The sequence below is a fragment of the Arachis ipaensis genome, chromosome B3, assembly GCF_059453495.1.
Source record: "Arachis ipaensis isolate K30076 ecotype BB chromosome B3, ASM5945349v1, whole genome shotgun sequence".
Taxonomy (NCBI): domain Eukaryota; kingdom Viridiplantae; phylum Streptophyta; class Magnoliopsida; order Fabales; family Fabaceae; genus Arachis; species Arachis ipaensis.
In genome coordinates, this window is record NC_142438.1 from 81618897 (window position 1) to 81763075 (window position 144179).

General features: G+C 38.3%; 1 protein-coding gene and 2 non-coding genes across 3 annotated transcripts; 1 reads left to right on the forward strand and 2 right to left on the reverse strand.

Annotated features, from left to right (window-relative positions):
• Positions 1 to 5308: 5308 nt before the first annotated feature.
• LOC148571326 (small nucleolar RNA R71) lies at positions 5309 to 5415 on the reverse strand. Its single transcript, XR_015908382.1, has one exon. It is a non-coding gene; the product is annotated as a small nucleolar RNA R71 (small nucleolar RNA).
• Positions 5416 to 19043: 13628 nt separating this feature from the next.
• On the reverse strand, positions 19044 to 63260 carry LOC107634455 (transcription factor bHLH77-like). The gene is made up of 7 exons (XM_088507250.1): positions 63108 to 63260; positions 21921 to 22065; positions 21427 to 21485; positions 21139 to 21276; positions 20385 to 20504; positions 20205 to 20270; positions 19044 to 19115 (listed from the first exon to the last, which is right to left on the reverse strand). The coding sequence occupies exons 1-7, from the start codon at positions 63258 to 63260 to the stop codon at positions 19044 to 19046; spliced, it is 753 nt and encodes a 250-aa protein (XP_088363376.1).
• On the forward strand, positions 25702 to 25805 carry LOC148571327 (small nucleolar RNA R71). Its single transcript, XR_015908943.1, has one exon. It is a non-coding gene; the product is annotated as a small nucleolar RNA R71 (small nucleolar RNA).
• Positions 63261 to 144179: the final 80919 nt, after the last annotated feature.

Sequence of the window (144179 nt, forward strand, 5' to 3'; positions counted from 1 at the left end):
TCCGACTTGCTTGACTTTCCTCTAACCAGTAAAGGATAACTAAGTAGAACAACCTTCAATTATCAATTAATCTTGGGAGGACTCCAACAAGGATAGAACTTCCGATCAATCTACTCCTGGTCAAGAGTTTTATTTAAATTACACAAATTCTCTGATTTAATTTCCTGTTTATCAAACTCAAACCATTTTGGAAAACATCTGATTAATAAAATAGCACATCTTTCTGCAACTCGTTGGGAGACGACCTGGGATTCATACTCCCAATATTTTAATTCTAATTTTGTGACAACCCTTCTAAATTGATAAGCGGATTTTCGTTGGTTAAGAACTGTACTTGCAACGTATTTCTTATATTAATTTCTTAATCCGCCAAGTTCTGCCACGTCACCACTTCTATGCCATCTTTTGAAATCTTGTGACCAAGAACCACCCCTTCAGTCACCATAAAATGGCACTTTTCCCAGTTTAAAACTAGGTTGGTTTCTTGACACCTTTTTAGCACAAGAGCAAGATGGTATAGGCAATCAGAATATGAGTTCCCAAATACAGAGAAGTCATCCATGAATACTTCTATGAACTTCTCAATCATGTCTGAAAAAATGGGGAGCATGCACCTTTGGAATGTTGCAGGTGCATTGCACAATCCAAAGGGCATTCTCCTATAAGCAAAGACACCATATGGACAAGTAAATGAAGTTTTTTCCTAATCCTTGGGGTCTACAACAATTTGGTTGTAGCCCAAATACCCATCTAGGAAGCAATAATACTCATGTCCTGCCAATCTTTCAAGCATCTGGTCCATGAAAGGTAAGGAAAAGTGGTCCTTCCGGGTGGCTTCATTAAGTTTCTGGTAGTCAATGCACATACGCCATCCGGTCACTGTCATTGTGGGTATCAATTCATTCTTCTCATTTGCCACAACAGTGATCCCTCCTTTCTTAGGGACTACTTGCACCGGGCTTACCCAAGGGCTGTCTGAGATGGGATAGATCACCCCTGCTTGCCATAATTTTAACACTTCTTTCTGAACCACTTCATTCATAGTTGGGTTCAGCCTCCTTTGTTATTATCTTGAAGGTTTGGCATCTTCTTCAAGTAAGATCTTATGCATACACATTGAAGGACTGATCCCTTTCAAATCTGCAAGTGTCCAGCCTATGGCATCCTTGTGTTGTCTTAGCACTTGGATGAGCTCCTCTTCTTGTTACTTACTCAGACTTGAATTTATGATCACTGGTTGGGTGTTGTTAGCACCCAGATACGCATATTTCAAGCTGAGTGGTAATGCTTTCAGCTCTAGCTTTGGTGACTATGCATCTTTGTTGCTTGTAATGGTTGGCATGATTGAGTTTCCCATGGTTGCTTGTGGTGATCCTCTATCTGGTGCTTGTTCCAGCTCTATGGTTCCTCCACATTGTTCTTCTTCCAAAACTTCTTGAACTATTTATTCCATGGTGTCTACCAACATGCATTCTCCTATGGATTCCTTGGGGTAACTCATTGCTTTGAAGACATTGAAGACCATTTTCTCTTCATGTAACCTCAAGACTAGTTCCCCTTTTTGCACATCGATGATGGCTCCAGCAGTAGCTAGGAAAGGTCTTCCTAAAATAATTGACGTGTTGGCCTCTTCTTCCATGTCCAGCACAACGAAATCAACATGGAAGCTGAACTTTCCTACTTTCACTAGCAAGTCTTCCACCACCCCATGTGGAAACTTAAATGTTCTATTAGCCAATTGGAGTGTCATTCTTGTTGGCTTGGCTTCCTCAATCTTCATCCTTCTCATCATGGTCATGGACATAAGATTTATGCTAGCTCCCAAATCACACAAAGCTTTCTCAATGGTGATGTCTCCTATGATGTAGGGAATTTGGAATCTCCCTGGGCTTTTCAGCTTTTGAGGCAGCTTCTTCTGTATGATGGTGCTGCATTCTTCAGTCAAGATTATGGTTTCTTTTGCTTCCCAATTCCTCTTTTTGGTTATAAGCTCCTTCAAAAATTTAGCATAGAGTGGCATTTGTTCTAATGCCTCAGCAAATGGTATATTGATTTGGAGCCTCTTGAAGATCTCTAGGAACTTAGAAAACTGGCCATCCTTCCCATCTTTTCCTAGTCTTTGTGGGTATGGTTCCCTGGGCACATAAGGCTTCAAGACTGGTTTTGGTGGAGCAGGGATTTCTTCTTCATCCTTGTTCTCATGCTTTGCTGCAACTTCTTCATGCTTGTCTTTGCTTGGGGATCCATGTTCTACAACCTGATGCCAGGGCATTTTGGCCAGTTTCACTGACCTTTTCTTTATTGTTTTAGGGTAGTTTCATGCACTTTCTTAGGAAATAAGCAAGTTTTAGGTAAATAATCACTTACATCTTGATTTAAGCAAACATTGTGAATTTTATATGATTTTATGAGAATTATGCATGAATTGAATGATAAAATGAATGATGCATGATCTCATGGGTTAGAACCTAGCTTTGATGCACTTTATTTGCTTGATTTCAGGACAAAGGAAGCAAGGAAGAGCCACGTTAGTAGTCACATTAGTCTAAGACTAACGTGACCACTAAGGTGGAATGGGAGCTAGCTTGCAATGTTATTGAGAAAAGTGATCGCCAATAACGCCTTCGTGAGCCATCATAGCCCACGTTAGTTGCCACGTTAACTACGTTAACGTGGAAGAGAAGTAAAGCTCCAACATTAGTGGTAAAAGTGAATGCCACTAACGTTGGAAAAAGGGGCACACCTAGCCACGTAAAGAGTCACGTTAAGTACATTAACGTGAGCTCTAACGTGGAAAGAACAAAGAAGTGCCAACATTAGTGACACTCACCTTTGTCACTAATGTTGGACTAAGCCACTATTAGCCACGTTAGTTGCCACATTAATTGCATTAACGTAGAAGCTAACGTGGAGGAAAGGAATGATGACCCAACGTTAGTGACACTCACCTTTGTCACTAACGTTGGAGATGGCTATCACTACCATGTTACAAGTCACATTAACCTAAGTAACGTGAACTCTAACATGGGAAGAAGGGGTGTTTGGAGCGTTAGTGACAAAGGTAAGTGTCACTAACGCTCTCGAGGCTAAGGCATGCCCATGTTAAGAGCCACATTAGTTATACTAATGTGGACTCTAACGTGAGAAAAGGGGCTAAGAGCAATGTTATTGAAAAAGGTAAACCCCAATAACGTTCAAGAAGGATCAAGAGGCAACGTTAGTGGTCACGTTAGTGCCACTAACGTTGAAGTTAACGTGAACCATCTTGGGCTAAAAACGTTAGTGAAAAAGGTGATTGTCACTAACATTCTCGAACCCACATTTTCACTTAAATGTTAACACCACTAACGTCCTAGCTAAAATCCATGCCTACTTCACATTTTCTCTACAAGTAAAGCTGAGCCCACTGAAGACTCCGAACTGCTTCAACTCAAGATCCAAAGGCCCATACCCAAGACTTGAAGAGCCAACTAGAATAGCAGAAGAGTAGTATATATAGGAGTAGTTTTGAACTGGAGGGAAGCTTTTGGATTGGGAGAACCACTCTCTGTATAATTTTACTTTCTCTACAACTTCTAGTTTTACTTTTAGAATGCATTCTCCATCTTTGTTTTCCATTCCCAGAGCTGTGAACAACTAAACACCTTTCATTGGGTTAGGGAGCTCTGTTGTAATTTGATGGATCAATAATAGTTTTCATTATTCTTCTTCTTTCTTTTCTCTTGATTTTACTAGAATGCTTTCAATCTTCATCCAATTGGGTAGTTGTCTTAGAAAAGAAGCTATTCATACTTGGATCTCTTCAGAACCTTGGAAGAGGAATGAAGAGATCATGCTAGAAATGCTTTCTCATATTGGACCAAATTGGGGTTTGGATGGATATAGTGACATATAATCCTACCAACACTTTGATTTGGAAATACATGTGGTATAATCAGGGACCATAGTTCATCTCTTCTCATGTGTAATTGGACCAAGAAATTGGCTATTGATCAAGATTTGAGAGATTGAATTACCAAGGAATTGGAATTCAATCACTTAAGATTGCCAAGGAGATCAATGAATGCATTGATTGAGGAAGAGATGAAAATGAACTTGATCCGGAGAATGCAACATCTCCTAAACCCAATGACTTCCCCATTTATGATCTCGCCCATTCTCTTTAATTTCTGCAATTTACTGTTATGCTCATCTTCCCAAATCCCCATCTAACATTCTGCAATTTACTTTCCGCCATTTACATTCAGCTCTTTATTTCCAGTATTTACATTTTCTACTATTTACTTTCCCGCCATTTAATTTCCTGCAACTCTCACATCAAATTCTGCTTAGCTCAACTAGAACATTTCTCTAATTAAAGTTTATTGACCAATCAATCCCTGTGGGATTCGACCTCACTCTCTTGTGAGTTTTTTCATGACGATAATTCGGTATACTTGCCTCAGAAATGGTTGAGAGACAAGTTTCCATGCATCAAGTTTATGGCACCGTTGCCGGGGATTGATTTTGTATCAACAATGATTAAATTGGTGGATAACTAGATTGAGCATTTTTTATTTTGTTTGATTTAATTTCATTTGAGTAATTCACTTTCAGTTTAGCTATTTTCTTCCTTTTCCCCTACCCTTTTCTTAGTTGTTTACAATTCAGTTCACTAACCCACTAACTGTTTGATATGTTGCATCACTCACACTAACAGCATTTCTAATAAGAATACTCTCTGCATCTACCCCCTTCTTGCTTTTGCCTTGTTGGTTGTATGACAGGTAGAAGAAGCGGGACTTCAACTTCCTTTGATTCTGAACCTGAGAGGACCTTCCTTAGATTAAGGAGGGAAGCAAGAGGAAAGAGAGTAGTTGGTACAGAGAAAGAAGAGGAGTATTTTGAACCAGACATGGATGAGAATATAGAGAACCATCATGAAAAAGAAGCTCACAACCATGGCAGAGAAGGCCCAGTGCATCATGCTGGGCAAGAGAGAAGAGTTCTGGGATCTTACATCAATCCAAACCCAGGAAACTGTGGAAGTAGCATCCAAAAGCAAACCATACATGCCAATAACTTTGAACTTAAGCTACAGCTCATCACCCTTGTTCAGAACACCTGTTTGTTCGGAGGAGGTGTCCAAGAAGACCCCAATCAACATCTAACCACCTTCCTGAGGATCTGTGATACTGTGAAGTCTAATGGTGTTCATCCTGACAAGGCATCTAAATGGCTGAAATCCTTCCCGAAGGAGAGCTTAACAACCTGGGAAGATGTGGTAAACAAATTCTTGGTGAGATTCTATCCTCATCAAAGAATCAACAGGTTGAGAGCTAAGGTTTAAACTTTCAGGCAACAAGATGGTGAGACTCTCTACGAAGCATGGGAGAGGTTTAAGGATCTGACAAGAAGGTGCCCACCAGATATGTTCAATGAATGGGTACAGCTACACATTTTTTACAAAGGCCTTTCTTATGAATCAAAAAAGGCAGTAGACCACTTATCCGGGGGATCTCTGAACAAGAAGAAGACCATTGAAGAAGCCATAGATGTCATTGAGACTGTAGCCGAGAAAGACTACTTCTATGCCTCTGAAAGAGGCAACACTAAAGGAGTAATAGAGCTAAACAACGTGTATGCACTGCTGGCCCAGAATAAGCTGATTACCAAGCAGCTGGCTGACCTTACCAAGAAGATGGAGAGGAACCAAGTAGCAGCAATCACCACCTCATCAGCAACTCAAGAAGGAGTAAATGCAGAGGCAGAGGGTGATCAGGAACAAGCCAACTACATTGAAAACTCACCTAGGCAGGTACATGATCCATACTCCAAGACTTACAATCCTGGTTGGAGGAACTACCCAAACTTTGGGTGGGGAAACCAACAAGATTAAGGCTAATATCAGAGACGTTACAACCCCAACAACAATGTAGCTCACCAACATTCCACACAGAGATCATATCAGCACCTATCTAACAACACACCTCAACATCCATACCAAAGCCAGAATGGCCCTTCTCATTACTCCAACTCCAACTCACCATCATCCGAGGATAGACTCTCAAGGATTGAGACTCTACTTGAAGGCATATGCAAAGAGATTCAAGATAACAAGGTGTTCAAAAAGGAGGTGCGAGCTAATCTCAAAAACCAGGGAGACACCATTTAGAGGCTAGAATTTCAAGTGGGATACCTCTCTGAGAAGATTCCCAAACCCACTGACAGCTTCCCAAGTGACACAGAGAAAAACCTGAAAGGTGAAGCAAAGAAAGTAAGATGGGAAGACTGCAAGATGGTCACTACAAGTGATAAAGGGACTGAGGAAGAGCCAAACAAACCATTATAATAACCTGGAGATACATCAGTAGAGAAACAGGAAGAGGATCACCAAGAAACCAAAATTACACAGGAGGAGCTGATGAGGCTCTATGCACCTTTTCCCCAAAGACTCAAGGGTGGTGTAGAAAAGAGAATATACTCAAAGTTCTTTGACATGTTTGCATCTCTCCATGTGAACATACCATTCATCAAGGCTCTCCAACAAATGCCCTCATACATTAAGTATATGAAAGAGTTGCTGACCAGGAAAATCTCACTCAAAGGAGGGCAAACAATAGTGATGAATAAGGAGTGCAGTGCTCTCATTCAACCAGAGTTGCCTACAAAAAGGAAGGACCCAGGGAGTTTTCACATCCCCTGTGCCATAAGAGAAACAATGTTTGACAAAGGAATCTGTGACCTGGGAGCAAGCATCAACTTAATGCCTTTATCCCTTATGAAGAAGCTGCAGATTAATGAGCTAATGCCCACAGACGTAGTCATCAGGCTGGCCGACAAAACTAAAAAACAAGCAGTAGGAGTAGTTGAAAACGTGTTGTGAAGGTTAGGAACTACTTCCTTCCCAAAGACTTTGTCATATTGGAAATGGAAGAGAGTCACCTCCACCCAATCATATTGGGAAGACCATTCCTAGCTACAGCCAGAGCGCTCATAGATGTGGAGCGAGGAGAGCTAATATTGAGGATACATGACGAACAACTCACATTCAATATCATCAAACCCTCGCAAGAAGCAGATCAGAAAAGCAAGGAACCAAGGGGAGAGCACGACAAAGCACTGGTGGAAGAAACAAGCATTGAAGCACAAGCTGTACACCTGGGAATCCCTTTGGTTGATGAACAAGACAGTCAGTAGTTGTCACAGCAAAAAGAAAACCAGGAGGAACCTAAACCACCAGAGTCATATGAGACCAGCAACAAAATTTCATTGGAAAAAGAGGTCACAAAGAGCAGGGCAACAGTAAAAGAAACAAAGAAGGAGGCACCAAGGAGGTGGAGGAACAAGAAGATCCCTACAAAGAATTTTTCTCCAGGGGATAAAGTGATCTCAGCTTATTTCCCAGTTGTCCCATCTCATCTCTCCACTATCCCATCTCAGCTACCTAAAGTTTTCACCATCAACAGAATTCTCTCCCTAGAACATGTGGAGATTCTTGATGAAGCCAATGGAGATAGATTTACTACAAGGGGGGAGGATTTGAAGCATTACCAACCACCCTAACAAAGTCAGAACGTCAAGCTAGTGACGCTAAAGAAGCGCTTTATGGGAGGTAACCCATGTTTTATATGCTTTTAAAGTAGCTAATAATGCAAGGCTCATGAATTCCAAATCAACTTTGACACATACTTGAATGAATCTTTTATACAGCACATAGTGAAGAACAAGTTTGGTGTTCAAGGCATACTAAGAGAGCATAAATGCAATTCATATCATGTCACTCTTAGAGCCTTGAACAAAAACTTTTCACACCACTGTGTCACAAACTAAGTTTGGTGTCACCAATGTTGCATACATGAACAGTTAATTAGTTAGTTGGTTTATATTCATGAATAGCACTTACCATTTAGAAACAAAAATTTTAAAAAGTAGTTATTCTTTCCTTTTAAATTTTGCCGCCACTATCCACAAATTTATTAATCACATTTCTTTTGTTTTGTAGGAAAATTGATGGGATAATTGAAGGAGGAAGGGTTTCGGCCACTTCAAAAGAAGAGGACTATACACGTGTCTTCAAGGGGAATGCATTGAGAAATGTTGCCATGCAACATTGGAAGAAGAACACGCTTGGAAACTGAACCAACCCCATCATAAAGTTGATGATCCTTGTGCCTATCCCATACTAAACCCCATCCGTTCATCATAGGCCTACACATTTAATCCACACCTTTCATCTACTCACCACTTCTCTATATAAGAGGTTCTTATTCCATACTCCCTTTCACATTCCAATTTTCATCCTTTACACTTCCCACTCTCGGCACCCAACTCCCTTTTTACCCATCAAAAACACTCTCACTCATTCCCTTCACTACACCCCATCTTAACCGGCCAAAGCCCATTATCTACACCCTTTACACCTTCATATATCAACTCCTACTCATGGCATTATCGAGCTCAAAGAGGCAAAAGAGGAAGGAACTGGTGGTGAGCATCCCTTTCGATGAAGGGAGATTCAAAACTGCATTCCATGAACTCGAATTTAAACGGATAAAGCTCAAAAAGATATTGTCTGAGTTAACATTTCAGTTCAACGAGGATGAGTGCCCACAGATTCGAGAGAAGATTGAATACAGGGGTTGGCAAAGGCTCACGAACCCAGAAGCAAAGATAAATGCAAACCTCATCAAAGAATTCTATGCAAATATGGTCAGAGAAGACAAAACCAAGGCCCCCACCTTCAAAAGTTATGTTAGAGGAACAGAGGTGGACGTCAGCCCCAATGCCATAACAAGGACTCTTCAGCTGAAATCGCCACATTTTGATGAGCCCAGTTATCATGTAAGAATAAGTAATGGCCCCACAATGATGAACTTGAAGAAATTGTGAATGATATGTGTGTTATAGGATCTGATTGGGAAAGATATTCGGATAGGAGACCCCGGTTCATCAGGAGAGAAGACCTCATCCCGGAAGCCAAGGGATGGTTTGAGCTCGTGAGGAGATCTATCCTCCCAGCTGCGAACAATTCTGAGGTTAACACTACTCGAGCTACTATGGTACATTGCTTAATAAAGGTGGAGGCATCAATGTGCACGAGATTATAGCTGAGGGGATTCAAGAGTCAGCCGAGAAGAATGATCCGGGTGCTAGACTTTGGTACCCCAGCACCATCCTTAGACTATGTACGAAAGCCAAGGTAGTCTTCGAAGACAGCAATCCAAGTTGGGTAAACCCTAGGAGGTCAGTTACACTACAGCATATAACTTATGTGGCACCCGCCCAACAACAAAGAAGGCCTCAAATAGGGAAAAGAACATCACAAGAGGGACATCACCGAGAAGAATCTCATCAAGAAGAATACCAGCAAGAAGAGTACTATGATCCAACTAATATAAACTTGAAAACATTCACGGAGCCATTGAGGAGCTAGCAAGGAGTTATATGGAGGGACAAGAACAACAACTGCAAATTCAAGCTCAAAGGATGGATCGTCAAGAAGAACTGCTCTCTAATTGGATAGGTCAGCAGAGGGAGTGGCAGAAGCAACAAATGGAGCAGCAACAGGAGCAATACTCCCAGCTCACTCAAGCCATCAATCAAGTGATTGAAAGGCAAGAACGTCAAGACAAACACCTTCAAGAACTCAACCAACGTCAGCTAGCTCAAACAAAAGCATTCAATGAGTTGCGTGCTCAATGAGGGACGATAACTACATAGGGAAGAGTTCAACATAAACACTCAAGCCAAGTTGAACTATATGTCTAGGCATATGCATAATTTGCACTCTGCAAACCCTAGGTATGATACAGTCCAAAAAGATCTAACAGAACAAGAGGAAAGGAAGGTGAAACAACAGAAGGAAACATTAAAAAAAAAGATGGAAGATGCTGGCTTCTGGAAAAAGTTGATTAGAAAAGGCGAGGGAAGTGGGAGTTCAAGCATTCAAGAAAAACACAAAGAGGACAAAGAAGAGGGAGAGCATGAGCAACCCCATGAGTAAAAGGTGGTGGAGTTCCCCTTTTGTTCCATCTTTTTCAAGTTTTAAATAAGGAAAATCATGTATGAAATAGAACATGCTTCCATGGTAATTTAGGATTTTAAATTCTGCCTTTAAGTTTTTACTGCTTAGGTCTATGCTAGCTGTGCCAAATGATCTGCTGCATTTTCACCTTGCTTACTTGTATGCTTGTCCTTTTGAATCAAATAAAAAGAGAATGTATGCTATGAAAAACCAGAGTGAGGTTCATATTGTGGAGTAAGTTCCTAAGTTTGTGGTGTGGTAATAGATTAGCTAAGTTGGTTCACCAACAAGGTAGGAAGGCAACTATCTGTCCTGAATCATATGCTTGAAACACACCCCATGAGACTAGCTACATAACAAGATCCTAATAAGAAAAGGGGAAAGAAAAATGAAAGTTGAGAAATAAAGAAAAAGAGTAAGAAATAAGGCTAGGCACCAAGGGTTAAATCTTAAGGCATGTGTCTGTGGTGCTCCTGTGCAAGGGATATACTTGGATGAATAAGCTCTCAGGGGTGCCTTATCACTTGGTAACTTGGGTTAGCTAACCCGGGATTATCAGCTGAAAGTCCACTATCAAGAGTAACCCTTGCTACAGAGCACTTAGTAACCCAAAGAGGTGCTAGACACCAAGGTCTCAAGAATAAAAATAACAAACCATGTGCCTGTAGTGTAAATGTATGGGGGAAAGAGACTTGAGGGAGTAAGTCCTTAGGGGTGTCTTAACACCTAGCACCTTGGACCAACTGGTTCGGGAGTGCTGTCTGAAAGCTTATCTTAAAGAGTCGCTCCCTTACAAAGCACCTAGTCTAAAGAACACAATCAAACCCTGAAAAGAAAAAAAAGGATCAATAAATAAAAGTCTCATAGGGTGCAATCAAGTGAGTATTCTAGGGCATGGTAAAGGTCTGAAAGCCAATAAAGGAATGAACCTAAGTTTCTATGCATAAACCCCCATAAAACCAAGGACATGACTTCCACAATAATGATTCATTTCTCTTGTCATTTCATTCATCATTTTCTTGTTCCAGTACCTGCTTAGGGACAAGCAAGCTTTAAGTTTGGTGTTGTGATGCTAGTGCATTTTGGCCAGTTTCACTGACCTTTTCTTTATTGTTTTAGGGTAGTTTCATGCACTTTCTTAGGAAATAAGCAAGTTTTGGGTAAATAATCACTTACATATTGATTCAAGCAAACATTATGAATTTTATATGATTTTATGAGAATTATGCATGAATTGAATGATAAAATGAATGATGCATGATCTCATGGGTTAGAACCTAGCTTTGATGCACTTTATTTGCTTGATTTCAGGACAAAGGAAGCAAGGAAGAGCCACGTTAGTAGTCACGTTAGTCTAACTAACGTGACCACTAACGTGGAATGGGAGCTAGCTTGCAACGTTAATGAGAAAAGTGATCGCCAATAATGCCTTCGTGAGCCATCATAGCCCATGTTAGTTGCCACGTTAACTACGTTAACGTGAAAGCTAACGTGGAAGGAAGTAAAGCTCCAACGTTAGTGGTAAAAGTGAATGCCACTAACGTTGGAAAAAGGGGCACACCTAGCCACGTTAAGAGTCACGTTAAGTACATTAACGTGAGTTCTAATGTGGAAGGAACAAAGAAGTGCCAATGTTAGTGACACTCACCTTTGTCACTAACGTTGGACTAAGCCACTAGTAGCCACGTTAGTTGCCACGTTAATTGCATTAACGTGGAAGCTAACGTAGAGGAAAGGAATGATGAGCCAACGTTAGTGACACTCACCTTTGTCACTAACGTTGGAGATGGCTATTACTACCACGTTAGAAGTCACGTTAACCTAAGTAACGTGAACTCTAACGTGGGAAGAAGGGGTGATTGGAGCGTTAGTGACAAAGGTAAGTGTCACTAACGCTCTCTAGGCTAAGGCATGCCCACGTTAAGATCCATGTTAGTTATACTAACGTGGACTCTAACGTGAGAAAAGGGGGCTAAGAGCAACATTATTGAAAAAGGTAAACTCCAATAACGTTAAGTGCCACTAACGTTGAAGTTAACGTGAACCATCTTGGGCTAGAAATGTTAGTGAAAAAGGTGATTGTCACTAACATTCTCGAACCCACATTTTCACTTAAACATTAACACCACTAACGTCCTAGCTAAAATCCATGCCTACTTCACACTTTCTCTGCAAGTAAAGCTGAGCCCACTGAAGACTCCAAACTGCTTCAACTTAAAATCCAAAGGCCTATACCCAAGACTTGAAGAGCCAACTAGAAGAGCAGAAGAGTAGTATATATAGGAGTAGTTTTGAACTAGAGGGAAGCTTTTGGACTGGGAGAACCACTCTCTGTATAATTTTACTTTCTCTTCAACTTCTAGTTTTACTTTCAGAATGCATTCTCTATTTTTGTTTTCCATTCCCAGAGCTATGAACAACTAAACCCCTTTCATTGGGTTAGGGAGCTCTGTTGTAATTTGATGGATCAATAATAGTTTTTATTATTCTTCTTCTTTCTTTTCTCTTGATTTAACTAGAAAGCTTTCAATCTTTATCCAATTGGATGGTTGTCTTGGAAAAGAAGCTATTCATACTTGGATCTCATCAGAACCTTGGAAGAGGAATGAAGAGATCATGCTAGAAATACTTTCTCATGTTGGACCAAATTGGGGTTTGGATGGATATAGTGACATATAATCCTACCAACACTTTGATTTGGAAATACATGTGGTATAATTAGTGACCATACTTCATCTCTTCTTATGAGCAATTGGACCAAGGAATTGGCTATTGATCAAGATTTAAGAGATTGAATTACCAAGGAATTGGAATTCAATCACTTAAGATTACCAAGGAGATCAATAAATGCATTGATTGAGGAAGAGATGAAAATGAACTTGATCCGGAGAATGCAACATCTCCTAAACCCAACGACTTCCCCATTTCTGATCTCACCCATTCTCTTTAATTTCTACAATTTACTTTTATGCTCATCTTCCCAAATCCCCATCTAACATTCTATAATTTACTTTCCGCCATTTACATTCAGCTCTTTATTTCCAGTATTTACATTTTCTGCTATTTACTTTCCCACCATTTAATTTCCTGTAACTCTCACATCAAATTCTGCTTAGCTCAACTAGAACATTCCTCTAATTAAAGTTGATTGACCAATCAATCCCTATGGGATTCGACCTCACTCTCTTGTGAGTTTTTACTTGACGACAATTCGGTATACTTGCTGAGGGAAATTGTTGAAAGACAAGTTTCCATGCATCACAACCTTCCCACTTCTTAGAGTAATGGCTTTGCATTCCCCTCTTGGGTTAGCCATGGTATCACTAGGAAATGTGTGTGTGGGAAGTGGTATTTTCTTGGACAAAATCCCCACTTATGCTTCCAACTTTGAGATTGCTGCGCCTTGATTTTTCAGATTTGACCTGTATTCCTCTTGATTAGCATCTATCCTTCTGTCAGTTTGTGCTTGTCTTTCCATGAGGGTGGAGACTGCTCCTGTAATTTGTGAGGACAGTTGTGCTATTGCAGCTTCCATTCTCTCAAAGTTGGTCTTGATCTCACATGGTTGCATAGTTGAGGATGGTGTATCATGATTGAGGTTGTTGTGTGTGGGTTGGTTACTATGGTATGATGTGTTTTGTGAGTTGTGGTAGGGTCTATGGTTCCCTGTTTGATTGTTGGGGTTGTGGTTGAAATGCTGATTTGATGAATAAGGCTTGTTGTAACAACCCTGGTTGTGGTTTTGTTGATTTTTGTAACAACCCTGATTTTCGAGTACATGAGATCTTTTCTGAAAGTACGGATTTCTCCGGAAGATCAGTAAAGGGAACACCTCTGATGTATCATCAAGCATCTCAATCCTCATTGTCATTATATTATCTTTAACTTAGGACCTTAGTTGAGACAAGCCCGACAACACAATCGCGAAGAACCTAGTTTTTGAACCGTATCGGTTAAGAGTTCTAATTGTAGTTTTCGTAAATAGTCTTAGTTTGACGAACCGGACTCGACTCATGAGAGAAGAGAGATAATAGTATAATATTATCATTATATTAGTATTAGAAGATGCTTGAATGATATTATAAGGTTACATGGTCTGTTTTAGTTAAAAACAGGAAATCGGTTTAATCGGGTTCAAAATTTACTGGCCCAGCTTAGCACCAGCACTCTCTGATGACTTTAGCAATGCTAAGGTCTCATTATACATATTTTATTCTCATAATAAATATGTTATTAGTGTCATTTATGCTAGTAGCTCAGAAAATAATTTTTAGAGATGTTTTTACAAGTGTTCCGATACACCTAGTTTTAGTAGTTATACACCAGAGATATTTTAATATTATTTTAACCCACCTCCAAGCCAACCAATCACAAATCACCTTACACCCCCAAGACACCCCCAAAACTTCATGAACACTTAATCTTCAAAGCTTGATTTCTTCTGAACCAAAACTCAAATCAAAACTCCGATTTCACCAAAATGATCATCTCATCTTCCTCTACATAACCATGTAACTTATCAAGGCTGGAAATAAGGTGAGATGGCTGTCTCCCTCCCTCTTCAATTCGGTTTTCAAGGAAACATGCTTAAACATGTGTTTTCTTGATGTTATTCCTTAGGAATCATGCTTAACTTGACTTGAGGGCCAAGAAACGTTAATTTCCAGCAAGTCTAAGGTGAGATATCCCTTCCTAACGTGCTGAGCAAGATTTGGTCAGTTGAGGGTTTTTGGATTTAAAGTTGTTCTTGATGTGATTTAGGAGGAAAAAGTGCTTAAGGACCACCTGAAAGTATAACCGAATTAGGAGCAGCAAAACTAGGTAGGGTTTGACGAATTTAATCTTGATTGATTGTGTTTGAGTTGTGTGATTACGATATGGTTTGGCTATGCTTGAAATTGATGATTTATATGAGTGATTCTTGTTGAAATTTTGGTGAAAATTTGATAAAATTTGATGATATTCAAGCTATGAAACATGTTCTTGAGTGTAGCTGGAAAAACAAACCCTAATCCTTAAATTGTGCTTTAATTTGTGTTGAAATCATGTGGAAAATATGGGGTTTTAGTGGCTGGAAATTTATTTTGAATTTTGGTAAAAATCGATTGCTGAAAAGACTGAAAAACGGGTAAAAACAGAGAAAGAATCTGAAGAATTTACGAAGAACATGAAGAAAACTTTGAGTGTGATGAAGAACATTGAAGAACAGCTTTTAGATCTTAGAAAGGGCAAGGAAGTAAATATTTTGGTGTTTGAGGGGTTATTTTGTAATTTTTGAAAGTTAGGGTGGTTAAAGTAGAAATATTAAAAGTTACGGGTGGTAAAAAGTGAATTTAAAAGGTTCAAAGTTAAAGTGGGGTAATTTCCAAAAAATTAATGATAAAATAATAAATAATAATAAAATATTAAATAAGAATATTTAATTAAAAATAATATTTTAATAAAAATAATAAAATAATGCGGAAAAGGTAATTTTCCGTAAAAGCTTTAGAAAGACAACTTTAAGTACAGAGTCTCATAATTACCTTCATAAAACACTTAGGGAGTGGTAAGAACATATTAGTGAGGCAAAGATAAATGAAAGATAAAAAGTTGAAGAAAAGATAAGAATCGAAGAAAAAGTCTGTAAAGTTTTAATGACAGAAAAACAGACAGAGATTAGTGAACGAACTAGGGCAACATAGTTAGTCCTTGAGTTATGACCAGGTTTAGGTATTATATGAAAAGTTAAACTATTTCAGTATAGACATAATAAACCTATACTTGGGACAGACTAACTATTCATACCGAAATTTACATAAGCTTTAAATACATACGTTAAACAGAAAAATCAGAGCAGAGTAGAGAGAGACAGAGAACAGAGTAATCAGAGTAGAGTAAAGAAACATAAAGCACAGAGTAACCAGAGTAAAGTAAAGAGATAAAGAGAAAAAGAGTGATATAGATACAGAAGAAAGAGTAATCAGAGAAATGTAAAGAGATATAAAGAGAAAGGAGTAATATGATAAAGAGAAATGGTTTGAGCTAAGATTTTATAAAAGTGAAAGATGTAAAGTTTGTATAGTATGATTGAATTCGTATAGTATAATTGAATAGAGAAAGAAAGAGGTACTGCATAAGAATGTGAAAGTGATAATTGAACAGACAAGGTTTAGACTTTCTGGATTCTCATGAATGCCGCCATCAATCTAGCTTATACCACAAATATTCTAATTAAGAGATCCAAGAGATAATTATCCAATCTAAGGTGGAACGAAAGTGGTTGTCAGGCACGCATTCGTATGGGAATGATGATGATTGTCACGTTCATCACATTCATATTGAATTGCGAATGAATATCTTAGAAGCGGAATAAGTTGAGTTGAATAGAGAAACAGTAGTACTTTGCATTAATTCGTGAGGAACAGCAGAGCTCCACACCTTAATCTATGGGGTGTAGAAACTCTACCGTTGAAAATACATAAGTGAAAGGTTCAGGCATGGCCGAATGGCCAGCCCCCAAACGTGGTCAATATGATTCAAAGATGAACTAAAAATCATAAGATGATCCGAAGATCTTCCAAAGATCTCTAATACAATAGTAAAAAGTCCTATTTATAATAAACTAGTTACTAGGGTTTACAGAAGTAAGTAATTGATGCATAAATCCACTTCCGGGGCCCACTTGGTTTGTGCTTGGGCTGAGCTTGAAGTTTACACGTGGAGAGGTCATTCTTGGAGTTGAACGCCAGTTTGTAACGTGTTTCTGGCGTTCAACTCTGGTTCGTGACGTGTTTCTGGCGTTTAACTCCAGACTGCAGCGTAGAACTGGCGTTCAATGCCCTTTTGCGTCGTCTAAACTCGGCCAAAGTATGGACTATTATATATATCTGGAAAGCCCTAGATGTCTACTTTCCAATGCAATTGAAAGCACGCCATTTTGAGTTCTGTAGCTCTAGAAAATCCACTTTGAGTGCAGAGAGGTCAGAATCCAACAGCATCAGCAGTCCTTCTTCAACCTCTGAATCTGATTTTTGCTCAAGTCCCTCAATTTCAGCCAGAAAATGCCTGAAATCACAGAAAAACACACAAACTCATAGTAAAGTAACTAGATCCCTACTAAAAACATACTAAAAAACAATGCCAAAAAGCATATAAATTATCCGCTCATCACAACACCAAACTTAAATTGTTGCTTGTCCCCAAGCAACTGAAAATCAAATAGGATAAAAAGAAGAGAATATACTATAAATTGCAAAATATCAATGAAACATAGCTCCAATCAGATGAGCGGGACTTGTAGCTTTTTGCCTCTTGAATAGTTTTGGCATCTCACTTTATCCATTGAGGTTCAGAATGATTGGCATCTATAGGAACTTAGAGTTCAGATAGTGTTATTGATTCTCCTAGTTCAGTATGTTGATTCTTGAACACAGCTACTTTATAAGTCTTGGCCGTGGCCCTAAGCACTTTGTTTTCCAGTATTACCACCGGATACATAAATGCCACAGACACATAATTGGGTGAACCCTTTCAGATTGTGACTCAGCTTTGCTAAAGTCCCCAATTAGAGGTGTCCAGGGTTCTTAAGCACACTCTTCTTTTGCTTTGGACCTTGACTTTAACCGCTCAGTCTAAAGTTTTCACTTGACACCTTCACGCCACAAGCACATGGTTAGGGACAGCTTGGTTTAGCCGCTTAGGCCAGGATTTTATTCCTTTAGGCCCTCCTATCCACTGATGCTCAAAGCCTTGGGATCCTTTTTATTTACCCTTGCCTTTTGGTTTTAAGGGTTATTGGCTTTTTGCTCTTGCCTTTTGGTTTTAAGAGCTTTTGGCTTTTTTTGCTTGCTTTTTCTTTTTCTATTTTTTTTTTGCTATTTTTTTTTCTATTTTTTTCTGCAAGCTTTTGTATTCACTGCTTTTTCTTGCTTCAAGAATCATTTTTATGATTTTTCAGATTATCAAATAACATGTCTCCTTGTCATTATTCTTTCAAGAGCCAACATATTTAACATTCTTAAACAACAACTTCAAAAGACATATCACTACAAGAAAAACACCCATTTAGGTACACTTGAAAAGTGTAGCCAAAAGTGAAAAAAAATGATGTCTTAGGCTACGGCTACGCTTTTTAGGCTACAGCTACGCTTTTTGGGGTGATTCCTATTTGGCCGTTGCCTATTCTCAAAGGCTACGCTTTTCTGCACCAAGGGCTACGCTTTTGGCGTTTGGGAATAGGCTACGCTTTTCAATTGATGCTGTCCAGGACCAAAGGCTACGCTTTTCAGCTTCCATTTTTGCCAGTATAGGCTACGCTTTTCAATACCTACTGCATCACCTGTAAAGCGTAGCCACATTGTATACCATGGCTACTTTTTATAAGTGTAGCCTTAGGTTCCTCTTTTTTTTTTTGTATACTATAGCTACTGTATATAAGTGTAGCCTTAGGTCTCTTTTTTTTCTGTATAATATATATATATATATATATATATATATATATATATATATATTAATACAACATAATAGTTAATATGATTACATGTATAATAATTCTGCATTTTTATTTGAATGAGTTGAATATTATAAAATAAAAATAAATACATAATTATACTAAATAATTTCTTTAAATAACAAAAATTATCTCTAACCAAAATATATTTATAATAATAATCCAAAAGTACTAGAATGAAGTTAATTGTAAAAATTCATACATCTCACACTAAAGTAAGCATAGCCATATCAAAATAACCATAATATTACTTAGAATTTACTACTAATACTCTACAAAAAAACATATCCTACATATATAAGTATCTTCTAATAAAAGTCATTAGTCAACTATACATGTAAATATTTTAAACAGTACTCTATCTTAGCCAATAAACCACAATAATAATCAGCTTAATTTCCATTGCTTAATCTTCATTGCTTAAAAAGACAACCTAGAAGAAGGTGGAAATTAGGGCAGAACCGGATAGCACAGGGCAGAAGAGCAGAGCAGGCGGAATCGAAGAAGGAAAAAGCTTGTTCCTTGGATAGAAATAGGACAGATCAATTAAATAAGTGCAGTATCTGAAATAAACAAATACAGATCAATTATTTCATCTAACATTACAGTTCTATCCGTCTGATCAAGAGAAAAAGCACAATAATATTAAAAATGTTAGAACAATTCAGTGTTATTGTCTTTTTAATGAAACAGAGGGCGGTCATGCAAACAGAGCAAAACTACCTTCAAAGAAATTATTAAAAGAAATATCCCCTGAAACCAGTAGATTAATTTCAAGCTTCAAGAAGTATAAAAAATTTAATACACATCAAGTCAAAATATGTGGGCATGGTATCCCTCTTTTTATCCTTTTCAAGCATGTTTTTGTTATTTATGCTCAATGAAACAATTGCATGAAAAGTGGATCAGGAGATTTAATCTATATGTGGAGTTGCGGACAAGCACAATCTTAATTTGACAACTCAATAGGTCCAGAGGCAGATGCCATATTCTAAATCCAAAGAACACATTTACTCATTTATATGAAAATAATTTTCAAGGTGCCAATTCGCTACATAAATTACATTATATATATATCTGCAAATATCATATCTATTGGAACAATATATTGACAGGGAAAAGACCAGAAGACTAAAACAAATACAGATCCTCCATATTTCTATGAAAATGGCTACTTCCTTCTATTGTATTTTCTATCAAATCTTCCTATTGAAAGACAAAAAATTGGAGGAAAAGTAAAAGATATTGTTTCTTAGGCCATATATAGAAAAGCAAACCAACCCCTTGATATAAGTAATAACATCTATTTTAGTATTTATATTGTAAAAAGAAAGATAAGACCTATGATAGGCAATAGTGTTAGTGGAGATCTAATGAGCTAAAGAAGTAGTGAATGAACGATACCTACAATGCGGACAAAATGGCAAAATGCACACCATGAAAAGACCCATTTTTGTTTTAGGAGAAAGACATGAATACACTTATTCACAAGTTGATAATAAACTAAAGTGTGGCATTATCATTTACAATTTCAAGCCAGAAAGGAAAGTGGGGGATGATAATAGATATATCTCTATAAATGTCAACATAATACACCATCTTTTCTCACTTTTTTGGCTAAACAAGACAATATTCCTTTCCTTTTGTACTATTTCACTATTGCTAATATTAAAGAGGATCACAAACTGCATTAGAGCAGTTACATACCTTGTTGACACTTGGAACCAGTTCTTGTAGAGCCCTGATTCTTTCTGCTATTCTTTCTTTGCGCAACTGTAACCATAATGTAACATGAAGAACTGAGCTACAAAATAAACACCCCGTCTTTAAATTTTAACACCATAACCAGCAGACAGCATGTATTTGTGCAAATATCCCAAAGCTCACCCGTTCAGCTATGTTGTGTGGGTCTGTAGCCTGTCCTCTTCTAGCCCGCACCCTAGGACGCATTGTTGGAGGATGTGGAGCTGCCGGAATAGTAGTAGGCATTGGTTGGCCATGAAAAACCTGTTAAAAGATTACATATGATCAGGGGGGCCAAAATAAGGGGGGTGAGGAAACTAAAACAGCAACTCCTCCTCTGCCTCTTAGTGATCACAGCAGTATGGAGAAGGTGTAAATAAACTTGCACTAAATCGTAATCCTGAAATGTTCAAACCATTCCATCAAAATTTGTAACACCAACTTACACCTATAAGTCAACACCTACATCAATGATTCAACAATAATAGTCAGCACAAGTGCAGAGTTTATCAATAGCTAGTTGCTCAAATCAAGAAGCATTGAAGCACACACTGCAACAAGTTTTTTCCCCCTGCTGTCTGACCTCGAATAAAGGGGAAAAGAAAAACCAAAGATGACCATCCTGAAACAATAATTTGGTTTCCATAACAGCCATGGAATAACCCTGCCTTGCTCTTTATTTTTTCAAAACTACAACATGCTTTCTTTCACAACTTCATTTTCAAGGAATTTTGAAAGTGATTCTAATTAGTTAAAAAACTACCACATGCAATTGTATTTTAGTTCCAGTTCAGAACTCAAAACCCTGCCTTGAAAAAAAAAACAAATATTGAATGCATTTGAGCTAATTTTCTGTTACGCAAAGTGTGAGAGAGAGAGAGAGGGACAGGGTGTTTACATTCTTAGCTCTGGCATCAAGGACGTCGTCGTGAAAGTGCTTGCCGCTACCGGAGGCCTCTTCCGGTGGATTCAAGAAGCCTACTTCTGGTGCTGTTACTCTATCGGCTCCTTTCCCTTGGTCCAAGTTGAGACCTAGCTGGTAAAGACAAATGCAAAAGTAGCATGTCTAGTAGTATTTTTCCCACATTCCAATCTTTAATCCATTTTCAAATCATAGTTTTTTCAAATATCTGACCTAAAGATATGCTTTGATCATCAATGGTGCACAAGCTGATTATGCTCTCACCTCAGTAGATTGTTGGAAAGCAGTAGCCTCCCTCAGGTAGATGCCCCGTGAAGAAGGATCTACAATCAGTAATCATGAGCATAAGGGAATTAATATTTTTTCTTAAGTTTTCCCTTGTGTCCAATTGAATTAATATTTCAATGAACAAAAATTTTTATCGTTGTTGTCAAAGCCAATACTCTTTTCCCTAACTTCTTCCAGTTTTTACTTGTGTCTTATCATGAGCATTCTAATTCTTAATAAATAACAGGTTATTAGAAACAATTTCCCCTAAATGAGTTAGTTATTTATAAGTACAAAACAGGCAAAAAAATAATCTGTTAAACCACGCATCTTCATCAACAACAGCATGCATGTTATCAAATCACAATTCATAAACCCATATTTCACAGATTAAAACCCCCAAATTAAAACCCCTAAAATCAGAACCCTAAACCTCTGAAATTGCAGAACCAAATAGAAATCAATAAATACATACTCAACGATGTGAGCACAGAGAAGACGATGATGAGAAGAACGGCGAAGAAGAGCGATGGTCAGTGCAGCAACAGCGACGATCAACATCGACGGTGACTGGCGGTGACTGGTTACTGGGTGGCGACAATCACCAGCGACGGTGAGAAACCGAGAATGGAGAAACTGAAAGGGGAAGGACAATGAGAAGCGCAGAGATGATGATGCTGAGAGCGGTGCAGCTCAGTGCAGGAGGGCGAAGCGGAACGACGGTTAGTGGCGAAAGTGAGTGTTGTGTGTGGTTCTTCGCGATGGTGAGAGGGTTTCAGAAAGGGGATAATGGCGCTGTGATAACAAAAATTTCAGAGAGGGTTTCAGAGAGGGTTCTTCGCGATGATGAGTGATGAGCTTTGGAAGGAACAAAGGCACTGTGGTTCGTGTGGTTCCAGATAGGGGATAAAGGCGCTGTGATTCACTAAGTGTTGTGAGTTTTAGTAAGGGAATAATGAGCTTTGGTGGGAACAAAAATTTCACTAAGTGTTGTGAGTTTGTTTTCAATTGGGAAAAAGAGGGAAGGCATCACTTTTGAAACGCACCCAAAACTTAACTAATAGGCTACCGTCAAAAAGCATTCTCTTTGATACAAAAAGTGGACCCATAGATATTAACATACGGCTATGCTTTATAAGTGATTTCTATAATATATAAGGCTACACTTTTCAAATGATGCCAGAATTGTGTTTCCTTTTCTCTAAAAAAAAGGCAACACTGAGAAAAGCGTAGCCTATTCTATGAATAGGCTACCCTTTTCAAATGTAACTTAAAAAAAGTGTGGCTGAATGGGTATTTTTCTTGTAGTGTATGCACTGTTCAAGCATTCATTCAGAAAACAAAAAGTATTGTCACCACATCAATATAATTAAACCAAGTTCAAGGATAAATTCGAAACTCATGTACTTCTTGTTCTTTTAAATTAAAACATTTTTTATTTATGAGAGGTGATGGATTCATAGGACATTCATGACTTTAAGACATAGTTACTAAATACTACTGATCATGTAATAAGACACAAACATAGATACGCATTTAACATAAAGAAAATGAAAAAGAGAAAATTTAAGAACAAGGAATGAGTCCACCTTAGTGATGGTGGCGTTTCCTTCTTGAGGAACCAATGATGTCCTTGAGCTCTTCTATGTCTCTTCCTTGTCTTTGTTGCTCCTCCCTCATTGCTCTTTGATTTTCTCTAATTTCATGAAGGATGATGGAGTGCTCTTGATGTTCCACCCTTAGTTGCAGTCAAATGTTCTACCACTGAGCTATAGACCCTTGATTTGCAGTCAAATGTCCCTTCCTCATTGTGTGGGGAAAAATGTATCCCCTGAGGTATCTCAGGGATCTCTTGATTTGCAGTCAAATGTTCTACCACTGAGTTATAGACCCTTGATTGAAGCTTTTGTCTTCCCTTTCCTCTTTCTAGAGGTTTTTCTGGCCTTAGATGCCATCAATGGTTATGGAAAACCACACCAAACTTAGAATGTTGCTCGCCCTCGAGCAAAAGAAGAAAGAATAGAAGAAGAAGAAGATGTGGAAGAATCTTGGATTATGAGGAGGGAAAGTGGGGATCCTGTGGGGTCCACAGATCCTGAGATGATCCTGTGAGGTCCACAGATCTTGAGGTGTCAAGGATTTACATCCCTGCACCAATTAGGCATGTAAAATGCCTTTGCATGAAATTCTGGCGTTTAAACGCCGAACTGATGCTTGTTCTGGGCGTTCAACGCCCAGATGCAGCATGTTTCTGGCGTTGAACGCCAGTTCTATGCTTGTTTCTGGCGTTCAGCGCCAGATCCATGCTCTGTTCTGGCGTTGAACGCCAGCCAAATGCTCCTTACTGGCGTTTAAACGCCAGTAAGTCCGTCCTCCAGGGTGTGATTTTTCTTCTGCTCTTTTTGATTCTGTTTTTAATTTTTTTGATTTATTTTGTGACTCCACATGATCATGAACCTAATAAAACATGAAAGAACAATAAAAATAAAAATAAAATTAGATAAATAAAAATTGGGTTGCCTCTCAACAAGCGCTTCTTTAATGTCAATAGCTTGACAGTGGGCTCTCATGGAGCCTCACAGATGTTCAGAGCATTGTTGAGACTTCCCAATACCAAACTTAGAGTTTGGATATTGGAGTTCAACACCAAACTTAGAGTTTGGATGTGGCCTCTCAACACCAAACTTAGAGTTTGATTGTGGGGGCTCTGGTTGACTCTGTTTTGAGAGAAGCTTACTGTGCCTCTTTTCCATGTTTGCAGAAGGATGTCCTTGAATTTTAAACTCAAGGGAGTCCTCATTCAATTAAAGGACTAGTTCACCTCTGTTAACATCAATCACAGCTCTTGCTGTGGCTAGGAAGGGTCTTCCAAGGATGATGGATTCACCCTCATCCTTCCCAGTATCTAGGATTATGAAATCAGCAGGGATGTAAAGGCCTTCAACCTTTACTAATATGTCCTCTACTTGTCCATAAGCCTGTTTTCTGGAATTGTCTGCCATCTCTAATGAGCTTTTAGCAGCTTGTACCTCAAAGATTCCCAGTTTCTCCATTACAGAGAGTGGCACGAGGCTTATTCCTGACCCAAGGTCACATAGAGCCTTCTCAAAGGTCATGGTGCCTATGGTACAAGGTATTAAGAACTTCCCAGGATCCTGTTTCTTCTGAGGCAATCTCAGTTGATCCAATGCATTTTGTTCATTGGTGAACAGGGGAGGTTCATCTCCCCAAGTCTCATTATCAAATAAATTGGCATTCAGCTTCCTGATTGCACCAATGAACTTGGCAACTTGCTCTTCAGTAACATCTTCATTCTCTTCAGAAGAGGAATACTCATCAGAGCTCATGAATGGCATAAGGAGGTTCAATGGAATCTCTATGGTCTCTAGATGAGTCTCAGATTCCTTTGGTTCCTTAGAGGGAAACTCCTTATTGATCACTGGACGTCCCAGGAGGTCTTCCTCACTGGGATTCACATCCTCAACCTCCCTTACAGGTTCAGCCATGGTAATTAATTCAATGGCCTTACACTCTCCTTTTGGATTCTCTTCTGTATTGCTTGGGAGAGTACTAGGAGGGGTTTCAGTGATTCTATTACTCAGCTGGCCCACTTGTGCTTCCAAATTTCTAATGGAGGACCTTGTTTCATTCATGAAACTCATAGTGGCCTTAGATAGATCAGAGACTAAGTTTGCTAAATTAGAGGTATTTTGTTCAGAGTTCTCTGTCTGTTGCTGAATGGATGATGGAAAAAGCTTGCTATTGCTAAACCTGTTTTTTCCACCATTATTAAAGCCTTGTTGAGGCTTTTGTTGATCCTTCCATGAGAGATTTGGGTGATTTCTCCATGAGGGATTATAGGTGTTTCCATATGGTTCACCCATGTAATTCACCTCTGCTATTGCAGGGTTTTCAGGATCATAAGCTTCTTCTTCAGAAGATGCCTCTTGAGTACTGTTGGATACAGCTTGCATTCCATTCAAACTCTGAGAAATCATATTGACTTGCTGAGTCAATATTTTATTCTGGGCCAATATGGCATTCAGAGTATCAATTTCAAGAACTCCCTTCTTCTGAGGCGTCCCATTACTCACAGGATTCCTCTCAGAAGTGTACATGAACTGGTTATTAGCAACCATGTCAATGAGTTCTTGATCTTCTGTAGGCATTTTCTTTAGGTGAATGGATCCACCTGTAGAAGTATCCAATGACATCTTAGCTAATTCAGACAGACCATCATAGAATATATCCAGGATGGTCCATTCTGAAAGTATGTCAGAAGGACACTTTTTGGTTAGTTGCTTGTATCTCTTCCAAGCTTCATAGAGGGATTCACCTTCCTTCTGTCTGAAGGTTTGAACATCCACTCTAAGCTTACTCAGCTTTTGAGGAGGAAAGAACTTGGCTAAGAAAGTCGTGACCAGCTTATCCCAAGAGTTCAGGCTATCCTTGGGTTGAGAGTCCAACCGCACTCTAGCTCTGTCTCTTACAGCAAACGGGAAAAGCATGAGCCTGTAGACTTCAGGATCTACTCCATTAGTCTTAACAGTATCACAGATCTGCAAGAATTCAGTTAAGAACTGAAAAGGATCTTCAGATGGAAGTCCATGAAACTTGCAGTTTTGTTGCATCAGAGAAACTAATTGAGGTTTAAGCTCAAAATTGTTTGCTCCAATGGTAGGGATGGAGATGCTTCTTCCATGTAAATTGGAATTAGGTGCAGTAAAGTCACCAAGCATCCTCCTTGCATTATTATTATTTTCGGCTGCCATATCCTCTTCTTGTTCGAAAATTTCTGTAAGGTTATCTCTGGATTGTTGTATTTTAGCTTCTCTTAGTTTCCTCTTCAGAGTCCTTTCAGGTTCAGGGTCTGCTTCAACAAGAATGTTCTTGTCCTTGCTCCTGCATATATGAAAAAGAAGGGAACAAAAAAATAATAATAGGGATCCTTTTTACCCGGGTATAGAGGTTCCCCTGTGTGAGTAAAAGAAAAAAAGAATGTAATGTAAAGAAGGGAAGAAGAGAAAATTTGAACACAGATAGAAGAGGGGGTTCGAATTTGGGTGAGATGAAGTGTTAGTAGATGAATAAATAGATAGAAGGAGATGAGAGAGAGAGAGAGGAATTTCGAAAATAAAATTTTGAAAAGGGGTTAGTGATTTTCGAAAATTAGGAATGAAATCAAATTAAAATTGAAAATTGAAATAACTATTTAATTAAAAAGAATTTTTGAAAAAGAGGGAAGAGATTTTCGAAAATTAGAGAGAGAGAGTTAGTTAGGTAGTTTTGAAAAAGATAAGAAACAAACAAAAAGTCAATTAGTTAGTTGAAAAAGATTTGAAAATCAATTTTGAAAAGATAAGAAGATAAGAAGTTAGAAAAGATATTTGAAAATCAAATTTTTGAAAAAGATAAGATTTAAAAAAAAATATATGATAGGAAGATATGATTAGAATTAGTTTTGAAAAAGATTTGATTTTTTTTAAAATCATAATTAATGACTTGATTCACAAGAAATCACAAGATATGATTCTAGAACTTAAAGTTTGAATCGTTCTTAACAAGCAAGTAACAAACTTGAAATTTTTGAATCAAAACATTAATTGTTGATAATATTTTCGAAAATTTGATATAAAATTAAGAAAAAGATTTTTGAAAAATATTTTTAAAATTTTCAAAAATAAATAAGAAAAAGGAAAAAGATTTGATTTTTTGAAAAAGATTTGAAAAAGATAAGATTTTTAAATTGAAAATTTGATTTGACTCATAAGAAACAACTAAGTTTTAAAAAGTTTTGAAAAAGTCAATTCAAATTTTCGAAATTTATGAGAAAAAAAAGGAAAGATATTTTTTTTTATTTTTTGAATTTTTATGATGAGAGAGAAAAACACTAAAAATGCTTAATGCATGGAAATTATGGATCAAAACAATGAATGCATGCAAGAATGCTATGAATGTCAAGATGAACACTAAGAACACTTTGAAGATCATGATGAACATCAAGAACATGTTTTTGAAAAATTTTCAATGCAAAGAAAACATGCAAGACACCAAACTTAGAAATCTTTCATGTTCAGACACTATGAATGCAAAAATGCACATGAAAAACAAGAAAAGGCACAAAACAAGAAAACATCAAGATCAAACAAGAAGATTTACCAGAACAACTTGAAGATCATGAAGAACACTATGAATGCATGAATTTTTCGAAAATTTTATGCAAACTTTAAAACATGCAATTTACACCAAACTTAATATTAACTCAAGACTCAAACAAGAAACATGAAATATTTTTTATTTTTATGATTTTCTAATTTTTTTGGATTTTTTCGAAAATTATTTTGAAAAAGGAAAATAAGGATTCCAAAATTTTTAATATGAATTCCATGAATCTTGCATTGTTAGTCTAAAGCTTCAGTCCAGGAATTAGACATGGCTCACTAGCCAGCCATGCTTTTGTGAAAGCTCCGGTCCAAAACACTAGACATGGCCAATGGCCAGCCAAGCTTCAACATGTAGATCAGGTGGATCAGGAACAGCAGCAGGTGGATTAGCAATAACTAGCTTGCTCTTGATAATGTTGGGTTGGAAGCCCCAATCCAAATAAATTTAGACATGGCTTTATAGCCAGCCAGGCTTCAACATGCTTCATGAAACACTAGAATTCATTCTTAAAGATTTAGAATAGTTTTCGAAAACAGATGAGAAATTTTTTTTTTTGAAATATTTTTGAAAATTTTTTGAAAATAAAACAAAAAGAAAATTACCTAATCTGAGCAACAAGATGAACCGTTAGTTGTCCAAACTCGAACAATCCCCGGCAACGGCGCCAAAAACTTGGTATGCGAAATTGTGATCCCTGAGGTTGTAAAATTTGTTGTTCATTCTCTCCCTGGCAATGGTGCCAATAACTGGTGCACAATACCATGGTCCAAACATAACTTCACAACTTCGCACAACTAACCAGCAAGTGCACTGGGTCGTCCAAGTAATAAAACCTTACGTGAGTAAGGGTCGATCCCACAGAGATTGTCGGTATAAAGCAAGCTATGGTCACCTTGTAAATCTCAGTCAGGCAGATATCAAATGGTTATGGAGTTTTCGAAAATAAATAATAAATAAACAGAAAATAAAGATAGAAACACTTATGTAATTCATTGGTGGGAATTTCAGATAAGCGTATAGAGATGCTTTCGTTCCTCTGAACCTCTGCTTTCCTGCTATCTTCATCCAATCAGTCTTACTCCTTTCCATGGCTGGCTTTATGTAAGGGCATCACCATTGTCAGTGGCTACTTTTCATCCTCTCTGTGAAAATGGTCCGATGCGCTGTCACTGCATGGCTAATCATCTGGAGGCATCACCGTTGTCAATGGCTACATCCCATCCTCTTGTGAAAAAGGTCCAAATGCTCTAACACAGCACGGCTAATCATCTGAGGTTCTCGATCATACTAGAATAGGATTCACCCTCCTTTTGTGTCTGTCACTATGCCCAGCACTCGCGAGTTTGAAGTTCGTCACAGTCATTCAATCCCTGAATCCTACTCGGAATACCACAGACAAGGTTTAGACTTTCCGGATTCTCATGAATGCCGCCATCAATCTAGCTTATACCACGAAGATTCTGATTAAGAGATCCAAGAGATAATCATCCAATCTAAGGTGGAACGGAAGTGGTTGTCAGGCAAGCGTTCGTATGGGAATGATGATGATTGTCACGTTCATCACATTCATATTGAATTGCGAATGAATATCTTAGAAGCGGAATAAGTTGAGTTGAATAGAGAAACAGTAATACTTTGCATTAATTCGTGAGGAACAGCAGAGCTCCACACCTTAATCTATGGAGTGTAGAAACTATACCGTTGAAAATACATAAGTGAAAGGTTCAGGCTTGGCCGAATGGCCAGCCCCCAAACGTGATCAATATGATTTAAAGATGAACTAAAAATCATAAGATGATCTGAAGATCTTCCAAAGATCTCTAATACAATAGTAAAAAGTCCTATTTATACTAAACTAGTTACTAAGGTTTACAGAAGTTAGTAATTGATGCATAAATCCACTTCCGAGGCCCACTTGGTGTGTGCTTGGGCTGAGCTTGAAGTTTACACGTGCAGAGGTCATTCTTGGAGTTGAACGCCAGTTTGTAACGTGTTTCTGGCGTTCAACTCTGGTTCGTGACGTGTTTCTGGCGTTTAACTCCAGACTGCAGCGTAGAACTGGCATTCAACGCCCTTTTGCATCGTCTAAACTCAGCCAAAGTATGGACAATTATATATTGCTGGAAAGCCCTGGATGTCTACTTTCAAACGCCATTGGAAGTGCGCCATGTTGCGTTTTGTAGCTCCAGAAAATTCACTTTCAGTGCAGGGAGGTCAGAATCCAACAGCATCAGCAGTCCTTCTTCAACCTCTGAATCTGATTTTTGCTCAAGTCCCTCAATTTCAGCCAGAAAATGCCTGAAATCATAGAAAAACACACAAACTCATAGTAAAGTCCAGAAATGTGAATTTAACATAAAAACTAATAAAAACATCCCTAAAAGTAACTAGATCCTACTAAAAACATACTAAAAACAATGCCAAAAAGCGTATAAATTATCCGCTCATCATTGTTCTAACTAACAGTCTATATTCTAATAAAGGCTGAATCACCGAATGTTGTCAACTACTTGTGATGTATTTATGTGTGGTTGTTTATAACTGTTTTATCTGTTATTATTTGTGAATTGATTATAAATGATTCTGTTTATTAATCCAAATATTTTCAAAAAAAAAGTACCTCGCTAACTAACTACGCTTCTAATAACGAATCAGGCTCATATAATAAATAATAGATAATAATTAGGATGACAAATTGGTAGCACTCAGTTTCTGGTATGTCCTAGGCATACTGACAATTGGGTCGTTACAATTTGGTATCAGAGCAGTTCGTTCCCAGTAGAGCCTGGGGAGTGGACTGACTATGCTTCATTACATACTCTGCTTGTGTGTCTCACGCCATTAGGGTATCTTTAAGATACATTTGGCATGAATGTCTTTGAGTTCTCATTTTGGGAATGTTCGTGCTTAACTTGAGATATTAAGACTGATCACCTTAATAGTGATTATTTGGTGCGGATAAGACCTCAATGACTGTGGATAGGCATGGTTTAATCGAGATCCAAATGACAAATCGATGTGAGACCAGCTATCCTAATAGTTGTTATGATATACATGGCAATGACTATGTTTTGATACACCGGGTTCACAATTTATTGGCCCAGCTTAGCACCAGCACTCTCTGATGACTTTAGCAATGCTAAGGCCTCATTTTACATATTTTATTCTCATAATAAATATGTTATTAGTGTCATTTATGCTAGTAGCTCAGAAAATAATTTTTAGAGATGTTTTTACAAGTGTTCCGATACACCTAGTATTAGTAGTTATACACCAGAGATATTTTAATATTATTTTAACCCACCTCCAAGCCAACCAATCACAACTCACCTTACACCCCCAAGACACTCCAAGGCTGGTCATTTACTCCCTTTGGCCGAAATTTAAAGGAGAGAAAAGAGAGAAAACTTCATGAACACTGAATCTTCAAAGCTTGATTTCTTCTGAACCAAAACTCAAATCAAAACTCCAATTTCACCAAAATGATCCTCTCATCTTGCTCTACATAACCATGTAACTTATCAAGGCTGGAAATAAGGTGAGATGGCTGTCTCCCTCCCTCTTCAATTCGGTTTTCAAGGAAACATGCTTAAACATGTGTTTTCTTGATGTTATTCCTTAGGAATCATGCTTAACTTGACTTGAGGGCCAAGAAACGTTAATTTCCAGCAAGTCTAAGGTGAGATATCCCTTCCTAACGTGCTGAGAAAGATTTGGTCCATTGAGGGTTTTTGGATTTAAACTTGTTCTTGATGTGATTTAGGAGGAAAAAGTGCTTAAGGACCACCTAAAAGTATAACCGAATTAGGAGCAGCAAAACCAGGTAGGGTTTGACGAATTTAATCTTGATTCATTGTGTTTGAGCTGTGTGATTATGATATGGTTTGGCTGTGCTTGAAATTGATGATTTATATGAGTGATTCTTGTTGAAATTTTGGTGAAAATTTGATAAAATTTGATGATATTCAAGCTATGAAACATGTTCTTGAGCGCAGCTGGAAAAACGAACCCTAATCCTTAAATTGGGCTTCAATTTGTGTTGAAATCATGTGAAAAATATGGGGTTTTAGTGGCTGGAAATTTATTTTGAATTTTGGTAAAAAACGGTTGCTCAAAAGACTGAAAAACGGGTAAAAACAGAGAAAGAATCTGAAGAATTTACGAAGAACACGAAGAACACTTTGAGTGTGATGAAGAACATTGAAGAACAGCTTTTAGATCTTAGAAAGGGCAAGGAAGTAAATATTTTGGTGTTTGAGGGGTTATTTTGTAATTTCTGAAAGTAATGGTGGTTAAAGTAGAAATATTAAAAGTTACGGGTGGTAAAAAGTGAATTTAAAAGGTTCAAAGTTAAAGTGGGGTAATTTCCGAAAATTTAATGATAAAATAATAAATAATAATAAAATATTAAATAATAATATTTAATTAAAAATAATATTTTAATAAAAATAATTAAAAATAATATTTTTCGTAAAAGCTTTAGAAAGACAACTTTAAGTGCAGAGTCTCATAATTACCTTCATAAAACACTTAGGGAGTGGTAAGAACATATTAGTGAGGCAAAGATAAATGAAAGATAAAAAGTTGAAGAAAAGATAAGAATCAAAGAAAAAGTCTGTAAAATTTTAATGACAGAAAAACAGACAGAGATTAGTGAACGAACTAGGGCAACATAGTTAGTCCTTATGATACGACCAGAGTTAGGTATTATATGAAAAGTTAAACTGTTTCATTATAGACTTAATAAACCTATACTTTGGACAGACTAACTATTCATACCGAAATTTACATAAGCTTTAAATACATACGTTAAATAGAGAAATCAGAGCAGAGTAGAGAGAGACAGAGAACAGAGTAATCAGAGTAGAGTAAAGAAACACAAAGCACAGAGTAACCAGAGTAAAGTAAAGAGATAAAGAGAAAAAGAGTGATACAGATACAGAAGAAAGAGTAATCAGAGAAATGTAAAGAGATATAAAGAGAAAGGAGTAATATGATAAAGATAAATGGTTTGAGCCAAGATTTCGTAAAAGTGAAAGATGTAAAGTTTGTATAGTATAATTGAACAGAGAAAGAAAGAGGTACTGCATAAGAATGTGAAAGTGATAATGAATGATAATAATGAGAATGATTATGTGATGATCTGCTGCGTGAAAGCAGTCAGATAGATGGTGGTACGACCACTAAGAGTGCTTCCCTGGGATACTTAGCTATAATGCTATTCTGTAAGTCAGAGGACTCTTACAGAGGTATCGAGAAAACACAACTACAATATACTCCTGTAAGTCAAAGGACTCTTACAGTGAGAGTGTGTGTGTGTGCTCCTGTAAGTCAAAGGACTCTTACAGTGAGTGTGGTGGGCAAATATATGTTAACTAGCTCCGTCATGCAAGTCAAAGGACTCTTGCAGTGGGTTGCTAGTGCCGCCTTGCAAGTCAAAGGACTATTGCAGTGGTTTGCCTCGAAAGTCAACGGACTCTTGCAAGGAACATTGCCTACAGGGAAGCCTTACCTGGTCAAAGGACTCCGGGTAATGTCGGGAGCGGGTATGTAACCAACAAATGAGCTCATTACCTGCACTAGGGCTAGACATGCATCATTCTTGTTTGCGCATCATTCTCTGCTGCATTCCTTTCTGTGTGTGGTCCATTTTTTTATGTTTGTCTGCTTGCATGCTATTTCTGTGTTTTATTTTCTTGTATTCTTTTGTTTGTGTTATGCTTTCTGTTGTCTCTACTTTCTCTTTCTATCTTTATCTCATGTTTACTGCTTTGCTATATTATGTTATTTGTCTGCTAATCGACCCCAAATAAACGAACATAACTAATAACCCTGGCCCTACTAAGAACTTCCCAGTTCTTACCCCTTCTCTCTCCCTTCCCCCTTCAGATGGAAGCATGAGTACCCTTCCGTAGTTCACTGACGACCGTTCACAAAAAGGATTCCACTCTAGGTAGTCTTCTGAGTCTAGGGTGAATCTCGTTTTCTGTTTATATGTATATACTGAGAGACCAGCCAACGTCTGCAGCCCATTCGTATGTGCACTTTAGCCTAAATCCTGTGTACGAGACTCCTGTTGTGTGGCTACTTGATGGCGTACCAGTGGGACATCATATGGCAATGTATGATCATGCGGAAGAGTAGTAGACGCCCTTCCACCTTTTGATGACATTCGACCTGACTTGATTTTTGAAGATTTAGAACGTACTTTCCCTCGCTTTTGTAGTTTAGAGGGACTAGATGAGTATAGAGTCTAGGCTAGCCTAGGTGCCAGCTTAGGGACCTCTTGAACAGGTCAGGACCTGGATGTTGTATGTATATATATGTATATAGATATTATTTAGCTATATCTATGGGTGTTCTAACTAATAGTCTATATTCTAATAAAGGCTGAATCACCGAATGTTGTCAACTACTTGTGATGTATTTATGTGTGGTTGTTTATAACTGTTTTATCTGTTATTATTTGTGAATTGATTATAAATGATTCTGTTTAAAAATCCAAATATTTTCAAAAAAAAAAGTACCTCGCTAACTAACTACGCTTCTAACAACGAATCAAGCTCATATAATAAATAATAGATAATAATTAGGATGACAAATTGGTAGCACTCAGTTTCTGGTATGTCCTAGGCATACTGACAATTGGGTCATTACAATTTGGTATCAGAGCAGTTCGTTCCCAGTAGAGCCTGGGGAGTGGACTGACTATGCTTCATTGCATACTCTGCTTGTGTGTCTCACGCCATTAGGGTATCTTTAAGATACATTTGGCATAAATGTCTTTGAGTTCTCATTTTGGGAATGTTCGTGTTTAACTTAAGATATTAAGACTGATCATCTTAATATTGATTATTTGGTGCGGATAAGACCTCAGTGACTGTGGATAGGCATGGTTTAATCGAGATCCAAACGACAAATCGATGTGAGACCAGCTATCCTAATAGCTGTTATGATATACATGGCAATGACTATGTTAGATTTGGATGCTGTAAGGAACGGACCGATCTTTCTGTCAGGATGGCTTGAAGGAAATAGACCGTTTGAAGAAGGATTCTTGCACGTGGCTGAAATTTTGAGGGCAAAATTTTCTTTTAGGAGGGTAGAATGTAACAACTCTGATTTTCGAGTATATGAGATCTTTTCTGAAAGTACGGATTTCTCCGGAAGATCAGTAAACGGAACACCTCTGATGTATCATCAAGCATCTCAATCCTCATTGTCATTATATTATTTTTAACTCAGGACCTTAGTTGAGACAAGCCCGACAACGCAATCACGAAGAACCTAGTTTTTGAATCGTATCGGTTAGGAGTTCTGATTGTAGTTTTCGTAAATAGTATCAGTTTGACAAACCGGACTCGACTCATGAGAGAAGAGAGATAATAGTATAATATTATCATTATATTAGTATTAGAAGATGCTTGAATGATATTATAAGGTTACCTGGTCTGTTTTAGTTAAAAACAGGAAATTGGTTTAACGGGTTCACAATTTACTGGCGCAACTTAGCACCAGCACTCTCTGATAACTTTAGCAATGCTAAGGCCTCATTATACATGTTTTATTCTCATAATAAATATGTTACTAGTGTCATTTATGCTAGTATCTTAGAAAACAATTTTTAGAGATGTTTTTATAAGTGTTCCAATACACCTAGTTTTAGTAGTTATACACCAGAAATATTTTAATATTATTTTAACACACCTCCAAGCCAACCAATCACAACTCGCCTTACACCCCCAAGACACTCCAAGGCAGGTAATTTACTCCCTTTGGCCGAAATTGAAAGGAGAGAAAAGAGAGAAAACTTCATGAACACTTAATCTTCAAAGCTTGATTTCTTCTAAACCAAAACTCAAATCAAAACTCCGATTTCAACAAAATGATCTCCTCTTCTTCCTCTACATAACCATGTAACTTATCAAGGCTGGAAATAAGGTGAGATGGCTGTCTCCCTCCCTCTTCAATTCGCTTTTGAAGGAAACATGCTTAAACATGTGTTTTCTTGATGTTCTTCCTTAGGAATCATGCTTAACTTGACTTGAGGGCCAAGAAATGTTAATTTTGCAGCAAGTCTAAGGTGAGATATCCCTTCCTAATGTTCTGAGCAAGATTTGGTCAGTTGAGGGTTTTTGGATTTAAAGTTGTTCTTGATGTAATTTAGGAGAAAAAAGTGCTTAAGGACCACCTGAAAGTATAACCGAATTAGGAGCAGCAAAACCAGGTAGGGTTTGACAAATTTAATCTTGATTGATTGTGTTTGAGTTGTGTGATTATGATATGGTTTGGTTGTGCTTGAAATTCATGATTTATATGAGTGATTCTTGTTGAATTTTGGTGAAAATTTGATGAAATTTGATGATATTCAAGCTATGAAACATGTTCTTGAGTGCATCTGGAAAAACGAATCCTAATCCTTAAATTGAATTTTGGTAAAAGATGGGTTGCTGAGAAGACTGAAAAACGGGTAAAAACAGAGAAAGAATCTGAAGAATTTACGAAGAACACGAAGAACACTTTGAGTGTGATGAAGAACATTGAAGAACAGCTTTTAGATCTTAGAAAGGGCAAGGAAGTAAATATTTTGGTGTTTGAGGGGTTATTTTGTAATTTCTGAAAGTAATGGTGGTTAAAGTAGAAATATTAAAAGTTACGGGTGGTAAAAAGTGAATTTAAAAGGTTAAAAGTTAAAGTGGGGTAATTTTCGAAAATTTAATGATGAAATAATAAATAATAATAAAATATTAAACAATAATATTTAATTAAAAATAATATTTTAATAAAATAATAAAATAATGCGGAAAAGGCAGTTTTCCGTAAAAGCTTTAGAAAGACAACTTTAAGTGCAGAATCTCATAATTACCTTCATAAAATACTTAGGGAGTGGTAAGAACAGGTTAGTGAGGCAAAGATAAATGAATGATAAAAAGTTGAAGAAAAGATAAGAATCGAAGAAAAAGTCTGTAAAATTTTAATGACAGAAAAACAGACAGAGATTAGTGAACGAACTAGGGCAACATAGTTAGTCCTTGAGTTACGACTAGGGTTAGGTATTATATGAAAAGTTAAACTGTTCCAGTATAGACTTAATGAACCTATACTTGGGACAGACTAACTATTCATACCGAAATTTATATAAGCTTTAAATACATACGTTAAACAGAGAAATCAGAGCAGAGTAGAGAGAGACAGAGAACAGAGTAATCAGAGCAGAGTAAAGAAACACAGAGCACAGAGTAACCAGAGTAAAGTAAATAGATAAAGAGAAAAGGAGTGAAATAGATATAGAAGAAAGAGTAATCAGAGAAAAGTAAAGAGATAAAAAGAAAAATAAGTAATATGATAAAGAGAAATGGTTTGAGCCAAGCTTTTGTAAAAGTGAAAGATGTAAAGTTTGTATAGTATGATTAAATTCGTATAGTATAATTGAACAGAGAATGAAAGAGGTACTGCATAAGAATGTGAAAGTGATAATGAGTGATGATAATGAGAATGATTATGTGATGATCTGTTGCGTGAAAGCAGTCAGATAGATGGTGGTACGACCACTAAGAGTGCTTCCCTGGGATACTTAGCTATAATGCTATTCTGTATGTCAGAGGACTCTTATAGAGGTATCGAGAAAACACAACTACAATATACTCCTGTAAGTCAAAGGACTCTTACAGTGAGAGTGTGTGTGTGTGCTCTTGTAAGTCAAAGGACTCTTAAAGTGAGTGTGGTGGGAAAATATAAGTTAACTAGCTCCGCCATGCAAGTCAAAGGACTCTTGCAGTAGTTTGCCTCGCAAGTCAAAGGACTCTTGCGAGGAACACTGCCAACAGGAAAGCCTTACCTGGTCAAAGGACTCCGGGTAACATCGGGAGCGGGTATGTAACCGACAAATGAGCTCATTACCTGCACTAGGGCTAGACATGCATCATTCTTGTCTGCGCATCATTTTCTGATGCATTCCTTTCTGTGTGTGGTCTATTTCTTTATGTTTGTCTGCTTGCATGCTATTTTTGTGTTTTATTTTCTTGTATTCTTTTGTTTGTGTTCTGCTTTCTGTTATCTCTACTTTCTCTTTCTATCTTTATCTCCTGTTTACTGCTTCGCTATATTATGTTATTTGTCTGCTAATCGACCCCAAATAAATGAACGTAACTAATAACCCTGACCCTACTAAGAACTCCCTAGTTCTTACCCCTTCTCTCTCCCTTCCCCCTTCAGATGGAAGCATGAGTACCCTTCCGTAGTTTACTAACGACCGTTCGCAAAAAGGATTCCACTCTAGGTAGTCTTCTGAGTCTAGGGTGAATCTCGTTTTCTGTTTATATGTATATACTGAGAGACCAGCCAACGTCTGTACCCCGTTCGTATGTGCACTTTAGCCTAAATCTTGTGTACGAGACTCCTGTTGTGTGGCTACTTGATGGCGTACCAGTGGGATGTCATATGGCAATGTATGATTGTGCGGAAGAGTAGTAGACGCCCTTCCACCTTTTGATGACATTTGACCTGACTTGATTTTTGAAGACTTAGAACGTACTTTCCCTCGTTTTAGTAGTTTAGAGGGACTAGATGAGTATAGAGTCTAGGCTAGCCTAGGTGCCAGATTAGGGACCTCTTGAACAGGTCAGGACCTGGGATGTTGTATGTATATATATGTATATAGATATTATTTAGCTATATCTATGGGTGTTCTAACTAACAGTCTATATTCTAATAAAGGCTGAATCACCGAATGTTGTTAACTACTTGTGATGTATTTATGTGTGGTTGTTTATAACTGTTTTATCTGTTATTATTTGTGAATTGATTATAAATGATTCTGTTTATTAATCCAAATATTTTAAAAAAAACGTACCTCGCTAACTAACTACGCTTCTAACAACGAATCAGGCTCATATAATAAATAATAGATAATAATTAGGATGACAAATTGGTAGCACTCAATTTCTGATATGTCCTAGGCTTACTGAAAATTGGGTCGTTACAATTTCCCCACCCAGAGTTTGGGTGGTTCTTCCAACCTGGGTTGTATGTCTTAGAGTGTGGGTCATATGGTGGTCTGGATGAATTGTTCACATAATTGGCTTGTTCCCAGTCACCTTCAGATTCTGGTGCATTCCCTTCTTGTTGGGGAGTTTAGTCTTGAATGACTGAGGCGTGGTTGGCCTCCATCTTTTTGGTTAGAGCTGCTATTTGAGCTGAAATTGCTTTGTTCTAAGCTAACAAAGCATCTACAGAGTTGAGCTCTAGTACTCCCTTCTTCTGAGTCCTTTCTGAAGCATAGAAATACTCATTTTCAGGTACAATCTCAATGACATCTATGGCCTCTTCAATGGTTTTCTTCTTGTTGAGTGAGCCTCCTGAAGAATGATCCACAGCCTTCTTTGCTTCATATGATAGTCCCTCATAAAAGATGTGTAGTTGTACCCATTCATTGAATATTTCTGGTGGGCATATTCTTGTCAGATCTTTGAATCTCTCCCAGGCCTCATAGAGTGTTTCTCCATCTTGTTGTCTGAAAGTTTGCACCTCAGCTCTCAGCCTATTGATTCTTTGTGGGGGGTAAAATCTTGCAAGGAATCTGTTCACGACCTCCTCCCATGTAGTTAGGCTATCCTTGGAGAATGATTCCAACCACTTTGCTGCCTTATCTCTGAGTGAAAAAGGGAACAAGAGTAGTTTATAAATGTCGGGGTGTACCCCGTTAGACTTTACAGTATCACATATCCTCAAGAATTTGCTGAGATGTTGATTATGGTCTTCTTGGACAGTTCCTCCATATGAGCAATTGTTCTAAACAAGTGTGATGAGCTGAGGTTTCAGCTCAAAATTATTGGCATGAATTGTTGGCTTGAGGATGCTGCTCCCACAATTTCCTGGGTTTGGGTTGATGTAGGAGCCTAAGACTCTCCTTTCTTGCCTATCATGATTTACTGGGCCTCCTCTAGCATTGTGAGCTTCTTCTTCATGGTGGTTCTCCATGTTCTCCTCCATGTTTATTTCAAAATACTCTTCCTCTTCCTCAGCACCAACGACTCCTTTCCCTCTTGCTTCCCTCCTTAATCTAAGGAAGGTCCTCTCAGGTTCAGAATCAAAGGAAGTTGAAGCACCACTTCTTCTACCTGTCATACAACCAACAAGGCAAAAACAAGAGAAGAAAAAGAAAAACTGAATGAAGAAGTTACTCTTGTTAGAGTGGATGTTAGTGTGAGTAGTGCAATTAATCAAACAGTTAGAAGAGTGGAAATATGTAAAAAAAAATACTCAAATAAGAAAGAAATAGAACTCAAAATAAAAGAAAATAAAAGGTGCTAAATAAAATAAAATAACAAGGAATTTAAATTGCTTAATCTAGCTCTTTAATTGATTTAATCACTTTCAAATTTAAGCCAATCCCCGACAACGGCGCCATAAAACTTGATGACCAAAATTCACACCCCATTCAAAATTGGTGAATTAGTCCTTTTGGCAAGCACACCAAAATTATCGTTAAGTAATAACCCACAGTGGAGTGGGATCGTATCCACAAAGATTGGCAAATTCGAGCAGTTTTAATTAATTGATGAATTAGTCAAACAGATCAATAGGATTGTAGAGTGCAGAATTGTAAATGACATAAATGTAAATGGCTAGAATGTAAAGAAAAGCAATAAAGTGCAGAAATATAAATGGCAGAAAGTAAAGGGCAGAATCATAAATGACTTGAATGTAAATGGGAATGGGGAATTGCTGAATGTAAAAATAAGCAGTAAAGAAATGGATAGATAAGAATGGGGAAAATTCATTGATATTGGGAGATGTTGTCTCTTTGGATCAAATCTAGCTTATATCATCTTCAATTATGCAACTCATTGACCTCTTGGCAATCATGATTGATTGAGCCCCAATCCCTTGGGGACTCAATCTCTCATATCTTGATCAATAGCCAATTCCTTGGTCTAATTGCTCATGAAGAGAGATATGCTTGGTCCTTGATTATACCACACACCATTATGGGTCCAGGTAGAGGGAGGATTATATGTCACATATCCAAACACCAAAACCCAGATTCTACTCTAGTGTGAGAAGGGATTTCAAGCATGGTTTCATCTTTCCTTTCCCATGGTTCCCATAAAACCCAATTGCATTCAATCTCTTTACCAAGATAATTGAATACTAAGCATTAAGAATGAAATTTCTTCTAGCAAATCAAAGAGAAGATGAAGAGAAGAAGGATTTCACTATCATCAATCCATCAAGTACAACAGAGCTCCCTCTCTCAATGAGAGGGAAGTTAGCTACTCATAGCTCAAAAAGTACTCAAAAATGAAGTGTAAAAGTGGATCTAAAACTGACTGCTTAACCCCTTCTTCAGTACTCCTTGGGGTATTTATACTACTCCTAGTAAAATAAAAGAATTACAAAAGTGAAAAAGGAAAATTACATTTTGGAGGAAAAAGAAAACACTCAATAAGCATGACTTCTTAGCTGGCATGTGGCTGGCGCTTCTCTGACATGTCACGTTCCCTTCATTTCCAGCATGGCGTGCCACGCCTACTCCTTCAAGTGGCACGCTCGTCCCTCTCTCAACCTTGGCGTGCCACACCTTTGAACTCAAGTGGCACACCATAGTGGATTTCTTGTGTTGGCGTGCCACGCCTTCGAGCTCAAGTGGCACGCCCCTTGCCTTTCTCACTTTTCTTTGCCTCTGAGAACTTGTACTGGCATGCCACGCCCTTGCTTCATGCTTGGCTATGCTTCTCTGGAAAGTTGAACTAGCGTGGCACGCCCAGGGTCTGGCATGCCACGCCCCTTTTGTCAGTGAGTGGGTCCTCTATTTGGCATGCCACGCCACGAGCTCAAGTGGCACGCCCCAATGCTTCTCTCTTGAATGACACTGGCGTGCCACGCCTGGTTGCTCAAGTGGCACGCCTAAATGAAGAATAGTGAATGGCGTGTCACGCCTTCGATACCAAGTGGCATGCCCCATGTAATTGGCCTCATTCATCCTCTCTGGAAACTTATACCAGCATGCCACGCCTAGAGGCTGGCGTGCCACGCCCATGATCTTGTCTTGGTTCCAGTAGTTGGCGTGCCACGCCTCAGTCTTCAAGTGGCACGCCATAGTTGTAACGACCCAATTTTCAATATGTCTAGATCATACCAGAAACTGAGCGCCACCAATTTGTCTTCCTAATTATTATCTATTATTTATCATATGAGCCTGATTCGTTGTTAAAAGCGTAGTTAATTTGTGAGGTTTTTTTTTTTTTTGAAAACGTTTGGATTAATAGGCGGAATCACTCATAATCAATTCACAAGTAATAACAGATAAAACAGTTATAAACAACCACACATAAATACATCACAAGTAGCGAGCAACATTTAGTGATCCAGCCTTTGTTAGAGTATAGACCTTTAGTTAGAACACCCTTAAATATAGCTAGATAATAACTATATACATATACATACATACAACATCCCAGGTCCTGACCTATTCAAGAGGTCCCTAAGCTGGCACCTAGGCTAGCCTAGACTCTATACTCACCTAGTCCCTCTAAACTACTAAAGCGAGGGAAAGTACGTTCTAAGTCTTCAAAAAAATCAAGTCAGGTCAAATGTCATCAAAAGGTAGAACATCATCTGCTACTCCTCTGCACGATCATACATTGCCATAGGATGTCTCTCTGGTACCTCATCAAGTAGCCACACAACAGGAGTCTCGTACACAGGATTTAGGTTAAAGTGCGCATACGAATGCGGTGCGGACGTTGGCTGGTCTCACAGTATATACATATAAACAGATAACGGAGTTCACTCTAGACTCAGAAGACTATTTAGAGTGGAATCCTTTTTGTGAATGATTGTCAGTGAACTACGGAAGGGTACTCATGCTTCCATCTGAAGGGGGAAGGGAGAGAGAAGGGATAAGAACTGGGGAGTTCTTAGTAGGGTCGGGGTTAGTAGTTACGTTCATTAATTCTATGTTGTTTAGCAGACTATTAGCAGAATACAAGGAAGCAGTAATTAGAAAACACAGATAAGTAGAAAAGATAGAGAAAACAGATAGCAGAACACAAACAGAAGAATACAAGAGAATAACACAAACACAGAGAATAGAATACAAACAAGGAAAGCATACATTCATACCACAATCATAACAAAGGAAATGCGCAACCAAGTATGATGCATGTCTAGCCCTAGCACAGGTAATGAGCTCATCTGTCGGTTACATACCCGCTCCCGACGTTACCCGGAGTCCTTTGACCAGGTAAGGCTTTCCTGTTGGCAATGTCCCTCGCAAGAGTCCTTTGACTTGTGAGGCAAACCACTGCAAGAGTCCTTTGACTTGCAGGGCGACACTAGCAACCCACTGCAAGAGTCCTTTGACTTGCATGGCGGAGCTAGTTAACTTATATCTGCCAAACACACTCACTGTAAGAGTCCTTTGACTTATAGGAGCACACACACACACTCACTGTAAGAGCTTTTGACTTACAAGAGTATATGCCAGTTGTGTTTTCTCGATACCTCTGTAAGAGTCCTCTGACTTACAGAATAGCATTATAGCTAAGTATCCCAGAAAAGCACTCTCAGTGGTCGTACCACCATCTATCTGACTGCCTTCATGCAGCAGATCATCACATAATCATTCTCATTATCATCATTCATTATCATTCTCATTATTCATCATCACTTTCACATTCTTATGTAGTACCTCTTTCTTTCTCTGTATCTCTTTACTCTGTTTTAATTATTCTGTTCTCTGCATCCCTTTTCTCTTCTCTAATTACTCTTTTCATCTGTATCTATATTACTCTTTTTCTCTTTATCTCTTTACTTTACTCTGGTTACTCTGTTTTCTGTGTTTCTCTACTCTGCTCTGATTTCTCTGCTTAACGTATGTATTTAAAGTTTATGTAAATTTCGGTATGAATAGTTAGCCTGTTCCAAGTATAGGTTCATTAAGTCTATACTGAAACAGTTTAACTTTTCATATTATACCTAACCCTAGTTGGAACTCAAGTACTAACTAAGTTGCCCTAGTTCGTTTACTAGTCTCTGTTTGTTTTTCTGTCGTTAAAACTTTACAGACTTTTCTTTGGTGTTTATCTTTTCTTTAAATTTTTATCTTTTATTTATCTTTACCTCACTAATATGTTCTTACCACTCCCTAGGTGTTTTATGAAGGTAATTATGAGATTCTGCGCTTAAAGTTGTCTTTCTAAAGCTTTTACAGAAAACTGCCTTTTTCGCATTATTTTATTATTTTTATTAAAATATTAATTTTAATTAAATATTATTATTTAATATTTTATTATTATTTATTATTTTATTAATATATTTTCGAAAATTAACTTACCTTTTACTTTTAACCTTTAAAATTTACTTTTTACCACCCGTAACTTTTAATATTTCTACTTTTACCACCCTAACTTTCAGAAATTACCAAATAACCCCTCAAACACCAAAATAATTACTTCCTTGCCCTTTTATGAATCAAAAAGGTGTTCTTCATTGTTCTTCACCACACTCAAAGTGTTCTTCATGTTCTTCATAAATTCTTCAGATTCTTTCTCTGTTTTTACCCGTTTTTCAGCCTTTTCAGCAACCGATTTTTACCATAATTCAAAATAAAATTGCAGCCACTAAAACCCCATCTTTTCTACATGATTTCAACACAAATTGAACCTCAATTTAAGCTTAGGGTTTCGTTTTTCCAGCTTCCCAAGAACATGAACTTTAAAGCTTGAATTTCATCAAATTTCATCAAAATTTCACCAAATTTTCACCAAGAATCAATCATATATGCAACCAATTTTTAGCACAGCCAAATCATACAACATTCACACAACTCAAACACAAATAATCAAGATTAATTTCGTGACACCCTACCTTGATTTGCTGCTCCAAATCCGGTTACTCTTTGAAGTGTTCTTAAAGCACTTTTTCCTCCTAAAACACATCAAGAACAACTTTAAATCCACAAACTCTCAACTGACCAAATCTCCCTCAGCATGTTAGGAAGAGATATCTCACCTTAGAATTGCTGGAAATTCATGTTTCTTGGCCCTCAAGTCAAGTTAAGCACGATTCCGAAGGAAGAACATCAAGAAAACACATGTTTTGCATGGTTTTCCTTGAAAACCGAATTGAAATGGGAGGGAGACAGACATCTCACCTTATTTCCAGCATTGATAAATCACATGGTTATGTAGAGGAAGAAGAGAGGATCATTTTGGTGAAAACAGAGTTTTGATTTGAGTTTTAGTTCAGAAGAAATCAAGCTTTGAAGATTAAGTGTTCATAAAAGTTTTCTCTCTTTTCTCTCCTTTCAATTTCGGCCAAAATGATGAAATGAGACAGCCTTGGAGGTCTTGGGGGTGTAAGGTGAGTTGTGATTGGTTGGCTTGGAGGTGGATTAAAATAATATTAAAATATCTCAGGTGTATAACTACTAAAACTAGGTGTATGGAAACACTTGTAAAAACATCTCTAAAAATTATTTTCTGAGCTGCTTGCATAAATGACACTAGTAACATATTTATTATGAGAATAAAACATGTATAATGAGGCCTTAGCATTGCTAAAGTCATCAGAGAGTGCTGGTGCTAAGCTGCACCAGTAAACCGTAAACCCGGTTAAACCGATTTTCTATTTTTAACAAAAATAGACCAGGTAACCTTATAATATCATTCAAGCATGTTCTAATACTAATATAATGATAATATTATACTATTATCTCTCTCCTCTCATGAATCGAGTCCGGTTCGTCAAACAGAGACTATTTACGAAAATCAGAATCAAAACTGCCAACCGATACCGTTCAAAAACTAGGTTCTTCCCGATTGTATTATCAAGCTTGCCTCAGAGGAGGTTCTAGCTTAAGGATGACATAATGATAATGAGGATTGAGATGCTTGATGATATAACAGAGGTGTTTCCTTTACTGATCTTCCGGAAAAACCCATACTTTCAGAAAAGATCTCATATACTCGAAAATCAGGGTTGTTACAATAGTAAAATGCTAAGGTTGGCGTGCCACGCCTTCGATACCAAGTGGCACGCCCAGTCCTTGCTTTTGGTCCTTTGTGCATTGGTGTGGCACGCCTGGTTGCTTAAGTGGCACGCCCAGTCTTCAATTGCCTTCAGCCCCTTCTTTGGATTGTTGTACCAGCGTGCCACGCCATGCTGCTCAAGTGGCACGCCCATGGATTTGTGAACTCTTCAAGCTTGGCGTGCCACACCTAGGTTTTCAAGTGGCACGCCCAAGTGACTTCTTGGGGCTGGCGTGCCACGCCTTCGACACCAAGTGGCACGCCATAGTGAAGGTTCTTCTTGGAATAGTAAGTTGGCATGCCACGCCCCTTTGCTCAAGTGGCACGCCTATAGTAGTTGATGGGTCAGGCGTGCCACGCCCAGTCTCTGGCGTGCCACGCCCACATGCATGCTTGAACTTCTTCTCTGGACTTTAGTATTGGCCTGCCACGCCCAGCTCCTGGAGTGCCACGCCAGTGCATTTTTGTGGCGTTTGCTTCAAGTGGCACACCAGTTTCACACGCCCAGCTTCTTGTTTGTCTTCCACCCAATTTTTGATGCTTTTCTCACCTGAAATTCAGCACAACTCATCTCAAAGTGGTGTACCATAATATTCATCAAATAATGCATGAATTGTACTGATCAAATGAGATTTATACTCTTTTATGGTCTTCTTTATGCAAGAAAGAAGGGTAGATGATGCAAGTCATCAGACACCTTTTGTGTTGGTTATCCACTTAGTTCCAGGGAGGCATATATCCTCTAGAACTTGGTCTAACCCTTTATCTACTCTCACCATTCTCCTATTAAAGGATTCTGGATCATCTTGTAGTTGAGGTATGTTGAAGACCTCTCTTATTTTGTCAAGGTGGAAGTAAATAATCCTCCCTCTGACCATAGTTCGAAAGGTATGGAAGGTGGTTCCAGTCATTATCTTCTTATCCGTCAGCCACAGATTTGAGTAGAATTCCTGAACCATGTTTCTTCCCACCTTTGTCTCAGGATTAGCTAGAATTTCCCAGCTTCTGTTTCGAATCTGCTATTGGATCTCTGGATATTCATCTTCTTTCAGATCGAATTTAACTTCCGGGATCACTGACCTTAGACCCATTATTTTGTGGTAATGGTCTGCATGTTCTTTGGTTAAGAACCTCTCTTGATTCCAAAGTGGCTTTGGAGTATTTTCTTTCTTGCCTCTTGAAGTGGTTTGTTTCCCCTTAGGAGCCATGATCTTAATGAGTCTTAGCTCAGTGGTCACGGAAAGACACACCACACTTAGAGGTTTGCTTGTCCTCAAGCAAAAAAAAGGAAAGGAGAGGAATAGGAGGAGAGTCAAGTTCGAATGGTGGAGAGATGGGGATGGCTGAACGTGTAATTAAGAGTGGAGGGGTGGGGTTTCAAAAATTTTGAAAAGGATATGATAGAAAGATATGATTGGAAAAAAAATGAATCATGATATGAAAAAGATGAGATTTTAAAATTCAAAAGATATGAAAAAGATATAAAGATATCATGAGTTGGAAAAGATTTGGAAAGGATTTGAGAAGATAATTGAGTTTTTGAAAAGGATTTAGAAAGGATTTAAAAGAAAATTGAAAAGGGATTTAGAAGATTATTGAATTTTTGAAAATTGAATGTAAGTGATGAAAATTTGTAACATGTTTATGTAGAAAATTATGAATTAAAACATGAAAGTTTGAAAAAATTTGAAGTGGAAACGAAATCTCCTCCCCCTACCTTTTCTGGCGTTAAACGCCCAGAATGGTATCCATTCTAGCGTTTAACGCCCATATGTTGGCCATTGTGGGCATTTAACGCCCAGCTAGGTACCCTGGCTGGCGTTAAATGCCAGGAATCTTTTATCACCGGGCATTTTTCTAAACGTCCAGGATGCTGCAAATCTGGCATTAAACGCCCAGAATGGTATCTTTACTGGCGTTTAACACCCAAAATACCCCTTACTGGCATTTTCGTGCCAGTGAGCTCCTTTTCTCTGCTTTATGCTTTGAATCCTTCTGTAACTCTGTGAACTCCTGCAATTGATAATTAACCTTGAAGATAATTTATATCAAACTCCTACAATTATTATTTAAATAACAAATAAACTTTGCTAATGGCTGGGTCGCCTCCCAGCAAGCGCTTCTTTATTGTCTTTAGCTGGACCATTACTGAGCTTTAATCTAGTCTCAGTCTCGAGCATTCTTGCTCAACATTGCCTTCAAGGTAGTGTTTGACTCTCTGTCCATTAACAATGAACATTTTGTCAGAGTCAATATCATGAAGCTCTACATATCCATATGGTGACACACCTGTAATCACATATGGTCCCCTCCACCGGGATTTTAATTTCCCGGGGAATAATCTGAGCCTAGAGTTGAACAACAGAACCTTCTGTCCTGGCTCAAAGACTCTAGATAACAGCTTTTTGTCATGCCACATTTTTGCTTTCTCCTTGTAGAGTTTTGCATTTTCGAAAGCATTGAGTCTGAATTCCTCTAGCTCATTCAACTGGAGCAATCTTTTTTCTCCAGCTAACTTGGCATCAAGGTTTAGGAATCTGGTTGCCCAGTAGGCCTTGTGTTCCAGTTCCACTGGCAGGTGACTGGCTTTTCCATACACAAGCTGGTATGGAGAGGTCCCTATATTTTGAATGCAGTTCTGTATGCCCATAGAGCATCATGCAGACTCCTTGCCCAATCCTTTCTATGGGTACTTACAGTCCATTCCAGTATTCATTTTAGTTCTCTATTTGAGACTTCAGCTTGCCCATTTATCTGTGGATGATATGGAGTTGCCACTTTGTGGCTAATTCCATATCGGACCATAGCAGAGTAAAGCTGTTTATTGTAAAAATGAGTGCCCCTATCACTGATTAGTACTTTAGGCACACCAAACCTGCTGAAGATATGTTTCTGGAGGAACTTCAACACTGTCTTAGTATCATTAGTGGGTGTTGCAATTGCCTCTACCCATTTAGATACATAGTCTACTGCCACCAGAATATAAGTGTTTGAGTATGATGGTGGGAAAGGCCTCATGAAGTCAATACCCCATACATCGAACAACTCAATCTCTAAGATCCCTTGTTGAGGCATGGTATAACCGTGAGCCAGGTTACCAGCTCTTTGACAACTGTCACAGTTATGCACAAACTCTCGGGAATCTCTATAGAGAGTAGGCCAGTAGAAGCCACATTGGAGGACCTTAGTGGTTGTTCGCTCACCTCCGAAATATCCTCCATATTGTGATTCATGGCAGTGCCATAGAATCTTCTGTGCCTCTTCTCTAGGTACGCATCTGCGGATCATTCTGTCTGCATATCTCTTGAAGAGATATGGTTCATCCCACAAGTAGTACTTTGCATCAGAAATTAATTTTTTCGTTTGTTGCCTGCTGTACTCCTTGGGTATGAATCTCAATGCTTTATAGTTTGCAATGTCTGTAAACCATGGTACTTCCTAAATGACAAAGAGTTGCTCATCCGGAAAGGTCTCAGAGATCTCAATAGGAGGGAGGGACGCCCTTGCTACTGGTTCTATCCGGGACAAGTGATCAGCTACCTGGTTCTCTGTCCCTTTTTTGTCTCTTATTTCTATATCAAACTCTTACAGAAGCAACTCCCATCTTATGAGTCTGGGTTTTGAATCCTGCTTCGTGAGTAGATATTTAAGAGTAGCATGGTCAGTGTACACAATCACTTTTGATCCTACTAAATAGGATCTAAACTTGTCAATGGCATAAACCACTACAAGCAGCTCTTTTTCTGTGGTTGTATAATTCCTCTACACGTCATTTAGAACACGGCTGTCATAGTATATGACGTGCAGAAGATTGTCATATCTTTGTCCTAATACTTCACCAATAGCATGATCACTGGCATCACACATTAACTCGAATGGTAATGTCTAGTCTGGTGCAGAAATGACAGGTGCTGTGACCAGCTTAGCCTTCAGAGTCTTGAAGGCCTGCAAACACTCTGTGTCAAAGACAAATGGTGCATCAACAGCTAGCAGATTACTCAGAGGTTTTGTGATTTTTGAAATATCCTTGATAAACCTCCTGTAGAATCCTGCATGTCCCAGAAAGCTTCTGATTGCCTTAACATTGGTAGGTGGTGGTAATTTTTCAATTACCTCTACCTTAGCTTGATCCACCTCTATTCCCTTGTTCGAAATTTTATGCCCAAGGACAATTCCTTCAGTCACCATAAAGTGACATTTTTTCTAGTTTAAAACCAGGTTAGTCTCTTGGCACCTTTTCAGAACAAGTGCTAGATGATCAAGACAGGAGCTGAATGAATCTCCAAATACAGAGAAGTCATCCATGAAGACTTCCAGAAATTTTTCCACTATATCAGAGAAGATAGAGAGCATGCATCTCTGAAAGGTTACAGGTGCATTGCACAAACCAAATGGCATCCTTCTATTGGCAAATACTCCAGATGGACACGTGAATGATGTTTTCTCTTGGTCTTGAAGATCTACTACAATTTGGTTGTAACCTGAATATCCATCCAAAAAGCAGTAGTATTCATGATCTACTAGTCTCTCTAGCATCTGGTCTATGAATGGTAAAGGAAAATGATCCTTTCTGGTGGCTGTATTGAGCCTTCTGTAGTCAATACACATACGCCACCCTGTAACTGTTCTTGTAGGAACTAATTCATTTTTTTCATTATGAATCACTGTCATTCCTCCCTTCTTTGGGAGGACTTGGACAGGGCTCACCCAGGGGCTATCAGAAATAGGATAGATAATCCCAGCCTCTAGTAATTTAGTAACCTCTTTCTGCACCACTTCCTTCATGGTAGGATTTAACCGCCTTTGTGGTTGAACCACTAGCTTAGCGTCATCCTCCAATAGGATCTTGTGCATGCATCTGGCTAGGCTAATTCCCTTGAGGTCACTTATGGACCACCCAAGAGCTGTCTTGTGTGTCCTTAGCACCTGAAGTAGTGCTTTCTCTTCCTGTGGCTCTAAGGCAGAGCTTATGATCACAGGAAAAGTGTCATCCTCTCCCAAAAACGCATATTTTAGGGATGGTGGTAGTGGTTTGAGCTTGGGTTTAGGAGGCCTCTCCTCTTCCTGAGGAGTTTTCAGAGGTTCTTTTGTTTTCTCTGGTTCCTCCAGATCAGGCTGAATATCTTTAAAGATGTCCTCTAGCTCTGATTCAAGACTCTCAGTCATATTGATCTCTTCAACCAAGGAGTCAATAATATCAACGCTCATGCAGTCATTTGATGTGTCTGGATGCTGCATAGCTTTGACAGCATTTAACTTGAACTCATCCTCATTGACTCTCAGGGTCACTTCCCCTTTTTGTACATCAATGAGAGTTCGTCCAGTTGCTAGGAAGGGTCTTCCTAGAATGAGAGTTGCACTCTTGTGCTCCTCCATTTCCAGCACTACAAAATCAGTGGAAAAGGCAAATGGCCCAACCTTGACAATCATGTCCTCAATTAATCCTGATGGATATTTAATGGAGCCATCAGCAAGTTGGAGGCATATTCGGGTTGGTTTGACTTCTTCAGTCAAGCCAAGCTTTTTGATAGTGGATGTAGGTATTAGGTTGATACTTGCTCCAAGGTCACATAGAGCTGTCTTGGTATAAGCACCCTCTAATGTGCATAGTATCATAAAGCTTCCGGGATCTTTAAGCTTCTTTGGTAAGCTTTTCAGAATGATTGCACTGCATTCTTCAGTGAGAAAAACTTTTTCAGTTTCTCTCCAATCCTTCTTATGACTTAAGATCTCTTTCATGAACTTAGCATAAGAGGGTATTTGCTCAAGTGCCTCTGCAAACGGGATCTTTATTTCAAGAGTCCTAAGATAGTCTACAAAGTGGGCAAATTGTTTATCCTGTTCCGCTTGGCGGAGTTTCTGAGGATAAGGCATCTTGGCTTTGTATTCCTCAACCTTAGTTGCTGCAGGTTTATTTCCTACAGGGGTGGTTAGAGAAGCCTTCTTAGGAGGGTTACAGTCAGCACTTGCAGGTGTCTGATTCCTCATTGGCGTTTAAACGCTAGGATTAGGGGTTGGATGGGCGTTTAACGCCAATTTTTTACCCTTTTTTGGCGTTTGAACGCCAGAACTGAGCAAGGAATGGGCGTTTAACGCCAGTTTTTCACCCCTTTCTGGTGTTTGAACACCAATGATGGGCATCCACGGGGCGTTTGACGCCAATTTTCCACCCTTTTCTGGCATTTAAATGCCAGAAGTATTCCTCTCTGGGCTCTTACTGTCCTTAGAGGGATTTTGAGCAGTGGTTTGGTCATCCTCTGTCAGTTGTTCCTTTCTTGGCTTTCTGCTACGTTGAGCTGAATTATTCAATGTCTTTCCACTCCTTAATTGAATAGCTTGGCATTCTTCTGTTATCTATTTAGATAGCTGTTGTCTTGCCTGATCCAATTGTGCTTCCATATTTTGGTTAGCATTTTTAGTGTCTCGGAGCATCTCCTTGAATTCTGCAAACAGTTTTGTTATAGCAAGCAATTGTTGATTGAGTTCAGCAACTTGTTCTTGAGGGATAAGTTCAGTGGATACTGCTTTAGCCTCTTCTTTCGGGGAGGACTCACTGCTTAAGTACAGATGCTGATTTCTAGCAACTGTATCAATGAGCTCTTGAGCCTCTTCAATTGTCTTTCTCATGTGTATAGATCCACCAGCTGAGTGATCTAGAGATATTTGAGCTTTTTTTATAAGCCCGTAGTAGAAGATGTCTAACTGCACCCACTCTGAAAATATTTCGGAGGGACATTTTCTTAGCATCCCTCTGTACCTCTCCCAGGCATTATAAAGGGATTCATCATCCTCTAGTTTAAAGCCTTGGATGTCCAGCCTTAGCTGTGTCATCCTTTTTGGAGGGAAATATTGATTCAAGAATTTGTCTGATAACTGTTTCCATGTTCTTATGCTTGCTGTGGGTTGGTTATTTAACCACCTCTTAACTTGATCTTTTACAGCAAATGGAAACAGTAATAATCTGTAGACATTCTGATCTACTTCCTTGACACGTACCGTGTCAGCAATTTGCAAGAACTGTGCCAGAAACTCAGTAGGTTCTTCCTGTGGAAGACCGGAATACTGGCAATTTTGCTGCACCATGATAATGAGCTGAGGATTTAGCTCAAAGCTACTTGCTTTGATGGGAGGTATATAGATACTACTCCCATATGCAGCAGTAATGGGGTTAGCATATGACCCCAGAGTTCTTCTGGACTGTTCATTTCCACTTAGATCCATAATGGAGAAAGGGAGATGATGTGGATTGCAAATAAATTATTTTTTTATTTTTATTTTATTTAATTAAAAACAACCGAATAAATAAATAAAGAAAAATAAAATAAAATAATTAGACAATAAAAGTTTTGAAAAAGATATGATTTTAAAATTTTGACCAAATCAACCTAATGAATTCGAAAATTATGAGCAATTAAAGGAAAAGATATTTCTTCCTTTTTTTTTTGAATTTTATAAGGAAAGAGAAAAACAACAGAATGACACCAAACTTAGAATTTTTAGATCAAAACAAAGAAAACAAACAAGAAAACTTTGAATATTAATAATTCAAAAAAAATAAACCGTAGTTGTCCAAACTCGAACAATCTCCGGCAACGGCGCCAAAAACTTGGTGCACGAAATCACAATCACACTTTTGCAATTCCGCACAACTAACCAGCAAGTGCACTAGGTCATCCAAGTAATACCTTACGTGAGTAAGGGTCGATCCCACGGAGATTGTCGGTTTAAAGCAGGTGATAAACCACTATTTTATGGTTTATCTTGTGCTCAATTGAGTGGTTTTTATCAACTCTTTACCCACTTATTCATACTATTTGCATGGTTTTACATTTGCCTTCCTAATTATGTGCTTTGATTGAAAACATGCTTCTTTCGCCTTAAGTTCCCTATGTTTAATCCTCTCTTATTACCATTAGATGCCTTGATATTTGTGTTATGTGATTTCAGAGATTACAGGGCAGGAATGGCTCAGAGGATGGAAAGGCAGTATGCAAAAGTGGAAGGAATACAAGAAGTTGGAGAAATTGCTAAGCTGTCCAGCCTGACCTCTTCGCACTCAAACGGCTATAACTTTAGCTATAAAGGTCCAAATGATGCGGTTCCAGTTGCGTTGGAAAGCTAACGTCTGGGGCTTCAATTTGATATATAATTTGCCATCGCTGCCCCGATGTTAAGTGATGCGAACGCGTGAATGACGCGCAGCGTCGCATCTGCAAACTTCAATCCACGCCACCGCGTGGACGACGCCTCCGCGTCACCTTCCCGCGACCTGAACGTAACAGAAATTGCTGGGAGCAATTTCTGGGCTGTTTTTGACCCAGTTTTCAGCCCAGAACTCACATATTAGAGGCTATAAAGTGGGGGAATGCATCCATTCATAATCAAGCTTTCACATTCACAATTTTAGGAGTAGATGTAGCTTTTAAAGAGAGAGGTTCTCTCCTCTCTCTTAGGATTTAGTTTTAGAATTTAGGATTATTTCTTCTTCATCACAGATTCAATGTTCCTTTTATTTATTTTTCTAATTTAATTTATGAACTCTTCCATGTTACATTTGATATCTTTATTAGTGCTAATTGAGGTATTTCATAATTATGATTGCTTTCTTTTATTTATATAAATAATTTAGATTTTTCCCTTTTGGCTTTGGTTGAGTCATTGGAGACGCTTGAGTTATCAAACTCATGCTTGATTGAAAATTGGAATTCTTCCAGAATTAATTCGGGATCCAATAACTCTAACTTTTCCCAAGGAAAGACTAGGACTTGAGGATCAGAATTAATTCATCCACTTAACTTACCTTCAGAGTTAGAGGTTAACAAAGTGGGAGAAAAATCTAATTCTCATTCCAATTGATAAGGATAGACAGGATAGGACTTCCAGTTTTCATAACTTGCCAAGAGTATATTTTATAGTTATTTATTTTATTCTTATTATCATTCAACATACTGCTTCCTTACTTTCAAAACCCCAAATTTACAAGACTCACAACCAATAATAAGAACATACCTCCCTGCAATTCCTTGAGAAGACGACCTGAGGTATAAATACTCGATTATCAATTTTAAAACGGGGTTTGTTACTTGTGACAACCAAAACATTTGTACGAAGGGATTTCTGTTGGTTTAGAATCTATATCTACAACGCGACTATTTTTATAAAATTCTTTACTAGCAAAAATCCTAACGTCAAAATGGCGCCGTTGCCGGGGAATTGCAAACGTGTGCCTTATTATTGGTTATTATAAATATTTGCTTTTTACTTGTTTATTTGTTTTTATTTTTACTTTTTCGTAAATTAAGAGGTTATTGGTTTTTATTTAGTTATTAAAAATTTTTCAAAAAAAATTTGTTCTTGGTGTTCATCTTGATCTTCAAGTTGTTCTTCGCGTTCATCTTGACCTTCAAGTTGTTCTTAGTTGTTTCCTTCGTTTTGATCTAAAAATTTTCAGTTTGGTGTCATTTTATTGTTTTTATCTTTCCTCATTAAAATTCAAAAATTCAAAATTTAAATTTCAAAATTTCAAATTTCAGTTTTCAAAACTCAAATTTAAAAATTTAAAATTCAAATCTCAAATTTCAAAATTTAAAATTTCAAAATTCAAATCTTTTTAAAAAAAAAATCATATCTTTTTCAAAATCTTATCTTACCTTATTTCAAAAATCAAATTTCAAAATTCAATATTTAAATTTCAAATTTCAAATTTCAATTTTCAAAATTCAAATTTAAAAATTTAAAATTCCTATTTCAAAATTCAAAATTTAAAATTTCAAAATTCAAATTTCAAAAATTTAAAATTCAAAATTTCAAAAATTCAAATTTCAAATTTTAAATAACCTTTTAATTTAAATTTGTTTTTATTTTATATTTTTTAATTTTTATTTGCTATTATGAGTTCTCACCCCCATCGCTATGAGTCTGGTTACAATTATGTTGCAGGAAGAAGAAATTACAATGAGAACAGGCATCAAGGTTGGAACAATCAAAGATGGGAGGAGCCACAAGGATTTGATCAACCCTCATGGCAACAACCACCTCCAATGGACTATCAACAACCACCACCATATGCCTATAAACCCTTTCCTCAACATGACTTTGGACCACCATACTCACAAGCCCCTTTTCACCATTTACCTCCATATGACCCTAACCCACATCCACCATACCAACCACCCCATGAACCGAATGAGCCATACATAGATCCACCCCAACCTCTATTGGATAACAATACACTCATCTCTAACATTATTGGTCTCACCTTTACACTCCAAAATCTTATATCCCGCATGAACCAACCCTCTACCTCCAATATTCAACCCTCAAGCTCTAGTGCACTTCCTTTTCAACCACATAATGATCTTTTCATCCCATCACCACCCTCCATGGAAGAGCACCCACATCCATCAATCCAAGAGCAAGATGATACCAATTATGCTATTGATATATAACAGGAAAGAAGGAATCATCTTCGCGAATCCATACTTCATAAAGAGCTGGAGGAGGCCCTACGGGTAAGGGTAGGAGAGACGCTTGAAGATGAAGGAGTAGTTGAAAGGAATTGTCATGGAAAGAAAATCATCGAGGATGAGTATGATTTTATACTTAAACAACTGGACAAAGCAGCAATTATTAAAAAGGAAGAAGTGGTTGCAAACTTAAGAGATGTTGTACCTCAATTGGAAAGTCCAGTCACAAAGCCTCCTTCCACGGTGTTTGATGTTGATGTTGATGTTGAGGAGAGTGTACAACCTCCAAGGCATACCATGGTTGAAGACTTGGAAGAGGTTGATCAAGAAATGGAGACTAAAGAAGCAGAAGCACAGCCTCCCATGCCCTTGGTGAGTAATGAAGAAGAGATTGAATTGGAAGAAAGCTACCAAGAGGAAGAGGTTGAAATTAAAGAAGTTTGCAAAGAGGTGGAAATTGTCAAAGAGCACAAGGGAGTGGAGCTTGAAATCACCTTGCCAAAGTTATTGGAGACCCCTCCCCCTAAGTTGCCATCATCCTTCACAACATTCAAGTGGGTAAAATTCATATCCCTTAGCATTCTAATCCCACTTGAATATGGGCTACTAGAGACGGATGGTCAACTTAGAGCTCTTTGTGGCATTAAGAGTAAGAGGAAGATGACCAGTAGTAAGAATTGTCCTGCAAGGTTCATTATGGTTTGAAGCTTTAAGTTTAAACGCAAAGGTTGGCGTAGAGCTCGATTGAATGGGTCTAGGAAGTTGTTTGGACGCCTCAGTAAGGATTCTAAAGCTGAACCACCCGGATGGAATCATGATAATCAACTTGAAGATGGGTGTTGAATCAAGATTTGGGATCCCGGAGGATATTGGAATCACAAACATTGGTGGAGATTCCTGGATGAGTTCAAGCATAAGCCACCATAACAGGAAGCTCACCAAATGTCCAACTTAAGGACTTTAACTAAAAGTGCTAGGTGGGAGATAACCCACCATGGTATGATCGTTCCTTTTTCTTCAATTTTGATTTTATTTCATTTTGTTTGTTTTTGAGTTTTATATTATTCTATTTTCACTGAACCTGGAATTATTCATAGCATCCACATTATCATTGCATTTTGCATCTGCATATTGAATAAAAAAAAAGCACGCACGCGACGCGGCAGCATCGCTGACGCGTCCGCGTCACCAGTGCGTTTGGAAAAAAAGAAAAGTGAACAGAGAGTCACGCGAGAGCGTGGCTGGAGGCGTGCCTGTGGCACAAATTGATCCACACGACCGCATCGCTGACGCATCCGCGTCATGTGGGAAAAATGCCTCCCACGCGTCCGCGTGACCCACGCGAACGCGTGGCTTTGTGAAATCGACGTAAAAGGGTGTAAGGCAGTAAGTTGGGCCGGAGTGGGGCTGGAACCATGCTAGAAGCACAAGCCCTCTCACGCAAACGCGTGCCCCATGCATCCCCGTCATATTGGAAATAAGGCCATTCACGCGATCGCGTCAACCACGCGTCCGCGTCACCCAGATTTTTGGCAAAAATGCATTTCAAACGGAAAGTTGTGCGAATGCGAGGATGCACTTGCGCCACTAGCACAAATCGAGTCACGCGATCGCGTGACCCACGCGTCCGCGTCACCTAACCTTATCGCGTACCATGCGACCACGTCACTCACGCGTCCGCGTCGCCTGCGCCACACAACTTATCCAGATCAGCGCTAATTATCTTATCTTTTCCTTTCTAATCCTAATTTCTTCTATCTTTTCTTCTTTCTTACTTTATTTCTTTCACTTCTCATTCTTCTTATCTTTCTTTTTATTTTACTTAATTTAATTGCATATTTCATTCATTTCATTTTAATTTTGTGCATATTTTTATTTTCTTTTCTAAATTTATTATTTTTCCATTGGTGTTCAAATGTTCTTATTCAACTGTTACATCTTTTCTGGTATTTTCTTGGTGCTTAGTGACTTGTTTAATTCTGATTAAGTAATATTATTTCAATCAATGCCAATCTTTTATATCTGTACTACTTTTGCATTGACATGAATTTATATTATCTCTCCTTCCCCACTCTCTTCCCCATTATTGCAAATTTTGCACCATTGGTATGCCATGTGCTTCTATTGTTTTCTCACGTACATGTTGAAGCTTCCATGTAAATGAGACCCTTATTATTTGGCATTAACACCCATATTTTATTTATGTTCTTATCTTTATTTCTGAGTTACTTTCCTTCTTTTTCTCTTCTTTCAGGATGGCCACCGAGGAAGGGAAAGGGAAAGCTTCTAACTGGGGAGACAGGCAAGTCAATCTGCACAATCTATAGAGAAAGACATCAGTTGGAGCAGCCCGTCCACTTGTACATCTTAGCATGCACCGAGGACGATGCAATCTTTAAGTGTGGGGAGGTCGATACCGATCTCCATGGGTTAGCTATTTTCTTCTTTTCAACACCATTGTTTTATTTTCTTTGTTTGTTCATTGTTGCATTTGCATGGTTAATTGCATGTTTATTTGATTTTGTGCATTTAGTTACTACTTGGATGAAGTAATATTTTCTTTTTCAAGAATTTTTTATAATATTTCACTAATTTAAATTGAAAAATTTTTATGTTAAAACTTGTTTGAAGTTGTATTTGGAACATGGTTTTTGAGCCAAAGAACACACAACTTGTGAGATTTTGAGCTTACTTACATGGTGACATTATTTAACCATAAATGTTTTTCTTGTGTGTTTTCTTCTCTATAATTGCAATCTTTGCTTTGTTCCATTCTATAAAGGGAATGTGTTATATTTTTAATTTGATAAAATATTTGGAATTTGGGTACCTACTCATGTGAGACTAGAAAAATTAAAAATCCATGTGCATTGATAAGTTATGTTTATTTTTCTAATTAAAAAAAAAGCGAAAGAGAAAAAGAAAAGAAAAAGAGCAAATTAAATAAGGGGACAAAATTACCCCAATGTTAAATTAATGAAAAAAATCAATGCATATGTGATAAAATTAAAGAAAAGTTGATACATGAGTATGTGATACAAAAGTGAGAATTTTGGGTAGCTACGCATGAATTAGAATTATATAGAGAATATGTATGTTAGGTGAAAGCTTAGGTTAATTAAAGATTCAATTTATAGCTCACTTAACCATATATATATACCCTCACCCTTACCTTAGCCCCATTACAACCTTGAAAAGACCTCATGATATTTGCATTGGTACATTAAATATTTGTTGATTGGTTAGATGAAGAACAAAGTTTAGAAATCATGATTAGAGAAGAGTAGAGTGAATTACCCTATACACTTGAGTGATTAGAGTGCATATACACTACCAGCAGTAAGGGTTCAATGCTTAATTCTATGTTCCCTACTTTTATAAGATATCTTCCTACAAGTTTATTTGTCTTTTATTGTATGATTTAGATTAGTGGGATTTGATTTATATTTGTCTTGAAAAGTTTATTTACTTTTAACCAAGTAGGTAGAAACATTTTGCATTTAGTTGCATTCATAGGTTGCATTTCACACATTCTACCATTCCTCTTCACCCTTTATAGTTTCTCTTGAGCTTAGCATGAGGACACGCTAATGGTTTAAGTATGGGGAGGTTGATAAACCACTATTTCATGGTTTATCTTATGCTCAATTGAGTGGTTTTTATCAACTCTTTACCCACTTATTCATACTATTTGCATGGTTTTACATTTGCCTTCCTAATTATGTACTTTGATTGAAAACATGCTTCTTTGGCCTTAAGTTCCCTATGTTTAATCCTCTCTTATTACCATTAGATGCCTTGATATGTGTGTTAAGTGATTTCAGAGATTACAGGGCAGGAATGGCTCAGAGGATGGAAAGGAAGCATGCAAAAGTGGAAGGAATACAAGAAGTTGGAGAAATTGCTAAGCTGTCCAGGCTGACCTCTTCGCACTCAAATGGCTATAACTTTAGCTATAGAGGTCCAAATGATGCGGTTCTAGTTGCGTTGGAAAGATAACGTCCGGGGCTTCAATTTGATATATAATTTGCCATAGCTGCCCCAACGTTAGACGATGCGAACGCGTGAATGACGCGCCCGCATTGCATCTACGAACTTCAATCCACGCCACCGCGTGGAGGACGCCTCCGCGTCACCTTCCCACGACCTGAACGTAACAGAAATCGCTGGGAGCAATTTTTGGGCTGTTTTTGACCCAGTTTTTAGCCCAAAACACACAGATTAGAGGCTATAAAGTGGGGGAATGCATCCATTCATAATCAAGCTTTCACATTCACAATTTTAGGAGTAGATTTAATTTTTAAAGAGAGAGGTTCTCTCCTCTCTCTTAGGATTTAGTTTTAGAATTTAGGATTATTTCTTCTTCATTACAGGTTCAATGTTTCTTTTATTTATTTTTCTAATTTAATTTAAGAACTCTTCCATGTTACATTTGATATCTTTATTAGTGCTAATTGAGGTATTTTAGAATTATGATTGCTTTCTTTTATTTATATAAATAATTTAGATTTTTCCCTTTTGGCTTTGGTTGAGTCATTGGAGACGCTTGAGTTATCAAACTCATGGTTGATTGAAAATTGAAATTCTTCCAGAATTAATTCGGGTTCCAATAACTCTAACTTTTCCCAAGGAAAGACTAGGACTTGAGGAATTAGAATTAATTCATCCACTTAACTTACCTTCATAGTTAGAGGTTAACAAAGTGGGAGAAAAATCCAATTCTCATTACAAGTGATAAGGATAGCCAGGATAGGACTTCCAGTTTTCATACCTTGCCAAGAGTATATTTTATAGTTATTTATTTTATTCTTATTATCATTCAACATACTGCTTCCTTACTTTCAAAACCCCCAATTTACAAGACTCATAACCAATAATAAGAACATACCTCCCTGCAATTCCTTGAGAAGACGACCCGAGGTATAAATAATTGGTTATCAATTTTAAAAAGGGGTTTGTTACTTGTGACAACCAAAACGTTTGTACGAAGGGATTTCTGTTGGTTTAGAATCTATATCTACAATGCGACTATTTTTATAAAATTCTTTACTAGCAAAAATCCTAACATCAGCAGGCTATGGTTATTTTGTAAAACTTAGTCAGGATGCTAATAATGATTCTCAGTTTTAATTGGAATGAGTAAAAGAACATGGATTAAATAATACTCGTTATGCAGTAATGGAGAATAGGTTGAGGTTTTGGAGATGCTCGGTCTTCTGAGTCTCTGCTTTCCTACTGTCTTCTTCTTCACGCACGCAAGGCTTCTTCCATGGCAAGCTGTATGTTGGTGGATGACCGTTGTCAATGGCTACCATCCGTCCTCTTAGTGAAAATGGTCCAAATGTGCTGTCACGGCATGGCTAATCATCTGTCGGTTCTCACTTATGTTGGAATAGGATCCATTGATCCTTTTGCACACTGTCACTGCGCCCAACATTCATGAGTTTGAAGCTCATCATAGTCATCCCTTCCCAGATCCTACTCAGAATACCACAGACAAGGTTTAAACTTTCTGGATCTCAAGAATGCTGCCAGTTTATTCTAGCTTATACCACGAAGACTCTAGTCTCACGGATTCGAATTCTCTGTTGTCAGGAGATACAATCGAACTCGTGAACCCGGAACCCAAGAGATACACACTCAATCTAAGGTAGAATGGAAGTGGTTGTCAGGCACGCGTTCATAGGTTGAGAATGATGATGAGTGTCACAGATCATCACATTCATCATGTTGAACTGCGAGTGAATATCTTAGAATAGAAACAAGCGTGATTGAATAGAAAACAGTAGTAATTGCATTAATCCATCAAGACACAGCAGAGCTCCTCACCCCCAACCATGGAGTTTAGAGACTCATGCCATAGAAGATATAAAATTCAGATGTAAAAAATGTCATTAGGTACAAAATGAATCTCTAAAAGTTGTTTTTATAATGAACCAGTGACCTAGGTTTATAGAAAATGAGTAAGCTAAGATAGATAGTGCAGAAATCTACTTCCGGGGCCCACTTGGTGTGTGTTTGGGCTGAGCACTGAAGATTCCATGTACATAGGCTATTCCTGGCATTGAACTCCAGCTTTTGTGCCAGTTTGGGCGTTTAACTCCAACTTTTATGCCAGTTCTGGCGTTTAACGCCAGAAAAGGGTAAGGAGCTGGCGTTTAAACGCCAGTTTGTGCTACCAAATCTTAGGCAAAGTATGCACTATTATATATTGCTGGAAAGCCCAGGATGTTTAATTTCCAACGAAGTTGAGAGTGTGCCAATTGGGCTTTTGTAGCTCCAGAAAATCCATTTCGAGTGTAGGGAGGTCAGAATCCAACAGCATCTGTAGTCTTTTTTCAGCCTCTGAATCAGATTTTTGCTCAGGTCCCTCAATTTCAGCCAGAAAATACCTGAAATCACAGAAAAACACACAAACTCATAGTAAAGTCCAGAAATGTGAATTTTGCTTAAAAACTAATAAAAATATACTAAAAAGTAGCTAAACCCTATTAAAAACTACCTAAAAACAATGCTAAAAAGCGTATAAATTATCCGCTCATCACTCCTCAGCAAGATTCCTTTTGTTAATGGCTTGATTGAGCTTTCTTGATGGATTAGGGGTAGGATTGGTGCTCTTGTTAGTTACCTTCACTTCTTGGATATCAGTACTTGGTGGTTGTGTGATGGTTGGAGCATTATCTTCATCAAAAGCCTTTTGAATTGGTAGTCCAATGAGCCCTTCATCTATGTAATTCTCTGCTTCACTTGAGTATGAGCTTCCTTGATTGTCTTCCTCACTTTCTTGTTCCTTCACTTCCTCCTTTACACTCAACATCTGGTTTAATAGCACTTTTATGGAGGAGGTTTGTTGATCTTCCCAAGATTTCTTCATCTCCTCTTCATATTTTTCAATCACAGATTTAAGTGCTGAGAATCTTTGGTTTAAGGAAGTTTGTGAGGGTTGTGAATGTTCATGTTCCTTTCTCATCTCAAGTGGCTTCTGTAGATATGTAGTCTCGGGTTCAACTACCTCCACAACCTCCTCCTCCATTGAAATTTCACTTGATACAGTAGCCTCTTCATCTTGCTCTTCTACTTCCTCCTTCACATCCACCCAGTGGTCCTCATCTTCCTTGCTTAGTAATTCTTTGTTTCTCCTTGCTTGCTCCAAATATCCATCCATCTTATTTTAGAGGGTTTCTTGTTCTTTCCAAGAGTCTATGGATGTTTGAAGTTATTGTTCAAATGCTAGCTTAAGGGATGAAGGTTGAGAGAAATTTTGTGGGCATGGATGTGTTGTGGTGATGTTTTGAGGGGCGTGGAATGAATTTTGTGAATTTTGGAATGAATTTTATGGTTGGTATGGATCGTGGAGAAAACTTTGTGTTGAGGCATCATCAGGTGATGAAGGATTTTCATATGAGAAACTAGGAGGTGAGGTTGGACAATTTTTCATGAATGAATTGAAGGTTTTCTCAAGTGATGATGGGTCTTGATTAATGGAGTATGACACATTGAGTGCTCTCTGATTTTGATCCTCTCAATCATAACTTGAAGAATTGTGGAATTCATCACAGTATGGATCATCTTGTTGCATTGGGGACAATCTTGCATGAATTTATTGAAAGTACACTCTTGTGAAGATGTCTCTTGATGACACAGTATGGATCACTAAGATCTCTTTGATTTTGACTTTCCCAGCCACAATATGAGTAGTTGTTAGACTCATCACAATCTGGATTATATTGTGTTTCTGGAAAGTGTCCCATTGATGAGGGAAAAACAATTCCACACAAACTCACCAGCAAGTGTACCGGGTCGCATCAAGTAGTAATAACTCACGAGAGTGAGGTCGATCCCACAGGATTGATGGATTGAGCAATTTTAGTTAGGTGATGAATTTAGTTAAGCGAATATTTGATGATTTGAGTGATTTTGATTAACAGAAGCTAAATTGCAAGAAAATGAAAGTGTAGAAGGTAAAATGAGCAGAAAAGTAAAGTGCATAAGAGGTAAATTGCAGTAACTTAAAGTGCAAGAAAGTAAAAGAGATGAAACTTAAATTGCAAGAAAAGTAAATTGTAGAACTTAAAGTGGAAAAATGTAAATTTTCTGAATCTAAATTGCTGAGAAATGTAAATTGCTTTGAAGAACAAAAGGATTTGGGTATTGGGATTCAGAATTAAACTAGAAATTGGAAGCTAAAGTAAATCAGAGAGCTCTGAGATGCAAGAATTCAGATCTGGATCTCAGTAGCAAGAACAAAAATTGAAAATTGCTTCAAGAAACAAAACAGCAAGAAAACTTGAGTCAATTATGAAATTCTTAAGAGAAATTGAAGATCAAAGAAGAGCAATGAGATTAGGAAGCAGATCTAGATCTCAATTACTCTCTTGATCAAGCTGAAAAGAAATTTGCAGAAGAAAATTAAATTGAAAACAGAAGAGAAGATTTAGATCCAATTCTTAGAACAATTGAAAAGAAAAGTGAAGGATGATTCTCAGATCAGGAATCAATGGAGCTCTTCAATCTCAATTCAAAATCCAAGAGCAGATAGTAGAAATTGCAGAAGAAATAAAAATGCAGAAAGAAAACTAGATCCAATTCCCAAATCCCAAATTCAAAACAAATGAAAATTAAAAGTGAGAAAACTGAAATGAGCTAAAGGTCCTTTACAAATCAAACTTAATCCTATTTATACACTTTTTATTTTGGTCTTCAAACTTTGGAGTGGGCCTTTTGAATTTTGGATTTGAAGAAAGATGGGTCCAGTTGGCTTCGGTTTAAGTTGGGTTGGAAGCATGAGTCAGCTCCCAGGGGAGTGCTCCGTTTGGTTTTGTAAACGCTACGTTCACTATTGCCTCCCCTTGTGCCAAGCTCTCTTGCCTTGCAGCTCCTTGTCCATAGCATTCACACTTTGAACGCTACGTTCAAATTGTGAGCGCTACACTTTATTGCTTGCTTTCCTTGGCTTAGAGGCACGAAAAAGGTGAAGAAAGGGAGCGCTACGTTGCCTTTTTCAAATGCTTTCTCTTGGTGAGTCTTCCTCCCAAGGCTTGAAGCTCGAAAACGTTGGCACAAGGGAGCGCTACGTTGCCTTTTCCAAACGCTGCCTTTTGTTTTGCTTTGTGCACACTTGGCTTCTTTGATGCGCTACGTTCAATGTTTTGAACGCTGGCCTTGCTCTCTTGGTGCTTGGCCTTGTGTGCCTTTCTTCCCTTGATTGAGGCACAAAAAAGATAGAGAATGTGAGCGCGGCGTTCACATTTTGGAATGCTACCCTTGGCTTGCCTAGTGCCCAGCTTTGAGTCACGAGAAAGTTGCAACAAGTGAATGTAGCGTTCACATTTCCAAATGCTACCCTTTGTTTGCTTTGTTCCCTTGTGAATGCCACGCTTGAATGTCATGGGCCACGCTTTTAAAAGTGTGGCCTAAGGTATAAAGCGTGCTCCAAGATTCCTCTTTCTTCTTTTCATCATTTCTTCACCTACATGCAACCAAACAACTAATCAAAGTCCCATAAAAATCACTAGATCATTGTATCATTTATAAAATCAATCAATTCTAGCATAAAACCTATGATTTTGTGTAAAATAAATGATGTTTGATTGATTCAATATAATCATGAAAATCCACTCCAATTACTTACTTATCATGCAAGAAAGTGCATAAAACCTAATGAAACTAATGAAAAATGCTTGTAAAACTAGCATAAGATGACTTGTCATCAACCATTTCAACTTATTGTTCACACTCTTGTTGACATGTCCAGACACCATGAGGGTAATGACATAAATCATCTTGTGATTCTGGATCATATCTCATGTGAATTGCTTCAGCATCTATCATTTCTTGGTGATATTTCCAGCCATCATTAGGATAATGACTTGAATCATATTGTGATGGTGGACAATATCCCATGAATTTGTCTTGCTCATCTTGTGGCTCTAAAGCATATCTCCATTGATTGGAGTGCTCAGAATCTGTGATTTCTTGGTGATATTCCCAACCACCATTAGAATAATCAATTGGTGATGGTGGGTGATATTCCAGAAAATTTGTTTGATCCCAACCACACAATTCAAATGGGTTATATGACTGATGCACAAACGAACAATTGTGAGACTTGAGCCTAATTGTGTGGTTACATCATATAACATCTTATTTTCATTCTTGTGTGCATTATTCTCTTTCTATGATTGTAATCCTTGATTTGTTTGACTTTTTATGTCCATTATTTTGTGTATGAATGCACTTATATGATTGAGGCCATTGTTTCAAATAGCTCACTTACCCAAATAGTCTACCTTTTATCATCCATTGTTAGCCAATTTTGAGCCTATGCTTAACCCATTTGTTCTTAATGTTAGCACATTACAAGCCTAAGTGAAAAATAATAAATGCCCTAAATTTGGATCTTTGATTAGCTTAGGCTAGTGAGAGTGTTTATCATTTGATTTTGGGAGAGTTGGGAACATTGGGTAGAGATAAAAGTATATTTTGTATTTGTGTTGAAAATCTTGGGAATTGGGTACATACTCATGTATTAATCATGTGTAAACCATATGCATTGATGTTCTTGTATATATTTTAGTTTGAAAAGAAAAAAAAATAATAAGATAAAAAAATAAATAAATAAAAAATAATAGAAATAGAAAAAGAAAGAAAAAGAATCGCAATAAAAAGGGGACAAAAATGCCCCAAAGTAAAGTTCAATAATAATCAATGCATATGTGTGGTGATCAAAAGAGAATGCATGAGTATGTGAAAAAGTGAAGAATGGGTAGTTAGGTTTGTTTAGAATTTTATAAGTTGTTATATAGGTTGGGTAGGAAGCTTATGTTAATCAAAGATTCAAATCTCAGGCTCACTTGACCATATGCATCCTTACCTTAACCCTAGCCCCATTACAACCTATGGGAAAGTCCTCATGATACTTGTATGCATGCATGGAATAACTGTTCATTGTTAGATGAAAAACAAATCTTGGAAAGCACGATTAGGGGAGAATTGAGTGAATCAACCCTATACACTTGAGTGCCTAGAGCGGATACATATTCGGTGAGGGTTCGATTGCTTAATTACATGTTTCCACCCATGATCATCTTTTCTTACAAGTTTGTAAAATCTTTCAATGATTCAATTCAATTGTGGGTTGATTTGATTGTTAATGCTTTAGCCCTTGTACTTATATGTATTCTTGGAAATTGATTGTTTTGAACAAGTAGATGCATTCATGTAGATAGATTGCATTTAGATAGATTGCACATAGATAGGTTGTATATAGTTAGTTTGCATTGAATAAATGTTGATACCCTTTGCTTCTTTCTTGATTTTAGCATGAGGAGATGCTTAGTTTAAGTGTGGGAGGTTTGATAAACCCCAATTTTATGGTTTATCTTGTGCTTAATTTAGAGGATTTTATCACCTTTTCCCACATTTGTTCAATGAAATACCATGGTTTTATAATTCTCCCTTAATTTGTGCTTAAGTGTAAAAATATGCTTTTTAGGCCCTTAAATTGGTGATTTTAATTCACTTTAATTCCATTCGATGCCTTGATGTGTGTTGTTGAGTGATTTCAGGTTCATAAGACAAGTATTGGATGGAAGAATTGAAGAGAAAATCATGCAAAAGGGAGAATTCATGAAGAAGTGAGTTTTTGGAGAATTGAGGGCCACGCGCATGCGTCATGCACGCGTACGTGTGCATTGGAGATTTTTTTCAAGCCACGCGCACGTGTCAAGCACGCGTACACGTGGATAGAGGTTTTTGCCAACGACGCACACGCGTCACCCACGCGTAAGCGTGATGCTCGGCACGTGACCCACTTAAAGTGAAATCGCTTGGGGCGATTTATGAGCTGCCCAGGCCCAAACTAACTCGTTTCTGAGGGTATTTGATGCAGAATTGAAGATTGAGCAAAGGGGGAGCACTTAGTTGTAGAACAGCATCATGTAGTTTAGTTTCTAGAGAGAGAAGCTCCCTCTTCTCTCTAGAATTAGGGTTCTTAGGCTTATTTCCATCTTAGATCTAGGTTTTGATTATTGTTCTCATCTTGTTTTCTTTACAATTTCATGCTTCTACACTTTGATTCTCTTAGCTTTCATGTTAATTTTCCTTTTATGCCTCTTTTATGTTAATGAACTCTTGTTGGATTTGGAGCTCTTTTAATGTAATTTAATGTTTGATGTTCTTTTATTGTTGATTTGAGTTGTGATCTTGCTTTTCTTACAATTGGTAGTTGGTAGATTTTATTGATTCTTGCAATTTATGATGTTTCCTTTTATTGCACTCTAGATGTTTGATGAAATGTTTTCTCTAGTTTTTGAGTAGTTTTTTTTACTCTTGGCCTAGGCTAAGGGAATTGAGTGACCTTGAGTCATTGGGTCTCATTGAATTAGTGATTTGAAAACCCTTAGTGGTCAATTTGATAACCATTGGCTCTAGCCTACTATTAAGTTAATTGGTAGCTTGGTTAGGACTTATGGATTGATGTTGATCAAGCCATTTGACGTACTTCAAGCCTAGGAGTAGATATTACGTACTTAAGGCTTTTGTAAGTAGACTTAATGAGCTCGGTTCCTCATAATTGTCAATACATGGTTTGTACACAAGGATGGTGATCTCAATTACCTATGTCTAGCCAAGAGTTCTTTACCTTGCCTTTATTAATTCTTGATTTACTTTTATTGTCATTTATTTTATTACCCTTTTATAAATCAAACCCCTTGTTCCTTCATAGCCAATAATTGACCATTTCATTGCAATTCCTTGTGAGACGACTCGGAGTCTAACTACTTCGGTTAATTTTCATTGGGGTTTGTACTTGTGACAAAACCAATATTTTTTGCATGTCAGGATTCTTTGTTGGTTTAGAACTATACTTGCAACGAGATTTCAATTGAGAAATTCTATATCAACTAAAGTTCTCACATCAGCATGCCACGGATATAAGAGTCCGGGTGGCAGTGTTACTATGGGCTATTCTGGAGGGGAAGAGGATCTCTGTTCTTCCCCTAATCAGGGAGTCGATAATGAAGGTGAACCAATGATGAGCGGATATTTTATACGCTTTTTGGGGTTAATTTCATGTAATTTTTAGTATGTTTTAGTTAGTTTTTAGTATATTTTCATTAGTTTCTAGGCAAAATTCATATTTCTGGACTTTATTATGAGTTTGTGTGTTTTTCTGTAATTTCAGGTATTTTCTGGCTGAAATTGAGGGAGGTTAGCAAAAATATGATTCAGGCTAAAAAAGGACTGCTGATGTTGTTGGATTCTGACCTCTCTGCACTCGGAATGGATTTTTTGGAGCTACAGAAGTCCAATTGGCGCGCTCCCAAATGCGTTGGAAAGTAGACATCCAAGGCTTTCCAGAAATATATAATAGTTCATACTTTGGTCAAGGATAGATGACATAAATTGGCGTTCAATGCCAGTTCCATGTTACAGTCTGGCGTTCAGCGCCAGAAACAGGTTACAAGTTGGAGTTCAACGCCAGAAACAGGTTACAACCTGGCGTTCAACTCCAGAAACAGCCCAGGCACGTGAGAAACTTAAGTCTCAGCCCCAGCACATACCAAGTGGGCCCCAGAAGTGTATTTCTGCACTATCTATCATAGTTTACTCATTTTCTGTAAACCTAGGTTACTAGTTTAGTATTTAAACAACTTTTAGAAATTTATTTTGTACCTCATGACATTTTTAGATCTGAACTTTATACCTTTTGACGGCATGAGTCTCTAAACTCCATTCTTGGGAGTGAGGAGCTCTGCAGCGTCTCGATGAATTAATGCAATTATTTCTGTTTTCCATTCAAACACGCTTGTTCCTATCTAAGATGTTCATTCGCGCTTCACTATGAAGAAGGTGATGATCCGTGACACTCATCACCTTCCTCAATCCATGAACGTGTGCCTGACAACCACCTCCGTTCTACATCAGATTGAATGAGTATCTCTTAGATTTCTTAATCAGAATCTTCGTGGTATAAGCTAGGATTGATGGCGGCATTCATGAGAATCGGGAAACTCTAAACCTTGCCTGTGGTATTCCGAGTAGGATTCAGGATTTAATGACTGTAACGAGCTTCAAACTCACGATTGTTGAGCGTAGTGACAGACGCAAAAGGATCAATGGATCTTATTTCGACATGATCGAGAACCAACAGATGATTAGCCGTGCTATGACAGAGCATTTGGACCATTTTCACTGAGAGGATGGGAAGTAGCCATTGACAACGGTGACACCCTACATACAACTTGCCATGGAAGGAGCCTTGCGTGTGTGTAGAGGAGTAAAAGAGAAAAGTTGAAATTCAGATGACAAAGCATCTCCAAAACTCCAACATATTCTCCATTATTGCACAATAAGTATTTATTTTATGCCTTTTTGCTTTTTACAATTGAACTTACAAAACACTGTTGTTGGTATCCTGACTAAGAATAATAAGATAACCATAGCTTGCTTCAAGCCAACAATCTCTGTGGGATTCGACCGTTACTCACGTAAGGTATTACTTGGACGACCCAGTGCACTTGCTGGATAGTTGTGCGAATTTGTGAGCAATAGTAATATTGACATTGACATACACATTTTCGTGCACCAAGTTTTTGGCGCCGTTGCCGGGGATTGTTCGAGTTTGAACAACTGACGGTTTATCCTGTTGCTTAGATTAGGAAGATTTTGTCTTTTGGGTCAGAGTCTTTTACTTTCTTTTCAAAAATATTTCAAAATTTTTTATTTTTCTTTATTAATCTGTGATTTATCTTTTAGTATTTTATTGTTGTTCTTGTTAAAATTTTAGAATCCTTATTTTCTTTTTCAAAAATTTTTCTTCGAAAATTTATTTTTTTTATATAATTGAGTTTTTCTAATTGAGTTTAGTTTTATGTTTTAAGTTTGGTGTCAATTGCATGCTTTTTGTGTTCCTTAAATTTTTCAAAAATACTTCTTCTCCAATTGGTTCATGCATTTTTTGAATGTGTCTATTTTCTTGGGAATAGTTGCCCATTCAAGTTTTTCTTTTTAAAACTTTTTCAAAAATAATTTTTCTATTAAATCTTGTGCCAAACTTTAAGTTTGGTGTTTTCTTGCTAATTTTTCTTTAGTTTTCGAAAATTTTATTTTGGTTTTCTAAAAATTTTAAGTTTGGTGTTCTATCTTCATATTCTTTTTGTTCTTGTGAGTCTTCAAGGTGTTCTTGAGTTTTCCTTGTGTCTTGATCTTAAAATTTTTAAGTTTGGTGTTCCTTGGTATTTTCCCTCCAAAATTTTCGAAAACAAGGAGCATTAGATCTAAAAATTTTTAAATCTTGTGCCATTTTATTGTTTTTCTCTTTCCTTATTAAATTCAAAAATATCTTTTATCTCTATTTTAAAGCAAACTTTCGAAAAGTACTTTTAAAATTCAGATTTTTTTATTTCAAATTTAAACTCCTTTTCAAAAACCATATCCAAAATTTCTCAAATCTTCTTAATTAAGTAATTATTTTGGTTTTAAATTTTTTGTTCTTAATTTTCGAGATCTATATTTAATTTCTAATTATCTTATTTGATTTTCAAAATTTTATCTTTTTTTATTTATTCGTTTTTTTTAAAAAAATAAAATAAAAAAAAATAAAAATATATTCTATTTGCTATTCATATTAATTCCCTTTTCTCCATCATGGACCTAAGTGGAAATGAACAGTCCAGAAGGACTCTAGGGTCATATACTAATCCCACTACTGCTTCATATGGGAGTAGTATCTGTATACCCTCCATCGGAGTCAGTAGCTTTGAGTTGAATCCTCAGCTCATTATCATGGTGCAGCAAAGTTGCCAGTATTCTGGTCTTCCTCAGGAAGAACCTATAGAGTTTCTGGCACAGTTTTTACAAATTGCTGACACGGTACATGATAAGGAAGTAGATCAGGATGTCTACAGATTATTACTATTTCCATTTGCTGTAAAAGACCAAGCTAAGAGGTGGTTAAATAACCAACCTAAGGCTAGCATAAGGATATGGAAACAGCTGTCAGAAAAATTTCTGAATCAATACTTCCCTCCAAAACGGATGACACAGCTAAGGCTGGACATCCAAGGCTTTAAACAAGGAGATAATGAATCTCTTTATGATACCTGGGAGAGATATAGAGAGATGCTAAGAAAATGCCCCTCTGAAATGTTTTCTGAGTGGGTGCAGTTAGACATCTTCTATTATGGGCTTACAGAAATAGCTCAGATTTCTCTAGACTACTCAGCTGGTGGATCTATCCACATGAGAAAGACAATTGAAGAAGCTCAAGAACTCATTGATACAGTTGCCAGAAATCAACATCTATACCTAAGCAATGAACCTTTCATGAAAGAAGAGGCTAAAACAGTGACTACTGAACTCAGTCTTGCAGAATAAGCCACTGAATTTAATCAGCAATTGGATTTTCTAACAAAACAGTTAGCCGAATTCAAGGAGAGACTACAAGAGACAAGAATGGCTAATATAAATATGAAAGTACAATTAAAGCAAACAAAACAGCAGCTGTCAAAACAAATAACAGAAGAATGTCAAGCAGTTCAATTAAGAAGGGGAAAACATTAGATGCCTCACCTCAAGGTAGCAGGAAGCCAAGAAATGAGCAAACTACTCAAAATCTATCTGAGGATAGTAAGAGCCCGGAGAGGAATAATTCTGGCACTCAAACGCCAGAAATTGGGTGGAAAGCTGGCGTTGAATGCCCAAACCATGCTCAGTCCTGGCGTTCAACGCCAGAAACAAGCAAGGAATTGGCGTTGAACGCCCAAAGGAAGCACAATTCTGGCGTTCAGACACCAGGAACAGATGAGGAGTTGGCGTCTAACGTCACTCCAGCTTCCACTCCTGGCATTCAAATGCCAGTGAGGGATCATACATACACAAGTGCTGATAACAACCCCTCTAAAAAGGCTTCTCCAACCACCTCTGTAGGAAATAAACCTGCAGCAACTAAGGTTGAGGAATATAAAGCCAAGATACCTTATCCTCAAAAACTCCGCCGAGAGGAGCAAGATAAGCAATTTGCTCGCTTTGCAGATTATCTCAGGACTCTTGAAATAAAGATTCCGTTTGCAGAGGCACTTGAGCAAATACCTTCTTATGCCAAGTTCATGAAAGAGATCTTGAGTTATAAGAAGGATTGGAGAGAAACTGAAAGAGTTCTCCTTACTGAAGAATGCAGTGCAGTCATTCTGAAAAGCTTTCCAGAAAAGCTTAAAGATCCCAGGACAACTTTATGCAATCTTAGGGCAAGCATCAACCTAATACCTGCATCCACTATCAGAAAGCTTGGTTTAACTGAAGAAGTTAAACCAACCCGGATATGTCTCCAACTTGCTGATGGCTCCATTAAATACCCATCAGGCATGATTGAGGACATGATTATCAGGGTTGGGCCATTCGCCTTTCCCACTGACTTTGTAGTGCTGGAAATGGAGGAGCACAGGAGTGCTACTCTCATTCTAGGAAGACCTTTCCTAGCAACTGGACGAACTCTCATTGATGTCCAAAAGGGGGAAGTAACCCTGAGAGCCAATGAGGATGAGTTTAAGTTAAATGCTATCAAGGCCATGCAGCATCCAGACACACCAAAAGACTGCAAGAAAGTTGATCTTATTGACTCTTTGGTAGAGGAGGTCAGCATGGCTGAGAGTCTCAAATCAGAGCTAGAAGACATCTTTAAAGATGTTCAGCCTGATTTGAAGGATTCAGAGGAAATGGAAGAGCCTCTGAAACTTCCTCAGGAAGAGGAAAAACCTCCTAAACCCGAGCTCAAATCATTACCACCATCCCTGAAATATGCATTTCTGGGAGAAGGTGACACTTTTCCAGTGATCATAAGCTCTACTTTAAATCCACAGGAAGAGGAAGCACTAATTCAGGAGCTAAGGACACAAAAAACAGCTCTTGGGTGGTCCATAGGTGACCTTAAGGGCATAAGCCCAGCTAGATGCATGCACAAGATCTTATTGGAGGATGATGCTAAGTCAGTGGTACAACCACAGAGGCGGCTAAATCCAGCCATGAAGGAAGTGGTGCAGAAAGAGGTCACCAAATTACTAGAGGCTGGGATTATTTATCCTATTTCTGATAGCTCCTGGGTGAGCCCTGTCCAAGTTGTCCCCAAAAAAGGAGGCATGACAGTGGTTCATAATGAAAAAAATGAACTGGTTCCTACAAGAACAGTTACAGGGTGGCGCATGTGTATTGACTACAGAAGGCTCAATACAGCCACCAAAAAGGATCATTTTCCTTTACCATTCATAGACCAGATGCTAGAAAGACTAGCAGGTCATGATTATTACTGCTTTTTGGATGGCTATTCATGCTACAACCAAATTGCAGTAGATCCCCAGGATCAAGAGAAAACAGCATTCACATGTCCATCTGGAGTGTTCGCTTACAGAAGGATGCCATTTGGGCTGTGTAATGAGCCTGCAACCTTTCAGAGATGCATGCTCTCTATTTTCTCTGATATGGTGAAAAAATTTCTGGAAATCTTCATGGATGACTTCTCAGTATATGGAGACTCATTCAGCTCCTGTCTTGATCACCTGACACTGGTTCTAAAAAGATGCCAAGAGACCAACCTTGTTTTAAACTGGGAAAAATGTCACTTTATGGTGACTGAAGGAATTGTCCTTGGGCATAAAATTTCGAACAAGGGAATAGAGGTGGATCAAGCTAAGGTAGAGGTGATTGAAAAATTACCACCACCTGCCAATGTTAAGGCAATCAGAAGCTTTCTGGGGCATGCATGATTCTACAGGAGGTTTATAAAAGATTTTTCAAAAATTGCAAAACCCCTGAGCAATCTGCTAGCTACTGACACGCCATTTGTGTTTGACACAGAGTGTCTACAAGCGTTTGAGACCCTGAAAGCTAAGCTGGTCACAGCACCAGTCATTTCTGCACCAAACTGGACATTACCATTCGAACTAATGTGTGATGCCAGTGACCACGCCATTGGTGCAGTACTGGGACAGAGACATGACAAGCTTCTTCATGTCATTTATTATGCTAGCCATGTTTTAAATGATGCCCAGAAAAATTACACAACCACAGAAAAGGAACTACTTGCAATGGTTTATGCCATTGACAAGTTTATATCTTACTTAGTGGGATCAAAGGTGATTGTGTACACTGACCACGCTGCTCTTAAATATCTACTCACAAAGCAGGATTCAAAACCCAGGCTCATAAGATGGGTGTTGCTTCTGCAAGAGTTTGATATAGAAATAAGAGAAAGAAAAGGGACAGAGAACCAAGTGGCTGATCATCTGTCCCGGATAGAACCAGTAGAAGGGGAGTTTCCCCCCTCTATTGAGATCTCTGAGACCTTTCCAGATGAGCATCTGTTTGCCATTAAGGAAACACCATGGTTTTCAGACATTGCAAACTATAAAGCTGCAAGGTTCATACCCAAGGAGTACAGCAGGCAGCAAAAGAAAAAATTAATCACTGATGCAAAGTACTACTTGTGGGATGAACCTTATCTCTTTAAGAGATGTGCAGACGGAATAATCCGTAGGTGTGTGCCTAGAGAAGAAGCTTAGAGGATCTTATGGCATTGCCATGGATCACAATATGGAGGCCATTTCGGAGGTGAGCGAACAGCCACCAACGTCCTCCAATGTGGCTTCTACTGGCCTACCCTCTATAGAGATTCCCGAGAGTTTGTACGTAACTGTGACAGTTGCCAAAGAGCTGGTAATCTGCCCCATGGTTACGCCATGCCTCAACAAGGGATCCTGGAGATTGAGTTGTTTGACGTATGGGGAATTGACTTCATGGGCCCTTTCCCACCATCATACTCAAACACTTACATTCTGGTGGCAGTTGACTATGTATCCAAATGGGTAGAGGCCATTTCCACACCCACTAATGATACTAAGACAGTGCTGAAGTTCCTCCAGAAACATATCTTCAGCAGGTTTGGTGTCCCTAGAGTACTAATCAGTGATGGGGGCACTCACTTCTGCAACAAACAGCTTTACTCTGCCATGGTCCGATATAGGATTAGCCACAAGGTGGCAACTCCATATCATCCACAAACAAATGGGCAAGCTGAAGTCTCTAACAGAGAACTAAAAAAAATCCTGGAACGGACTGTAAATACCCGTAGAAAGGATTGGGCAAGAAGCTTAGATGATGCTCTGTGGGCTTACAGAACAGCATTCAATACCCCTATAGGGACCTCTCCATACCAGCTTGTGTATGGTAAGGCCTGTCATCTGCCCGTAGAACTGGAACATAAGGCTTACTGGGCAACCAGATTCCTGAACTTTGATGCCAAATTAGCCGGAGAAAAAAGTTTACTCCAGCTAAATGAGCTAGAGGAATTTAGACTCACTGCTTTCGAAAATGCCAAGCTTTATAAGGAGAAATAAAAAAGGTGGCATGACAGAAAGCTGTCATCAAGAGTCTTTGAACCAGGACAAAAGGTTCTGCTGTTTAACTCTAGGCTCAGGCTATTCCCTGGGAAGCTGAAATCCCGGTGGAGAGGACCATATGTGATTACAAGTGTATCACCATATGGTTATGTGGAGCTTCAAGACATTGATTCTGATAAGAAGTTCATTGTTAATGGACAGAGAATCAAACACTATCTTGAAGGCAATGTTGAGCAAGAGTGCTCAAGGCTGAGGCTAGTTTAAAAGCTCAGCAAAGTCCAGCTAAAGACAATAAAGAAGCGCTTGCTGGGAGGCAACCCAGCCATTGGCAAAACTCTTTTTGTTATTTTGCCCTATTCTTCATTTTATTTATTTTTAGAGCATATAAGTTCAATTTTAATATGGTAAAAAGTCAATTGCATAGGTTCACAGGATTACAGAAGGATTCAGCACACAAAATAGAGAAAAAGAGCTCACTGGCAAGAAAACTCCAGTAAGAGGCACAACTGGGCGTTAAACGCCCAAAAGGAGCATTTATTGGCCGTTTAACGCCAATAAAAATAGCCATCTGGGCGTTAAACGCCAGAAAGAAGCAGCTTCTGGGCGTTTAACGCCAGATTTATAGCATCCTGGGCGTTCAGAAAAATGCCCAGTGACAAAGGGAGTTCCTGGCATTCAACGCCAGAAAGAAGCAACAGCTGGGCGTTGAACGCCCAGGAGAAGCAGCATTTGGGCGTTTAATGCCAGGATGGTGGGGAGGAGATAAATTCGTTTTCACTTCACATTTTTCATTTTAATTTTAATTTTCATGTTTCAATTCATAATTTCTTGCATAAACATGTTACAAACTCTCAATTCCAAAAAAAAAATTTTTTAACCCTAATTTCTAAAATCCCTATTTCAAAAATATCAAATGTATCTTAATCCATAAACACAACTCTTTTTTTCAATCCAATCCAACTCTTTTTCAAATTTTTAAAAACTCAAAATCTTTTTCAAAATAAAAAAAATTTCAGAATTATCTTTTCCAAATATCATCCACAAATTTTTATATGTTTTTCTTATCATACTTATCTTTTATAAATCATATCCTCTATCTTATCCTTTTAAAATTTTTGAAAACCCACCCCCTCCCTTTTAAAGCCACATTCGGCCTCCCTCCTCTCATCCACCATTCGACACTAGCTCTCCTTCTATCCCTCTCCTTTCTTTTCTTTTGCTTGAGGACAAGCAAACCTCTAGGTTTGGTGTGTTTATCCGTGATCACTAAACCATAACCACTAAGATCATGGCTCCTAAAGGAAAACAACCCACTCCAAGAGGCAAGAAAGAGAGTATTCCAAAGCCACTTTGGAATCAAGGGAAGTTCTTAACCAAAGAACATTCAGACCATTACTACAAAATAATGGGTCTAAGATCAGTGATCCCGGAAGTCAAATTTGATCTGAAAGAAGATGAATATCTGGAGATATAAGAGCAAATTCGAAACAGGAACTGGGAAATCCTAGCTAATCTTGAAACAAAAGTGGGAAGGAATATGGTTCAGGAATTCTAAGCTAATCTGTTGCAAACAGACAGGCAGAGAATATCTGGAACTGGCCTCTATGACTATCGGACCTTGGTCAGAGGAAAGATTATTCACATCCACCCTGACAAAATCAGGGAGATCTTTAAGCTACCTCAGCTGAAAGATGACCCAGACTCCTTCAATAGGAGAATGGTGAGAACAGGTGGACCACCAGCAGCAAGGGCATCCCAAATCAACTCAAGAGAGAAGATCTCAAACCAGTCGCCAGAGGATGGCTGGACTTCATTGGACGTTCTATATTGTCCACTAGCAACCGCTCTGAAGTCACCATTAAGAGAGCAGTGATGATCCATTGCATTATGTTGGGAAAAGAAGTGGAAGTTCATCAACTGATTTCATGTAAACTTTACATAATTGCAAACAAGAACTCCAAGGATACAAGGTTGGCTTACCCAAGCTTAATCTCTATGCTCTGCAAAGATGCTGGAGTGAGGATGAGAATAACGGAGTATATCTCAGTTGAGCAACCAATCACTAAAACCACAATGGAAAAACAGCAAGTGCAGGATAACCCCATTAAGAGGGGGGCACAGGAATTCCTCCCGGAAATCCCCCAATTTGAATATTGGGAACATCTTGAAGCATCTGTTACCAAGTTACAAGAAGCTATGGATCAAATAAAGGAAGAACAGCAAAATCAAAATACCATACTCTGCAAACTGCTCAGAGAACAAGAAGAGCAAGGGCGTGAACTGAAGGAATTAAAGCGTCAGAAGCTATCTCTTAAAGGACCAAGCACTCCACAGACTAAAGAGGCATCCACTTCCCAAAGTCAAGGTTGTTAAGTTCTAATCTTAGTCTTAACTCTGTGATAATTGTTCTTATTTGAGTTTTACCTTAGAAGTTATATAGTAGTAATTAGTATCTATATTTTGATTTTATCTCCAATTAAGCTATAATTTATTTTTCTCATCATCATTAAACATGAATAAAATAGCAGATTTTCTTTAGAATAAGCAGGCAATATTTTTCGAGTTTTTAATAAGAAAAATTCTAATTATTTACATATGGTGGCAATGCTTTTTGTCTTCTGAATGAATGCTTGAACAGTGCATAGGTCTTTTGAATTTGATGTTTATGAATGTTTAATATGTTGGCTCTTGAAAGAATTATGAAAAAGGAGAAATGTTATTTGATAATCTGAAAAATCATAAACAAATTGATTTTTGAAGCAAGAAAAAGCAGTGAATACAAAAGCTTGCAGAAAAAAAAAAGAGAGAGAGAGAAAGAAAAAGCAAGCAGAAAAAGCCAATAGCCCTTAAAACCAAAAGACAAGGGTAATAAAAAGGATCCAAGGCTTTGAGCATCAGTGGATAGGAGGGCCTAAAGGAATCAAATACTGGCCTAAGCGGCTAAACCAAGCTGTCCCTAACCATGTGCTTGTGGCGTGAAGGTGTCAAGTGAAAACTTGAGACTGAGCGGTTAAAGTCAAGGTCCAAAACAAAAAGAAGAGTGTGCTTAAGAACTCTGGACACCTCTAATTGGGGACTCTAGCAAAGCTGAGTCACAATCTGAAAAGGTTCACCCAATTATGTGTTTGTGGCATTTATGTATCCGGTGGTAATACTGGAAAAAAAATGCTTAGGGCCACGGCCAAGACTCATAAAGTAGCTGTGTTCAAGAATCAACATACTGAACTAGGAGACTCAATAACACCATCTGAATTCTAAGTTCCTATAGATGCCAATCATTCTGAGCTTCAATGGATAAAGTGAGATGCCAAAACTGTTCAAACGCAAAAAGCTACTAGTCCCGCTCATCTAATTAGAATCTGAGCTTCACTCAAAATCTCTGAGAAATTATTGCTTCTTGACTTATTTGTATTTTATTTTATTTGTCCAGTTGCTTGGGGACAAGCAACAGTTTAAGTTTGGTGTTGTGATGAACGGATATTTTATACGCTTTTTGGGGTTAATTTCATGTAGTTTTTAGTATGTTTTAGTTAGTTTTTAGTATATTTTCATTAGTTTCTAGGCAAAATTCATATTTCTGGACTTTACTATGAGTTTGTGTGTTTTTCTATAATTTTAGGTATTTTCTGGCTGAAATTGAGGGAGCTGAGCAAAAATCTGATTCAGGCTGAAAAAGGACTGCTGATGCTGTTGGATTCTGACCTCTCTGCACTTGGAATGGATTTTTTAGAGCTACAGAAGTCCAATTGGCACGCTCCCAATTGCGTTGGAAAGTAGACATCCAAGGCTGTCCAGCAATATATAATAGTTCATACTTTGGTCAAGGATAGACGACGTAAACTGGCGTTCAACGCCAGTTCCATGTTGCAGTCTGGCATTCAGCGCCAAAAACAGGTTACAAGTTGGAGTTCAACGCCAGAAACAGGTTACAACCTGGCGTTCAACTCCAGAAACAGCCCAGGCACGTGAGAAACTTAAGTCTCAGCCCCAGCACATACCAAGTGGGCCCCAGATGTGGATTTCTGCACTATCTATCATAGTTTACTCATTTTCTGTAAACCTAGGTTACTTGTTTAGTATTTAAACAACTTTTAAAAATTTATTTTATACCTCATGACATTTTTAGATCTGAACTTTATACCTTTTGACGGCATGAGTCTCTAAACTCCATTCTTGGGGGTGAGGAGCTCTGCAGCGTCTCAATGAATTAATGCAATTATTTCTGTTTTCCATTCAAACACGCTTGTTCCTATCTAAGATGTTCATTCGCGCTTCACTATGAAGAAGGTGATGATCCGTGACACTCATCACCTTCCTCATTCCATGAACATGTGCCTGACAACCACCTCCGTTCTACATCAGATTGAATGAGTATCTCTTAGATTTCTTAATCAGAATCTTCGTGGTATAAGCTAGGATTGATGGCGGCATTCATGAGAATCGAGAAAGTCTAAACCTTGTCTGTGGTATTCCAAGTAGGATTCAAGGATTGAATGGCTGTAACGAGCTTCAAACTCGCGATTGTTGAGCGTAGTGACAGACGCAAAAGGATCAATGGATCTTATTCCGACATGATCGAGAACCAACAGATGATTAGCCGTGCTGTGACAGAGCATTAGGACCATTTTCACTGAGAGGATGGGAAGTAGCCATTGACAACGGTGACACCCTACATACAGCTTGCCATGGAAGGAGCCTTGCGTGTGTGAAGAGGAGTACAAGAGAAAAGCTGAAATTCAGATGACAAAGCATCTCCAAAACTCCAATATATTCTCTATTATTGCACAATAAGTATTTATTTTATGCCTTTTTGCTTTTCACAATTGAACTTACAAAACACTGTTGTTGGTATCCTGACTAAGAATAATAAGATAACCATAGCTTGCTTCAAGCCAACAATCTCCGTGGGATTCGACCCTTACTCACGTAAGGTATTATTTGGACGACCCAGTGCACTTGCTGGTTAGTTGTGCGAATTTGTGAGAAATTGTAATATTGACATTGACATACACATTTTCGTGCACCAACCAACAGCTGAAATTCAACGTTCCCTTTCCATCATTGATCACTAGATTTGTAACTCTATCTGGTGTAGAGAGACGCCCAACAGACCGGACATCTATCTACATCAGTAAGCAGCCATTTCTGCCATACGGTGATTATGACGGGCCGCCTCAGAAGAAAAGGAATACCACAGAGCCTACATCAGTAGCAGTAGAGCCCTCAGCACCGCCTACAGCTCCCGTACCCACACCTCGACCTCAGACACCATATGAGTTGTGTTGGGACATCCTTCAGGCCGTGCACCGCTGTGAGCGCCGCAATGCTTGCTGCTTCCAGTGGATAGTGGCGAAGTTTGAGGTTAGAGACCCTGGGCCACCTCCTCCAGATACACCAGAGCCAGAGGCCGAGGAGCTTGCATCTGAGGAGCCAACAGCTGAAGCTGGCCAGGCAGTCCATACACCTGACCGGAGACCTGAGGAGCATAGAGCTGAGGAGCCTAAAGTTGAGGAGCCAGCAGCTGTAGCCGAGCCGAGAGCTGAGACAGCATCAGAGCCAACTGGCCACACAATTGAGCAGCCGAGAGCTGAGACCACCACAGAAGAGACATCCGGAGCCCTTATTGTTTATCAGTGTCACCACCACCCACCACCATCAGACGGTGGCTGAAAGAGCAAAAATCTCGCGCGATCTATAATTTTCACAAATAAATTCGCGTTGTAAGTATAGCTTCTAGACCGACAAAAATTCCTTTCTTACAAAAGTTTTGGTTGTCACAAGTAACAAAACCCAATAAAATTTTATAACCGAAGTATTTAAACCTCGGGTCGTCTTCTCAAGGAATTGCAGGGAAGTGTTCTTATTATTGGTTATGAGTTTTGTAAATTGGGGGTTTTTGAAATAAGGAGTAAGTGATTTAAATGACAAGAAAAATAAATTAATAATAATAAAATCTCTTGGCAAGGTATAAGAATTTGGAATTTCTATCCTAGATATCCTTATCAGATGTGATGAGAATTGGGTTTTAATCCCACTTAGTTAAGTCAAGTGGACTAATTAGCTTGATCCTCAAGTCCTAGTCAATCCCTGTGGGAAGACTAGCTTTAGAGCGATCTAGATCAATTAGTAATCTGCCAATTTCAACCACTGCTGAGTTTGACAACTCAAGTGTTACCAATTACTTAACCAAAGTCAAAGGGAAGAAAATATCTAAATTAAATTAAAAGTATCCATATAAATAAAGCAAAACAAAGTCAAATATGAAATACCTCAAAATATATTAAATATAAAACCAATCTAAACAATAAGAATTCATAAACCAATTTGAGAAAATAAATAAAAATAACATTAAACCTGGAAATTGAGAAGGAATAGTCCTAAATCCTTTAAGAGGAATCCTAATCCTAAATCCTAAGAGAGAGGAGAGAACCTCTCTCTCTAAAAGCTACATCTAAATTATGAAAAGTGAATAATGGAAGATCTCCCTATGAATGGATGCATTCCCCCACTTTATAGCCTCTAGTATGTGTTTCTGGACTTGGATTTAGGCCAGAAAGGGTTTCAGAAATTGTTGGGGGCATTTTCTGCAGTTTCTGCACATGGTGTCTGTCACGCGTGCGTGTGGGTCACGTGTTCACGTCATCTAGAGTTTTTCCTGGTCACGCGTACACCTCAGTTACGCGTCTGCGTCGTATGCGTTCTGCTCAAGTCACACCTCCGCGTCGTCCATGCGTTCGCGTCGATTGTGTTTTGCGCCAGGCACGCGGCCCCGTCGTCCATGCGTTCACGTCGCTGTCTTCTCTTCAAAACTCCATTTTTATGCTTTCCTTCCATTTTTGTATGTTTCCATTCTGTCCTCTAAGCCATTCCTGCCCTATGAAATCTGAAAATACTTAACACACAAATCACGGCATCGAATGGTAATGAGGGATAATTAATTTTTATATTAATAAAGCATAGGAAACATGTTTTCATAAATCTCATAAAATGAGGAAGGAATGGTAAAACCATGCAATTTATATGAATAAGTGGGTGAAGACTTAATAAAAACCACTCAAATGAGCACAAGATAAACCATAAAATAGTGGTTTATCAACCTCCCCACACTTAAACATTAACATGTCCTCATGCTAAGCTCAAGAGAAGCTATAAGAGTGAATGGGGAAAGTAAGAAAGTATGAAATGCAACCTATCTATATGAATGCAACTACATGCAAAATATTTCTACCTACTTGGTTAAAAGTAAATAAATCTTTCAAGAATAAATATGAACTGGATTTCACTAATTCAAATCACAAAAAATGAAGTACAAGTAAACTTGCAAAAGAAAACAACTCGTGAAAGCTGGGAACAGAGAATTGAGCATCGAACCCTCACTGGAAGTGTATGCACTCTAATCGCTCAGGTGTTTAAGGTTCGATCTCTCAGTTCTCTGCTAATCTTGCTTTCTAAGGCTTGCTCTTCTTCTACCAATCAACACAATTTAATGCACAGATACACATATCAAGAGGTCTTTTAAGGGTTGTAATGGGGTTAGGGTCAAGGTAGGATTGTATTTGGCCAAGTGGACTAAAATCTGAATCCTTAATTAACTTAAACTTTCCACCTAACTTAAGACAATCTATGTAATTACAATACAAAATCTAACTATCCATTAACCATGTTTTCCACATATTCATGCATCCTAATTTTGAGTACAGTACATATGCATTGCTCTTACCATTTACTTTGGGGCATTTTGTCCCCTTTTACTTATTTGCTCTTTTTTTTTTTCTTTTCTTTTTCTCTTTTTCTTCTCCTTTTTTTTCTATTTTAATTAATTTCTTTCTTTTATTTTTCTCAATGTATATTTCTAAATTATTGAATGCATGAACATGTCCTAAACATTTCTTTCACATTTTCATAAAGATATATAACACCGAATTCTTAAACCAAACAGTTCCAAACCCACTTTTTCCCACACTTAAATCATGAACACTCTCACTAGTCTAAGCTAACCAAGGATTTAAATTAAGGACATTACTGTTTTCTGCTGAGAGTTAGTGATGAGCTAAAGTAAAGAATAAAGGGGTAAAATAGGCTCAAATTGGTTTGCAAAGGATAATGAAAGGGTAAGGCCATATGGGTATGTAAGCTCAGTGAAACAAAGGCCTCAATCATATAAGTGCATGCATACATCAAATAATGGAAATATAGAATCAAGCAAGACAGATCACAATTTTAGAGAGAACAACACACACCAAAAATAAAATATTGGTTGATAAAATGCAACCAATCCAAATAGGCTCAAAATCTTACTGGTTTTGTGTGTTCGAGCTCTAAACCATGATCCAGTATAATATTTCTTCAAACAAGTTTAACAAAAAAAATTTAATTCAAATTAGTGAAAATTATAAAATAATTTCTTGGAAAAGAAAATATTACTTTAACCAATTAGTAAAATATGCACAAAATCAAACAAATATGCAATCAAACATGCAAATGCAACAATGAACAAACAAAGAAAATAAAATATTGGTGTTGAGAAGAAAATAACTAACCCATGGAGATCGGTATCGACCTTCCCACACTTAAAGATTGCACCATCCTCGGTACATGCTGAGATGTGCAGGTGGATGGGCTGCTACAACTGATGCTTTTCTCTAGAGATTTTTCAGATGGACTTGTTTGTCTTCCCATGTAAACGTTTTCTGTTTCCCTTCCTCGGTGGCCAGCCTGAAAGAAGAGGAAAAGAAGAACAGTAACCCAGAAATAAAGATAAGAAAATAAATAAAGTCTGGGTGGGTTAATGCCAAATAATGAGGGTCTTAATTACATGGTAGCTACAACATGCAAGTGAGAAAACAATAGAAGCACATGGCATACCAGTGGTACAAAATTTGCAACAAAAAAGGAAGAGAGTGTGGGTAATGCAAGATAGTGTAAGTTCATGTCAATGCAAGTGGAATGCAAGTATCATAAAAGAATAGCATTGACTTATGAATAATAATACCCAATCAGAATAAAACAAGTCATGATGCACCAGAATAATTCAAGAAAAGATGTAACAGTTGAATAAGAAAATTTAACACCATTGAAAAAATAATAAATTTAGAAAAGAAAAAAAAATATCACAAAATTAAAATACAATGAATGAAATTATGCAAATAAATTAAGTAAAAATAGAATGAAAGAAAAGAAGGATGAAAAGTTAAATAAACGAAGAAAAAGAAAGTAAGAAAGGAGGAAGAAAAGGGAGAAGAAAGAATTAGGATTGGGGAAGAAAAGATAAGATAGTTGGTGCTGATCTAGTAAAATTGTGTGTCGCATGTGACGCGGACACATGGGTCACGCGGTCGCGTGGTGTGCGATAAGTTCAGGTGACGCGGACGCGTGGGTCACGCGATCGCGTGGCCTGATTTGTGCTATTGGCGCGAGTGCAGCCGTGCGTTTGCACAACTCTCTGTTTTAAAAGCATTGTGCCAAAAATCTGGGTGACGCGATCGCGTGGTTGACGCGATCGCATGGTTGACACGATCACGTGAATGGCCTTTCTTTTAAAAATGACGGGGACGCATGGGGGACGCATTCGCGTGGTAGGTCTTGTGCTTCTAGCATGGTTCCAGCACCACTCCATCACAACTTACTGTCATACACCCATTTACGTCGATTTTATAGGGCCACGCGTTCGCGTGGGTGACACGGACGTGTGGGAGGCATATTTTCAAAATGACGCGGCCGCGTCAGCGACGCGGTCGCGTGTGCATGTTTGTGCCTGAGGCATGCCTCCAGCCACGCTCCCGCGTGACTCTCTATTCAAATTGCTTTTCTTCCCAACGCACTGGTGACGCAGACGCGTCAGCGACACTGCCGCGTCACGTGCGTGCTTTTTTTTATTTAATTATGCAGTATGCAATATGCAGTGCTAATGTGGGTGATATGAATAATTCCAGGTTCAATGAAAATAGAATAAAATAAAATTTAAAAACAAACAAAACGAAATAAAATCAAAATTGAAGAAAAGGAATGATCATACCATGGTGGGTTATCTCCCACCTAGCACTTTTAGTTAAAGTCCTTAAGTTGGACATTTGATGAGCTTCTTGTTATGGTGGCTTGTGCTTGAATTCATCCAGAAATATCCACCAATGTTTGGAATGCCAACAGCCTCCGGGGTCCCAAACAAGGCACGTAAAGCCCTTGAGCAGTTTTAAACAGGTTCTCAGGCTTCCGGGGTGTTGAATGTCAGAACAGATTCCAGGATCCCAAACATTACTTTTACACCCGTTTGTGTCTTGATCTGCATTTTTCCAGCCGGGTGATAAGTAATCGGGATTCTCACTGTAGTGACCAAATAGCTTCCGAGATCCATACAATTGAGCTTGGCAGCAATCCTTGCGCCTCAAATTAAAGTGTGAAACCTCATTGAATCTTGCATACCAACTCTGAGTGCGAGTCATTTCCCTTTTGCTCTTAAAGCCGCAAAGAGCTCTAAGCTGGCCATCTGTTTCAAGTAAACCATATTCAAGTTGAAAAGTAATGATAAAAGCTAAGGATCTTACCCACTTGAAGTTTGTATTGGGTGGTAATGGCTTTGGGGTAGGTGTTTCCAGTGGTTTTGCAAGCTCTACTCCCTTGTGGTCTTCTGTAAATTCTTCCACTTCCTTGAAAACTTTTTCAATTTCAACCATGTGACGATCGAAGTCCTCGATTTCTTCCTCAACATCACTCAATTCATAAGTTGGAGGTTGAGAAAAATCTACCTCAGCATCATCTTCGTATTCACTTGGGGAAGATTCTTCTGTCTCAAAGAATTAACTTGCGGATGCAAGTTCATTACTAAGAAAATTTGACTTCTGATTATCATCATCAAGGAAACCTGCGTCTTGGGTTATTCTGTCTAGTTCTTCATAAAATACCCACTTTGGGGGTCGTGCACTATCCTCCTTGGCATCAATTGTAACGTCCTTGATGGAATTTTCTACAATTCTGGATTCCCATGGAGGTTCAACGTCTCCTAAGTCTTCAATCAACTCTTCTTCTTCTTGGATAATTTGGGCTTCCTCCAATTGTTCCAGAACAAAGTCATGCTCCTTACTGTCCACTAGAATTTCCAGTGTCTCCTTCATGCTACCTTCTTCATTAGATTCTCCACATGAAGTCAGGAGGATTCCTTGAGTGCCCCATCATCTACAAGATAATTGATTTATCGCTTGCTCCAGTTGATGAAGGGTTGCGTAAAATTGATCTACTGTTTCCTTGAGGCGAGCCTGTGATTCTTGAGGTGATGGATATGGACATGGTACATAAAGAAGTGGTGGTTCTTAGGAGTAATTAGATTGGAATTAGGGTGAATAAGGATCATAAGGTGGTGAATAGTGAAAAAGAGCTTGTGAGTGTGGTGGTTCAAAGCTATGTTGAGAGGGTGGTCTATGAGCACAGGGTGGGGCTTGTTGGTAACTACCAAGGGGTCCATCATATCTATCAGCTTGGTATGCATTGTAGAATGGTCCTTGTCCATGATATCTTAGAAGGTGTTGTTGCCTAAAGGGTTGATCAGATCCTCTTGGCTCCATCCATTTTTTATTGCATTGACCGTGATGCATAGTCCCGTTATAGCTTCCACTGCTTTCAACAAATTTAGAACCAAACTCAAAGCGAGAGGGGTGAGAACTCATAGTAGCTAATAGAAGTAAAAAGGGAAAATAAAAACAAATAAACAAGTAAAAGAAAAATATTTACAATAACCAATAATAAGGCACATGATTGCAATTTCCCGGCAACGGCGCCATTTTTGAAAAAGCGAAACTCTAGCGCGATATAGAATTTTCACAAATAAATTCGCGTTGTAAGTATAGCTTCTAGATCGACAAGAATTCCTTTCTTACAAAAGTTTTGGTTGTCACAAGTAACAAAACCCAATAAAATTTTATAACCAAAGTATTTAAACCTCGGGTCGTCTTCTCAAGGAATTGCAGGGAAGTGTTCTTATTATTGGTCCTGAGTTTTGTAAATTGGGGGTTTTTGAAATAAGGAGCAAGTGATTTAAATGACAAGAAAAATAAATTAATAATAATAAAATCTCTTGGCAAGGTATAAGAATTTGGAATTTCTATCCTAGTTATCTTTATCAGATGTGATGAGAATTGGGTTTTAATCCCACTTAGTTAAGTCAAGTGGACTAATTAGCTTGATCCTCAAGTCCTAGTCAATCCCTGTGGGAAGACTAGCTTTAGAGCGATCTAGATCAATTAGTAATCTGCCAATTTCAACCACTGCTGAGTTTGACAACTCAAGTGTTACCAATTACTTAACCAAAGTCAAAAGGAAGAAAATATCTAAATTAAATTAAAAGTATCCATATAAATAAAGCAAAACAAAGTCAAATCTAAAATACCTCAAAATATATTAAATATAAAACCAATCTAAACAATAAGAGTTCATAAACCAATTTGAGAAAATAAATAAAATGAACATTAAACCTGGAAATTGAGAAGGAATAGTCCTAAATCCTTTAAGAGGAATCCTAATCCTAAATCCTAAGAGAGAGGAGAGAACCTCTCTCTCTAAAAACTACATCTAAATTATGAAAAGTGAATAATGGAAGATCTCCCTATGAATGGATACATTCCCCGACTTTATAGCCTCCAGTATGTGTTTCTGGACTTGGATCTGGGCCAAAAAGGGTTTCAGAAATCGCTGGGGGCGTTTTCTGTAGTTTCTACACGTGGCGTCTGTCACGCGTGCGCATGGGTCACGCGTTCGCGTCATCTGGAGTTTTTCCTGGCCACGCGTACACGTCAGTTACGCGTCCGCATCGTATGCGTTCTGTTCAAGTCACGCTTCCGCGTCGTCCATGCGTTTGCGTCGATTGTGTTTTGCACCAGGCATGCGGTCGCGTCATCCATGCGTTCGCGTCGCTACCTTCTCTTCAAAACTCCATTTTTATGCTTTCCTTCCATTTTTGTATGTTTCCTTTTCGTCCTCTAAGCCATTCCTGCCCTATGAAACCTGAAAATACTTAACACACAAATCACGGCATCGAATGGTAATAAGGGATAATTAATTTTAATATTAATAAAGCATAGGAAACATGTTTTCATAAATCTCATAAAATGAGGAAGGAATGGTAAAACCATGCAATTTATATGAATAAGTCGATAAAGACTTGATAAAAACAACTCAAATGAGCACAAGATAAACCATAAAATAGTGGTTTATCAGTGGCGCTTCTCATGGTTGACTGATGGGATATTTTAGCGGAGAAACGAATTTCTCCCAAAACACCCAAACTTAACCGGCAAGTGCACCGGGTCGCATCAAGTAATAATAACTCACGGGAGTGAGGTCGATCCCACAGGGATTGAAGGATTGAGCAATTTTAGTTTAGTGGTTGATTTAGTCAAGCGAATCAAGATTTGGTTGAGAGATTTGTGATTTGCAGAATTTAAATTGCATAGAAAGTAAAGGGAATGGGTAGTTGGCATGAAATTAAAGAGAACAAGAATTAAAGTGCTGAATCTTAAAGAACAAGAAATTAAATGGCAGAAACTTAGAACGCAAGAAATGTAAATTGCAAAATCTTAAAGTGCAAGAAATGTAAATGGCTTGAATTGTAAAGGGAATGGGGAGTTGGATTTGCAAAAATTAAACAAGGAAATGTAAAATTGCAACAAGCAGAGGAATAAAAGAACACTTGGATTGAATCAGATCTAGAAACAGAATTGTAAATGAGCATGAAAACAGTAAACAGGGAATGGGAAATGGGAAATGCGGATCTCAGGACCCAAGAGACTAGAAAACCAAGTCTAGATCTCAATGCCTTCCTAGATCCAACAAGAACAATTGCAAAGGAAATTGTAAATTGCAAAGAAAGTAGATGAAGAACAATTAACCGAAACTTAAATTTAATTCTGCAGTAAAATAAAGCAGAGAGGTCTCAGGATGAGATTGAAACAGAATTTCTTCAATTCTCCAACCCAAGATCCAAGACAAGTGTAATTGAAATTCAAAACAAGAAAACTAAGAGGAAGGGAATTCAATTCTCCTTCCCCGAGACTTAGAAATTAAAATTCACTCAACACCAAAAGCTTTCCGAAAACTCTCTATGAAAACTCCAAAGAAAAGCTCCTCTAAAACTTAAATTCTAATCTATTTATACACTTTCTTCAAATGGTCTTCAAGCCTTCAATTGGGCCTTTGCTCTTGGTGGAATTGGGTTGAGAGAGGCCTTGGTTGATTGCTCTTGGAGTTTGGAAAAGAACCGAATTGAACCGGGTTGGAATCATGAAAGCTTGAGTGAAAGTTGGAGTAAAAGTTAGGGTCTAACTTTTGCTCCAACTTTTCACATCAGCACCCTTGTTTTGCTGATACCAACGTTGGGGCAAAAGTTAGGGGTCTAACTTTTGCTCCAACGTTGGCCTCCCCTTAGTTATTCATGGCGCCAACGTTAGCCAGAAAGTTAGGGGCTAACATTGGCGCAAACTTTTGCTAGCCCAGGGAGTTTTTCAAGCGCCAACGTTAGCCAAAAAGTTAGGGGCTAACGTTGGCGCAAACTTTTGGTGCATCCAGGGAGTGTTTTTCATGCCAAAAGTTAGCCAAAAAGTTAGGGGCTAACTTTTGCTCCAACTTTTGCCCAAAAGTTAGCCAAAAAGTTAGGGGCTAACTTTTGCTCCAGCTTTTGCTTCCTGGTTCATAATTTATCCAAGACTCAAGTCATTCCTCCTAGCCATTCCTTCTTGCATCAACCTTTCTCCAAGCTTTCTTCACCTATCATTAATCAACCAAACACATCAAAGCTATGCTCAAAATCATGAGATATTCATTCTTTCATAATATATGACAATTATAGCATAAAACCTCATGAAATAGCATGAATTCATACATGGTTGATTAAATCAAAGGAAACATGAAAATCTACCCAATTGGCTTGCTTTTGGCTCAAGAAAGTGCATAATTCAATTGAAAACAAAAGAAAAAGACTAGTGAAACTAGGCTAAGATGACTTGTCATCATTGACCCCCCCGATTGATTCCTTTGGCACTGAGGACAGTGCGTGACTTAAGTGTGGGGGGGGGGATCTTCTATTTTGGGTGTAAACATTCTCTCCTGAACACTTTTATTTAGTTTATTTTCAGTTTTATTATGCTTTTGTGGATATTTATAGTACTTTGACTTATGCACTACTATTTTGTACTTTTGGTATATATATTAGTTGTTTCTAGTTATCTTTAGTATTGCACTTTCATTTTGGTATATATATATATATATATATATATATATATATACATATTGCATCTTTATATTGCATGGTATATAGTATAGATATGGATTGTAGTTGGATGATGTGAATAGCTTATGCCTAGTTTATCTTGATCCTAATTGTTCATGTTACCTTTTTGCTTGTTGAAAATTAGGGAAAGAACTAGGAAATTTTGAAAAATTTTGCATCCATCACATCATACATACATATAGGGAATAATTTTGGTGAGAAATAACAAAGATTTTCAAGAATTTTGTTTCAAGGGCATTCTATTGAATTGATTGAGAAAACTGTTTTCAAACTTGTTTAAATGATTTCTTTATAGAGCATAGAAGAGTTAAGAACAAAGACCTTGTGAGATCTTGAGCTATATTGAGTGGTTACACATTTTAACCACTGATTTTGTTCATTGTGTGATATATCTCTTCTATGATTGTGATCTTGGTTTTGCTTAATTCTTTATTTCTAATGATTGATGTTTTGAATTGCATTTAGCATGATTGAGGTCATATTTGCATAACTCACTCACTCATATGGCCTACCCTTTGCATCTACCATTGTTAACCCCTTTGAGTCTTGTTGACCCCATTGTTTGAAATAATGCCACATTAAAACCTTAAGTGAAAAACAATGAATTTACCTTGGATTGTATCCTTGATTAGCTTAGGTTGAGGAGGGTGTATCATTTAAGTGTGGGGAAAAATTTTGGAAAACATTGGTAGTGAATGAAAATGTTTAATTAGGGTATTTCATTGAAAATTTTGGAAAATGCGTGCATTCATGTATGAGCTACTAAAACCATATGCATTTTACTTTCATAAAAGAAAAATATCATCATCATGAAAAGGGGATGAATATATCCCGAAGAAAAGCAAAATGAATAAGAAATGCATATGTGATGTGAATGATAAGCCATACATGAGTGTTTGTGAAAAAAGAATTAATGGAATGTTAGGATTGCATTTTATTTTGATTTGGTTGATGTAGGTTCAGTTGGACACTGATAAACCACTATTTCATGGCTTATCTTATACTCAATTGAGTGGTTTTTATCAAGTCTTTGCACACTTATTCATACTATTTGCATGGTTTTACATTCTCCTTCCTGATTTTGTGCTATGATTGAAAACATGCTTCTTTGGCCTCATATTTGCTAATATTAATCCTCTCTTATTACCATTCGATGTCGTGATATGTGTGTTAAGTGATTACAGGGCAGGAATGGCTTAGAGGATGGAAAGGAAGCATGAAAAAGTGCAAGGAATACAAGAATCTGAAAGAACTGCTAAAGCTGTCCAGCCTGACCTCTTGGTACTAAATCGACCATAACTTGAGCTACAGAGGTCCAAATGACGCGGTTCTAGTTGCATTGGAAAGCTAACATCCGGGGCTTCACAACGATATATAATTTGCCATAGCTTCTCTGAAGCCAAATGACACGAAGGCGTGGATCACGCAGACGCGTGACCTGGCAAAAACGCAATCCACGCAAACGCGTGGACGACGCATCCGCGTCACCTTGCCGCGACCTGAACGTAACAGAAATCACTGGGGGTGATTTCTGGGCTGTTTTTGACCCAAATCCAAGTCCATAAAATACAGATTAGAGGTTATAAAGTAGGGGAATGCATCCATTCATGGAGGATGTCTTCGATTATTCACCTTTCATAATTTAGATGTAGTTTTTAGAGAGAGAGGTTCTCACCTCTCTCTTAGGATTCAGGATTAGGATTCCTCTTAAAGGAAATAGGATTTCATCTTCTTCAATTACAGGTTCAATGTTCCTTTTATTTATTTTATCAATTTAGTTTATGAACTCTTTATGTTTAGATTGATTTTCTATTATTAATGCAATTGAGGTATTTCAGATTTATGATTTTTATTTAGCCTTTTATATTCTTGGCTTTAATTGATTAATTGGAGACTCTTGAGTTATCAAACTCATCGTGATTGATAATTGTTATTTTTTCTAATTGAATTGAATTCCGATAACTCTAGTCCTTTCTTAGGAGTTGGCTAGGACTTGAGGATCAAACTAATTAGTCCACTTGACATTCCTTTGCTTTAGTAAAGGTTAACTAAGTGGGATTAAAACTCAATTCTCATCACCATCGATAAGGATAACTAGGATAGGACTTCCAAATTCTCATACCTTGCCTAGAGTTTATTTTATAATTATTAATTTATTTTTCTTGCCATTTAAATTACTTGTTCCTTATTTCAAATACCTTGCCTAGTCCGCGTCATTTTTCAGAGTATAGCCAATCACGCGATCGCGTCAACCACGCGACCGCATCACCCTCAAATTTGGCAAAAAGAGTTTCGAACAGAGAGTTGTGTGAACGCGAGGCTGCTCTCGCGCCAATCGCACCATCCAACTCACGCAACCGCGTGACGTACGTGTCCGCGTCATTTAGCAATCGCGCCAACCGCACGAACGCGTGACCCACGCGTCCGTGTCGCCTGCGTCGCACAACTTATCCAGATTAGTGCCAATTATCTTATCTTTTCTTCTTCAATCCTGATTTCTTCTATTTTTTCTTCTTTCTTCTTTCTTTCCTACTTTCTTTTTCTTCATCATCCTTCTTCACTTCCATTCTATTTTATTTAATTTATTTGCCTACTTTCACTCATTGCATTTTAATTTTGTGCATATTTTTATTTTTTTTTCTAAATTTATTATTTTTCCATTGGTGTTAAATGTTCTTATTCAGCTGTTATATCTTTTCTGGTATTATTTGGTGCTTAGTGACTTATTTTACACTGTTGGATGATATTTATCTATCAATGCCAATCTTTTATGATATTTGTGTTCCTTTTTGTATTGACATACATTTATATTGTCCTTCATTATCTGTTGTCTCTTCTCCTTTGTTACAATGTTTGCACTATTGATATGCCACGTACTTCTATTGTTTTCTCACTTGCATGTTGTAGCTACCATGTAATTGAGACCCTTATCATTTGGCATTAACCCACCCATACTTCATTTATTTTATTATCTTTATTTCTGGGTTACTTTTCTTTCCTTTTTCTTTCAGGATGGCCACCCAGAAAGGAACCAGAAGACGTTTACATGGGGAGATAGACAAGTCCATCTGCAAAATCTTCAGAGAAAAGCATCAGTTGGAGCCACCCATCCACTTGCACATCTCAGCATGCACCGAGGACGGTGCAATCTTTAAGTGTGGGGAGGTCGATACCGATCTCCGTGGGTTAGTACCTTCCTGTCTCAACACCAATGTTTAAATTTTCTTTGTTTGTTCATTTGTTGCATTTGCATGTTTGATTGCATATTTGTTTGATTTTGTGCATATTTTACTACCACTTGGTTGAAGTAATATTTTCTTTTTCAAGAAACTTTTTATAGCATTTCACTAATTTGAAATAAATTTTTTTTTGAAAAAATTTGTTTGAAGAAATGTTATACTGGAACATGGTTTAGAGCTCGAACACACAAAACCTGTGAGATTTTTGAGCTTATTTGATTGGTTGCATTTTATCAACCAATATTTTATTTTTGGTGTGTGTTGTTCTCTCTAAAACTGTGATCTTTGTCTTGCTTGATTCTATATTTCCATGGTTTAATGTATACATGCACTTATATGATTGAGGCCTTTGTTTCACTGAGCTTACATACCCACATGGCCTTACCTTTCATTATCCCTTGCAAACCAATTTTGAGCCTATTATACCCCTTTGTTCTTTACTTTAGCACATCATTAACTCTAAGTGAAAAACAATAATGTCCTTAATTTGAATCTTTGGTTAGCTTAGACTAGTGAGAGTGCTCATGAATTAAGTATGGGGAAAAGTGGGTTTGGAAACGTTTGGTTTAAGAATTGGGAGTTATATATCTTTATGAAAATGTGAAAGAAATGTTTAGGACATGTTCATGCATTCAATAATTTAGAAATATGCATTGAGAAAAACAAAAGAACAATATAGTCATATATAAAAAAAAGAGAAAAAAAGAAAAAGAAAAGAAAAAGAGAGCAAATAAATAAAAAGGGACAAAATGCCCCAAAGTTAAGTGTTGAAAGCAATGCATATGTACTGTACTTGAAATTTGAATGCATGAATATGTGGAAAACATGGTTAATGGAAAGTTAGGTTTTGTATTATGATTACGTGGATTGTCTAAAGTTAGGTGGAAAGTTTAAGTTAATTAAGGATTCAGATTTTAGTCCACTTGGCCAAATACAATCCTACCTTGACCCTAACCCCATTACAACCCTTAAAAGACCTCTTGATATGTATATCTGTGCATTAAATTTATGTTGATTGTTAGATGAAGAGTAAGCCTTAGAAAGTAAGGTTAGTAGAGAATTGAGAGAATCGAACCTTTAACACATGAGTGATTAGAGTGTATACACTTCCAGTGAGGGTTCGATGCTCGATTCCTTGTTCCCGGCTTTCATGAGCTATCTTCTTCTTGCAAATCTATTTGTACTTCATTTTTATGATTTGAATTAGTGAAATCCAGTTCATGTATGTTCTTGGAAGATTTATTTACTTTTAACCAAGTAGGTATAAACATCATAGCATATAGTTGCATTCATATACATAGGTTGCATTTCATACATTTTACCTTTCCTCTTCACTCCTTTATAGCTTCTCTTGAGCTTAGCATGAGGACATGCTAATGTTTAAGTGTGGGGAGGTTAATAAACCACTATTTCATGGCTTATCTTGTACTCAATTGAGTGGTTTTTATCAAGTCTTTGCACACTTATTCATACTATTTGCATGGTTTTACATTCTCCTTCCTTATTTTGTGCTATGATTGAAAACATGCTTCTTTGGCCTCATATTTGCTAATATTAATCCTCTCTTATTACCATTCGATGCCGTGATATGTGCGTTAAATGATTACAGGGATTACAAGACAGGAATGGCTTAGAGGATCGAAAGGAAGCATGCAAAAGTGGAAGGAATACAAGAATCTGAAGGAACTGCTAAAGTTGTCCAGCCTGACCTCTCAATACTAAATTGACCATAACTTGAGCTACAGAGGTCCAAATGACGCGGTTTCAGTTGTGTTGGAAAGCTAACATCCGGGACTTCGTAATGATATATAATTTGCTATAGCTGCTCCGAAGCCAGGTGACGCGAATGTGTGGATCACGCGGACACGTGACCTGGCAAAAATGCAATCCACGCAAACGCATGGACGACGCCTCCGTGTCACCTTGCCGCGACCTGAGCGTAACAGAAATCACTGGGGGCGATTTCTGGGCTATTTTTGACCCAGATCCAAGTCCAGAAAATACAGATTAGAGGTTATAAAGTGGGGGAATGCATCCATTCATGGAGGATGTCTTCGATTATTCACCTTTCATAATTTAGATGTAGTTTTTAGAGAGAGAGGTTCTCACCTCTCTCTTAGGATTCAGGATTAGGATTCCTCTTAAAGGAATTAGGATTTCATCTTCTTCAATTACAGGTTCAATGTTCCTTTTATTTATTTTATTAATTTAGTTTATGAACTCTTTATGTTTAGATTAATTTTCTACTATTAATGCAATTGAGGTATTTCAGATTTATGATTTTTATTTAGCCTTTTATATTCTTGGCTTTAATTGATTAATTGGAGACTCTTGAGTTATCAAACTCATCCTGATTGATAATTGTTATTTTTGCTAATTGAATTAAATTCTGATAACTATAGTCCTTTCTTAGGATTGGCTAGGACTTGAGGATCAAACTAATTAGTCCACTTGACTTTCCTTTGCTCTAGTAAAGGTTAACTAAGTGGGATTAAAACTCAATTCTCATCACCATTGATAAGGATAACTAGGATAGGACTTCCAAATTCTCATACCTTTCCTAGAGTTTATTTTATAATTATTAATTTATTTTTCTTGCCATTTAAATTACTTGTACTTTTACTCATAACCAATAATAATTCATACCTCTCTGCAATTCCTTGAGAAGACGACCCGAGGTTTCAATACTTCGGTTATCAATTTTATTGGGTTTTGTTACTTGTGACAACCAAACTTTTGTACGAAAGGATTTTCTATTGGTTTAGAAGCTATACTTACAACGCGATCATATATTTGTGAATTTCTTTACCGATAAGAAATCCGATCGTCAGACACTTAAGTTAATCAAGGATTCAAACCATTTTAGTCCACTTGGCCATATTTATCCTACCTTAACCCTAACCCCATTACACCCATACAAAGACCTCATGATAATTGCATTCATGCATCGATTACTTGTTGATTGTTAGATGAAAAGTAAATCCTTGAAAGCATGATTAGAAGAGACTTGAGTGATTAAACCCTTAGACACCGAGTGATTAGAGTGTATATACACCTAGTGAGGGTTAAATTACTCAACTCTATATTTCCATGCTTCTTATCATGCATTCATGCAAGTTGCTTCATTTTGATGAGTTAAATCAATTCTCTAGATTTTTTGTTGCATTGGATCATTTCCTTGCTTTGCCCTATATGTCTATATACTTGCTTGGGAATTTGTTTGTTTGTTTTCACCAATTTCATATGACATTGTAGATAGATAGATATATAGATATAGATAGTATATAGTATATCTGCATGCATATGGATAGTTGCATTTAATAAGTTGGTTACCCCTTTTGATCATTCTCCTTGTTGGTTTAGCATGAGGACATGCTATTGTCTAAGTGTCGGGGAATTGATGAGTCCATATTTTTCGATGTATTTTGGCTTGATTTGAATGGATTCTATCATATAAACTCACACTTATTCACCAAAATAGCATACTTTTGTGTTTGATCCCTAATTTAATCCTAAATTTGAAAACATGCATTTTAATGCTTAAGATTAGTGATTTTTTATCCCACTTTTATTCCATTCGATGTCGTGATATGGTTTGTGAGTGATTTCAGGGCTTGGAGGCAAGAATGTATAGCCAAAAGTGGGAGAAAGCATGTACAAGGGATAAAACATAAAGAAAACAAGGAAAAGCACACACAGCGAAGTGTGCATGCGCACAGCCCTGCGTGCACACGCACAAGCGAGAATTTCTATGCGTGCGTACGCACGCACCTGTGCGTACGCACAGGTCAATTTTCAGCCGCGTGTGCGGATGCACAGACATGTCTGTGCATCCGCACAGGTCCCTGCATGTGATTTCATTAATGAATCATGTGCTGCGCGAATTTGGAGTCCTCTTGGCCCATTTTGGAAGGCTGGAATGCTGTTTGGGAGTGCTATATGAAGGAGAATTCATCACTTATGAAGAGGGAGGCATTGAAGCATAATTTTACTTAGTTTTTATAGTATTAGGAGTAGGAGTAGTGTAGAGTAGAGAGCTCTCCTAGGGTTTATCAATTTCCATTGTAGCATTTTATAGCAAGCTTTGATTTTCTGAATTTACTTCTTCAATTGTAAGTACTCTCAATTTTCTCTTTAATTAAAGCACTTTTACTTTCACTTCCTTTTGGTTCAAGTTACTTTGTTCATATTGCAATTTTGTGTTTCTTGAAGTTTTGATTAATGAATTTTAAGTTTCATGCTTCCTTTATGTTTGATTGCTTGTTTATGCTTGGTTTTGTTGATAGTTGGTTATAGTTTTCCATTTTCCTTTACAAATTCCCATGTTTTACTTTTATGCATACAAGGTGTTTGTGAAAATGCCAACTTTAGATTTTGAGTAGATTTTCCCACCTTGGCTTGTGGTTTGAGTTCCTAGGATACTAGAGTCATAATGTCCGACATTTAGTGGTAATTCTTGGGTAGTTAGTTGACTCTTGTTTCCATTGACGCTAGCCTTTTATCACTTAGTTAGTAAGTTGGTTAAGACTTAAGGATTAAGGTCAATTATGCTTTCTTGACTTACTCCTCGATGGTTGGGGTTGACTAGGCATGATTGACTCATCATAATTACCATAGTTGTGGTTATGACGATGATAGGATTCCTTGGATCCTCATTCCCAAGTCAAGGTTCTTTTATGCATTTATAGCATTTTCACTAGTTTTGATCTCATTCTTTCTTTACTTGCTTTAATTACAATTTTGATCATTGCTTAGTTCTTTTATTGCTTGGTTTTTTTAATATTTTGTTCTTTGATTGCACAAAACCCCCCTTTTTTGTCCCCTTTACAACCAAAAGAGAAACACTTCCAATTGCATCCTAGGGAGAACGACCCGAGGTTTGATTACTCTCGGTTTATTTTGTATTGAATTAGAATATTTGATTTGGGTGTTAATTGTTGGTCTAGACTATACTTGAAATGAACATATTCTACTTCGAGAATTTCTAGATCGACGATAAACGCCCAACCATCACCAAGAGAAAAGAATAATCAGAGCAGAGTCAAGAGATAAAGAGAGAAGAGCAGTAAAACCCACGAATTGATAATCATTGATTATGGAAATAACTGATAAACCCATATTTTATGATATATTTTGTACTTAATCTGAGTAATTTATTCAATCCTTCACCCACTTATTCATATTAATTGCATGGTTTTACTTTCCCTTCCTTATTATGTGATGTATGTGAAAAATATGTTTCCTATGCTTAAAAATAATTATTTTTTATTACCCTTTATTTCCATTCGATGTCGTGATTCGTGTGTTGAGTAGTTTCAGATCTTCTAAGGCAGGAATGACTTAAAGGATGGAAAGAAAACATACAAAATTGGAAGGAAAGCATAAAACGGAGTTTTTGAAGAAACTGGCAGCCACACGATCGCATGGGCGACGTGGCCGCATGCCAGCGCGAAAAGACATTAACACGGCCGCATGACTGACGCGACCGCGCGCCTTGAGCGAAATGCATATGACGCGGACGCATGACTGACGCGACCACGTGACAAGGAAAAACTCCCAATGACACGACCGTGTGACCCACGTGGACTTGACAGAGGCCACGCACCAGAAATTGCAGAAAACGCTCAAAGCAAATTCTGAAGCCCTTTTTGGCCCAAATCCAAGTCCAGAAGGCATAGACCAGAGGTTATGAAGTGGGGGAATGCATCCATTCAGGGGGAGTCTCCAATTAGTTAGTATTCATGAATTAGATGTAGCTTTGAGGGAGGTTCTCTCCTCTCTCTCCTTAGGATTAGGATTTAGATTTAGGATTTTATTCGCTTTCCGGATTATCTCTTTACCAGGTTCAATATTCCTTTTTATTATGTTCTCAATTTAATTATGAATTTTTCTATGTTACAGATTGCTCTTTAAATTAATGTTATTTGAGGTATTTCAGTTTAATATTGCTTTCTTTTATTTATGTTACTTTTATCCCCAATCTGAAGACATTTTTATTCCAGTAGATTTACTTTTCCCCTTTCGGTCTTGGTTAAGAAATCAGTAACTCAGGAGTTATCAAACTCAAACATGATTGATAATCGTTATCGTTGCTAATTGAATTGAACTTCAATAATCCCAATCTTTTCTTAGGGATTAACTAGGATTTGAGGATCTAACTAATTAGTCACTTGACCTTCCCTTGCTCTAGCAAAGGTTAACTAAGTGGAATTAAGATTCAATTTTCATCATCATTGATAAGGATAACTAGGATAGGACTTCTAACTTCTCATACCTTGCCAAAAGTGTGTTTTATAGTTATTTATTTAAATTACAGTCATTTACTTACTTTAATTGCAATTTAAATTATTTGTTCCTCACCTTCGAAAGCCCAATTTACAATCTTCATGACCAATAATAAGAACATACTTCCCTGCAGTTCCTTGAGAAGACGACCCGAGATTTGAATACTTCGGTTATCAATTTATTTAGGGGTTTGCTACTTGTGACAACCAAAACGTTTGTAAGAAAGGTTGATTGCTTGATTTAGTAACTATACTTGCAACGAGAGTTTACTATAACTTCTAAACCATCAATCCTCAGTTCTTTCAATAACCCATGAACTGTTGATAATCTTTGATCTCGGGAAAACCCACGGACTGAGGATCATTGTTTCGTTGTGTATTGATCTCGAGGAAGCCCACGAAATAAGGATCGTGTTTGTTATGTATTGATCTCGGGAAAACCAACGAACTGAGGATTGTGTTGGTTGTGTATTGATCTCTGGGAAACCCACGAACTAAGGATCATGTTTTGTTTGTGTGTTGATCTCGGGGATACCCACGAACTGAGGATCATTGTTTCCCCTTATGCGTATATTAAGGGGTCGAGCCTTGCACCGACTGCTAGTAGTCACGAAGGAGTGGTATTCTTAACCACCGACACGTTTGCACGAAGGACACAATGGGAAGTCATATCTAGGACTAGTTTCTAGGTAATGTCAGATGCAGGGTGTAAATCGACACGTGAGCTCCCTGCATAGGACAGACATGCATCATACTTGGTTGTGCATTTCCTCTATTATGATTGTTGAATGAATGTATGCTTTGTTTGTTTGTATTCTATTCTCTGTGTCTGTGTCTTATTTTCTTGTATTCTTTTGTTCGTATTTTGCTTTCTGTTTTCTCTATTTTCTCTTTTTATCTATTTCTTCTATTTACTACTTTTTTGTATTTTGCTATTCGTCTATTAAACAACACAGAATCAATAAACTTAACTAATAACCCCAGCCCTACTAAGAACTCCCCAGTTCTTACCTCTTCTCTCTCCCTTCCACCTCCATATGGAAGTATGAGTACCCTTCCGTAGTTCACTAACGACTGTTCACAAAAAGGATTCCGCTCTAGGTAGTCTTCTGATTCTAGGGTGAATCTCGTTCTCTGTTTATATGTTTATACTATGAGACCAGCCAACATCTGCACCCCGTTTGTATGTGAACTTTAACCTAAATCTTGTGTACGAGACTCTTGTTATGTGGCTACTTGATGAGGTACCAGAGAGACGTCATATGGCAATGTCTGATCATGCAAAGGAGTAGTAGATAATGCCCCACCTTTTGATGACGTTCCACCTGACTTGAGTTTTGAAGACTTAGAACGTACTTTCCCTCGCTTTAGTAGTTTAGAGGGACTAGGTGACTATAGAGTCTAGGCTAGCCTGGGCGCCAGCTTAGGGACTTCTTGAACAGGTCAAGGCCTAGGATGTTGTATGTATATATATATGTATATAGATATTATTTAGCTATATCTAGAGGTGTTCTAACTAAAAGTCTATACTATAAAAAAAAGTTAGATCACTGAATGTTGTTAACTGCTTGAGATGTATTTATGTGTCTTTGTTTATAACTGTTTTATCTATTATTATTTGTGAATTGATTATGAATGATTCTGTTTATTAATCCAAAAGTTTTAAAAAAAAAGTACCTCAAAAAATAACTACGCTTTTAACAAGCAAACATATCACTAAGGCAAACGACACAAGCAAACAACACAATCACAGAGAAAATACAACAAGCTAAACACAACCAAACATAACCAAACTTCTTTATTGTTTAATAAGAATTCTTTTCCTTAATAAACCGAACTCAAATTAATTACTAATTAAAACAAACTCCCTTCTCAAAAGATAGAATTTAAAACATTATACTTTTCTTAATAAATCAAACTCAAAATAGAATAAATCATTTCCCAACTAAATAAGTCTCAAATAATTTAACATTCCAAAACCAAATCTTTTAAAATATCATTTCAAATAAAGTCCTAAATTTTATAAAAATTTCGGCAACACTTCGCCTAAAATTCGGGCTTAACCACCCTTACGGGCTCCCTCTTTCTCAACATCTTATCTCATCAAACTTTTCTCAACAGTTATCAAACAGAAGATTCCCAATCAATTGGACATTCGCAATTCATAATAATTAACAAATCAATCATACTCCATGATTCCCACGTAACCCATCAATCCAACTCCAACCTTATCAATTCATAATTACTTTCCACATATCATAGAACTCTTTCAAAATTAAACACAAGCAACTAGAGTATAGAACAACTAGAGAGTATAGAACAACTAGTTCTCGCATGATGCTACAAGCATACCAAATCATAATTAATGAGCATTTTGATGATGACAAATCATGAAAAATAAGCTCAATGCACACGGGGCACAAGTGTTATGAAAAAGAAGCACTAAGTTGAACGAATAAGATCAAAACTGAACCAAGGGGTCATTGGTGCGTTTTCACAAACACGTGGTGTGCATACTCTAAACAACAAGCAAGTTTGAGAATTCCAAGTATGTAGTAAATCTAAAATAGAATGCCAACCATTAGAGCAATACCACATAGCACAAATAAGCTAAGAAATGGCAAAATAATCCCCCAAATTAAAATGTAAATTGAAAACAACACCCATGCAAGAATATAAGAAGAAGAAAAAGAAATAACCAAGAGTGAGCTACACCAATGAAATTAAAATGCAACAAAGAATAAAGAAAGTAATTAAATGCAATAACAAAGAAAGATTTAAAAAGCAAAAGGGACAAAAAAATGAGACCTTGAAAAGAGTGGAGAAATGAGGTTGAGTGAGAAGAGGAAGGAGTAGAAGAGAGGAAAGAGAAGATGTGAGACCGCCGGAAGTGGTGGTTGCTGGTGGTTGAGGTCGCCTGTGGTTGAGGTCGCTGGTAGTTGTGGGCGGAGAAGGGGTGGTAAGGAGAAAGAAGAAGAAAGGAAGAAAGAGTAGAAGGAATAAATTGAATTGGGAAGAAACAGCGCAGCGCGCCCTGTAAGTTACGTCAGACGTGTGACGCGCGCGCTTCACGCGCATGCGTGGGAAGCAAAAAAAGGGATGTGACACATGAGCGTCATCCACGCGTACGCGTGGCAAGCAGAAAAGAAAGGGGACGCGTACGCGTTAGCTACGCGTACGCGTGGGGTCTATTCGTGCTCCTCACACGAAAGCCACACAACTCTATCACAACTCTCTTGGTTTTGTACCAGGAAGTTGCAGCAGTAAATGTGATGCGTGCGTGTCACCCACGCACACGTGTGGGAGGACAAAAACTGGGTGATGCGTACGCGTACGCATAGGGTGGATTGTGTGTCTAGCACCCCAGCCGCATGGTTCCAACACAACTCTTTGATTTTTGTACCAGGTAGCTGCAACATTAGCATACGACGCGTGCGCGTCTTCCAGGCACACGGGTGGGTTTTTTTTTGTCATAGAAAAAAGTAGCATATAAAGCACAATATAAGCATCTATGCAATCAAAACAGAATTAGAACACCTAAAATTCAATGACACTACTCAAATAGCGAAACTAGGCAAACTAACAACAATGAAAACCTTATCAAACATTCAAGAATTCAAGTAGATCTAAGCAAATTCATGCAATTCAATCAAAGAAAGGGAAACAAAGTAGAATAACCTATGAACAAGATTGATTATACCATGCTAGGGTGACTCCCACCTACCACTTTTTTTTAACGTCCTTATGTTGGATGGTCATGAGCTTAAAATCATCTCTTTGGAACATCCTCAAGGACATCCATCTTGTCCTTCTTTTTGCCCTTGGTAAGAGTGTCCATGAAGGGAAGATGCTTCTACTTGTCAATTGAACCATGATTGGGTGCCTTACTTCCGTGATAGCATGGAAATTGTTGACCATTTTCCTCTTCTTTGCCAACTCCTTTTATACCCCAGCCTCTATTGACACTTATCTCACCATCACTTCCAAAGTATTCTTCAACTACATCATCTTCAACAATGTCACAACCGAAAATTGAATGTATCTCTAGAGGTTACCTCATTGTTTCCTCCAATTTAAACTTCACCACTTTCCCTTTGGCTTCAAATGAGTAATCCCCAGAAAATGTGTCTAGTTTAAACTGAGATGTCTTCAAGAATGGCCTCCCAAGTAAGATGGAGGATGGTCTATCCGAATCAACAGGAGGTGTCCTAGTATAGTCCTAAATCGACAAAGATTTTATCAACAAAGATCATGTCATAGTATAGTCCTATCGATCAAATTTTAATATGGTTGTCACAAATTCAACGCAATAAAAAGTAACTGAGAGTATTAGTCTCGGGTCATCCTCAAGAGAATGGGCAAGCATGTATATCAAGATTGGTTAGAATTCCAGGGTTGAAAGGTATATGAGCAAGAATTTAAACTAACGCAGCTTATCATGCAAGAAACTTAACGTGCAAGAAACTAAATCAAAACAATCAAAGCAAGGTATAAGTAAGTGCAATCTAACAAGATAACATATAAATCTACTTCTATTCTAGAACTAAGTAAACAAGTAAACTAACTACAATAAGAGTCAAGTAATTGGGATTTTTGGGTTTCAAATATGAATTATAAAAGGACTCTTGGCTAAGGCAAAGGAATTGAGATCACCATCCTTCTCTAATAACCATATATTGACAATTATGAGGAACCAAGCCCATCAAGTCTACTTCTACAAGTGAAGTATGTCAAATAGACTTGATCAACTTCAACTCATAAGTTCCAATCTAACAACTAATTGGCTTAGAAGTAGATTAGTGTCAATGGGTATCAATTTGACCAACAAGGGTTCTCAAATCACCAATTCAATTAGACCCAATGACTCAAGGTCACCCAATTCCCTTAGCTTAGGCCATGAGTATAGAAAACTACTCCATAATCAATGAAAATATTTTATCAAACACATGATAGGCACTAACTAAAGACATGTCTAATTTGGAAAATTAACTAGAAATTACAATTACCCACTAACAATTATCAATAGAAAACAACTCAAGTAACACTATAAATAATAGAAAACATCAACATACTAATAAAAATTCAAAATCCACAAAGTTCATAAAATGAGAAGAAAAAAGGGAAAATAATAAGAAAACACAATTCCAACACAAGATCTAAACAGAATTATAACTAGAGAACTAAGATTAAGTAAATAAAACTAGAGTTAACAAGACCCAATTCAGAAATTTAACACAAGATGATCAAAACAAACTAAACCTAGAGAGAGGTAAGAGTTTCTCTCTCTAGAAAAACAAGAACAAAAACTAGCTAAAATTATCTGTAAGGTTGTGTATGATTGATTCCCCCTTTCCCCATCAATCCTTGGGTCTTTTCGATGCAGAGGCAAGTTGGATTTGGGCCTGGAGTCTTTCAAAAATCGCCAGCCACATTTTCCATTAATGAGTCACGTGCTGGGTGTCATGCGTGTGCGTCAGATGAGCTCTTCAAGCCACATGTACGCGTCAGTCACGCATTGGTACCAACTTCTCCAAAGCTCTATCTTCATGTTCCTTCCTCTTTTGCATGTTTCTTTTCCATCTTCTAAGCCATTCCTGCCCTATATACCCGAATCCACTTAACAAACACATCACGACATCAAATGGTAATGGAAGAGGATTAAAATTTAGCATTTTTAAGGTTAAAGAAGCATGTTTTAAACCATAAAGCACAATTAGGAAGGAAACACAAAAACATGCAATTTATATGAATAAGTGTGAAAAATATTGATAAAATCCACCAAATTCTACACAAGATAAACCCTAAAATTGGGATTTATCATGAAGCTCTTGTTTCCTGCACAAAATTGTGTTGATTCTTGGAGAGTTCTGTAACAATAGCTATTAAGTCAGGAGTATTCTGAGGCTGAGCTTGTGGTTATTGTGGTTGAGAGGGTTGGAACTGGCGATTATTGAAGTTATTCTGATTAAAACCGCCATGAGAATTATTGAAATTCTGCTGCCTCTGAGGTTGATCTCTCCACCCAAAGTTTGGGTGATTTCTCCACCCCTGATTAAAGGTCTTGGAATATGGATCATCACTGGGGTTTCTAAGAGCATTCCTCATAAAATTAACCTGTTCAGGAGAGAATTGAGCATAATCATAAATCTCACCTTGGGTGAAACCACCACTCATGTCATAAGAAGTATCTTGAGGAGCATTTTGAGTATTAACAGCTGAGACTTGCATCCCACTCAATTGTTGAGTAATAAGACTCATTTGTTGAGACAGAAGCTTGTTCTATCATCTACGGCATCTAACTCCATGACTCCTTTCTTCACAGAGGACCTCTGATGACTTGCATTATCTATCCCTTTTTCTTATCAAAAAGGACCATAAAAAGAGCATAATCTCATTGAATCATTGCAATTTCATGAACCAAATGATGAATATTATGGTACATTGCTTTGAAACGGGTTGTGTTGAATTTAAGGTGAAAAGAGCAACAAAAAGGGAAGAAAACAACAAAAAAGGCTGGGCGTGTGTAGCTGGGCATGGCACGCTATGCTTTTGAACCAACTCTCATCTATGGGCGTGCCACTTGAAGCTCTGGGCGTGACACACCAAGCTTTTGAACCAACTCAAAACAATGGGCATGCCACTTGGAGCTCTGGGCATGGCACACCAAGTTTGTGAAGCCAAGTCTCATAGAGGGAGTGCTACTTGGTGTTATGGGCGTGGCACGCCAGGCTTAAGTTTAAGAGGGGTGATTTTTAGCCCCACTATGGGCGTGGCACGTCAAGAAGTGGGTGTGGCACACCGGGACATATGCCAGCCTGACCCTCTTCTCATTCAAATGAAAATATCTTAAGCTACACAACTTCAAATGCGGTGATTTCAGTGCCATTAGAACGTAGACATCTAGGGCTTTCCAACCATATTTAACACTTTATTATGGACACTAAAATTGAGGAAGATATTGACCCCGAAATCACAAGGAGAAAAATACGTCACTGTAGAGTTACCAGCCTGACCTCTTCATCTTCAAATGAACATAAATTGAGTTTTAGAGGTCCAAATGTTCTGATTTTTGTGGCGTTGGAAATCTGACATCAAGAGCTTTCCAATGATATATAACACTTTAGGGTAGACATTAAAAATGGAAGTAAAAAAGGACATTATTTCAGCATTGCAAAACCTGGGCATGCCACTTGATATCGAAGGCATGGCACGCCAGCTCTATTTTCATAATGGGCGTGGCACGCCAGTTCTAATGGCCAGAGAGGAAGATTTTGTGCATTATTGAAGGCGTGGAACACCAAAGAGTGGGCGTGGCACGCCAGTTTCATAACATATGGGCATGGCACGCCAAGAAGTGGGCGTGGCACGTCGGGCTACTTGACAGACTGACCTATCCACCTTCAACTGGGTATAACTTGAGCTACAGAGATCCAAATGAGTAGATTCCAGCAGCGTTGGAAAGCTAACATCTAGGGCTTTTCCAACAATATATAATATTTTATAGTGGACATTCAATTTGAGGCCCAAACAACTTTATCTTTTCAGCATGTCAAATGGGTCACAATCCAAAGAGCAAAATCAAGTGGGAGTGGCACTTGAAACCACACGCCAACTTCTTTCTGCAGCCCCCAACCTTCAACCACGCCCACTCCAACTCTCATTCAAGCCATAATTCTCAACCAATCAAGGCCACAAGAAGCATCTAGAATAGTTTATTTTTATTTCATTGTAATTTACTTTTAATTTCATTTAAGTTTGTAATTTAGGAGAGCCTATATAAAGGTCTTAGTTTCATAGAATTAGTCATGCTGGATTGGGGAGAAGTCTTAGGACCCTCTCTATTCACCATCAATTTCTTCTTTCCTTTTCTTTCTTACTTTGTAAATATTTTAGTTATGAATTACTAACTCTTTCCATTGGGAAAGAGAGCTCTATTGCTATTTAATAGATTGATTGTTTTTATTCTTCATCTTCTATTCATCTCTCTTTGATTTACTAGAAAGAATTTCATTCTTCATTCTAGCATTCAATTATCTTGGAAAAGAGATTGAATGCAATTGGGTTTTATGGAAACCTTGGAAGAGGAAACATAAAACCATGCTTGAAATTCTTTCTCACACTTGAATAGATTTGGGTTTTGGTTGGGATATTGTGACATTTAATCTCTCCACTATTTGGGTCTAGGAAGCTGTGTGGTATAATCAGGGGTCATTCTTCATCTCTTCTCATGAGCAATTAGACCAAGGAATTGGCTATTGATCAAGATTTGAGAGATTGAGTCACCAAGGAATTAGGGCTCAATCAATAATGATTGCCAAGAGGTCAATGAGTTGCATGATTGAAGATGAGATAAAATCAATTAATCTGGAGAATGCAATATCTCTTGATCCCAATGTTTATTTTATCTTTCTTTTTTTTATTTACTTTATGGTTATTTATATTTTCTGCACTTTACATTTCCAACACTTTACTTTCTTGTACTTTACTTTCTTGCCATTTACTTTCTTGCACTTTATTGCTTTCCTTTACTTTCATGTCATTTACATTTTCTTGTTTGATTATCACTCCAATTATGATAGTCTAACTAGGATAATCAATTAACTATTATTTGCTTTAATCCGTTAATCTCTGTGGGATTCGACCCTACTCCTAGTGGGTTACTACTTGACGATATTTGGTGTGCTTGCCAAAGAACAGATTCATTTTTTATGCGGAGTGAATTCTGGTTGATCAACCTCCTAGAAGAATGTAAGTATTGGTTGTTAGCAACCATCTTAATTAATTTCATAGCTTCTTTTGGGGTCTTTTTCATGTGAAGTGACCCCCTTCCAGAGTTATCTAGAGATATTTTAGCAGTCTCAAAGACTCCATCATAAAATATCTGCAGTTGAATCCAGTCTGAGAACATATCAGGAGGACACTTCCTAAACATCAACTTATATCTCTCTCAGGCTTCATAGAGATACTCATCCTCTCTCTGCCTGAAAGTATGGACGTCCATCATCAGCTTAGTCAGCCTATGAGGTGGAAAGAACTTGGTCAGAAACATGTTGACCACCTTATCCCAATTGTCCAAGCTCTCCTTGGGCTAAGTGTTAAGCCACTGTTTAGCTCGATCCCATACAGCAAACGGGAATAATAGTAGCTTGTAGACATCAGGATGGATGCCATTAGTCTTTACAGTGTCACATATTTGTAGAAAATTAGAAATAAACAGAATTGGATCTTTCTACGGGGGTTCATAAAACTGGCAATTCTGTTGTACCAGAGAAATTAACTGATACTTTAACTCAAAGTTGTTTGCAGCAACAGGGGGTACAACAATGCTATTCCCAAAGAAGTCCAGGATAGGAGCAGTATAAGAGCCAAGAATTCTCCTAGGTTGTGTAGGCATATTTTGATTAACAACATCTGCATTAACTGTATTGTTGTTGCTAGGATCCATGGTAAACTCTTCAGCTTCCTTCTCAAGATTATCTCTGAGACATTCACCAGCTTTGTAAGCTCCTGTTTGTTGTAAATGCCACCTCAAGGTCCTTTCAATCTCAACATCAAAGTCTAAAAAAGTTTCTTTATTCCTATTTCTACTCATAAACAACAGAAAATAAAGAAGAAGTGGGAATCCCTACGTTAGAGTAAAGAGAATTTTTGGTGAGGTACCCTAAGTAAAAGAAATCAATTAAAATAAACTAAACAAATAGAGCTAGAAATTTGAAAATTGCTAAGCAACAATGGGAAAAAAATTTCGAAAATTATAATTAAAAAATAAACAAGGGAAATAAAATAAATAACTAGGGGACACCAAACCTAATTTCAGAAATTAAGGAAAAATAAGTACTAAATTTTTCGAAGATTAAAGACAAAAATTAAGTAAAATGGTACACGAAATCGTGATCGCACACTTTTCACACAACTCCGTACAGCTGACCAGCAAGTGCACTGGGTTGTCCAAGTAATACCTTACGTGAGTAAGGGTTGATCCCATGGAGATTATCGCCTTGAAGCAAGCTATGGTCATCCTTGTAAATCTCAGTCAGACGAATTCAAATGGTTATGAGGTTTTGATGATTAAAATCTAATTAAAACATAAAATAAGATAGAAATACTTATGTAATTCATTGGTAGGATTTCAGATAAGCGTATGGATATGCTTATTGCTTCTGAATCTCTGCTTTCCTATTGCTTTCATCCAATCATGTGTATTCCTTTACATGGCAAGCTTATGTTTGGGGATCACCATTGTCAATGGCTACCATCCGTCCTCTCAGTGAAAATGGTCCAAATGTGCTGTCACCGCACGGCTAATCATCTGTCGGTTCTCACTCATGTTGGAATAGGATCCATTGATCCTTTTACGTCTGTCACTATGCCCAACACTTGCGAGTTTGAAGCTCGTCACAGTCATCCCATCCCAGATCCTACTCGGAATACCACAGACAAGGTTTAGACTTTCCGGATCTCAAGAATGCTGCCAATTGATTCTAGCCTATACCACGAAGACTCTGATCTCACGGAATGGAAGGCTCGGTTGTCAGGCGAGGCAACCATGCGTCGTGAACCAGAAGGCTAAGAGATACACACTCAAGCTATTGCAGATAGAACATAAGTGGTTGTCAGGCACGCGTTCATATGTGAGAATGATGATGAGTGTCACGGATCATCACATTCATCAGGTTGAAGTGCAAGTGAATATCTTAGAATAAGAATAAGCTTGAATTGAATAGAAAAACAATAGTACTTTGCATTAATTCATGAAGAACAGCAGAGCTCTACACCTTAATCTATGGGGTATAGAAACTCCACCGTTGAAAATACATAAGTGATAATGGTGTTCATTGGCTTCAGCCCCAGAGGGGGAACCAGAATAACCAAGACAAAAATACAATAGTAAAAGGTCCTATTTATAATGAACTAGTAACCTAGGGTTTATAGAAATGAGTAAATGATGCAGAAATTCACTAACGGGCCCACTGGTGTGTGCTTGGGCTGAGCATTGAAACTTTCATATGTAGAGACTTTTCTTGGAGTTAAACGCCAGCGCTGGTGCCAGTTTGGGTATTTAACTCCAGCTTTTATGCCAGTTCTGGCGTTTAACGCCAGAATAAGGTAGAAAGTTGGCGTTTAAACGCCAGTTTGCGTTATCAAAACTCGAGAAAAGTATGGACTATTATATATTGCTGGAAAGCCCAAGATGTCTACTTTCCAACGCAATTGAGAGCGCGCCAATTGGGCTTTTGTAGCTCGAGAAAATCCATTTCGAGTGCAGCAGGGTCAGAATCCAATAACATCTGCTGTCCTTTTTCAACCTCTGAACCAGATTTTTGCTCAGGTCCCTCAATTTCAGCCAGAAAATACCTGAAATCATAGAAAAACACACAAACTCATAGTAAAGTCCAGAAATATGATTTTTATTTAAAAACTAATAAAAATATACTAAAAAGTAACTAAAACATCCTAAAAACTACCTAAAAATAATGCCAAAAAGCGTATAAATTATCCGCTCATCACAACACCAAACTTAAATTATTGCTTGTCCCCAAGTAACTAAGAACAAAGTAGGATAAAAAGGAGAGAGTATACAATAAATTCCGAAAACATTTGTGAAGATCAGTCTTAATTAGATGAGCGGGGCTATTAGCTTTTTGCTTCTGAACAGTTTTGGCATCTCACTTTATCCTTTGAAGTTAAGAATGATTGCCATCTATAGGAACTCAGAATTCAGATAGTGTTATTGATTCTCCTATTTCAGTATGTTGATTCTTGAACACAGTTACTTTATGAGTCTTGGCCGTGGCCCTAAGCATTTTGTTTTCCAGTATTACCACCGGATACATAAATGCCACAGACACATAACTGGGTGAACCTTTTCAGATTGTGACTCAGCTTTGCTAGAGTCCCCAATTAGAGGTGTCCAGAGCTCTTAAGCACACTCTTTTTGCTTTGGATCACGACTTTAACCACTCAGTCTCAAGTTTTCACTTGATACCTTCACGCCACAAGCACATGGTTAGGGACAGCTTGGTTTAGCCGCTTAGGCCAGGATTTTATTCCTCTAGGCCCTCTTATCCATTAATGCTCAAAGCCTTGGATCCTTTTTTTACCCTTGCCTTTTGGTTTAAAGGGCTATTGGCTTTTTCTGCTTGCTTTTTCTTTTTCTTTCTTTTTCTTTTATTTTTCGCCATTTTTTCGCAAGCTTTGTATTCACTGCTTTTTCTTGCTTTAAGAATCAATCTTATGATTTTTCAGATTATCAATAACATTTTTCCTTGTTCATTATTCTTTCAAGAGCCAACAAATTTAACATTCATAAACTTCACTATAAAAAATATGCACTGTTCAAGCATTCATTCAGAAAACAAAAAATATTGCCACCACATCAAAATAATTAAACTATTTTAAAATTCGAAATTCATGTACTTATTTTTCTTTTACAATTAAGACATTTTTCATTTAAGAAAGGTGAAGGATTCATAGGACATTCATAGCTTTAAGGCATAGACACTTAGACACTAGTGATCATGTAATAAGACACAAACATAAATAAAACATAAAGCATAATTTTCGAAAAACAGAAAAATAAGAACAAGGAAATTAAAGAACGGGTCCACCTTAGTGATGGCAGCTTGTTCTTCCTCTTGAAGATCTTATGGAGTGCTTGAGCTCCTCAATGTCTCTTCCTTGCCTTTGTTGCTCCTCCCTCATGATTCTTTGGTTCTTCTCTAATTTCATGGAGGAGGATGGAATGCTCTTGGTGCTCCACCCTTAGTTGTCCCATATTGGAACTTAATTCTCCTAGGGAGGTGTTAATTTGCTCCCAATAGTTTTGTGGAGAAAAGTGCATCCCTTGAGGCATCTCAGGGATTTCATGATGAGGAATTTCCTCATGCTCTTTTTGAGGTCCATGAGTGGGCTCTCTTGCTTGCTCCATCCTTTTCTTAGTGATGGGCTTCTCCTCATCAATGAGTATGTCTTCCTCTATGTCAATTCCAGCTGAATTACAGAGATGACAAATGAGATGAGGGAAGGCTAACCTTGCCAAAGTAGAGGACTTGTCCGCCACCTTGTAGAGTTCTAGGGATATAACCTCATGAACTTCTACTTTCTCTCCATTCATGATGCTATGGATCACGATAGCCCGGTCTATAGTAACTTCAGACCGGTTGCTAGTAGGAATGATTGAGCGTTGGATGAACTCCAACCATCCCCTAGCCACGGGCTTGAGGTCAAGCCTTCTTAGTTGAATCGGCTTCCCTCTTGAATCTCTCTTCCATTGAGCGCCGTCCACACAAATGTCCATAAGGACTTGGTCCAACCTTTGATCAAAGTTGACCCTTCTAGTATAGGGGCGTGCATCTCCTTGCATCATTGGCAAGTTGAATGACAACCTTACATTTTCCGGACTGAAATCTAAGTATTTCCCCCGGACCATTGTAAGCCAATTCTTTGGGTCCGGGTTCACACTTTTATCATGGTTTTTGGTGATCCATGCATTGGCATAGAACTCTTGAACCATTAAGATCCTGACTTGTTGAATGGGGTTGGTGAGAATTTCCCAACCTCTTCTTTGAATCTCATGTCGGATCTCCAGATATTCACTCTTTCCGAGCTTAAAGGCGACCTCGGGGATCACCTTCTTCTTGGCCACAACTTCATAGAAGTGGTCTTGATGGACCTTTGAGATAAATTTCTCCATCTTCCATGACTCGGAGGTGGAAGCTTTTGCCTTTCCTTTCCTCTTTCTAGAGGTTTCTCTGGCCTTTGGTGCCATAAATGGTTATGGAAAAATAAAAAGCAACGCTTTTACCACACTAAACTTAGATGGTTTGCTCGTCCTCGAGCAAAAAAAGAAAGAAGAGAGTAGAAGAAGAAGAAATAGAGGAGATGGAAGGGGTTTAGTGGTTCGGCTAAGAGGGAGAAGTAGTGTTTGTGATATATGGAAATGAAGGAGTAAAGAGGGGTTTATATAGGAGTGGAAAGAGAGGGTAGGGTTCATGTATTAGGGGTTAGGTTTGGGAGGGAAATGGTTTGAATTTCAATTGTGAGGTGGGTGGGGTTTTTGGGAAAGAGTGAGAGGAGGTGATTGGTGAAGAGGTGATGCGGAAGAGAAATGGAGGTGATTGGTGAGGGGTATTTGGGGAACGGTGTTTATGGGAAGGTGTGAAGAAGAGAGAGAGAGTTGAGGTAGGTGGGGATCCTGTGGGATCCACAGATCCTGAGGTGTCAAGGACTTCTCATCCCTGCACCATTTTGGCGTGTAAACGCCCCTTGGAGTGCCAATCCTGGCGTTAAATGCCAGGTTGCTGCCTACTTCTGGCATTTAACGCTAGCTTATCTTCCCTTTCTGGTGTTAAACACCAGCTTTTCTCCCTTTTTTGGCATTAAACGCCAGCTTTGTGCCCCTTTCTGGCGTTAAACGCCTAGAATGGTGCCAGACTGGGCGTTTAACGCCCATTCTGCTACCCTTACTGGCGTTTAAACGCTAGTAAGATCGTCCTCCAGGGTGTGCTATTTTTAATGCTGTTTTTCATTCTATTTTTGCTTTTTCAGTTGTTTTTGTAACTTCACATGATCATCAACCTAAAGAAAACATAAAATAACAATAGAAAATTGAATTTTAATATAGATAAGTAAAAATTGGGTTGCCTCCCAACAAGCGCTTCTTTAATGTCAATAGCTGGACAGTGGGCTCTCATGGAGCCTCACAGATACTCAGAGCATAATAATGGCCTCCTAACACCAAACTTAGAGTTTGAACGCGGGGGCTCTGTTTGACTCTGCATTGAGAGAAGCTTGTCATGCTTCTTCTCCATGTGTGCATAAGGAGATCCTTGAGCCTTAAACACAAGGCAGGCCTCATTCACTTGAATGACTAGCTCTCTTCTGTCAACATCAATCACAGCTTCTACTGTGGCTATGAAGGGTCTGCCAAAGATGATAGATTCATCCATACTCTTCCCAGTGTCCAGGATTATGAAGTCAGCAGGGATGTAGAGGCCTTCAACCTTTACCAAGACATCCTCTACAAGTCTATAAGCCTATTTCCTTGAATTGTTTGCCATCTCTAGTGAGATTCTTGCAGCTTGTACCTCAAAGATCCCTAGTTTCTCCATTACAGAGAGGGGCATGAGGTTTATACTTGACCCTAGGTCACACAGAGCCTTCTCAAAGATCATGGTGCCTATAGTACAGGGTATTAAGAATTTTTCGGGGTCCAGTTTCTTCTGAGGTAATTTCTGCCTAACCAAGGTATTCAGTTCATTGATGAGCAATGGAGGTTCATCCTCCCAAGTCTCATTACTAAATAACTTGGCATTTAGCTTCATGATTGCTCCAAGGTACTTAGCAACTTGCTCTTCAGTAATATCTTCATCCTCTTCAGAGGAAGAATACTCATCAGAGCTCATGAATGGCAGCAGTAGGTTCAGTGGAATCTCTATGGTCTCTATCTGAGCCTCAGATTCCTCTAGTTCCTTATTAGGAAACTCCTTGGAGGCCAGTGGACATCCATTGAGGTCTTCCTCAGTGGAAATCACTGCCTTTCCCTCTTCTATGCATTCGGCCATGTGGGACGTGTTTATGGCCTTGCACTCTCTCTTGAGATTCTCTTCTGTATTGCTTGGGAGAGTACTAGGAGGGAGTTCAGTAACTTTCTTACTCAGCTGACCCACTTGTGCCTCCAAATTTCTAATGGAGGACCTTGTTTCAGTCATGAAACTTAGTGTGGTCTTAAAAATATCAGAGACTATGGTTGCTAAGCTAGAGAGACTCTGCTCAGAATTCTCTGTCTGTTGCTGAGAAGATGATGGAAAAGGCTTGCTATTGCTAAACCTATTTCTTCCACCATTATTACAGTTGAAGCCTTGTTGAGGCTTCTGTTGATCCTTCCATGAGAGATTTGGATGATTTCTCCATGAAGGATTATAGGTGTTTCCATAGGGTTCTCCCATGTAATTCACCTCTTTCCTTGCAGGGTTCTCAGGATCGTAAGCTTCTTCTTCAGAGGAAGCTTCCTTAGTACTGCCTAATGCAGCATGCATTCCAGACAGACTCTGAGAAATCATATTGACTTGTTGAGTCAATATTTTATTCTGAGTCAATATGGCATTCAGAGTATCAATCTCAAGAACTCCTTTCTTCTGAGTTGTCCCATTATTCACAGGATTCCTTTCAGAAGTGTATTTGCAACCATTTCAATGAGTTCCTGGGCTTCTTCAGGCGTCTTCTTCAGATGAAGAGATCCACCCGTAGAGTTGTCCAATGACATCTTGGAAAGTTCAGACAGACCATCATAGAATATGCATATGATGCTCCATTCTAAAATCATGCCAGAAGGACACCTTCTGATCAATTGCTTGTGTCTTTCCCAAGCTTCATAGAGGGATTTGCCTTCCTTCTGTCTGAAGGTTTGGACTTCAACTCTAAGCTTATTAAAATTTTTGATGTGGAAATAACTTTGCCAAGAAGGCATTGACCAGCTTTTCCCAAGAGTTCAGGCTTTCTTTAGGTTGTGAGTCCAACCATGTCCTAGCTCTGTCTCTTACAGCAAAAGAGAAGAGCATAAGTCTGTAGACCTCAGGGTCAACCCCATGTGTCTTAACAGTGTCACAGATTTGCAAGAATTCAACTAAAAACTGATGAGGATCTTCCAATGGAAGTCCATGATACTTGTAATTCTGTTGCATCAGAGAAACTAATTGAGGCTTAAGCTCAAAATTCTTTGCTCCAATTGCAGGAATTGAGATGCTTCTTCCACAGAAGTCAGAAGAGGGTGTAATGAAGTCATCAAGCATCTTCCTTGCATTGTTGGCATTATTAACTTCAGCTGCCATGTCTTTTTCTTTTTCGAAAATCTCTGTTAGGTCCTCTCCAGAGAGTTGTGCTTTAGCTTCTCTTAGCTTTCTCTTCAAGGTCCTTTCAGGTTCAAGATCAGCTTCAATAAGAATGCCTTTGTCCTTGTTTCTGCTCATATGAAAGAGAAGAGAACAAGAAAGTATGGAATCCTCTATGTCACAGTATAGAGATTCCTTGAGGTGTCAGAAGAAAAGAAGAATGGAAGGATGAGGTAGAGAGAAGAATTCAAACTTACAGAGAGGGAGAGAGTCCGAATTGCTAATAGAGGAGAAGTGTTAGTCCTTAAATAGAAGAGGGTGAGGAGGTGGGGAGATTTTTGAAAACAAAATTAAAAAAAAATTAAAATAATTAAAAGGAATTTTGAAAAAGTGGTTGATGGTATTTGAAAATTAAAAGTGAGAAAGTGGTTAAGTGATTTTGAAAAAGATTTTGAAAAAGCTTCTGAAATTAGCAATCAAAAAGATATGATTGAAAATTATTTTGAAAAAGATATAATTGAGAATATATGATTGAAAAGATATGATTGAAAAACAATTTAAGAAGATTTGATTTTGAAAATTAAAGTTGATTACTGGGACTAACAAGAAACTAAAAGATATGATTTTAAAATTTAAGAATTGAACCTTTCTTAATAGGCAAGTAACAACTTGAGATTTTAAGTCAATCATATTAAATGTCAGCATTAGTTTTGAAAATATAAAATTAAAATAAGAAAAATATTTTGAAAATAAATTTGGAATTTTCGAAAATATTAAAAAGAAAATTGAAAAATATTTGATTTTTGAAAAAGATATGCTTTGAAAACTAACTTGCCTCCCTTGTGTTGTCCTGGCGTTAAACGCCCAGAATGGTATCGATTTTGGTGTTTAACGCTCAAAATACTACCCTTTTAGGCGTTTAAACGCCAGCCACGTAAATACTACCCTTTTGGGCATTTAAACGCCAGCCACGGTACCTGGCTGGCGTTTAAACGCCAGAATTCCTTCCTCACTGGGCGTTTTGAACGCCCAGCTTTTTCTCTGTAATTCCTCTGCTGTATATTCTGAATCTTCAATTCTCTGTATTATTGACTTGAAAAGACATAATTTTGAAAATTTTTTTTTGAATTTTTAATGATGAGAAACAACAAAATGAAACTAATCATGGAAAACTAAGATCAAATAGACAATGCATGCAAGACACCAAACTTAAAAATAGACACTAGACTCAAACAAGAAACACAAAATTCTTGGTTTTTATGATTTTATTAAACTTTTTTTTTATTTTTAGAGAATTATTTAGAAAAAGAAAATAAGGGATTCAAAATTCTTAATGAGAATTCCAGAAATCATGCAATGTTTAGTCTAAAACTCCGGTCCAGGAATTAGACATGGCTTACTAGCCAGCCAAGCTTTCAGTGAAAGCTTCGGTCCAAAACATTAGACATGGCCAATGGCCAGCCAAGCTTTAGCAGATCATTACATTCAACAGCAAGACTTGTGATGATAAGTTGAAACCTTGGTCCAAAAGATTAGACATGGCTTCACAGCCAGCCAGACTTCAACAGATCATCATGAAACTCTAGAATTCATTCTTAAAAATTTTGAGGAACAAAATAAAATAAAATTTTTTAAATTTTTTTCGAAAATAAAAAGAATAAAAAGCTTAAAAGTAAAATAAAATTACCTAATCTGAGCAACAAGATGAACCGTCAGTTGTCCAAAATCGAACAATCCCCGGCAACGGCGCCTAAGTAAAATGGTACACGAAATCGTGATCGCACACTTTTCACACAACTCCGTGCAGTTGACCAGCAAGTGCACTGAGTCGTTCAAGTAATACCTTATGTGTGTAAGGGTCGATCCCACAGAGATTGTCAGCTTGAAGCAAGCAATGGTCATCCTTGTAAATCTCAGTCAGGCGAATTCAAATGGTTATGAGGTTTTGATGATTAAAATCTAATTAAAACATAAAATAAGATAGAAATACTTATGTAATTCATTAGTAGGATTTTAGATAAGCGTACAGAGATGCTTATTGCTTCTGAACCTCTGCATTCCTATTGCTTTCATCCAATCATGCGTATTCTTTTCCATGGCAAGCTTATGTTGGGGGATCACCGTTGTCAATGGCTACTGTCCGTCCTCTCAGTGAAAATGGTCCAAATGCGCTGTCACCACACGGCTAATCATCTGTCGGTTCTCACTCATGTTGGAATAGGATCCATTGATCCTTTTGTGTCTGTCACTACGCCCAACACTCGCGAGTTTGAAGCTTGTCAAAGTCATCCTATCCCAGATCCTACTCAGAATACCACAGACAAGGTTTAGACTTTTCGGATCTCCAGAATGCTGCCAATTGATTCTAGCCTATACCACAAAGACTCTGATCTCACGGAATGGAAGGCTCAGTTGTCAGGCGAGGCAACCATGCGTCGTGAACCAGGAGGCTAAGAGATACACACTCAAGCTATTGCAGATAGAACGGAAGTGATTGTCAGGCATGCGTTCATATGTGAGAATGATGATGAGTGTCACGGATCATCACATTCATCAGGATGAGGTGCGAGTGAATATCTTAGAATAAGAATAAGCTTGAATTGAATAGAAAAACAATAGTACTTTGCATTAATTCATGAAGAACATCAGAGCTCCACACCTTAATCTATGGGATGTAGAAACTCCACCGTTGAAAATACATAAGTGATAATGGTGTTCATTGGCTTCGGCCCCAGAAGGGGAACCAGAATAACCAAGACGAAAATACAATAGTAAAAGGTCCTTTTTGTAATGAACTAGTAACCTAGGGTTTACAGAAATGAGTAAATGATGCAGAAATCCACTAACGGGCCCACTTGGTGTGTGCTTGGGCTGAGCATTGAAGCTTTCACATGTAGAGACTTTTCTTAAAGTTAAACGCCAGCTCTGGTGCCAGTTTGGGTGTTTAACTCCAGCTTTTATGCCAGTTCTGGCGTTTAAAGCCAGAATAGGGTAGAAAGTTGGCGTTTAAACGCCAGTTTGCGTTATCAAAACTCGGGCAAAGTATGGACTATTAAATATTGCTGGAAAGACCAAGATGTCTACTTTCCAACGCAATTGAGAGCACGCCAATTGGGCTTCTGTAGCTCGAGAAAATCCATTTCGAGTGCAGAAGGGTCAGAATCCAACAGCATCTGCAGTCCTTTTTCAGCCTCTGAACCAGATTTTTGCTCAGGTCCCTCAATTTCAGCTAGAAAATACCTAAAATCACAGAAAAACACACAAACTCATAGTAAAGTCTAGAAATGTGATTTTTATTTAAAAACTAATAAAAGTATACTAAAAAGTAACTAAAACATACTAAAAACTACCTAAAAACAATGCAAAAAAGCGTATAAATTATCCGCTCATCATAAAACTAAAGCAAAAATGCCTAATCTAAGTAATCAAACAACTAGTAGTTGTCAATCACAGTCAATTCCCAGCAATGGCGCCAAAAAACTTGGTGCAAATTTCAAAGTCCACAAACTAACCGGCAAGTGCATCGGGTCGTATCAAGTAATACCTCAGGTGAGTGAGGGTCAATACCACGAGGATTGATGGATCAAGCAACAATGATTAAGTGATTAACTTAGTCAGACAAGCAAAAAATGATGTTTATAGAGTTCAATTGCATTAAATATTAAAATCAGAGAATTAGAAAGTAAGCAATAAATGGGATGTGAAGATTAAATGAGAGAACAGTTAAGGTTTCGGAGTTATTTATCTTCCGGATTAACTTTTCTTACCAACTATTTTAATCATGCAAGATTCAATTCATGGAAAATTATATGTGACTAAACTCTAATTCCTTAGCAATTTAGTCTCCTTTAACCAAGTTAACTGCCAATTCCTTTGTCACTTAAGTTCAATTAGAGGGTTAAGTTCAATTCTAGTTTATGTACCACAAAAATCTTAATTACCCAAATATAAAAGGATTATATGTCACGTATCCCGTTAAATCTAAATAATTAGTGATTTAGAAAAACTTATTTTTAAGCTGTTGTTTAAGTAAATTACTTTTCCAAGATTTAACAAGAACACAATTAGAATAAGAGTTATTCTTCCGATCCACCCAAATCCTTAAGATGAAAAACGAAAATAAATCCTTGTGATGACTTGCATTATCTACCCTTCTTTCTTGCATAAAGAAGACCATAAAAGAACATAAATCTCATTTGATCAGTACAATTCATGTATTATTTGATGAATATTATGGTACACTACTTTGAGATGAGTTGTGCTGAATTTCAGGTGAAGAAGGCATCAAAAATGGGTAGAAGACAAACAAGAAGCTGGGCATGTGAAACTGCCGTGCCACTTGGGAGCGAACTCCACAAAAATGCACTGGCGTGGCATGCCAGGAGCTAGGCGTGGAATGCCAGTACAAAAGTCCAGAGAAGAAGTACAAGCATGCATGAGGGTGTGGCACGCCAAGAACTGGGCGTGGTACGCTAATGCATTTTTCTAGAGAGCTACAATGGAGGACACAAAAGGGGCATGGCATGCCAGGCTGGGCGTGGCACACCTGACCCATCAATTACTATGGGTGTGCCACTTGAGCAAAGGGGCGTGGCACACCAACTCACCATTCCAAGAAGAACCTTCACTATGGCGTGCCACTTGGTATCGAAGGCGTGGCACGCCAGCCCCAAGAAGTCACTTGGGCGTGCCACTTGAGCAGCATGGGGTGGCACGCTGGTACAACAATTCAGAGAAGGGCTGAAGGCAATTGAAGACTGGGCGTGCCACTTGAGTAACTAGGCGTGGCACGCCAATGCACAAAGGACCAAAAGCAAGGACTGGGCGTGCCACTTGGTATCGAAGGCGTGGCACGCTAACCTTAGCATTTCACTATGGCGTGCCACTTGAAGGCTGAGGCGTGGCACGCCAACTACTGGAACCAAGACAAGATCATGAGTGTGGCACGCCAGTCTTTAGGCGTGGCACGCTGGTATAAGTTTTCAGAAAAGATGAAGGAGGCCAATTACATGGGGTGTGCCACTTGGTATCGAAGGCGTGGCACGCCACTCACCATTCTTCACTTAGGCGTGCCACTTGAGCAACCAGGCATGGCACGCCAGTGTCATTCAGAGAGCAAAGAAGCATTGGGGTGCGCCACTTGAGTTCGTGACGTGGCACGCCAAACAGAGGAACCACTCACTCACAAAAGGGGCGTGGCACGCCAGACCCTGGGCGTGCCACGCTAGTGTAACTTTCCAGAGAAGCTTAGCCAAGCATAGAGCAAGAGCATGGCATGCCAGACCCTGGGCGTGGCACGGCAGTTCAAGTTTCCAGAGGCAAAGAGAAGTGAGAAAGGCAAGGGGCGTGCCACTTGAGTTTGAAGGCGTGGCACGCCTACACAAGAATTCCACTATAGCGTGACACTTGAGTTTGAAGGCGTGGCACACCATGGTTGTTAGAGGGACGAGCGTGCCACTTGAAGGATTGGGCGTGGCATGCCAAGCTAGAAATGAAGGGCACGTGACATGCCAGAAAAGCGCCAATCACACGCCAGCTGAGAAGTCACGCTTATTGAGTGTTTTCTTTTCCCTCCAAAATGTAATTTTCCTTTTTCACTTTTGTAATTCTTTTATTTTACTAGGAGTAGTATAAATACCCCCAAGGAGTATTGAAGAAAGGGGTTAGGCAGTCAATTTTTGATCCACTTTTACCCTTCACTTTTGAGTACTTTTTGAGCTATGAGTAGCTAACTTCCCTCTCATTGAGAGAGGGAGCTCTGTTGTACTTGATGGATTGATAATAGTGAAATTTTTCTTCTCTTTATCTTCTCTTTGATTTGCTAGAAGGAATTTCGTTCTTAATGCTTAGTATTCAATTATCTTGGGAAAGAGATTGAATGCAATTGGATTTCATGGGAACCTTGGGAAAGGAAACATGAAACCATGCTTGAAATCCCTTCTCACACTTGAGTAGAATCTGGGTTTTGGTGTTTGGATATGTGACATATAATCCTCCCTCTAGTTAGACCTATAATGGTGTGTGGTATAATCAGGGACCAAGCATATCTCTCTTCATGAGCAACTAGACCAAGGAATTGGCTATTGATCAAGATCTGAGAGATTGAGTCACCAAGGGATTGGGGCTCAATCAATCATGATTGCCAAGAGGTCAATGAGTTGCATGATTGAAGATGATATAAGCTAGATTTGATCTAAAGAGACAACATCTCCCAATCTCAATGAATTTCCCTATTCTTATCTATCCATTTCTTTACAGCTTATTTTTACATTCAGCAATTCCCCATTCCCATTTACATTCAAGTCATTTATGATTCTGTACTTTACATTCTGCCATTTATATTCCTGCACTTTATTACTTTTCTTTATATTCTAGCCATTTACATTTATGTCATTTACAATTCTGCACTTCACAATCCTATTGATCCGCTTGACTAATTCATCAATTGATTAAAACTGCTCGAATTTGCCAATCTCTGTGGATACGATCCCACTCCACTGTGGGTTATTACTTGACAATAATTTTGGTACGCTTGCCAAAAGAACTAATTCACCAATTTTGAATGGGGTGTGAATTCTAGTCATCAAGTTTTACGGCGCCATTGCCAGGGATTGGCTTAAATTTGACAGTGATTAAATTGATTGGAGAGCTAGATTAAGCAATTTAAATTCCTTGTTATTTTATTTTATTTAGCACCTTTTTATTTTCTTTTATTTTGAGTTCTATTTCTTTCTTCTTTGAGTATTTTTTTATCATCCATATTTCCACTCTTCTAACTGTTTGATTAATTGCACCACTCACACTAACACCCACTCTAACAAGAGTAACTTCTTTATTCATTTTCTTTCTTGTTTTTTGCCTTGTTGGTTGTATGACAGTTAGAAGAAGCGGGGCTTCAACTCCATTTGATTCTGAACCTGAGAGGACCTTCCTTAGATTAAGGAGGGAAGGAAGAGGGAATGGAGTCGTTGGTGCTGAGGAAGAGGAAGAGTATTTTGAAACAGACATGGAGGAGAACATGGAGAACCACCATGAAGAAGAAGCTCACAACAATGCCAGAGAAGGCCCAGTAAATCATGATGGGCAAAAAAGGAGAGTCTTAGGCTCCTACATCAACCCAAACCCAGGAAATTGTGGCAGCAGCATCCTAAAGCCAACAATTCATGCCAATAATTTTGAGCTAAAGCCTCAGCTCATCACACTTGTTCAGAATAATTGCTCATATGGAGGAAGTGCCCAAGAAGACCCTAATCAACATCTCAGCACATTCTTGAGGATATGTGATACTGTAAAGTCCAATGGGGTACACCCCGATATCTACAAACTACTCTTGTTCCCTTTCTCACTCAGAGATAAGGCAGCAAAGTGGTTGGAATCATTCCCCAAGGATAGCCTAACTACATGGGAGGAGGTCGTGAACAGATTCCTTGCAAGATTTTACCCTCCACAAAGAATCAATAGGCTGAGAGATGAGGTGCAAACTTTCAGACAACAAGATGGAGAAACACTCTATGAGGCCTGGGAGAGATTCAAAGATCTGACAAGAAGATGCCCACCAGAAATGTTCAATGAGTAGGTACAACTACACATCTTTTATGAGGGACTATCCTATGAAGCAAAGAAGGATGTGGATCATTCTTCAGGAGGCTCACTCAACAAGAAGAAAACTATTGAAGAGGCCATAGATGTCATTGAGACTGTAGCTGAAAATGAATATTTCTATGCTTCAAAAAGGACTCAGAAGAAGGGAGTGCTAGAACTCAACTCTGTAGATGCTTTGTTAGCTCAGAACAAGGCAATTGCAGCTCAAATAGCAGCTCTAACCAAAAGGATGGAGGCCAATCAAGCCTGAGTCATTCAAGACCAAACTCCTCAACAAGAAGGGAATGCACCAGAATCTGAAGGTGACTGAGAACAAGTCAATTATGTGAACAATTCATCCAGACCACCATATGACCCACACTCTAAGACATACACCCCAGGTTGGAAGAACCACCCAAACTTTGTGTGGAGAAATCAACAAAACCACAACCAGGACCACAACAAGCCTTATTCATCAAATCATCATTCCAACCACAACCCCAACCATCAAACAGGGAACCATAGACCCTATCATAACTTACAAAATACATCATACCATAGTAACCAACCCATACACAACAACCTCAATCAAGATGCACCATCCTCAACTATACAACCATGTGAAATCAAGAGCAACTTTGAGAGGATGGAGGCTGCAATAGCACAACTGTCCTCATAGATTACAGGAGCAGTCTCTACCCTCATGGACAGACAAGCACAAATTGAAAGAAGGATAGACGCTAATCAAGAAGAATACAGGTCAAATCTGAAAAATCAAGGCGCAGCAATCTCAAAGTTGGAAGCACAAGTGGGGATTTTATCCATGCAAATCTCACTTCCCACACACACATTTCCTAGTGATACCATGGCTAACCCAAGAGGGGAATGCCAAGCCATTACTCTAAGAAGTGGGAAGGTTGTAGAAGAAGGGGCCCCAAGCAAAGACAAGCATGAAGAAGCTGCAGCAAAGCATGGGAACAGGATGAAGAAGAGATCCCTGCTCCACCTCCACCAAAACCAGTCTTGAAGCCTTATGTGCCAAAGGCACCATACCCATAAAGACTTGGAAAAGATGGGAAGGATGGCCAGTTTTCTAAGTTCCTAGAGATCTTTAAGAGGCTTAAATCAACATACCATTTGCTGAGGCATTAGAACAAATGCCACTCTATGCCAAATTTTTTAAGGAGCTTATAACCAAAAAGAAGAACTGGGAGGCAAAAAAAACTATAATATTGACTGAAGAATGCAGTGCCATCATACAGAAGAAGCTGCCTCAAAAGCTGAAAGACCCAGGAGTTTCCAAATCCCCTGTGTAACAACCCCGGTTTTCGAATACGCGAGATCTTTTCTGAAAGTACGGAGAACTCCGGAGGATCAGTAAGGGGAGAAGATCTGATTGTCATTATGTTATCTTTAAGTTAGAACCTTTTCTGAGGCAAGCTCGATAACGCGGTCACGAAGGACATAGTTTTTGAACCGTATTGATTAGGAGTTTTGATTCGGTTTATCGTAAATAGTCTCAGTTTGACAAACTGGACTCGATTTATGAGAGAAGAGTGATAATAGGATGATATTATCATTATATTAGTATTAGAAGCTTCTTGAATGATATTATAAGGTTACCTGGTCAGTTTTACTTAAAAACAGAAAATCGGTTTAACCGGGTTTACAGTTTACTGGTGCAGCTTAGCACCAGTACTCTCTGATGACTTTAGCAATGCTAAGGCCTCGTCATACATGTTCTATTATCATAATAAATATGTTACTAGTGTCATTTATGCTAGTAGCTCAGAAAATAATTTTTAGATATGTTTTTACAAGTGTTCCGATACATCTAGTTTTAGTAGTTATACAACTGAGATATTTTAATATTATTTTAATCCACCTCCAAGCCAACCAATCACAACTCACCCTACACCCTCAAGACACACCAAGGCTATCTCATTTCTTCATTTTGGACGAAAATAACAAGAGAGAAAAGAGAGAAACTTTCATGAACACTTAATCTTCAAAGCTTGATTTCTTCTAAACTAAAACTCAAATCAAAACTTCGATTTCACCAAAATGATCCTCTCTTCCTCCTCTACATAACCATATAACATATCAAGGCTAGAAATAAGGTGAGATGGCTGTCTCCCTCCCTCTTCAATTTGGTTTTCAAGGAAACATGCTTAAACATGTGTTTTCTTGATGTTCTTCCTTAGGAATCATGCTTAACTTAACTTGAGGGCCAAGAAACATGATTTTCCAGCAACTCTAAGGTTATAAATCACTTCCTAACATGCTGAGTGAGATTTGGTTAGTTGAGGGTTTTTGGATTTAAAGTTGTTCTTGATGTGATTTAGGAGGAAAAAGTGCTTAAGGACCACCTGAAAGTCTAACCGAATTAGGAGCAGCAAAACCAGGTAGGGTTTGACAAATGTAATCTTGATTGATTGTGTTTGAGTTTTGTGATAATGATATGGTTTGGCTGTTCTTGAAATTGATTGTTTGCATGAGTAATTCTTTTTGAAATTTTGGTGAATATTTGATGAAATTTGATGAAATTCAAGCTATGAATGTGTGTTCTTATGGATGCTGGAAAATGAAACCCTAGAGCTTAAATTGGGGTTCAATTTGTGTTTAAATAATGTGAAAAATATGGGGTTTTAGTGGTTGCTAATTTATTATGAATTATGGTAAAAATCGGTTGCTGAAAAGACTGAAAAACGGGTAAAAACAGAGAAAGAATCTGAAGAATTTATGAAGAACATGAAGAACACTTTGAGTGTGATGAAGAACATTGAAGAACAGGTTTTAGATCTTTAAAAGGGCAATGAAGTAATTATTTTGATGTTTGAGGGGTTATTTTGTATTTTCTAAAAGTTAGGGTGGTAAAAGTAGAAATATTAAAAGTTACGCGTGGTAAAAAGTGAATTTTAAAGGTTAAAAGTAAAAGGTAAGTTTATTTTCGAAAATTAATGATAAAATAATAAATAATAATAAAATATTAAATAATAATATTTAATTAAAAATAATATTATAATAAAAATAATAAAATAATGCAAAAAAGGCAGTTTTTTGTAAAAGCTTTAGAAAGACAACTTTAAGTGCAGAATCTCATAATTACCTTCATAAAACACTTAGGGAGTGGTAAGAACATATTAGTGAGGCAAAGATAAAAGAAATATAAAAAGATAAATAAAAGTTGAAAATCAAAGAAAAAGTCTGTAAAGTTTTAATGACAGAAAAACAGACAGAGACTAGTGAACGAACTAGGGCAACTTAGTTAGTACTTGAGTTACGACTAGGGTTAGGTATTATATGAAAAGTTAAACTGTTTCAGTATAGACTTAATGAACCTATACTTGGGACAGGCTAACTATTCATACCGAAATTTACATAAGCTTTACATACATACGTTAAGCAGAAAAATCAGAACAGAATAAAGAAACACAGAGAACATAGTAAAGTAAAGAGATAAAGAGAAAAAGAGTGCTATAGATACAGAGGAAAAGTAATCAGAGAAAAGCAAAGAGTTATAGAGAACAGAGTAACCAGAGCAGAGTAAAGGGATACAAAGAAAAGAGAAACCAGAACAGAGCAAAGAGATAAAAGAGATGAGTAATGCAATAAAGATATATTGTTTGCTTATTCGTTGCTTAATGCAACCCAAGAGAAAATGTTTATTATCTGTTGCTTAAAGCAACCCAAGAGCTTCTGTAGGGAAACTAGGATACCTACAGCAATTTTCCGTTCACAAGAGCTTCTGTAGGGAAACTAGGATACCTACAGCAATTTTTCGCTCTCAAGAGTATATTTCCTGCGAGTAGAAAGCAGAGGCTGTCTCAATAGAGCTGCTAATAATTATATGCGCATTTATTTTAATGGAAAATCGTATCTGGGAAATCGGGGTTACTCGTGACCGGATAAATGTCGGGATTGCGGGCAGCTAACCGACACATGAGCTCATGGCCTATACTAGGACTAGACATGCATCATTCTTGTCTGCGCATCATTCTCTGTTGCATTCCTACTTGTGTGTGATCTATTTCTTTATGTTTGTTTGCTCAAGTGCTATGTCTGTGCTTTATCTTTTTGTATTCTTCTGCTTATGTTCTGTTCTTTGTTCTTCTATCTATCTTTAACTTCTATTTACTACTTTACTAGATTCTATTATTCATCTGCCAATCAAAAATGAATAAATGAATGTAAGTAACAACCCCGATCCTACTAAAAACTCCCCAGTTCTTACCCCCTTCTCTCCCTTCCTCCCCTTCAGATGGAATCGGGCGTGATATTCTATAAAGTCGACGACCTACACATTTACCAAGATCCAGTGTACTATGGTTACTACATTCTGAGTGCGGAGCTTCGTATGAGACATTACGCGTTACAAAACCGTCCCTTCCAACATCCTTTGTATAGTCCACATTTTGACCCCGATGCTCCTTACGACTTTCCCATATCCTGGTTACACCCTGATGCACCTAGACATCATTTTCCCGATGATCACGGACACTCTATACCAGCTCAACCCTTGGATGAGGTGGCACCTGAGCCTATCATTCCTGATGAGCCCGAGATAGCTGGAGAGTACGTACATGTGATTCTACCAGAGTAGGACCTTCCCCCTGAGCCAATCTTAGACTTTTCACAGCCTACTGAGTCGGCACTACCGGATGACGGGGTAGCTCTGATATACGCAAACGGACCTGTGCTCGTGAATGGTTTCGTACATAGTGACAGCAGTGTTTCTGGTGGATCTGAGGGTATAGCTATAGCTGCGGATGATGAGGAGGAGGATCCTGAGTTAGAGATAGAACAGGATAAGGAGATGGATGAGTCTCATGGCGATTCTCCAAACAGCCACGTGTAGATATAGTTTGACAGCAGAAGGGGCATTCTTTTGATAACACTCTAATCTGACATTATCTATTAGTTAGTCTCTCACTTGTGTTAGTACACCCGAGAGCTAGGAGCTATATAGTGGTTAGGCTAGCCTGGGCGCCAGTTTAGTGGCTTTTTTTGTATAGGCCAGGCCCTGGGAGTGTCGTGTATATATTAGCTACGTAGGTTGACGAGGAAGTGAACTAACTTGATCTTTGTAAACGCTACCTGTTTTGATATAGTGTTCATGATGTATATTATCTGCTATATTTCTATATTTCTCTACGCTTGCTTTTATTGCTCTCAATGTATGCTTGTTTATTTTACATTATCATCCGCAGCGAATAAAAAAAGTTACTCGTAAAATTGGCAATGTTCTAACAAGGCACAGACTCAAATATTAAATAATAGATAATAGTTAGGAAGGACAAGTTAGTAACACTTAGCTTCTTGTATGACCATGGCATACTGGGAGTTGGGTCGTTTCACCCTGCATCATAGGAGACATCACCATTGAGAAAGCCTTGTGTGATTTGGGAGCTAGCATAAATCTTATGTCCCTAACCATGATGAGAAGGATGAAGATTGAGGAAGTCAAGCCAACAAGAATGGCACTCCAATTGGCTGACAGAACATTTAAGTTTCCACATGGGGTGGTGGAAGACTCACTAGTGAAAGTAGGAGAATTCATTTTTCCTGCTGATTTCGTTGTGCTGGACATGGAAGAAGAGACCAATACGTCAATTATCCTAGGAAGACCATTCCTAGCTACTGCTGGAGCCATCATTGATGTGCAAAAAGGGGAACTAGTCTTGAGGTTGCATGAAGAGAAAATGGTCTTCAATGTCTTCAAAGCAATGAGTTACCCCAAAGAATCCATAGGAGAATGAATGCTGGTAGACACCATGGAACAGATAGTTCAAGAAGTCTTGGAAGAAGAACAATGTGGAGGAACTATTGAGCTGGATGGAGAACCACCACAAGCAACCATGAGAAACTCAATCATGCCAACGACCATAGACAGCAAATATGCAGAGTCACCAATACTAGAGCTGAAAGCATTACCACCCAGCTTGAAATATGCATATCTGGGTGCTAACAACACTCACCCATTGATTATAAATTCAAATCTGAGTAAGGAACAAGAAGAGGAGCTTATCCAAGTGCTGAGACAACACAAGAATGCCATAGGCTGGACACATGCATATTTAAAAGGGATCAGTCCTTCAATGTGTATGCATAAAATCCTACTTGAAGAGGATGCCAAACCTTCAAGACAACAACAAAGGAGGCTGAACCCAACCATGAATGAAGTGGTTCAGAAAGAAGTGCTGAAATTGTGGCAAGCAGGGGTGATATACCCCCATCTCAGACAACCATTGGGTAAGCCCGGTGCAAGTAGTCCCTAAGAAGGGAGGGATCACTGTTGTGGAAAATGAGAAGAATGAATTGATACCCACAAGGACAGTGACCGGATGGCGTATGTTCATTGACTACCGGAAACTTAATGAAGCCACCCGGAAGGACCACTTTCCCCTACCTTTCATGGACCGGATGCTTGAAAGATTGGCAGGACATGAGTATTATTGCTTCCTGGATGGGTATTCAGACTACAACCAAATTGTTGTAGACCCCAAGGATCAAGAAAAAACTTCATTTACTTGTCCATATGGTGTCTTTGCTTATAGGAGAATGCCCTTTGGATTGTGCAATGCACCTGCAACATTCCAAAGGTGCATGCTCTCCATTTTTTCAGACATGATTGAGAAGTTCATAGAAGTATTCATGGATGACTTCTCTGTATTTGGAAACTCATATTCTGATTGCCTATACCATCTTGCTCTTGTGTTAAAATGGTATCAAGAAATCAACCTAGTTTTAAACTGGGAGAAGTGCCATTTTATGGTGACTGAAGGGGTGGTTTTTGGTCACAAGATCTCAAAAGATGGCATAGAAGTGGACAAGGCAAAAGTGGAAGTAATTGAAAAATTACCTCCACCTTGTAATGTCAAAGCAATCAGAAGTTTTTTGGGACACGCTGGGTTCTATAGGAGGTTTATCAAAGATTTTTCAAAGATTGCAAAACCCCTTAGCAACCTACTTGTCTCAAATACTCCCTTTGTTTTTGATAGAGAGTGCATGGCAACCTTTGATGAACTTAAGAAGAAACTCTCCTCTGCACCTATTATAGCACCACCAAGCTGGGATCTTCCCTTTGAACTAATGTGTGATGCATCTGATTCTGCTGTTGGTGCTATTCTAGGACAGAGGAAAGATAAGCTAGTACATGTTATTTACTATGCTAGCAAGGTTTTTAATGAGAATCAAAGGAACTATACCACCACAGAGAAAGAACTTTTAGCCATAGTTTTTGCTTTTGATAAGTTTAGATCATATCTTATTGGCTCAAAAGTAATTGTGTTCACTGATCATGCAGCACTCAAATACTTGCTTACCAAACAAGAATCTAAGCCCAGACTAATAAGGTGGATTTTGCTTCTCCAAGAATTTAATATTGAGATTAAAGATAGGAGCAGAGCAGAGAACAAGGTAGCTAACCACCTCTCAAGGATCCCATAAGAAGAAGAGATGCAGCAAGTAGCAATCAATGAAAGCTTTCCTGATGAACAATTGATGATGATTCGAGTAGCCTCTTGGTTTGCAGACATAGCCAACTTCAAGGCTATTGGGGAACTACCAACCAACATCAATAGGCACATGAGGAGGAAGCTAATTAAGGATGTCAAACACTACATCTGGGATGACCCTTATTTGTTCAAAAAGTGTGCTGATGGAATCCTAAGAAGGTGTATATCCCATGAAGAAGGGCAGGAAGTATTATGGCAGTGCCATAGATCTGCATATGGAGGTCACTTCAGTGGAGAAAGAACAGCAGCAAAAATGCTTCAATCCAGATTTTACTGGCCAACAATGTTTAAGGATGCCAAGGAAATGGTGTCAAGGTGTGATGAATGCCAAAGAGTTGGTAATTAAACCAAGAGAAATGAGATGCCACAGTAATTCATACTAGAGTTGGAGCTATTTGATGTATGGAGGATTAATTTCATGGGACCCTTCCCAACCTCCTACTCAAATAGCTACATATTGGTGGATGTTGATTATGTCTCAAGGTGGGTAGAAGCCATAGCCACTGCAACAAATGACAACAAGGTTGTGATAAGCTTCTTGAGAAGGAACATCTTCAGCAGATTTGGAGTTCCCAGAGCTCTCATTAGTGATAGAGGGACACACTTCTGCAACAAACAACTCGAGACAGTCCTTCTCAGATATGGAGTAAAGCACAAAGTGGCAACTCCATACCACCCACAGACCAACGGGCAAGCTGAAATTTCCAATAGAGAGCTGAAACAAATCCTTGAAAAAACTGTTGGAAGCTCAAGAAAGGATTGGTCTAAGAAGCTGGATGATGCACTATGGGTCTACAGAACAGCCTATAAGACTCCCATTGGGATGTCTCCATACCAACTGGTATATGGCAAGGCTTGTCACTTACCAGTTGAACTTGAGCATAGAGCATTTTGGGCTCTAAAGATGTTAAACTATGATGAGCAAGCTGCTAGAGAAAAGAGACTAATGCAACTCAATGAGCTGGAGGAGTTTAGAAATCAAGCATATGAGAATGCAAAAATCTACAAAGAGAACACAAAAAGGTGGCATGACTAAAAGATAGCAAGAAGGAAGTTCACTGAAGGACAGAAGGTGTTACTCTACAACTCAAGACTCAAGTTTTTCCTTGTAAAACTGAAGTCTAGATGGTCAGGACCTTTCACCATACTTAAGGTGTTTCCTTATGGTCATGTGGAGCTCATGGAAGACAAGACTCAGAGAACTTTTACTGTCAATGGCTATAGACTCAAACACTACTTGGGAGGCTCCTTAGAGGAGCAGAGAGTGAGCTACAAGCTCAGCTGAAGATGAAGGAATGTCAAGCTAATGACAATAAAGAAGCGCTAGTTGGAAGGCACCCCAACACTTTATCCTTTTTGATTTAATTGCTTTTCTTAGAAGTAGTTTAAAATCTCTTGCTTTAGATAGTTTAATTTTCAGTCTCATATTTGTGTTACATTACCAAAGTAGGATTAGTTTACAATTGTAGATTAGAAAGTTTGATATTAGCTTTGGTAGCTAGATTTTTTTTACACTCTTTTATTTCTTTCTATTCTGGAATTGCAACTTGATGAAGGCATAAATCATGATGAGTGAATGGGCTGAGAACTAGCTAAACTGCTAAGTTTGGTGTGGCCTTCCACCCACTTAATCTAGGCTTACAAACAATTAATAGCATGATCTTGAAGAGTAAGCCCAAAGATTAAGTTTGGTGTGGCCACCACCAAGAATCACCTAGTAGCCCAAGTCACCTTATTTGAAAGCACTTAATGCTTTGGGTAAGAACATGAATGTGGTTTAATGAGTTCAGAGGAATTGAAATCAGAAGAAAATGAAAAGATTGATGTTATTCCACTCTTATGAACACATTAAATACACAATGATGAAACCAATTTATTGAGATGCAAAAGAATTAAGTTTGGTGTCCCAAGGAACACCCATCAGTTGCAATCCAATTCACTCTTGATGAGAAGGAATGTGAAGGGTTCTTTTGTCATTACTAATGGGTTCAGTTTCAATTTCAGGAGAGAAGATGGGGCCCACATGGTAAACAACTCACAAAGCAAGGAAGTCAAAGTGTACTTGCACTTTAGAACTCAACACATGCAGAAGACATGTGAGAAAAGAGTTGGCGCCTCTTCCCATGCTAGGCACCACTCCCCAAGTGGGAAAACATTTAACCCTTTTTATTTCCAACCCTTCGTACCACACCATTCACCCATTATAAAAGCATCACCTCCCCATCTCCTCTTCCACTTCAACAACCCCAATCACACACGAAGAGCATATAACCCTTGCCTTCCTTTCTCTTTTCATCTTTTACCATTTCTTTCGCTACTTTCTTTCTTTCTTTTTTTCTTGATTTTTGGTGCACAAATTGTGAATCACACTTTTCACAACTTGTACCACTAACCAGCAAGTGCACTGGGTCGTCCAAGTAATACCTCACGTGAGTAAGGGTCGAATCCCACGGAGATTGTTGGTTTGAAGCAATCTATGGCTATCTTGTAAATCTTAGTCAGGAGGTCAATTATGTTTATCAGTTGAATTGCGAATAAACAAGAGAGCATGGATTAAAGGTTACTTGTTATGCAGTAATGGAGAATATGTTGGAGTTTTGGAGATGCTTTGTCTTCTGAATCTCTGCTTTACTCTGTCTTCTGATTCACGTATGCACGTTCTCCCATGGCAAGCTGTATGTAAGGGGTCACCATCGTTAATGGCTACATCCCATCCTCTCAGTGAAGAATATGCTCACATGCTCTGTCACAGCACGGCTAATCATCTGTCGGTTCTCGATCATACTGGAATAGGAATCTTTATCCTTTTGCGTCTGTCACTAATGCCCAGCACTCGCGAGTTTGAAGCTCGTCACAGTCATTCGATCATTGAATCCTACTCGGAATACCACAGACAAGGTTTAAACTTTCCGGATTCTCATGAATGCCGCCATCAGTTCTAGCTTATACCACGAAGATTCTAATTAAGAGATCTAAGAGATACTCATTCAATCTGATATAGAACGGAGGTGGTTGTCAGGCACACGTTCATGGGTTGAGGAAGGTGATGAGTGTCACGAATCATCACCTTCATCACAGTTAAGCGCGAATGAACATCGTAGGTAGGAACAAGCGTGTTTGAATGGAAAACAGAAATACTTGCATTAATTCATCGAGACACAGCAGAGCTCCTCACCCCCAACAATGGAGTTTAGAGACTCATGCCGTCAAAGAATACAAAGTTTTGATCTAAAATGTCATGAGATACAAAATAAGTCTCTAAAAGTTGTTTAAATACTAAACTAGTAGCCTAGCTTTACAAAAAATGAGTAAACTATGATGGATGATGCAGAGATCCACATCTGGGGCCCACTTGGTGTGTGCTGGGGCTGAGATTTAAGCAATTCACGTGCAAAGGCCATTTGTGGAGTTGAACGCCAGTTTTTGTGCCAGTTTGGGCGTTCAACTCCAGCTTTTTATCCTTTTCTGGCGCTGGACGCCAGAATTGGGCAGAGAACTGGAGTTGAACGCCAGTTTACGTCATCTATCCTTATGCAAAGTATGGACTATTATATATTGCTGGAAAGCCCTGGATGTCTACTTTCCAACGCAATTAGAAGCATTCCATTTAGAGTTCTGTAGCTCCAGAAAATCCACTTTGAGTGTAGGGAGGTCAGAATCCAACAGCATCAACAGTCCTTTTTCAGCCTGAATTAGATTTTTGCTCAGCTCCTTCAATTTCAGCCAGAAAAATACCTGAAATTACAGAAAAACACACAACTCATAGTAAAGTCCAGAAATATAAATTTTTCCTAAAAACTAATGAAAATAGACTAAAAACTAACTAGAACATACTCAAAACTATATGAAATTAACCCCAAAAAGCGTATAAAATATCCGCTCATCATAACACCAAACTTAAACTGTTGCTTGTCCTCAAGCAACTAGACAAATAAAATAGAAGACTAATAGGTTGAGAAGCAATAATATCTTAGAGTTTTTGAGTGAAGCTCAGATTCTAATTAGATGAGCGGGACTAGTAGCTTTTTGCTTCTGAACAGTTTTGGCATCTCACTTTATCCATTGAAGCTCAGAGTGATTGGCATCTATAGGAACTTAGAATTCAGATAGTGTTATTGATTCTCCTATTTCAGTGTGATGATTCTTGAACACAGCTATTTTATGAGTCTTGGCCGTGGCCCTAAGCACTTTGTTTTCCAGTATTACCACCGGATACATAAATGCCACAGACACATAATTGGGTGAACCTTTTAGATTGTGACTCAGCTTTGCTAAAGTCCCCAATTAGAGGTGTCCAGGGTTCTTAAGCACACTCTTCTTTTTTCCTTGGACCTTGACTTTAACCGCTCAGTCTCAAGTTTTCACTTGACACCTTCACGCCACAAGCACATGGTTAGGGACAGCTTAGTTTAGCCGCTTAGACCAGGATTTTATTCCTTTAGGCCCTCCTATCCACTGATGCTCAAAGCCTTGGGATCCTTTTTATTTGCCCTTGCCTTTTGGTTTTAAGGGTCACTGGCTTTTTGCTCTTGCCTCTTGGTTTTAAGAGCTTTTGGCTTTTTTTGCTTGCTTTTTCTTTTTCTTTCTATATTTTTTTTTCTGCAAGCTTTGTTCTTTGCTGCTTTTTCTTGCTTCAAGAATCATTTTTATGATTTTTTCAGATTATCAATAACATGTCTCATGTTCATCATTCTTTCAAGAGCCAACATATTTAACAGTCTTAAACAACAAATTCAAAAGACATATGCACTGTTCAAGCATTCATTCAGAAGACAGAAAGCATTGCCACCACATTTAACTAATTAGAATTTCTCTTATTAAAACTCAAAATTTTATTGCCTCTTATTCAAAAGATCTACTACTTTATTCATGTTTGCTGATGATGAGAAAAATAAACTATAGCTTAATTGGAGATAAAATCAAAATAGATACTAATTACTACTATATGACTCCTAAGGTAAACTTCTATAAGGACACTGTCACAGAGTTAAGGCAGAAATTGGAAATTAACAACCTTTATTCTGGGGGAACAGGGGTTCCTCTGATCCTTGGGGTGCTTGGTCCTGCAAGAGAAGACTTTTGGCGCTTCAATTCCCTTAAGTCACGCCCTTGCTCCTCTTGTTCTTTAAACATATAGGTCAGCATTTGACTGTGTTTCTTCTGTTCTTTTATTATTTGCTCCATAGCTTCCCGTATCTTGGTAACAGACGTCTCAAGATATTCCCAGTATTCAGATTGAGGGATTTCTGGAAGAAATTCCTGCGCTCTCTTCTTGATGGGATCATCATGTGCTTGTTGTTTTTCCATTGATGCTTTGGTGATTGGCTTCTCAAAGAAGATATACTCAGTTATTCCCATCCATACTCCAGCGTCCTTGCAGAGCAGAGAAATCACGCTTGGATAAGCCAACCTGGCCTCTTTAGAATTTTTGTTAGCAATTTTGTAGAGTTCAGCTGAAATCAGCTGATGAACCTCCACTTCCTTTTCCATCATGATGCAATGGATCATCACTTCTCTTTTAACTGTGACTTCAGAACGGTTGCTAGTAGGCAACAGAGAATGCCCAATGAAGTCTAGCCATCCTCTAGCGACTGGTTTGAGATCCTCTCTCTTGAGTTGATTTGGGACACCCTTTGTGTTGGTGGTTCACCTGGCTCCAGGGATACATATGTCCTCCAGAATCTTATCCAGGCCCTTGTCTGCTCTCATCATCCTCCTGTTGAAAGAGTCTGGATCATCCTTCAGCTGAGGTAGCTTTAAGATCTCCCTGATCCTGTCAGGGTGGGTATGAACAATCTTTCCTCTGACCACGGTCCGATAGTCATAGAGAGCAGTCCCAGATAGTTTCTGCTTGTCAGTTTGCCACATATTAGCATAGAACTCCTGGACCATGTTCCTTCCCACTTTCGTTTCAGGATTAGCTAGGACTTCCTAGCTCCTGATTCGAATTTGCTCCTGGATCTCCGGGTATTCATCTTCTTTCAGATCGAATCTAACTTCCGGGATCACTGATCTCAGACCCATTATTTTGTTATAATGGTCCGAATGTTCTTTAGATAAGAACTTCCCTTGATTCCAAAGTGGTTTTGGAACGCTCTCTTTCTTGCCTCTTGGAGTGGGTTATTTTCCTTTGGGGGCCATGATCTTAGTGATTACGGATAAACACACCAAACTTAGAGGTTTGCTTATCCTCAAGCAAAAGAAGAGAAAGGAAAGGGATAGAAGGAGAGCTAGGGGTAATTGTTGATGGGAGATGAGGGAGGCCGAACTCAAATTTATAAGGGGGAGGGTGGGTTTTCGAAAAAAGAGATAAAGATATGATAAAAAGATTTATTTGGAAAAGATAAGATAGAAGATATGATAAGAGAAGATATAGTTTAAAATTGAGAGGATATGAAAGATTTTTGAGAAAGATAGATTTAATTTTTGATAAAGATAAAGTGGAGGTTTTGAAAAAGATATTGATGAGTTGAAAAAGATAGATTTGTAAAAGAAATTTTGAAAAGAGTTGGATTGAATTTGCAAAGATGCCTGGTGCTTATGGATTAAAATACATTTGATATTTTTAGTGGTAGGGTTTAAGAGAAAATTATGGAATTTAGAAATCAGGGTTCTTGACATGTTTATGTAAAATCATGCATTGAAGCATAAAATTTGAAATTAGAATGGAAAAACGTGTGGAAAAAAATGAATTTGGCTCCTCCCTGCCTTCCTGGCGTTTGAACGCCCAAACACTGCCTGTTTTGGGCGTTCAGCGCCCAAATGCTGCTCTCCTGGGCGTTCAACGCCCAGTTGCTGCCATTACTGGCGTTCAACGCCCAGTGAGTGCCCATTTCTGGCGTTGAACGCCCAGATTGCTACCATTACTGGCGTTCAACGCCCAGTGGATGCCCATTTTGGGCGTTGAACGCCCAAAATACACTTTTACTGGCGTTTTCTTGCCAGTGAGCTCTTTTTCTCTGTTTTGTGTGCAGATTCCTTCTGTAACCCTGTGAACTTATGCAATTGATTATTTACCTTGTTATCAATGAACTCTATATAAACAAATAAAAATAAAAATAGAAATAGGGCAAAATGCTTAGAGGATTGATGCCCCATGGCTGGGTTGCTTCCCAGCAAGTGCTTCTTTATTGCCTTTAGCTGGACCTTGCTGAGCTTTTAATCTAGCTTCAGCCTTGAGCATTCTTGCTCAATGTTGCCTTCAAGATAATGCTTGATTCTCTGTCCATTGACAATGAACTTCTTATCAGAATCAATATCTTGAAGCTCCACATAACTATATGGTGATACACTTGTAATCACGTATGGTCCCCTCCACCGGGATTTCAATTTCTCGGGGAATAGCCTGAGTCTAGAGTTAAACAACAGAACCTTCTGTCCTGGTTCAAAGATTCTAGATGACAGCTTTCTGTCATGCCACTTTTTTTATTTTTCTTTATAAAGCTTGGCATTTTTGAAAGCTGTGAATCTGAATTCCTCTAGCTCATTTAGCTGGAGCAATCATTTTTCTCCTGCTAGTTTGGCATCAAAGTTTAGAAATCTGGTTGCCCAGTAGGCCTTATGTTCCAGTTCCACGGGCAGGTGACATGCCTTATCATACACGAGTTGGTATGGAGAGGTACCTATAGGGGTCTTGAATGCTGTCCTGTAAGCCCACAGAGCATCATCCAAGCTCCGTTCCCAATCCTTTCTACGGGTATTTATTGTCCGTTCCAGGATTCTCTTTAATTCTCTATTAGAGACTTCAGCTTGCCCATTGGTTTGTGGATGATATGGAGTGGCCACCTTGTGGCGAATTCCATATCGAACCATGGCAGAGTAAAGCTGTTTATTGCAGAAGTGAGTACCCCCATCACTGATTAGTACTCTAGGGACACCAAACCTGCTAAAGATGTGTTTCTGGAGGAACTTCAGCACCGTTTTAGTATCATTGGTGGGTGTGGCAATAGCCTCAACCCATTTTGATACATAGTCAACCGCCACCAGAATATAAGTGTTTGAGTATGATGGTGGGAAAGGTCCCGTGAAGTCAATTCTCCATACGTCAAACAACTCAATTTCTAAGATTCCTTGTTGAGGCATGGCATAACCATGGGGCAGATTACCAGCTCTTTGGCAACTATCACAGTTACGTACAAACTCTCGGGAATCTTTATAGAGTGTGGGCCAATAGAAGCCACATTGGAGGACCTTGGTGGCTGTTCGCTCACCTCCGAAATGGCCTCCATATTGAGATCCATGGCAATGCCATAGGATCCTCTGTGCCTCTTCTCTAGGCACACACCTTCGGATTATTCCGTCTGCACATCTCTTAAAGAGATAAGGTTCATCCCACAAGTAGTACTTTGCATCAGTAATTAATTTCTTCTTTTGTATCCTGTTGTGCTCCTTGGGTATGAACCTTGCAGCTTTATAGTTTGCAATATCGGCAAACCATGGTGCTTCCTGAATGGCAAATAAATGCTCATCAGGAAACGTCTCAAAGATCTCAAGAAAGGGGAGGGACGTCCCTTCCACTGGCTCTATCTGGGACAGATGATCAGCCACTTGGTTCTCTGTCCCTTTTCTGTCTCTTATTTCTATATCAAACTCTTGCAGAAGCAATACCCATCTGATGAGCCTGGGTTTTGAATCCTGCTTTGTGAGTAGATATTTAAGAGCAACATGGTCAGTATACACAATCACTTTTGATCCTACTAAGTATGATCTGAACTTGTCAATGGCGTAAACCACTGCAAGTAAATCTTTTTCTGTGGTTGTGTAATTTTTCTGGGCATCATTTAGAACGCGACTGGCATAATAAATGACATGCAGAAGCTTGTCATGCCTCTGTCCCAATACTGCACCAATGGTATGATCACTGGCATCACACATTAGCTCAAATGGTAACGTCCAGTCTGGTGCAGAAATGACTGGTGCTGTGACCAGCTTAGCTTTCAGCGTTTCAAACGCCTGCAGGCACTCTGTGTCAAACACAAATGGTGTGTCAGCAGCTAGCAGATTGCTTAGAGGTTTTGCAATTTTTGAAAAATCCTTTATAAACCTCCTATAGAATCCTGCATGCCCCAGAAAGCTTCTGATTGCCTTAAAATTGGCAGGTGGTGGTAATTTTTCAATTACCTCTATTTTTGCTTGATCCACCTCTATTCCCTTGTTTGAGATTTTATGCCCAAGGACAATTCCTTCAGTCACCATGAAGTGACACTTTTCCCAGTTTAAAACTAGGTTGGTCTCTTGGCATCTTTTCAGAACAAGTTTCAGGTGATCAAGACAGAAGCTGAATGAGTCTCCATATACTGAGAAGTCATCCATGAAGACTTCCAGAAATTTTTCCACCATATCAGAGAAAATAGAGAGCATGCATCTCTGGAAGGTTGCAGGCGCATTACATAGCCCAAATGGCATCCTTCTATAAGCAAACACTCCTGATGGACATGTGAATGCCGTTTTCTCTTGATCCTGAGGATCTACTGCAATCTGGTTATAGCCTGAGTAGCCGTCCAAAAAGCAGTAATAATCATGACCTGCTAGTCTTTCTAGCATCTGGTCTATGAATGGTAAAGGAAAATGATCCTTTCTGGTGGCTGTATTGAGCCTTCTGTAGTCAATACACATGCGCCACCCTGTAACTGTTCTTGTAGGAACCAGTTCATTTTTTTCATTATGAATCACTGTCGTGCCTCCTTTTTTTGGGACGACTTGGACAGGGCTCACCCAGGGGCTATCAGAAATTGGATAAATAATCCCAGCCTCTAGTAATTTGGTGACCTCTTTCTGCACCACTTCTTTCATGGCTAGATTTAGCCACCTTTGTGGTTGAACCACTGGTTTAGCATTATCCTCCAATAAGATTTTGTGCATGCATCTAGCTGGGCTTATGCCCTTAAGGTCACCTATGGACCACCCAAGAGCTGTCTTGTGTGTCTTTAGCACTTGAATAAGTGCTTCCTCTTCCTGTGAATTTAAAGCAGAGCTTATGATCACTGGAAAAGTGTCACCTTCTCCCAGAAATGCATATTTCAAGGATGGTGGTAATGGCTTGAGCTCGGGTTTAGGAGGTTTTTCCTCTTTTAGAAGAAATTTCAGAGGCTCCTTCATGTCCTCTGAATCCTCCGAATTAGGCTGAACATCTTTAAAGATGTTTTCCAACTCTGATTCGAGACTCTCAGCCATGTTGATCTCTTCTACCAATGAGTCAATAGGATCAACTTTCATGCAGTCTGTTGATGTGTCTGGATGCTGCATGGCTTTGACAGCGTTCAACTTAAACTCATCATCATTGACTCTCAGGGTTATTTCCCCCTGTTGGACGTCAATGAGGGATTGTCCAGTTGCTAGGAAGGGTCTTCCTAGAATGAGAGTAGCACTCTTGTGCTCCTCCATTTCCAGCACAACAAAGTCAGTGGGAAAGACGAATGGCCCAACTCTGACAATCATGTCTTCAATCACGCCTGATGGGTATTTAGTAGAACCATCAACAAGTTGGAGACATATCCGGGTTGGTTTAACTTCTTCAGTTAAGCCAAGCTTTCTGATAGTGGATGCAGGTATTAGGTTGATGCTCGCCCCAAGATCGCATAAAGCTGTCTTGGTGCAATTACCTTCTAATATGCATGGTATCAGAAAACTCCCAGGGTCTTTAAGCTTTTCAGGAAAGCTTTTCAGAATGACTGCACTGCATTCTTCAGTGAGGAGAACTCTTTCTGTTTCTCTCCAATCCTTCTTATGACTCAAGATCTCTTTCATGAACTTGGCATAAGAAGGTATTTGCTCAAGTGCTTCTGCAAATGGAATCTTTATTTCAAGAGTCCTGAGATAATCTGCGAAGCAAGCAAATTGCTTATCCTTCTCCTCTTTCCGGAGTTTTTGAGGATAAGGTATCTTGGCTTTATATTTTTCAACCTTAGTTGCTACAGGTTTATTGCCTACAGAAGTGGTTGAAGAAGCCTTTTTAGAGGGGTTGTTATCAG

Coding starts and splice junctions, on each gene's coding strand:
- LOC107634455 (XM_088507250.1), bottom strand. CDS start 63,260: ATGGATGGATATTTGGAGCAAGCAAGGAGAAACAAAGAATTACTAAGC. Junction 21,486..21,920: donor TTCTCATCATCGTCTTCTCT/GTGCTCACATCG, acceptor TACTGATTGTAG/ATCCTTCTTCACGGGGCATC. Junction 20,505..21,138: donor TTGATGCCAGAGCTAAGAAT/GTAAACACCCTG, acceptor ATCTTTTAACAG/GTTTTTCATGGCCAACCAAT.